The sequence below is a fragment of the Aquarana catesbeiana genome, linkage group LG06 (genome assembly GCF_042186555.1).
Source record: "Aquarana catesbeiana isolate 2022-GZ linkage group LG06, ASM4218655v1, whole genome shotgun sequence".
Classification (NCBI taxonomy): Eukaryota; Metazoa; Chordata; class Amphibia; order Anura; family Ranidae; genus Aquarana; species Aquarana catesbeiana.
This window is the reverse complement of record NC_133329.1, coordinates 89,695,158-89,839,336: the sequence shown is the minus strand read 5'-3', so window position 1 is coordinate 89,839,336 and position 144,179 is coordinate 89,695,158. Positions and strand designations below refer to the sequence as shown.

The following is a 144,179-nucleotide window of genomic DNA, read 5'->3' as shown; positions in this document are numbered from 1 at the left end:
CCCACTGACAATAGGTCTGCCAGGGGGATTAACTGGGTCCTTGTGGACTTTGGGGAGGTAGTATATTGCTGGGATACGCGGAACTTGTGGGACTAAAAAACATTTTTCCTTTTTGTTTAAAATCCCAAGTGCAAATCCTTCGTCAATTAATTCGACCAAAGCTTTTTTAAAAGATATGGTGGGATCAGTGGGAATGGGACTGTAAGTGTCGGAATCGTTGAGAATTCTATACATCTCCTTGAGGTAGTCAGCCTTATCTAGAACCACAATCCCACCCCCTTTATCCGCTGGACGGATTATGAGGTTCTTTTTCTCACAGAGAGATCTAAGGCCATTTTTGATGTCAGATTGAACATAAAAACGTTTCTTGTGTTTGGTTAGTTTGTCTAGATCCCCCAGGACAAGATTTTTGAAGACTTGAATAGAGGGTGCTAGAGAACCTGGAGGGTTAAATAAAGATGGATTGGATAATCCTGAATGGATAACCTGCAAATCCAAAGGGACAGTATCAATAGGCTGTGAACCTCTACAGGTATTGAGGGGAACCAAGGGGATTCGTGTAGATGAGATCACCTGGCTAGTTGAATGGTGACTGTGATGTACGACCCCCTGTGGTCAGTGTGCAGAGGGAAAGCTGCTTCTACAAAACCCAGGAGATCACAGCTATTATTGTATATATCACTGTATTTAGTGCCAACTACTATAGTGATATACAGCATTTGATTTACAGTATCTGATCCTGGATACCAGCTATGGATACTTTATTTGAGCCAAGCTGGCCCAATGTACATAAGCAAAAAATATAATTCCTGGTATTCAGCTTGTAGATGGGGTGCAGTGTGATTCAGTCCAAGTGCGATGAAAGAACTTGTATTGAAATAACGCAGACAGTTCACAATAAACCCAATGGGAAGGCAGCCCAACTGGGAACACTCTCGGATCCAACAGCATGTTAGAGAGCAGGATTCAGCTGAACTGACAGCACCTGTTAAGAGGGGCAAACTGCAGCCTGGCCGTCACGTGCCTAAGCACAAAGATGTCCAAAGAAGTTGCAAACGCTATGCTTTCCCTCCTCGTCAGGTACCTTTCCCTGCCGCTAGTATCTGTCCCTATTCTACCCATTCACAATATGCACACCAAGCCTGGGAGCCAGGGCTTTAAATCAGGGCTGCCTGATCCAAGATGGCAGTTAGAGTCACATGGGGTAGCAGCATTCAACTAGACAGCTTCCCCAATTAACGAGGGAGCCATGGAGGAACCATGCTCCTCTTGACTTCCTCTCCAACTGTACTGCTGCTGCAGATGAGTGCCACTGATGGTGGAGAAAGTAGACTGTACCTGCCTACAGGGTTTAAAACAATATTCTGTGATCCTGCTGTGAAGGTTCTTGTTCATGTATTTCATGTAATAGGGAAACAACACTCTGTCCCTGTGTCCCAGCTGTGCTTCCACATTGTCAGCCCATCACACAGCCTTCCAATGGAGTCTACAGGTAGCCATTTTAACACACGTTACAGTCATTTCAGAGATGGTCTACTGATGTCACCATCAGAAAACCCATGCTGAATAATGCCATGCAGCCATCCCTGGAGTGAGAAAGGAAGTGGGTCCAAAGAGGCTGTAGGCCATCGGCAGAAGTCAGATGTAACAAAGGATTAAAAAAGTGAAAAAATAGAATTAACGTTAAAAACGTTGTTTGTGATACACACTGCTTTAGCAAACTAAATGTCAATCAGTTTGGGTTGACATCTACTTTAACTGCTTCCCGACCGCCGGCCGTCAATTGACAGCCAGGTGGTGCAGCTCTCGTTGCGGGCGGACGTCATATGACGTCCTCGCTTTCCTAGGCCGCCGGCGATCGCGCGCGCCCGCCGTGTCACTAGGCACCCGGTGCGCGTGCCCGGCGGCCGCGATGTCCGCCGGGCACCCGTGATTACCGGTAACACAGCAGGACCATGGATCTGTGTGTGTAAACACACAGATCCACGGTCCTGTCAGAGGAGAGGAGACCGATGATGTGTTCCCAGTACAGCGGAACACCGATCGGTCTCCTCCCCTAGTGAGTCCCCGCCCCCTACAGTTAGAATCACTCCCTAGCAACACAGTTAACCCCTCGATCACCACCTAGTGTTAACCCCTTCACTGCCTGTCACATTTATACAGTAATCAATGCATTTTTATAGCACGGATCGCTGTATAAATGTGAATGGTCCCAAATATGTGTCAAAAGTGTCCGATGTGTCCGCCGCAATATCGCAGTCACGATAAAAATCGCAGATCGCCGCCATTACCAGTAAAAAAATTTAAAAAAAATAAAAATGTTATAAAACTATCCCCTATTTTGTAGACGCTATAACTTTTGCGCAAACCAATCTATATATGCTTATTGCGATTTTTTTTTACCAAAAATATGTACAAGAATACATATCGGCCTAAACTGAGAAAAAATTTGTTTTAAAGAAAAAAAAATTGGATATTTATTATCGCAAAAGGTCAAAATTATTGTGTTTTTTTTTAAACTTGTCACTCTTCTTTTGTTTATAGCGCAAAAAATAAAAAACGCAGAGATGATCAAATACCACTAAAAGAAAGCTCTATTTGTGGGGAAAAAACAATAACAATATCATTTGGGTACAGTGTTGTATGACCGCGCAATTGTCATTCAAAGTGCGACAGTGCTGAAAGCTGAAAAATGGCTTGGGCAGGAAGGGGGCGAAAATGCCCAGTATTGAGGTGGTTAAGCAATAAACCTTTGTACCATTACAAACCCAAGATGTCATCTAACACACCAATTGTACAGAGAAGCCCGGAGCAAAAAAAAAAAATAGCGCAGGGCTTGTATGACAGTGTAAACAGGGGACAGAGTGGAAGGAATAAGAGAGGCCACCTGATTGGGGCAGCTGGAGGAGGAGGGGTCATAGGCAGTGAAAAGGGAGATGGCCGCCCCCCCAGCGTTCAGTGGCAGCGTGGGTAGCAAGCTTCCCATCCACTCTCCCTCCCTGTTATTGCTGTTATTATTGTTTCTCTTTTATGGCTTTTTTTCTCCACAGAGCTGTTAGGTCCTAAGGATGTCGTGGCAGTTGGCGGATGTTGGTCTTTGCAGGTGAAGGAAGAAACCTCGTATAAGGAAGAGTTCGGGACCCATCGGTGGTATGGGTCCCGCTGGTGGTATTCCAGCTAAAGGTGGTTTAGCTGGAATTTGGTTAACGGGTGCACTGCGGTCTCTGAGCTAGTATGTAAGCTGGAGGCCTATTTAGGAAAAAAGGCACCGCAGTGCATTATTAAAATCATATGGTAGTTGGGGTTTCCTGCAAAGACCAACGCGAGTATTGACTGGTGGGTATTTTGGTTTAACAGATGTGGTTTTTTTTGTTTTTTTTTTTTAGAATAGAAAAAAATATAAATTTTATCACAATAGGTTAAAAGCCCATAATACGGTATATTGAATCACATAAAATAAGGGAGCATATTACAGTGTTCTGTTGACAAGAAGGATGATGGTAAGTTACAACAGCAGGTCAATTCATCCCTACTATTTTCGCCAAGGCATTGGCTTCATCAGAAGAATAGAATATGACAGAAAACAATAGTTGCTCTGGAATAGATGGCTTCCCCTCGGCCATACCCCCGGATGGCGGCAGATTCTGGGTAGATCGCCTCGTATTGCAGACGATGTCTCCCCAGATCTTCTGGTCTGTGACAGAGGTCGGCAGCGGCTGGTGGAGTCATTCAGCTTCAAACTGGAATAGATGGCTTCCCCTCAGCAGTAGCCTCGGATGGCGGCAGATTCTGGGTAGATCTCCTCGCATTGCAGACGATGTCTCCTCAGATTTTCTGGTCTGTGACGGAGGTCGGCAGCAGCTGGTGGAGTCATTCAGCTTCAAACTGGCAGCAGAAATATACGGAGTCATTACAGACACTCAGACATGTCATGTGACCTCCGCGCGCTGCCGCCTTCTTCCGTGACGTCATAACACACCAACAGATGTTTTTTATGCAGTTATGTTAATTTAAGTTGAGTTTGTTAATAAAGAGGCTGCTACGGTCAATATTTACACCAACTTGGTGTGGTCTCCATTAATGGGGTTAATGGTAAAGAGGGATTGGAGTACGGGTTGGTCAGGCAGGTATGGGGAAGTATGGATTATCTGTAATACAATGGTCATGTTCCTTCTTTCTCAGCATTATGCTTCTCATCAAAAACAAAGACTAAAATGCAATATTACTTTAGAAGCACTATAGACCTCCTTGAGTGTTTTGTCTCCTTGGAATGTGTACATCGTGACATAACCACAATGTACAAGATGGGCTGCCACTCGTGCTGTTATTGTACAAATTATTTATTTTTATTCCTTTCCTTTGCATTCACTGCAAAGTAATTGGCCTTGGGCCAGACTGTTTTTAGAATGTATTCTTTCCGAGGTCTGAACCTTCACACAGCCATCCGGCATTGTGTAATCGGAGTTGTTAACATTGTTAGAAGGGTCGAGACACGTGGCAGCCATACATGCTGGAAGAAATGAACCATTACTTAGACTAAAAATGTGACATGTCTTAGAGATGAACTGCAAGCAGATAATGCACTACCAAACACAATAATCAGGGGAAAAAAACTCTGCTGCTGCCTAGAAGAGGATTACCATGCTCCCTTGCCATCCTCTATGTCAGGGGTCTCTAGACTTTTTAAACAAGGGGCCAGTTTACTGTCCTTCAGACTTTTGGGGGCCAGACTAAGTGGGAAAAAACAATGCCTCGTCTTTGTTGTCATTGGGAGGAATTGTGCCCCATCATTGGTTTCATTGGGAGGAACTGTCAGTTTATTGGTGTCAGTGGGGGGGGGGGGGGGGCATTACACCCCACAGTTGGTAACAGTGGATGAAATAGTGCCCAAAGGGCCGGATAAAAACAGCCAGAGGCCCACATCTGGCCCCTGGGCCACAGTTTGGGGACCACTGCTCTATGTAAGCACCAAGGGGACCAGGGCTAAGCAAGCTCCTTTGCCTCCACTGTGACACTGGTTGGGCCTTATGATTGGCCACTCATGCACTGAGCACTGCATTGTGGGAAGCAAAGGTATTATCCATACTGTCACATACCCAGATTTTTTTTTTTTTTGATGGGCCTAGGCAGTGGATCCCAACACAGGCAGACAAGGTGAAGGTAAGAGTAGGCAATGTTCTATTTCAAGCACAGCTTTATACATTACCATACCTCCTATAGATCTTGGTCGGCCAGCCAGTATGACAACCTGCTGAATAACCACCCTCTGCAGAAAATTAAAGAAGAATTCCAGGTATAGATATTTATACATAGGTACATTGGTCTAGCTTGGACCAATATAACTATGCATATATCATTCTTGTGGGAGCCCTCTAAAACAATGGTCTCTAAACTATGGCCCTGGGGCTGAATGTGGCCCTTTGCTTGCTTTTATCCGGTCTTTGAGGAATTATTTCTGCCACTGACACCAACAATGGTGCATAATTACTGACACCAACAATGGGGCACTATTCCTCCCACCGACACCAACTATTTCTCCCCCTAGTAACCAAAGTTCGGGCATTATTTACTCCTACAGGGCACAGTCCACCCCCAAAAGTCTGAAGGACAGTAAACTGGTCCTTTGTTTAGAAAGTTTGGAGACTCCTGCTTTAGAAGCTGGAAATCACTGTAGTAGATAACACCACTCCAGTGATCTCCACTAGCTTCCAGATCCTGTGCGGCTACCCTTCTGCATTATGAACACAGGAGGTCAGCCACTTGGCATGGGTTCCATACAGAGATTGCTTAGCATTCTCTGAATGAATGCAAAGCGTTCACTGATTGGATGAGGTGGAGATGCGGGGCAGTAAGGTCACACTCTCCACCTCATCCAATCAGAAAATGCTTTGAATTCACTGAGAAAATGCAAAGCATTCTCTGAATGGCACCTGTGCAGAGTGATCACACTCTTTTATTCACAATGCAACTGGGCAGCTGCTTAGTACAGGAACTAGAAGCAAGTGGAGATTACTTTAGTAGTGGTGTCTACAACAGTTATTTTTAGATTCTCCAGGGATCCTACAGGTAAAAATATCCATTACTGGAATTCTTCTTAAAGTAATCAAAAAAGTTTAACTCATGGAAGTTTTACTTTTCAAACTGCAGTGCATGGGATGTTCACTGGTTATTTGAAGTGTAAAGAGACAATTATTTTCTCTGCTTTATGCCTGCTATGAAGGCTAGCAGCTCACTGAGAAAACGTGGACTACAATGGAGGCATCTAGCTAACCCCAACAGACAGGGAGGCTGGGTTATACCATTAACAAATAAAAAAATAACAAGCTGTAGTAACACTGAAATGACACTAGATGTCAGCATCAGGACTTAATTTATTCATAATGAAAATGTATGCAACATTAATGGATATATGATAAGTGCTCTAGAACAGGCAGTTTATGGTATCTGATTGGCAGTCTTGAGGCTTGTGTCGATGGGGAAATGCATCGTGCTTTTAAAATTAGTTTGAGAGCCTTCTGAGATCATTCAGGATTCACAGGCGGGTGGATTTAACCTGTAGTCAACCTGTTTCAGGGCTTCTTCTATATTCCTACTTTCATGTTTGGTAGGAGAAGCCGTTCCGATGCAAACAAAAGCTCATCAAAAACTTTCAGTTTAAATTGACTAAGTACATACCAGGTGCTCCAAAAAGAAAGCTGTTCAAGGTCTTTATACATTTTAGTTCTGTTTCTTTAAAAACAAACACAGCCTGAGTAGAAAAGCCTGTCCCCTGCCAACATGCTGCAAAGAAAGACCCTTGCCTTCTGTGTGAAAATAGTGGTCTCCCTGCAAATATCCTACTTCCCCCCCTGCTGACTCAGTTCTTTCCTTTAACCACTTGCCTACTGGGCAAATTAACCCCTTCCTGCCCAGGCCAGCTTTCAGCGCTGTCACATTTTGAATGACTATTGCACGGTCATGCAGCGCTGTACCCAAGCAATATTTTTATCATTTTTTTCACACAAATAGTGCTTTCTTTTGGTGTTATTTAACCACTTCCAGACCAGCCGCCGTATTTATACTGTGGCAGGTTGGCTCCCCTGTGTGTGCCGTAGCTGTACGTCGGCTCTTTAAGACGCTTCCCGCGGCACGCATGCCTGAAGCGTGTCCCTGGAGCCGCTGCAAGTGCCTGGCGCGCGTGATGACTGCCGGGCACCCGCGATTACTCGTTACAGAACGAGAATGGGGATGTGTGAGTGTGCAAACACACAAATCCCGGTTCTCTCAGGGGAGAGGAGACAGATCGTGTGTTCATGCTAAGTAGGAACACCGATTTCTCTCTTCCCCTAGACAGTCCCCTCCCCCGTACAGTTAGAACACACCTAGGGAACACAGTTAACCCCTTGATGGCCCCCTGGTGTTAACCCCTTCCCTGCCAGTGTTATTTGTACAGTAATCAGTGCATTTTTATAGCACTGATCGCTGTATAAATGTCACTGGTCCCAAAAATGTGTCAATATTGCAGTCCTGATAAAAATCGCTGATCGTCGCCATTACTAGTTTAAAAAAAAAAAATAATAATAATAAAAATGCCATAAATCTATCTCCTATTTTGTAGACACTATAACATTTGCACAAACCAATCAATATACGCTTAATATGATTTTTTTCACCAAAAATATGTAGAAGAATACATATCGGCCTAAACTGAGGGAAAGTTTTTTTCAAAATTGTCGCTGTTCTTTTGTTTATAGCGCAAAAAATAAAAAACGCAGAGGTGATCAAATACTACCAAAAGAAAGCTCTATTTGTTGGGGAAAAAAGAAAAATTGTCAGTTAAAGCAACGCAGTGCCGTATCGCAAAAAATGGCCTGGTCATTGAGCAGCCAAATCTTTCGGGGCTGAAGTGGTTAATCACCACTGGCTGCTTTAAAGCCCCGCTAGGGGGTTCTTTGTACACTTTTTTAATCACCACTGTTTTTTTTTTTTTTTTTTTTGCTAAATAAACTAAAAAAGACAAAATATTTTAATCAGTTTTTATTTTATTTTTATAATAATAACTTTTTCATAGTTTGTTATAAAATTTACAAAACAGGTACGTTTTCTCCTTCACTGATGTCCGCTGATAAGGCTGCACTGATGGGTACTGATGAGGCGGCACTGGTGGGTGCTGGTGAGGTGGCACTGATGAGTCTCTGATGGGCACTGATAGGTGGAACTGATGGGCGCTGATAGGTGGCACTGATAGGCAGAATTAATAGGCGGCACTGATGGGCACTGATAGGTTTCACTGATGGGTACTGATGAGGCGGCACTGATGGGCGCTGATGAGGAGGCACTGATGAGTCTCTGATGGGCACTGATAGGTGGAACTGATGGGCACTGATAGGTGGCACTGATAGGCAGAACTAATAGGCGGCACTGATGGGCACTTATAGGTTTCACTGATGGGTACTGATGAGGCGGCACTGATGGGCGCTGATGAGGAGGCACTGATGAGTCTCTGATGGGCACTGATAGGTGGAACTGATGGGCGCTGATAGGTGGCACTGATAGGCAGAACTAATAGGCGGCACTGATGGGCACTTATAGGTTGCACTGATGGGAACTGATAGACGGCACTGATAGGCACTGATTGGCAGCACTGGTGGGCACAGATTTGCAGCATTGGTGGGCAAAGATTGACAGCACTGTTGGGACTGCACTGATAATCAGGACACTTATAATCAGTGCCCTGATTATCAGTGTAGATGTCCCTATTAGAGAAGATGGTTACCGGCTCTCTTCTCCTCTCCTCAGCATGTCAGCATGACAAAAGGAGTGCCGATAACCAGCATCTGTTGACATCCATGATCAGCTGTGATTGGACACAGCTGATCGCACAGTAAAGAGCCGCTGATTGGCTCTTTACCTCAATCTGTGATCAGCAGTGTCCGGAGGACACTACGATCACAGAGCGCACCGCCCGGCGGTGTCCCAGAACTAGACATTGTAAAATATTCCAAAGTGTTACTGCTCACTCCCATCATCACAGTAACAAGTTCACAAACCCCTGCACATGTTAGGTCCACTATTTCCTCTGTTGCAGTATCTCTGAGTTCAGAACTACTGCAAAAGGAGAGAGAAAGAGAGAGCGTATGCAAGGGGGTCTGAATTGGTTGGGAGTGTCTTACTAACATCCTAACAATAAGGCAGGAAGGGATGATGTCATCCCTGGGAGTTGTTTTAGGCAGGCTTCGGGAGGTTCCTATACCTATAGTAAGGGCATTATATTACATAAGTCAATGCTGCACAGTTTGTTTTGATCTACCTAGGCAGTTTTTTGTAAAGGTGAAGTAACCTTTTAGGCTTTTAAAAGTGCTGCTCCCCTCCGTATTTTCTAGAAAAAAGTTTGCATTTGTTCATGTTCCCCCTAGCATTTCCCAGCTCCCCATGACCTTTGTTTGATAACCCCTTCCCTACCCCTATCCTTAAAAATGGGCAAAGTTAATTTGCAGGATTCATCCCCCATAGACTTCAGTGGGGATCAGAGAATGTTTGTCATTTCTAAACGTTTTTTTAACTGTTCAGCGAACATCTCTTGACCCCAACCCACGTACACGCAGCATAAGACCAGGCCTTTTTCTGATATTTGTTGTTTACAAGTTAAAATCAGTATTTTAGAAAATTACTTATAACCCCCACACTTTGTTTTAGCAGAGACCCTATAGAATAAAATGCCGGTCGTTGTAAAAATTTGAACACTGTGGGCACGAATTACATATGCATTCGCTTCTGCGCACGAGCCCGGAGGGATAGGGCGCTTAAAAAATGTTTTTCTTATTTATTTGACTTTTCATTTTTTTTATTTTTACACTGTCCTTTTTAATTTGACTTTTCATTTTTTTTTTATTTTTATACTGCCCTTTTTTCATTTTTTTTTTGTTATCACTTTTATAACTAAGACAAGGAGTGTAAACATCCCTTGTATTAGAAATAAGCATGACAGGTCCTCTTTATTGAGAGATCTGGGGTCAAAAAGACCCCAGATCTCTCATTTACCTTTGAAAAAAAAAAAAGTAATTTTTAATTTTAACCACTTCAGCTTCTGGAAGGTTTTACCCCCTTCCCGACCAGGCCATTTTTTGCAATACAGCACTGCGTGGCTTCAACTGATGATTGAACGGTCATACAACACTGTACCAAAATAAAATTGATGTCTTTTTTTTTTTTTTTCCCCCACAAATAGAGTTTTCTTTTAATGGTATTTGATCACCTCTGTGTTTTTTATTTTTTGCACTATAAACAAACAAAAGACAGACAATGTTTAAAAAAAAAACAAAACAATATTTTTTACTTTCTGCTATAAAACACACCCAATAAAAAAAATGTAAAAAATCTAAGTTTTTTCATCAAGTTAGGCCAATATGTATTCTGCTACACATTTTGTTGGTAAAAAATCCAAATAAGCGTGTATTGGTTTGAGCAAAAGTTATAGCGCCTACAACCTAGGGGATAGATTTATGGACTTATGGATTTTTTTTTATTGTTTTTACTACACCCTGGTTCAAATTATTATGCAAATTCTATTTCAGTGTCACAAAGATTAAATATTTTGTTTTTCAGTTTAACGCATGGATGGCATTGTGTCTCAGGGCTCTTTTGATCACTGAAAACAATCTCGGACACCTGTGATAATTAGATTGCCAGGTGAGCCCAATTAAAGGAAAAACTAGGGTGTTCCACATTATTAACCACTTAAGGACCGCCTCACGCCGATGTACATCGGCAAGGCGGCACGGGCAGGCAAAATCACGTACATGTACGTGATTTGCCTCCCGCGGGTGGGGGGTCCGATCGGACCCCCCCCCCCCGGTGCCCGAGGCGGTCCCGTTTTGTTCCCCGGCGATCGGAGTGGAGGGGGAGGCCATCCGTTCGTGGCCCCCCCCCTCGCGATCGCCGCCGGCCAATGGGAACATTCCTTTGCTGCTGTATGCTAAACAGCAGCAAAGGAAATGATGTCATCTCCCCTCGGCTCGGTAGTTTCCGTTCCAGCGCCGAGGGGAGAAGACATCAATGTGAGTGCACAACACTACACACACAGTAGAACATGCCAGGCATACAAAACACCCCAAACCCCCCCCCCCGATCGCCCCCCGATCCCTCCCCAATCACCCCCCCCCCCCCCCGTCACAAACTGACACCAAGCAGGTTTTTTTTTTTTTTTTTTTTTCTGATTACTGCATGGTGTCAGTTTGTGACAGTTACAGTGTTAGCACAGTTACTGTTACCCCCCTGTAGGTCTAGGGTACCCCCCTAACCCCCCCTAATAAAGTTTTAACCCCTTGATCACCCCCTGTCACCAGTGTCGCTAAGCGATCATTTTTAGTTAGTGAGGTAAATATTTAGGTTCGCCGTCAGCGTTTTATAGCGTCAGGGACCCCCATATACTATCTAATAAATGTTTTAACCCCTTGATTGCCCCCTAGTTAACCCTTTCACCACTGATCACCGTATAACCGTTACGGTTGACGCTGGTTAGTTTGTTTATTTTTTATAGTGTCAGGGCACCCGCCGTTTATTACCGAATAAAGGTTTAGCCCCCTAATCGCCCGGCGGTGATATGCGTCACCCCAGGCAGCGTCAGATTAGCGCCAGTACCGCTAACACCCACGCACGCAGCATGCGCCTCCCTTAGTGGTATAGGATCTGATCGGATCAATATCTGATCCGATCAGATCTATACTAGCGTCCCCAGCAGTTTAGGGTTCCCAAAAACGCAGTGTTAGCGGGATCAGCCCAGATACCCGCTAGCACCTGCGTTTTGCCCCTCCGCCCAGCCCACCCAAGTGCAGTATCGATCGATCACTGTCACAAAACACTAAACGCATAACTGCAGCGTTCGCAGAGTCAGGCCTGATCCCTGCGATCGCTAACAGTTTTTTTGGTAGCATTTTGGTGAACTGGCAAGCACCAGCCCCAGGCAGCGTCAGGTTAGCGCCAGTAGCGCTAACACCCACGCACGCAGCATACACCTCCCTTAGTGGTATAGTATCTGAAGGGATCAATATCTGATCCGATCAGATCTATACTGGTGTCCCCAGCAGTTTAGGGTTCCCAAAAACGCAGTGTTAGCGGGATCAGCCCAGATACCTGCTAGCACCTGCGTTTTGCCCCTCCGCCCAGCCCACCCAAGTGCAGTATCGATCGATCACTGTCCCTTACAAAACTCTAAACGCATAACTGCAGCGTTCGCAGAGTCAGGCCTGATCCCTGCGATCGCTAACAGTTTTTTTGGTAGTATTTTGGTGAACTGTCAAGCACCGGCCCCAGGCAGCGTCAGGTTAGCGCCAGTACCCCTAACACCCACGCACGCAGCATACACCTCCCTTAGTGGTATAGTATCTGAACGGATCAATATCTGATCCGATCAGATCTATACTAGCGTCCCCAGCAGTTTAGGGTTCCCAAAAACGCAGTGTTAGCGGGATCAGCCCAGATACCTGCTAGCACCTGCATTTTGCCCCTCCGCCCGGCCCAGCCCAGCCCACCCAAGTGCAGTATCGATCAATCACTGTCACTTACAAAACACTTAACGCATAACTGCAGCGTTCGCAGAGTCAGGCCTGATCCCTGCGATCGCTAACAGTTTTTTTGGTAGCTTTTTATTGACCTGGCAAGCACCAGCGGCCTAGTACACCCCGGTCGTAGTCAAACCAGCACTGCAGTAACACTTGGTGACGTGGCGAGTCCCATAAGTGCAGTTCAAGCTGGTGAGGTGGCAAGCACAAGTAGTGTCCCGCTGCCACCAAAAAGACAAACACAGGCCCGTCGTGCCCATAGTGCCCTTCCTGCTGCATTCGCCAATTCTAATTGGGAACCCACTACTTCTGCAGCGCCCGTACTTCCCCCATTCACATCCCCAACCAAATGCAGTCGGCTGCATGAGAGGCATTTTCTTTATGTCCTCCCGAGTACCCCTACCCAACGAACCCCCCCAAAAAAGATGTTGTGTCTGCAGCAAGCGTGGATATAGGCGTGACACCCGCTATTATTGTCCCTCCTGTCCTGACAATCCTGGTCTTTGCATTGGTGAATGTTTTGAACGCTACCATTCACTAGTTGAGTATTAGCGTAGGGTACAGCATTGCACAGACTAGGCACACTTTCACAGGGTCTCCCAAGATGCCATCGCATTTTGAGAGACCCGAACCTGGAATCGGTTACAGTTACAAAAGTTAGTTACAAAAAAAGTGTCAAAAAAAAAAAAATATATAAAATAAAAAAAAAATAGTTGTCGTTTTATTGTTCTCTCTCTCTATTCTCTCTCTCTATTGTTCTGCTCTTTTTTTACTGTATTCTATTCTGCAATGTTTTATTGTTGTTATGTTTTATCATGTTTGCTTTTCAGGTATGCAATTTTTTATACTTTACCGTTTACTGTGCTTTATTGTTAACCATTTTTTTGTCTTCAGGTACGGCATTCACGACTTTGAGTGGTTATACCAGAATGATGCCTGCAGGTTTAGGTATCATCTTGGTATCATTCTTTTCAGCCAGCGGTCGGCTTTCATGTAAAAGCAATCCTAGCAGCTAATTAGCCTCTAGACTGCTTTTACAAGCCGTGGGAGGGAATGCCCCCCCCCCACCGTCTTCCGTGTTTTTCTCTGGCTCTCCTGTCTCAACAGGGAACCTGAGAATGCAGCCGGTGATTCAGCCAGCTGACCATAGAGCTGATCAGAGACCAGAGTGGCTCCAAACATCTCTATGGCCTAAGAAACCGGAAGCTACAAGCATTTTATGACTTAGATTTCGCCAGATGTAAATAGGGCCATTGGGAAATTGGGGAAGCATTTTATCACACCGATCTTGGTGTGGTCAGATGCTTTGAGGGCAGAGGAGAGATCTAGGGTCTAATAGACCCCAATTTTTTCAAAAAAGAGTACCTGTCACTACCTATTGCTATCATAGGGGATATTTACATTCCCCGAGATAACAATCAAAATGATTTAAAAAAAAAAATATGAAAGGAACAGTTTAAAAATAAGATAAAAAAAGCAAAAAAATAATAAAGAAAAAAAAAAAAAAAGCACCCCTGTCGCCCCCTGCTCTCGCGCTAAGGCGAACGCAAGCGGCGGTCTGTCGTCAAACGTAAACAGCAATTGCACCATGCATGTGAGGTATCACCGCGAAGGTCAGATCGAGGGCAGTAATTTTTGCAGTAGACCTCCTCTGTAAATCTAAAGTGGTAACCTGTAAAGGCTTTTAAAGGCTTTTAAAAATGTATTTATTTTGTTGCCACTGCACGTTTGTGCGCAATTTTAAAGCATGTCATGTTTGGTATCCATGTACTCGGCCTAAGATCATCTTTTTTATTTCATCAAACATTTGGGCAATATAGTGTGTTTTAGTGCATTAAAATTTAAAAAAGTGTGTTTTTTCCCCAAAAAATGCGTTTGAAAAATCGCTGCGCAAATACTGTGTGAAAAAAATAAATGAAACACCCACCATTTTAATCTGTAGGGCATTTGCTTTAAAAAAATATATAATGTTTGGGGGTTCAAAGTAATTTTTTTGCAAAAAAAAATAACTTTTTCATGTAAACAATGAGTGTCAGAAAGGGCTTTGTCTTCAAGTGGTTAGAAGAGTGGGTGATGTGTGACATAAGCTTCTAAATGTTGTGCATAAAATGCCAGGACAGTTCAAAACCCCCCCAAATGACCCCATTTTGGAAAGTAGACACCCCAAGCTATTTGCTGAGAGGCATGTCGAGTCCATGGAATATTTTATATTGCGACACAAGTTGCGGGAAAGAGACAAATTTTTTTTTTTTTTTTGCACAAAGTTGTCACTAAATGATATATTGCTCAAACATGCCATGGGAATATGTGAAATTACACCCCAAAATACATTCTACTGCTTCTCCTGAGTACGGGGATACCACATGTGTGAGACTTTTTGGGAGCCTAGCCGCGTACGGGACCCCGAAAACCAAGCACCGCCTTCAGGCTAAGGGCGTGAATTTTTGATTTCACGCTTCACTGCCTATCACAGTTTCGGAGGCCATGGAATGCCCAGGTGGCACAAAACCCCCCCAAATGACCCCATTTTGGAAAGTAGACACCCCAAGCTATTTGCTGAGAGGTATAGTGAGTATTTTGCAGACCTCACTTTTTGTCACAAAGTTTTGAAAATTGAAAAAAGAAAAAAAAAATGTTTTTTCTTGTCTTTCTTCATTTTCAAAAACAAATGAGAGCTGCAAAATACTCACCATGCCTCTCAGCAAATAGCTTGGGGTGTCTACTTTCCAAAATGGGGTCATTTGGGGGGGGTTTGTGCCACCTGGGCATTCCATGGCCTCCGAAACTGTGATAGGCAGTGAAGAGTGAAATAAAAAATTTACACCCTTAGAAATCCTGAAGGCGGTGATTGGATTTTGGGGCCCCGTACGCGGCTAGGCTCCCAAAAAGTCCCACACATGTGGTATCCCCATACTCAGGAGAAGCAGCTGAATGTATTTTGGGGTGCAATTCCACATATGCCCATGGCCTGTGTGAGCAATATATCATTTAGTGACAACTTTTTGTAAATATTTTTTTTTTTTTTGTCATTATTCAATCACTTGGGACAAAAAAAATAAATATTCAATGGGTTCAACATGCCTCTCAGCAATTTCCTTGGGGTGTCTACTTTCCAAAATGGGGTCATTTGGGGGGGTTTTGTACTGCCCTGCCATTTTAGCACCTCAGGAAATGACATAGGCAGTCATAAACTAAAAGCTGTGTAAATTACAGAAAATGTACCCTAGTTTGTAGACGCTATAACTTTTGCGCAAACCAATAAATATACGCTTATTGACATTTTTTTTACCAAAGACATGTGGCCGAATACATTTTGGCCTAAATGTATGACTAAAATTTAGTTTATTGGATTTTTTTTATAACAAAAAGTAGAAAATATCATTTTTTTTCAAAATTTTCGGTCTTTTTCCGTTTATAGCGCAAAAAATAAAAACCGCAGAGGTGATCAAATACCATCAAAAGAAAGCTCTATTTGTGGGAAGAAAAGGACGCAAATTTCGTTTGGGTACAGCATTGCATGACCGCTCAATTAGCAGTTAAAGCGACGCAGTGCCAAATTGGAAAAAGACCTCTGGTCCTTAGGCAGCATAATGGTCCGGGGCTCAAGTGGTTAAGCAGAGCACCATTTTCAAGCAAAATGGGGAAGAAAAAAGAGTGAAATACCGTATTTATCGGCGTATAACACGCGCCAGTGTATAACACGCACCCCAAGTTTAGGAGAGAATTTTAAGGAAAAAAACTTTTAGGAGGGAAGATTAAGGAAAAAAAAACTTACATTAAAATGCCCTTCAATGCAGCCTTATCGTGTCCATCTGCAGCCTTGTCAGTGTCATTGCAGCCTTTTCAGTGTCAGTGCAGCCTTGCCCCAGTGTCCATTGCAGCCTTGTCAGTGCAGCTTTGCCCCAGTGCAGCCTTGTCAGTGCAGCCTTGTCAGTGCAGCTTTTCCCCAGTGCAGCCTTGTCAGTGCAGCCTTGTCAGTGCAGCTTTGCCCCAGTGGTCAGTGCAGCCTTGCCCCCAGTGTCCATGCTTGGACAGATCGCCACCGACATACACATAGCATGTACGGTAGTTTTAAATATGGCGCCGCGGAGTTCAGAGGGACTCGGCGGAGCTGAACGAACGCCGCTGAGATACACATAGTCGAGTGTACTCGGCTCTTTCCGGCGCCGCTCACAGTCCCGCCCAGTCCCGCCCTATGATGGACATAACACAGGTCCAATGGCGGGACTGGGCGTGACTGTGAGTGGCGCCGGAAAGAGCCGAGAACACTCGACTATGTGTATCTCGGCTCCTCCCAGTCACTGTGATTTCGGCGGCGCTCGTTCAGCTCCGCCGAGTCCCTCCGAACTCCGCGGCGCCTTATTTAAAACTACACGCTATGTGAATGTCGGCGGCGATCGCCGCCGATAGATCACAATTAGCGGGGATCGGCGTATAACACGCACCCATGATTTTCCCCTGATTTTAAGGGGAAAAAAGTGCATGTTATACGCCGATAAATACGGTAGTTCAATGCCTTGGACAAGGTATGAAAACATTAGATATTTCACAAAAACGTAAGCGTGATCATCGCACTATTAAGAGATTTGTGGCTGATTCAGAGCACAGACGGGTTCCGTGCAGATAAAGGCACATTGAGGAAGATTTCTGCCAGATCCATGCATCGGATCAAGAGAGCAGCTGCTAAAACTCCATTACATAGCAGCAAACAGATATTTGAAGCTGCTGGTGCCTCTGGAGTCCCACGGACATCAAGGTGTAGAGCCCTCCAGAGTCTTGCAACTGTGCATAAACCTTCCATTTGGCCACCACTAACCAATGCTCACAAGCAGAAACGGCTGCATTGGGGAGAAAAATACATGCTGACTAATTTTCAAACAGTCCTGTTCACTGATGAGTGCCGTGCAACCCTGGATGGTCCATATGGATGGAGTAGTGGATGGTTGGTGGACGGCCACCCTTTTCAACAAGGCTTTGACGTCAGCAATGCGATGGTGGAGTCATGTTTTGGGCCAGAATCATGGGAAGAGAGCTGGTCGGCCCCTTTAGGGTCCCAGAAGGTGTAAAGATGACCTCTGCAAAGTATGTGAAGTTCCTGACTGACCACTTTCTAGTTCTACAGAAGGAAGAACTATGCTTTCCGTAATAAAATCATCTTCATGCATGACAATGCACCTTCCCATGCTGCAAAGAATACCTCTGCATCAATGGCTGCTATGGGGATAAAAGGAGAGAAAGTCATGGTGTGGCCTCCATCCTCCCCTGACCTCAATCCTATTGAGAACCTTTGGAGCATCCTCAAGCAAAAGATCTATGAGGGTGGGAGGCAGTTTACATCCAAACAGCAGCTCTGGGAGGCTATTCTGACATCTTGCAAACAAATTCAAGCAGAAACTGTCCAAAAACTCACAAGTTCAATGGATGCAAGACTTGCGAAGCTGCTATCAAATAAGGGGTCCTATGTTAAAATGTAACGTCACCTGATAAAATGTTTAAAAAGTTAAAATGTTGTTCAAAGATTGATTTAAATAGCTTTTGATTTCAGTAAATATGCTGCAAACACAACAAATGACAATTTTCAGTTCTTTACAACCTATAAAGTGTATTGAAACTTACTGTGCGTAATAATTTGGAACAGTGCATTGTAAGTTTTTCATTTAGAAAAAAACTGTTATCATTAGGAGGTTTGTTCAATAAAATTTGAATTGTACTCTTAATAGATGATAACATGAGAATTATGCTGCCTGTTGTTTACATCAATGATTTAGGTAAATGAGAAAAATATCATTGGCATAATAATTTGGAATAGGGTGTAATGATGACGGCAATTAGCAATTTTTAGTGAGACTGCGATATTGCGGCGGACAAATCTGACACTAAAGCAGGCCATACATGGGTCGAATTTCGAAAGAATTTTCTAAAGAAAATTCTTATGTAAGAATTTACTTCTCACCATTAGTGGGCTGCAGCAACAGCCAATTTTCATGCAGCAATCAAATTTGAGTAATCAGACATGTTGGAAATTTTTTGAAAAACGAACGACTTTCTAATCAATGAGTGCGAGAAATGTTATCGAAAAAGAAATGCACATGAGCAAGAAAACAAAATTCCCGGAAAGAAAAGAAGATTCCCAGCCACAAAAATTATTTTCTGTAGCAACATGAGGTGAAATTGAAGGCTTGGTTGGTCGAATTTCGAAATAAATGGTGGCACCATCAAAATCCTAAAACGCACAAATTTTCTGATTTTCAAAAGAAAATTCTTTCGAAATTCGATCATGTATGGCCTGCATAAGTGATACTTTTTGGGGACCAGTGACACCAATACAGTGATCAGTGCTAAAAAAAAAAAGCACTGTCACTGTACTAATGACATTGGCAGGGAAGGGGTTTAAATCCGGGGCGAACAAAGGGTTAACTGTGTTCCCTGGGAGTGCTTTCTTACTGTGTGGGGGATGATTACACTGTAGGAAGACAGAGATTTGTGCTCCTACTTAGGTAGGAAAAAAAAGATATCTGTCTTTCCTACTAGCAGAACGACGATCTGCCTTGCTTACATAGGCAGACTATGTAAGCAAGGCCATTCTGCCTCTCTCTGAACGGTCGCCAAGTTGCCAGCCGACATCGGGTCCGTTGGACCCGTTGATTGGCTCCCGCTGTGTCCAATCACAGCAGGAGCGGGGCTACAGCGGTGCGCGCCCCAGAGCTGAAGAAAGAAATCACGTAAGGTGATTTTGTGCTTTATTTATTTATTTTTATTTATTTATTTCAGGTACTTATATAGCGCCGTCAATTTATGCAGCACTTTACATATACATTGTACATTCACATCAGTCCCTACCCTCAAGGAGCTTACAATCTAAGGTCCCTAACTCACATTCATACACACTAGGGACAATTTAGACAGGAGCCAATTAACCTACCAGCATGTCTTTGGAGTGTGGGAGGAAACCGGAGTACTCGGAGGAAACCCACGCAGACACAGGGAGAACATGCAAACTCCAGGCAGGGATTCGAACCAGCGACCCTTCTTACTGCTAGGCGAGAGTGCTACTCACTACACCACTGTGTATCTGCGCTTAAGGTCTGCCTGCTGCAGTTTTCGGAACCCTCCCCCCCTCCGGTGTCACATTTGGCACCTTTCAGAGGGGAGGGGGGTGCAGATACCTGTCTAAGACAGGTATTTGCATCCACTTCCAGCATAGACTCCCACGGGAGTCTATGCCTCTTCCTGTCCCTCCGCGCTGTCTGCTGGGAACACACAGCTCCCAGGAGAGAGCGGGGACCAGTTACGATGCGCAGCGCGACTCGCGCATGCGCAGTAGGGAACCGGGAAGTGAAGCCGCAATGCTTCACTTCCTGATTCCCTCACCTAGGATGGCAGCGGCAGCTGCCGAGAATCGAGCGGTTTATCGGCGTCGGCTGCCGACATCGCTGGACTCCAGGACAGGTAAGTGGCCATGTATTAAAAGTCAGCAGCTGCAGTATTTGTAGCTGCTGGCTTTTAATATTTTTTTTTTTAGGTTGATGTAGGTGGACCCCCGCTTTAAGCGGTTAAGGAAAAAAAAAGTTGATGGCCGAGAACCAGAAGTGATGTCAGAGGTCGCTCCAGTCCTCGAACGGCATAACGGCAAGTGAGGGCAATCTTCCCCTTACTTGACTTCCTGTCCAGCCACCACTCGGACCACATCACTTCCAGGTTTACCGACGGCTCCGGTAAACCCAGAAGATGCCGGGAAGTGGCGGGAGGAGGGGAACTTCTCCCGCCGCCAATCAAAGTGAACCTGCGGCAAATCCGCCACTGGGACCGCTTTGATATGGAAAGTAGGCTGCCTACTGTAAATAAAGATACCGGGGTTACGGCAGCCAGCTGCTGGCATAATCCTGGTATTTAAAGTCAAAGTGAAGACGGTTAAGGATGTTGGTGACAACCTTCCCCCCTTCCTTCTACATCTCTTTTAAAGGTATCACACGAACAGGAAGTGAGGGAGAAAATTTTATATGGGGTCACTCTTCTCCATGCTATTCAAAACTAGAAAAAAAAAATTCTTTTTTTGCACTCAATTAGTTAACTCATTTTCCAGGAGTTTGTTTGTTTCACATCAGTTGAACCATAAGCTGGAGTACAGCTAAAAGCTAAATTTACATTTAGGGGCCACTAAAGGTATATGTCAGGAATAAGCAAAGCTAATGCATAGCGAGAAAACCACTTGGCTATAGGCTGCATTAGAAACAGCTGGAACTGATCTTCCGCATCTCTCCTGCTGTAAATCCATTAAGGGGATCAAATTAATTGTCAGGAACTCTCCAGCTAGGAAAAATACATTAAGCTAAAAGGTACCGAAGTTGTTCTCACAAGGAGGACAGATGCTCTATTTTCTCCAATGGGTATAAAAGCATCTTGCTAAAAAACAAGTTGTTATTAAATGCTCATATCTGCTCTACAGAAATTCAGCTTTTTTGAATCTTAGAGAAACTCAAGTCAAGTAGAAGAAGTAGAAAGAATTTAGCTGAACTAAAAACACATTTTTTTTATTCCATATACACTGTAAATATCTATATTTTATAGCAGGGTGACCCCATACTAAGAAGCGAGCACACTAATGGCACAGGTGAGTGCTGGCTTTATATGAGAGCCAGAGATAAAGCTCAGAGCCTCACCTCCTGAGGAAGTCAGTGTGTGAAGGGGACCATGAGAGGTGCCGGTGTGCACCATGGTGTCCAGGTCGGGACAGAGCAAGGCCCAAGTCTGAGAGAGAGTCCATGAGGGATCGAACAACTAGGAAGGTGTAAGGAAGATGCAGAGCTAAGGTGCAGCATCTGTGCATAAACACTGGGATGTGTTTCATGATCAGGGGGACCAAAAAGTTATGATGTTCAGGAGGGACTCTGAAGAGGTACTTGGAGTGGTAAGGCTGCTGCCAAAAGAGAACCAGGAGACTGAATGTTATGTTTTTGCAGTGATGGTGAGAATGACATTACCTGTGTGAAGTTTTGATTTTGATTAAATAAAAGTGGGCAGGAAAGCTCTGAAAACTTTATCTGGCATGGCGTAAACTCACTGTTTTGGCACTACCATTGAGCTAAGAAAACCCAACATGTCACAATATATATATATAAAATATATATATCACTATATATATATATATATATATATATATATATATATATATATATATATATATATATATATATCTCTTAGATTGTAAGCTCTAAGGACCAGGGCCCTCTGATTCCTACTGTATCAAAGTGTATTGTATTTGTACTGTCTACCCTCAAGTTGTAAAGCGCTACGTGAACTGTTGGCGCTATATAAATACTGTATAATAATAATAATAATATATATATATATATATATATATATATATATATATATATATATACATATATATATATATATATATATATATATATATTGTATATACTGTGTGTGTGTGTATGTATGTGTGTGTGTATATATATATATATATATATATATATATATATATATATATACAGGGTATATATATTTTTTTTTCATCTGACCTTTTTTAAAGATATAAAAACAGTGATATACAGTATCTCACAACAGTGAGTACGCCCCTCACATTTTTGTAAATATTTTATTCTTTTCTTTTCATGTGACAACACTGAAGAAATGACACTTTGCTACAATGTAAAGTAGTGAGTGTACAGCTTGTATAACAGTGTAAACTTTCTGTTCACTCAAAATAATGCAACACACAGCCATTAATGTCTAAACCGCTGGCAACAAAAGTGAGTACACCCCTAAGTGAAAATGTCTAAATTGGGCCCAAAGTGTCAATATTTTGTGTGGCCACCATTATTGTCCAGCACTGCCTTAACCCTCTTGGCCATGGAGTTCACCAGAGCTTCACAGGTTGCCACTGGAGTCCTCTTCCACTCTTCCATGATGACATTGTGGAGCTGGTGGATGTTAGAGACCTTGCGCTCCTCCACCTTCCGTTTGAGGATGCCCCACAGATGCTCAATATTGTTTAGGTCTGGAGACATGCTTGGCCAGTCCACCACCTTTACGCTCAGCTTCTTTAGCAAGGCAGTAGTCGTCTTTGGGGTCACCCCTTCAACTTCTGCAGCAATGCTAGCAGCACTCATATGTCTATTTCCCAAAGACAACCCCTAGGCCACATGTGTCAAACACAAGGCCCACGGGCCGAATTCGCCCCTCCAGGCAATTTCATGTGGCCCTCGCACCTCTCTTGCAACTGAAGCAACCCCCTTGTTTCTGCCCCCACCTTGACCCAGTAGTCAGCAGCAGAAGGGAGGATAGAGCTCCTCCTCCAGGTCGTGCGCTTTTTCGTGCAGGTGCGGAAAGGCTTGTCTCTGCACCCCCCTCCCCATCTCAGCAGTTGGCAGCAGAGAGGAGGACAGAACTCCTCCTACAGATCCTCCACCTCTCTGTGCAGCCACAGCAACCCGTCGTCTCCATCTTCCCTGATATGAGTATTCAGCAGACTTCAGTCCTCCTCTGGTCCTCCTCCAGACCCTGCATGTTCTGCTTCGCAGCTCCACCCCTAGCTTCTTCCCAACAGCAGCACAAGATAAGGAACAGCAATTTTCAAGTCTTGCCACAGATTCTCAATTGGATTTAGGTCTGGACTTTGACTGGGCCATTCTAACACATAAATATACTTTGATCTAAACCATTCTGGCTGTATGTTTAGGATCGTTGTCCTGCTGGAAGGTGAACCTCTGCCCCAGTTTCAAGTCTTTTGCAGACTTCAACAGGTTTTCTTGTAAGATTGCCCTGTATTTGGCTCCATCAATCTTCCCATTAACTCTGACCAGCTTCCCTGTCCCTGCTTAAGAAAAGCATCCCTACAACATAATGCTGCCACCACCATGTTTCAGGGTGGGGATGGTGTGTTCAGGGTGATGTGCAGTGTTAGTTTTCCACCACACAAAGCATTTTGCTTTTAGGCCAGAAGTTAAATTTTGATCTCATCTGAACAGAACACCTTCTTCCACATGTTTGCTGTGTGCCCCACATGGCTTCTCGCAAACCGAAAACTGGACTTTTTATGGCTTTCTTTCAACAATGGCTTTCTTCTTGCCACTCTTCCATAAAGGCCAGATTTGTGGAGTGCACAACTAAAACTAATTCTCCCACCTGAGCTGTGGATCTCTGCATCTCCTCCAGAGTTACCATGGGCCTCTCGGCTGCTTTTCTGATTAATGATCTCCTTTCCCGGCCTGTCAGTTTAGGTGGACGGCCATGTGTTGGTAGGTTTGCAGTTGTGCCATACTTTTTCTATTTTCGGATGGATTGAACAGTGCTCCGTGAGATGTTCAATGCTTGGGATATTTTTTTTATAACCTAACCCTGCTTTAAACTTCTCCACAACTTTATCCCTGACCTGTCTGGTGTGTTCCTTGGCCTTCATGATGCTGTCTGTTCACTAAGGTTCTCTAACAAACCTCTGAGGGCTTCACAGAACAGCTGTATTTATACTGAGATTACATTACACACAGGTGGACTCTATTTACTAATTAGGTGACTTCTGAAGACAACTGGTTCCACTAGATTTTAGTTATGGGGTATCAGAGTAAAAGGGGCTGAATACAAATGTACGCCACACTTTTCAGATATTTATTTGTAAAAAAAAATTGAAAACCATTTATCATTTTCCTTCTACTTCACAATTATGTGGCACTTTGTGTTGGTCTATCACATAAAATCCCAATAAAATACATTTACGTTTTTGGTTGTAACGTGGAAAATTTCAAGGGTTGTGAATACTTTTTCAAGGCACTGTAAGGTGTGCTCTGGACATCTAGTCTTACAGATACAACTGGACCTTTGAGGGCAATCATAATGCTGATGCGGCCCACGATGAAATTAAGTTGGACACCGCTGCTCTAGGCCATCTTTATGTAGAGCAACAATTCTTTTTTTCAGATCCTCGGAGTTCTTTGCCATGAGGTGCCATGTTAAACTTCCAGTGACCAGTATGAGTGAGTGAGAGCGATAACACCAAATTCAACACACCTGTTTCCCATTAACACCTGAGACCTTGTAACACTAACGAGTCACATGACACCGGGGAGGGAAAATGGCTAATTGGGCCCAAATTGGACATTTTCACTTAGGGGTGTACTCACTTTTGTTATCAGCGGTTTAGACATTTATTGGCTCTATGTTGAGTTATTTTGAGGGGACAGCACATTTACACTGTTACACAAGCTGTACACTCACTACTTTACATTGTAGCAAAGTGTCATTTCTTCAGTGTTGTCACATGAAAAGATAGAATAAAATATTTACAAAAATGTGAGGGATGTACTCACTTTTGTGAGATACTGTATATATCCAGTTAAGAACCGGAAAAATTTACCCCCTTAATGACCAGGCGATTTTTGCACTACAGCACTGCGTCTCTTTAACTGACAATTGCGTGGTCGTGTGACGTTGCACCCACACAAAATTGACGTTCTTTTTTTCCCACAAATAGAGCTTTCTTTTTGTGGTATTTGATCATCTCTGCGGTTTTTATTTTTTGCACTATAAACAAAAAAAGACCGACAATTTAAAAAAGCAAAACAATATTTTTTACTTTTTGCTAAAATAAATATCCCAAAAAATATATATTAAAATTTTTTTTTTCACTTTAGGCCAATATGTATTCTTCTACATATTTTTGGTAAAAAAAAAAAAATCACAATCACATTTTTTTTACTAGCAATGACAGCGATCTGCGATTTTTAATGGGACTGCAACATTGCGGTGGACAGATCAGACACTTTTTACATTTTTTTGGGACCATCAACATTTATACAGCAATCAGTGCTATAAAAATGCACTGATTACTGTAAAAATGTCACTGGCAGGCAAGGGGTTAACACCAGGGGAGATGAAAGGGTTAAATGTGTTCCCTGGGAGGTGTTTCTAACAGTATGGGGGCTGAGCTGACAGGAGAGAGAGTGGTGTTCCTAATCACTAGAAACAGACGATCACTGTTTACACTGGCAGATCCCCATTCTGTCTCTGTGTGGAGTGATCGCGGGTGGCCGGCGAACAACACACCCGCCAGCCATGGGCTGCAGGGCCATGCACACCTGTTATATCTATTACACGAAGCAACATACAATGACAGTTTTTATTCTTTTGTGCTATAAACAAAAAAAGACAGACAATTTTGAAAAAAAAACAATATATTTTTTACTTTTTGCTATAATAAATATCCCAAAAAATATATTAAAAAAAAATTTCTTCCTCAGTTTAGGCCAATATGTATTCTTCTACATATTCTTTGGTAAAAAAAAAATCACAATTATATTTTTTTTACTAGTAATGGCAGCGATCTGCAATTTTTAGCAGGACTGCGACATTGCGGCGAACAGATCGGACACTTTTGATACTTTTTTGGGACCAGTGACATTTATACAGTGATCAGTGCTATAAAAAAAAAACAGATTACTGTATAAATGTCACTGGCAGGGTAGGGGTTGGCACCAGGGGTGATCAAAGACTTAAATGTGTTCCCTGGGAGGTGTTTCTAACAGTATGGGGGCTGAGCTGACAGAAGGAGAGAGAGCGGTGTTCCTAATCACTAAAAACAGACTATCACTCTCAGCTCCCCTGTCAGAACGGGGATCCGCCATGTTTACACTGGCAGATCCCCGTTCTGCCTCTGTGTGGAGCGATCACAGGTAGCCGGTGAACCATGCACGCGCCGGCCACGGGCTCCGGGGCCGCGCGTGCCTGCTGTATCTATTACACAAAGCAACATACAATGACATTGATTCATGTAATAGAGCCAACCTGCCGCAGTACAACTGCAGCGGCTGGTATTTAAGTAAATATATAACTTTTGGAAGGCAACATGGTTTAATATCATAGTTCCGGAGTTTCTCTCTGGTTGATACAACCAAGTTGGAATGCAACAAGTTGCACATCAATGCTTTGTAGCACATCAGAATATTCAGAGACCAGGCCTCTATCAAAGCTGAACAAAACCTTGGCTCCTGATCGACTGGTGTGATAACATGGAAATCCTTGATTAGCCCTCTGCAAGCAAGCTTCAAAAGAACCATAGCTGACAAGAGTATTGATGAATGTCCTGCTACAAAGATCAAAGGATCAGCAGGCACTGTATTGACCCAGGATACATAGACATGATACATGGACAATGCTGCCCCTAGAGGCCAATACAGCAGGCCGGACAGTAATATAATATATTGAGAAGGACTGCCCCAGAACTACTTTCATTCGTCAGAAACCTAAATGGGCAGGCAATGGGGTTGGGTCTGGACGGTGTATGGATAAAGTTTAAAAAGTGCACACAGGAGGGAAGTCGTCCCTTCTCACTCTTGGCTCGTGCCTGATGGCTCTCTGAGCCTCATGACGCTCTCCGTTACCATCTTGAACCCAGCTGATGAGACCGTGTCTGGCAATAAGTATCTTTGATATTCTTGTGTTATATGCAGCCCAGCTGATGAGACCGTGTCTTGCAATAAGTATCTTTGATATTCTTGTGTTATATGCTGTATAGTATTTACATGTTAGCATTTTTCTATTTTCTTGGGAAATAAATAAGACATTGTTTTATTAAGCAGTGAGTTTGTTTTCATAGCTAACCTTATATCATTGTGCTTATCAACAGAGTTTTGATAGACTAGCTAACTATAGGAGTAGACAAGTTAATACATATATGGAAGAAATAGAAGGAATCCGTAATCACCCTCGGATAATAATATAATTTCAGTATTTATTTCAATACTGATATATATATTTTTTTTTTATTAAAAAGATGACCTCCAAAGAGAAATAAAAACATCACTTAAAAAAAAAAACACCTACAGTATATCTAAATAATTTTTAAAAAATGTAATTAATTTTAGTTTACTTTATTAAAAATCGCAGCTAGCATAAGAACCTCATTTTGTTTTGGTATCAGACTCCTGTAATCCCCTGTAGGGTAGTACTCAAGGGGAGAGAGGGGCAGCACTAGGAGCCAATAAGGTGTGTTGCATGCACATGTGCTGACAAGGAACACGCTAACATGAGGAAAGAGCAGAGAGGTGACCTAATTCTTCTTCTGTGGCTCCTTCACTGTGCAGTTACAGGCTGTATTGTTTAGCTGCAGTAATAGCCAACAATCTGGTTGTGCTTTTTGTCAGGGCTGTTTAAATTTCAAGACTGGATTGATAGAAATACAATATAATTGGCATGTAAGAATGTGTATTTAGCTGTTTGCTTGGAGATCAGACTTAATTATTCTTGTAATTATTTAAAATATATATATTTGAAATTACTGTTGTTTTAACTTCTTGAAATTGTGGGTTATATCATGTTTCTAAGCCTTGCTGCACAACAAAACTAAGACTGATGGTGAAAGGTTCTATGGTCAGAACCAATGGGGTACAATTTTACAGTCATTCTGCGCCTGATCCACCTCTTAGGCATTGCTGATGCTTACATCTCTCCGTGAATGAGTGTTTCGCTAGGTCAGCTTTTCTTCTCTTTAACTTCTCTTCAACTTTCTGGTCTCAGGGAACCTCTGCTAAAAATTATTATATCTACAACTCATGATACATTAGTGTGGTGATCAGTGGGAAGAATGCTCCTTACACTTGTGGTCATTGGGAAGAAATACCCCTTTACAGATAGCTTAAAAGATCAATAGTGTCACTAGGAACTTATCTGAGAGGCAGAAATTGCAACCTCTGGAGGAACTCTAGGGTTCCATGGAACCCTGGTTGAGAAACCCTGCACTAGGAAGTGGTGACACTGCAGGTCCAGAATGAACAATAAATGAAGGCAAAGGCCATTCTGCTTTAGCACCACCTACTCCTAACTAGAGACCATTAGTGAACAGAGGTAAGGGTGGAGTAGCCTGGATGTTTGGTGAATAAGAAGGCCAACAAAAATATTGGCCAGAAAGTTCATCCATCCTTCTCCGGGGACACTGAAACCCTAATGCCGTGTACACACGAGCAGAATGTCCAAAAGAAAAAGTCACACAGGAGCTTTTCATTGTATATTCCGATCGTGTGTATGCCCCATCGGACTTTTCACATCGAAAATTCTGACGGACCTAGAAAGACAGCATGTTCTAAATTTTTCCGACGGAACCAATTCCTATCGGGAAAACCGCTCGTCTGTATGCTGTTCCGACGTACCAAAAATGACGCAAGCTCTGAAGCAAGTACGAGACGGAAGCTATTGGCTACTGGCTATTAAACTTTCGTTTTCTAGTCCCGTCCTACGTGTTGTACGTCACCGTGTTCTGGACGGTCGGAATTTGGTGTGACCGTGAGTATGCAAGACAGCTTGAGCGGAATTCCGTCTGAACTCTGTTGGAAAAACCTTCAGAGTTTATTCCGACGGGAAAACCGGTCGTGTGTACAGAGCATAAGACAGAAATTTGTGTATGTGATATATATAAAGAAAAGTGTATCTAAAGCCAAAACTTTTAGTTTTAGTTTTCAAATATAGTAGACAAGGGTCAAAAAAGAAATCCAAAATTTGTCTAAGCCCCTCTTTGAATAACATAAAGGTCTTCATGAGCTCCCTAGTAGTAAACAGCACTTGCCTACTTTTACTTACATTATTTGGTAGACTGGAATTCATCAAAGATAAAACAGTTTTAAGAATAAATGGACCAATCTACATAAATTAAAATAAAAACAACACTCAGACTATTCCCTAAACGTAAGATCAAGAGATAATGGACCCAAACACAAGAGGGAATCACTGCATTTTATGGTCATGCGGCAGTACCAAATTTTAACAGCAGGGGCAAAGGACCACTGCAACTGCAGATTTCTGTCCAGAGAAAACTTGGGAGTTGCAGAACGTTGGAGCTCCATTACTAGATACGATGGTCCAAAACAAACGTTAAATGTACAGAGTTGCTTAAAACCCCTTTAAGAAAATTGCAGTTGCTCTCAACAGTTTGTCCTTAGCTGTAAAGTTTATCTTTAGGCAAAGAAGTAAAATGTTTTGGACAGAGTAGAGACGTGTTAACACTCCTATCAGGTTTGTTTTTTGCTGTGCTCAGTCAAGCGATTTCTTATTACTTTATGTCCAGGAGACAAAACAGGAGATAAGTGCAAAAAGTATACCCAGTGGAAGATTTCCCTTCAATGGCGGTTCCATAAATTTTGGATTTCCATCACATCTTTTTATCCAATTGACAATGGTCACCAGGGCATACAGATAGGGTGAATTTGCCCAGCAGTGATATAGACAACAATAACTTGATAAAAAAAAAGTTTTTGTTAGAGATGTGTCTTAAAGGAACCATAGTTTTAGGGTGTTAAAGGATCCCTTCATCAAAATTAAAAGGGACCTGCTAGGTAAATGATTGGTTATTTTATATGATAATATTTATGATACATTTAACAACCTTGTAGGCAGGTGCTTTCTACTTTCTCCACTTTAGTTGGCGCTCGTCTATAGGGGCATTGCGATTGGAGGGGAAGTCAAGAGTAACAAGGTTCCTCTGTGGTTTCCTGGGTTACTGAGGAAGCTATCCAATCGGATGCCTCCGCGATGTGACTCTGGCAGCCATCTTGGGTCAGGCAGAGTCTTTTTAACCCCTTCCCGACCAGCCGCCACAGTTGTACTGCGCCAGGTTGGCTCTCCTTGGCGAGCCAACGTAACTGTATTTAGGTTTGCCTTTTGACCACCAGGGGGCGCGATGCCGGAGCCAGTGCACGTGCCTGGTACCCGCGATTGCTCCACACATAGTCAGAATGGAGATCTGTCAATGTAAACAGACAGATCTCCGTGCTGTTAGGGGTGAGGAGAGGGATCTGTTGTTCTTACTAAGTATGAACAACGACTGGTCTTCTCCCCCAGTCAGTCCCCTCCCCCCACAGTTAGAATCACTCCCTAGGGAACACAGTTAACCCCTTGATCGCCCCCTAGTGTTAACCCCTTCCCTGCCAGTGACATTTACACAGTAATCAGTGCATTTTTATAGCACTGGTCTATGTATAAATGCCAGTGGTCCCAAAAATGTGTCAAGAGTGTCCAATATGTCCGCCATAATGTCGCAGTCCCGATAAAAATCGCTGATCACCGCCATTACTAGTAAAAAAAAAACATGTCATAAATCTTTCCCCTATTTTGTAGATGCTATAACTTTTGTGTAAACCAATCAATACACGTTTATTGCGATTTCTATTACCAAAAATATGTAGAAGAATACATATCGGCCTAAACTGAGGAAAAAAATAGCTTTTTTTAAAAAAAATTGGGATATTTATTATAGCAAAAAGTACAAAATATTGTGTTTTTTTTCAAAATTGTCACTTTTTTTTTGTTTATAGCACAAAAAATAAAAAACACAGATATTATCAAATACCACCAAAAGAAAGCTCTATTTGTGGGAAAAAAAGGATGTCAATTTTGTTTGGGTACAACGTTGCACGACCGTGCAATTGTCAGTTTTCTTTTTGTTAGTTTTTTTATTGTTATTTATTTTCTTTATTTTATCATTCATGGTACACAAAAAAAGGATAACACCATAAGCAATCGATACATTCCTTATTTAAGTCACATATAGCTTCCTTCCCTCTTATAACTCCGCCCCCCCCCAAAAAAAAATCCCCTAACAAGTACATAAGTAAATAATTAAGTTATTCCCCTCCTCCTCATCCCCCTCCCTCCTCCTCCCCACTCCCCCTACCCCTCCATTATTAGTATGTACCTTTCTGAATTCTTGAATTCAATCCAGTTTCGCCAGACCTTATAATAAATCCCCAATGTGTCTTCTGTCATGTGTATTAATTCCTCCATGGACCTCACCCATTCTACCCTTGCTACCCACCCCTTCATCTTCGGGATCTCCTGGATTCTCCAAAGGCAGGGAATCAAACCTTTAGCTGCATTCAAGAGATCTGGGGCAAGGGTATTTTTGTAATGGGGCACCGTATTTTTAGTATCATGAAACAAACATGCCCAGGGGTCTTTTTGATTAGTTCGCCTATTATATAGAAGATTTCCTCTTTAATTTCTTCCTAGTAAGTTTGTATTTTAATACAATCCCACAAAAGATGCGCAAAGGTCCCCGGAATGTCACAGCCCCTCCAACAGGTTGGGGGGCTCTCTCCCCCATATCTATGCGCCCTTTGGGAGGTTGCATACCACCTTGCAAGCAGTTTGTAACACATTTCCATTGTTTGAGCGTCTCTCACAGAAAAAGAGGCTACCCTTAATATCTTATTCCTGTGTTCCTCATCCCTGAGGGGGCCTATTTCTTCTTCCCATTTCCCCAGGTAAGGTGGATATTCATATTCTGCTTCCCTTATCAGGATTTTATATATTTTAGATATGCTTCGATTTAAACTTAAGGGCGAGCTAAGTAATTTCTCAATTGGCCTCAATTGTCCCTTTCCCCGTAGTGTTTGTGGTAGTGATTGTGTAAAATGTTGTAATTGGATGTATCTCCATTTATCTAGTGGTTTATTACCCCATTCACATGTAATTTCTGCGTAAGTGTATAATTTATTTCCCTTCATCACATCTTGTAATAATATTGCCTCCCTTTTTCCCCATCTAGTGAAATATATGTGTTCTTCTTTCCCTGGTTTGAAATAATTTGTATCTAATAGCAACATTAATGGTGAAACATAATCCCAGTGATATCTTCTACCTAATCCATCCCATATTTTCAAAGTGTGTCTGGTTAGTGGGTTTGTGCTGAAGCCTAATGCCGTGTACACACGAGCGGAATGTCCGACAGAAAGTCTGATGGGAGCTTTTCATCGTATATTTCGATCGTGCGTATGCCCCATCGGACCTTTTAAGAGAACATGTTCTAAATTTTTCCGACGGAACCAATTCCTATCGGGAAAATCGCTCGTCTGTATGCTGTTCCGACGTACCAAAAACGACGCATGCTCTGAAGCAAGTACGAGACGGAAGCTATTGGCTACTGGCTATTGAACTTTCGTTTTCTAGTCCCGTTGTACGTGTTGTTCTGGACGGTCGGAATTTGGTGTGACCGTGTGTATGCAAGACAGCTTGAGCGGAATTCCATCGGAAAAACCTTCAGAGTTTATTCCAACGGGAAAACTGGTCGTGTGTACAGGGCATTAGTCTCGAAATTGTGGTGGTATGATGGTATCCATACCATCTTCCCAATGTCTGTTTTACTCTTTGCCATTTCTACATTTACCCAGCTTTTCTCCTCTTTATTATAAATCCAGTCTGCGATTCGAGAGACAGAGATCACTTGATAATATTTTTTAAAATTTGGTGCTGCTAGTCCCCAGTCTCTTTTTCTTTAACTAATGTAGTATACACAATCCTGGGGCGCTTGCGTGCCCATATATATTCTAATAATATTGATTTTAGTTTCCTAAAATAATCCTGGGGAAGTACTATCGGGATCATCTGAAAAATATATATCAGCATCGGTAATATAAACATCTTTACTGCTTTTATTCTCCCCGTCCATGAGAGAGTCTTATATCTCAAAGAATTTAGCTGATCCTTGATCTTGTTCAGCATAGGAATACAGTTAGCTTTAAACATAGCACCCAGGGATGCCGTCAATTTTACACCAAGCTATCCCAACTCCTCCTTACATCATACAAAAGGGAACTTATGCCGCGTACACACGATCGGACTTTACGGCATACTTGGTCCGGCATACCGGATTTCATCGGACAATTTGATCGTGTGTGGGGTCCAGCAGACTTTGTTTTCTCAAAAGTTTGACGGACTTAGATTTGAAACATGTTTCAAATCTATCCAACGGTCTTGAGTCCGGTCGAAAAGTCCAGTCGTCTGTATGCTAGTTCGACGGACAAAAACCCAAACCCAAACCCAAACGCTAGGGCAGCTATTGACTACTGGCTATGAACTTCCTTGTTTTAGTCCGGTCGTACGTCATCACGTACGAATCCGTTGGACTTTGGTTGATCGTGTGTAGGCAAGTCCGTTCATTCAGAAAGTCCGTCGTAAAGTCCGTTGAAAAGTCCGCCGGGCAAAGTATGCCGTAAAGTCCGGTCGTGTGTATGCGGCATTAGGTTGAATTGCCAGGTGCTCTTCCCTTGATATAGTTATATTCAGAATCTCAGATTTAGCCATATTTATTTTAAAGTTTGTTAATTTCCCATACCGACTCAGCTTCTTTAAGACTATCGGGATTCTTGTCCTGGGGTTAGAAATATAAAAAAGCAAATCATCCACATATTCGGCTACTCTATACTCTTTTTCTCCTACTTTGATTCCTTTAATATCCGGGTTTTTACGAATTGCGGCCAATAGTGGTTCTAATGCTATTATGGACAACACTGGAGAAAGGGGGCAACCCTGTCTTGTCCCGTTAAATAATTCAAGGGGAGAAGACAGGGTTCCATTTATTCTAATTTTAGCCGTTGGGTGATGGTAAAAGGACGAGATCCATCTTATCATCCTCTCACCAAACCCCAAATATCTCAATGTTTCAAACATGAAGCCCCAATCCACTCTGTCAAAAGCCTTTTCGGAATCAATTGGCAAAAGGACAGACGGAGTCTCTCTCCCCGTTGCTTCATGTATCAGGAAGATGGGTTTCAAAGAGTTATCCCTCCCCTCCCTCCCTGTCACGAACCCTACCGGATCGTTATGGATCCACCTTGGTAACAAAGGTTTCAGTCTTTCTGCTATTATTTTGGCAAAGATCTTAATATTCATATTTATTAACGATATTGCCCTATAACTCCCTGGGGATGCTGGATCCTTCCCCTCTTTTAAAATAAGAATAATATGTGCCAGTAATGACTCCTCCTGAAGCATCTCTCCTTCTGCCAGTGCGTTCAAATAATCGCACAGCTTAGGGACTAAGAATTTTGAAAATCTTTTATAATACACAATGGAGTATCCATTGGGGCCCGCGCTCTTTCCCAGGGTCATATTCTTTATTGCTCTATCCACCTCTTCTTGCGAAATTGGGGCTTCTACATATTCAGACTCCTCCTTAGATGTCTTGGGAAGGTCTAGGCCCTGTAGATACTCCTGAGCTTCAAGTTTCCATGTCTCTCTATCTTCCCCTCTCTGACTCACATTGTATAAAGCACTATAATAAGAATCAAATGTATCTACTATTTCAGGGGAAGAATACACCATCTCTCCCTTATCGTCCCTGATTTTAAGGATCGTGGACCTATTCTTTTTTTCCTTTACTTTTCTAGCCATCCATGCGTCGAGTTTCAATGGGGTGCTCAGACAAGTCCGGCTCATTACTTATTCACTGGCCCATATATACTTTTTATAAATTTAAGATTCATTGAGTACTATGCAATTATCAATGTGTATGTCTACCTATCTTATAGCAGCTCTTTTACATATGATGTACTAATGCCTGCTAATATGAAACACCTTGTATTATATTTATCAACATTTACTATCTTTTATGTGCTGCCAAGCTAATGTATATGTATCCATTATGTTTATGACATTGTGCATGTATACATATGAAAATACTTTTTTTACTATTGTTACAAATAAATAAAAAATTATTACTATATACTCTACCTCCACAAGTCAATTGCCTCATTTAAAGTCCCACCTTCCCCTTTTTTGTGTACTTCTAGCCATCCATTTTCCCGATTTATTACCCCATTGGTTTCTTTCCTTATTTACTAAGTGAAAAGCGTGATTTCTCTCCTGCTCTAACAATTCCTCTAACTCTTCTCTTTTTACTATAAGTTCTTGCCTCTCTGAGATACCTTTGGGTCTCGTTACTTGCTGTATCTCTTTATATAAAAGGGCCATCTTTTTCCCCCTTTCTTTCTTTTTCCCCACCCCTATCCCGATCAGAATTCCCCTTACAAAGTTGGCCTTCGGGACTTCTGCTGTGTCTGCTGCCTCCTTTTAACTATGTCAGGGTCCTGAATAAGGGAGTCATTCAGTTTTCAGTTTTTCCCCATCGGAGGTCCCCTAATATTTCTAGTTTGATTATAATTGGGGCGTGATCAGAGAGGGTGATTGCTTTAATATCTGCTCCTTTAAGACATGAGAACAGTTGGTATTTATTAAGACATAGTCAATCCTTGAGAATGTCTGATGGACAGGGGAATAAAAAGTATAGTGTTGTTTCCCTGGATGCCTAATCCTCCATGCGTCCGTCAGCTGAAAGTCCAATAGAACTTTTTTTAATGCTCTTTGCCTTTGAGCCGTGGACCAGGAGGAGCTCCCAGAAGTATCTAATATTGGATCTATGCTCCAGTTTAAGTCACATGCAATTATTAATTTCCCCTCTTTGAAAGCATCAAGTTTTTTCAATGTTCCCTTTAAAAATTTATCAGGGTCCTTATTTAGGGAGTAGATGTTTGCAATTGTACACACCATATTAAACAGTTTCCCTCCTATGAAAAGGAACCTTCCCTCCGGATCAGCCAAGCGCCCCTCCACCGTAAATACCATCGACTTATCAAAACCAATGGCCACTCCCCTTGAGTGCTGTGATGTTGTGTCACCATAGAACCATACAGGAAACCAGTGTGACGATAGTCTACACCCTGAAACATGTGTGATATATGGAAGTACTGATTTTAAAAAGCGCTTGTTTTATCTACTAAATGTAAGTTTTCTAACTTCATTAAACATTTTTTGCAATTTTAAACGAAATTATGCTATGTGGCCCTTTCTGTTCTCCTCCTTTATAATTACCCTCACCATACCCATGGATGTTTGACCATCGTCTCCCATGAAACTACCCTGCAAGGACTTTCTCCATCTTGTGGATAGTCGGGCATTCCCGGTCCAGTGATTTGGAGAGTTAATGTGTCCATCTATAATTGTTGTCCACACAACACAGTGCATTTGACGCATGTTCTTTTGGGTTCAAACATCTTGGTAAGCTTTCTGTTTATCGGTGGTGGTTTCCCTCACTATAGCCACACATTCCCGTCACTGTTTGGATATCAATATGAAGTTTTGAACTTTTTTAGAACATTGTTTATTTTGTTTTTTGACCTTCACGGACATTCAACCACCTATATGCACGGACTATTATTTTTGTTTATATTTCATTACTGAGAGTATTTGGGTATATTGCCCATTTTTGATTTGCATCACGCTTAGTTTATTATTTTTTTTTATTCTCACATAGCACTACACTATTTGTTTTCTTATTGTTTTGCTATATCTAATTGTTGTGTTACCTGCTAGTACTAAGGGCAGCGCGGAATTATTTTTTACACCATTTTGTTATCTGTAGGTAAAAATGACCAAAAGGACAATACAACCGCTTTAAGGCGCTGGCCCTGGCTCTCAGACTTGGAGCACATTTCACTTGTGAGTAGTGTAGGGACATGTCACCCGTCTGGTAGGGACAGAAATTAGCAGTAGGTTCCAGACGCGTAGGGAAAGGATAGGGACATGCCATCCTTCCTGGAGACCTTCCTATTTGGGCACGGACTGGCCAGGCCACATTCCGCCCCTCCAGACAGACATTGTTGGCACATCTGCGACCTGCTCTTCTACATACTGCTGTTACATTCTGTGATTGTTCCTGATTGGGCACCCTACCGCCGTGCTTCCTGTGAGTTATTGAACTTTGACATTAATATTATTCTGTTCTCCGCAACTGGACTCTGAGTGTTTACTGCTGCCACACCACATTGCACCTCCCCACAACCACCTTATAACCCACTGCATCATACACAAATATATTATTTTAAGTTGTGCAGCATAGTAATGGAGATCTGCTAAATTTTTAGATCCTTAATGAGAATATTTATTTATATACAAAATATCCTATATCAAATGGAATCACTTTAGCCTTCTATTTAGGAGATAATACAATTGCAGCAATAAACATTAGCAAAACAGTCTTTTTGTTTTGTGCCGTTTTCAAGTCCAAAAATGTCAGAGGTACACCACGGAGTGTTCACTCATCCGCTGGTCTGATCAGATAACCATTAAAGATAATATAGACATCAGTATCATCATTGTACAATGCGTTCTCTCGCTCCCGTTTGAACATCCTCACCCAAACTTCGTCCTTCTCCTTCAGCTCAAGCATAAGGCTTTGACTTTGCATAATACTCCGGTCACTTGGCTGTGCATATAAAATGGCCATCTCCTGGTCATTCTTCATGATGTGTATATAGGTCTCTTTCAGATTCCAGGTGTGGACATTTAAGTTGAAGTAGTAGATCCCAGAAATGTAGCAGACGAAGGTCCCTGAGAACATGTTGAAGTGTTTGTAAAGATTTACAAACTCTGTGTCGAAGATGACGGCTTGGAAGTAATCAGTGCTGTGCACTGATTTACGACGGGCAACGGAGAAAGCAGAATACTGGACCTTGCAGGAGTTTCCTGGTGGACCTACTTGACCCTTCTGACCCTTCAACCCCAGAATCCCTTGTGGTCCTCGTTCACCTTCTTTTCCTGAGACTCCTGGAGGCCCTTTGTCTCCTATATCACCCTTGTCACCTGTCAAAGTGATGGTACAGTACATCACAGTGAGGAACAATTCATTTGGGCAAACATATACAACGTAGGTTGTTTGACATTTTTTTAATTTACATAAAGCCCAACTCCAGACACAATAATTTCACCTTCTTTGTAAGTGTTGGTATGTCGTTACCCTGAGGTAATGGCATACCAAAAACATTAATGATGATGAAATCATTGTTCCAGGGTTAGGTAAAGGCACAAAAACAATTCACATAGACAAAATGGAAAAAAAAAACACAAACACACGTCTAAAAGAGTTAGTCGTTGGTGCTCCAAAACCAGTATTTTTTGGGGTGTAGCCCTTCTCTCTGGATTCCCTGGCGTATAAAGTTAAGGGATCCTATAACCTAACCCATTATGTATTAAATTGTTAAAAACTTATTTTAAAGTCTTTATGCTTTCTTCTTTAAATTCCCACTCACCCTAGTCTTAGCTCTTAAAGCGATTGTATACCCGCACATCTAAAAAAAGAAAAAGAAAAAAACACCCTGCAAGGCAAAGGCATAATGAGCTAGTATGCAACGCATACTAGTTCATTATGAACTACTTACCTTAGATTGAAGCCCACGTATTGTAGCCCGGTCCACGCTGAGGGAGCTGACATCTTGCCCTCTGCATTTCTCCCGAGTTCGTGGCTCAGGTGGTGTGAGTGGCCGGAGGCGCAATGATGTCACTCTTCTCAGCAAGGTCCTTCAACGTCTGCCGGACCTTCAGCCGGGCATTCAGAGCGCATGCTCCGCTGACGTCAGCGGCTGCATGCAAAGGTTTACAGGTTTAGGAGATATTAATTTTACCTACAGGTAAGCCTTATTATAGGGTTACCTGTAGGTAAAAATGACAAATTAGGGTATACAACCACTTTAAAGTGAGGCTTGTCCCATTTGTGTACTTTAAAGTGAGTCTTGTCCCATTTGTGTAGGTGGGTTCCACTCATTTTACTGATTAACACTTTTCAAATAGACAGAAAGTGTGTAGAATTTCCCTCACGCTTTAACACTAAATGTATCCCTTCCCCTTCACTTAAAGAGGAAGTAAACTTCTATCTTTGAATTTTACCTATAGGTAAGCCTATAATAAGGCTTACCTATTGGTAGTGTAAATATCTCCTAAACATGCACCGTTTAGAAGATATTTACTGTACATGCAACCAATGACATGACTAGCGCATGCACTCTGTGCCGTGACTGGCGGCTCCCAGTGGCCAATTACAGAGCTGGAGTCTGCAAAACCAAAGGCAAGATGGTTGAAGATGGGAGCTGTATCCAGAGATGACATTGCATCGCTGGAAGGCTTAATTTTCAGGTAATGTGCTAGTATGGGATGCATACTAGAACATTATGCCTTTGCCTTGCAGGTTAGAAAAAAAAAACGTACAGCAGTTTACAACCGCTTTAACCTAAAAATTAAGCAACTAAACCCTTTTCCAGGGCAAAGAAGTTTACTTTTTTTTCCTGACGCAAAAGAGATGAGTATGCAAAGGAGGGGGTGAGTTTATTTAAAGCAGGGTTTTTTTGAAGATTACTGGAAGGATTAGTGTTATACAGGAGCGGAATTTCTGACAGAAAGAGTTCGATGGGAGCTTTTCATCGTATATTCCGACCGTGTGTATGCCCCATCGGACTTTTTCTGTCGAAAATTCAGACAGACTTAGATAGAGAACATGTTCTATATTTTTCCGACGGAACAAATTACTATCGGAAAAACCGCTGGTCTGTATGCTGTTCCGATGCACCAAAAATGACGCATGCTCTGAAGCAAGTACGAGACGGAAGCTATTGGCTACTGGCTATTGAACGTCCATTTTCAAGACCCGTCATACGTGCTGTACGTCACCGCGTTCTGGACGGTCGTAATTTGGTGTGACCGTGTGTATGCAAGACAGCTTGAGCGCAATTCCATCGGAACTCTGTCCCATAGGCATGCGCAAGGGGTGTGCCAGGTGTGCCTGGGCACACCCTAATCCTGGAGTTGGTAACCCATCAATTGTGGGCAGGTGACAGGTAAGCCGCGATCCTTTCTTGCCGACCCCCAGAATCTGGACAGGATAGGCGGCTGGAGTGAAAATTAAGGGACCAATCTGTATCTTCTTCTGCAACAGCTGAACGTTGGCTTCTCCTCCTCTTCCTCTCACCGATATTCAGCTGCCATGGGGGGGGGATACAGGGAATTGGTATCAATGTATGCCACCCCTCTTGTCCCAGTTCCTTCTCTTTCTGCTGCCTAGGTCCCACTGTTTGCTCCCCTCCTCCCCCCATTGTTTTAGGATGACAAGTGGGGAAGAGGCTGGTTAATATGTCACAAAGACATATGTGTTGGAGCTTTGAGGTGCACACTCTAATACAATAGGCTGCGCACACCTATGCTCCGTCCTAAAAACCTTCAGAGTTTATTCCGTCAGGAAAACTGGTCGTGTGCACAGGGCATTAGACTTACAGGAGGAGTTAATGTTAGGGTTACAGGGAAGTTTAGTGTTATGGTAAAAGGGTTACTGTCTCAGTTACAGAGAAGTTACAGAGAGGTTAGTGTTATAAGGAGGGTTAGGGTTACAGAGAAGGTTAGTGTTAGGGTTACATGAAGGTTGGTTTTAGGGTTACAGGGAAGGTTAGTATTACTCTAAAAGGAAGAGTTAGTTCACAGGTTTAAGGAAGGATTAGTGTTACAGGGAATGTTAGGGTCAGGGTTACAGGAGGGGCTTTTGTTAGGTTTACAGGAAAGGTTATTATTATGATATAAAGAAGGCCTGGTGTTTGGTCATAAGTTGGTTAGTGTTTCAGGGAGAGTTAGTGTTAGGGTTACTGTGAGAATTAGTGTGAGGGTTACAGAAATGGTAAGTCTAATTCCCCGTTCACACGGTTGGACATTAATCGGACATTCCGACAACAAAATCCATGGATTTTTTCCGACGGATGTTGGCTCAAACTTGTCTTGCATACACACGGTCACACAAAGTTGTCGTAAAATCTGATCGTTCTGAATGTGGTGACGTAATACACGTACGTCAGGACTATAAACGGGGCAGTAGTCAATAGGTTTCGTCTCTTAATTTATTCTGAGCATGCGTGGCACTTTGTGCGTCGGATTTGTATACACACGATCGGAATTTCTGACAACGGATTTTGTTGTCGGAAAATGTTATAGCAAGCTCTCAAACTTTGTGTGTCAGAAAATGTGTGATGGAGCCCACACACGGTCGGAATTTCCGACAACAAGGTCCTATCACACATTTTCCGTCGGAAAATCCGACCGTGTGTACAGGGCATAAGGGTTGAAGGAAGGATTAATGTGAGCAGTTATTGTTAGAGGTGTTAGGATTAGTAAAATGATTAGCATTAGTGTTACAGGGAATTGTGTTAGGGTTCCAGAAAGTGTGCTTCTTAATCCTTCGAATTCTCCTTTTACCTGTTGATTTCCCTAAGCCATGGCATGTTCGTTGGCTACGCTTGCTCTTCCCTGGCCTCCAAATGACTATGTTTGTTGCTTGTGACTATATACTGTGCTTGGTTCTACTTATTCCACCTGACACCTCCAGAGGTGATGAAAAGATGTTCAAAATCCATGCAAGCCCAGTTTACTAGAATTGCATTTCAATGCACCAGGGTCAGGGACTGCAGACCCATAATGTCAAATTTTGTCTGCTGTAATTGCACTTTTGTTAAACACTACTAAAAAAGCCAAGTTCATGTTGGGCTCAGAGGATATGGTAACTAAACAATATGTTGAAACACTTTGTGGAAGAAGACCCTATCTTAAAGACTAACCCTTTAGGATGCTCATCTCAATACGTGGCTGGACCCTCGGCATAGGGTACATCACATACTCTTTCATCCTGGTTTTCTTAGGAGCATCCGCTGGCTCTTCTGAGCCTCCACAACAGCGAATACAAGACGGGTTCCCGATTTCTTGCCATAGGAAAGTTCTCGGTGCAGCTGCATCAGCTGACATGACAGAGATAAAGACGAAGAGTGTTGGGAAATGCATTACAGTTCCTCTCTGCTTTCCTATAAAAAAAGAAAAAATAAACATAGAAAAATTAAAACTAATAATGTAATAACAAGGGAGTAGCAGCAGATTGCTGTTCAGGACTGTACCAGATGAGGGGATTGATAGGGCAACATAACCTTTCCATGTGCATGGGAAGTTAGCAAAGGACGACATTGTGCCCAGGAATAATGTGATGTACCAGCTCCCTATGGAAATTCTCCATGTTCCTTGTTTTAAATAAACGATCAAATAACTTGGCCGTATAATACAAGAATCTCTCATATTTCTCTGGAGATCTATGACCTTATTAGCAGATGTACTGTATTTCACTTCAATAAGCCAGCTGTTGACAATCATATTACCTATATTATTCTCTGGAAGCCCATCCTATTGACACTGTGCTGAATTATGCTCCTGAAATCTGCTACACTACACAATGGCTGGAAACATTGTGTGGAACCACAGCAAATTTGTAGCTTTTATCTCGGTTTTTGTCATTTTAGGGATCTACAGTAGTTATCAATGTTTTTAGCCAAGATCTACAAAATTGTGACCCGAAACTCACACATTTTCACATAATTTTTTTTTTTTTACAAAAGTGTGTACATCTTAGGTGAAAGTTGTGTGAATTGTAGGTTGATCAAGAGAGGATGGGTTTATAACCTCTGTCTAACAGGTTTTTCAGATGACTTACCCTTACTTCCTGTTCCTGTAATTCAACCGGTGCTACTGGGGACAGGAAAGGGGATGACCACAATCAAGAACAAAATCATCTTTTTCATTATTGTAGTGTAAGAACCGCTAGCAGGTTTCTATTACTGTGTCGCCTATAAAGGATTTTTCCCACTAGGGATGAACCGAACACCCCCCGGTTCGGTTTGCACCAGAACCTGCGAATGGACCGAAAATTTGCACGAACGTTAGAACCCCATTGACGTCTATGGGACTCGAACGTTCAAAATCAAAAGTGCTCATTTTAAAGGCTAATTTTCATGGTATTGTCCTATAAATGGTTGGGGGACCCGGGTCCTGCCCCAGGGGACATGTATCAATGCAAAAAAAGTTATAAAAACAGCTGTTTTTTAACGGCATTTAAAACTGCTTGCGGCTTTAATGTAATGTCGGGTCCTGGCAATATGGATGAAAATCAGTGAGACAAACGGCATGGGTACCCCCCAGTCCATTACCAGGCCCTTTGGGTCTTGTATGGATATTAAGGGAAACCCCACACCCAAATTAAAAAAAGGAATGGTGTGGGGCCACCAGGCCCTACATACTCTGAACAGCAGTATACAGGCGGTGCAAACAAGACAGGGACTGTAGGTTTGTTGTTAAGTAGAATCTGTTTGTAATTTTGAACGGGTACATTTTTAACTTGTTTAGCATTTGTTTTGCTGTCTGTGCTCCTCTTCAGAAGATTGAACCTCACTTTTTGTCCCAATGCCAAATGTTTTTTGAAAATTTGGGTTTTTTTGTGAAACAAGGATTGGTGATAAAGCATCAGTGGAAAGGAGAAATGTTTTTCCCATATTAACTCTTACAGGAGAGAATTTCCCTTCCTAGGGGTAGATTTCATCTCACTTCCTGTTGTCTCCTTCCGTTTGCAAGTAGGAGTCGTTTGTAAGTTGGATGTTTGAAAGTAGGGGCCTGCCCTATATACTCAGCAGAAATTTGGGCCTTAGGTGTTGTTGTGGCCACAACACTGTAAGCCCTCACAGGGCCCTGCTGTGAAATATTAGATCAAGAATTGTAATTACATGCCCCTGTTGAACAGGGGCAGAAAAATTGGGCCTTTGGTGGTGGTGGTGCTGGAGCCACAACACTGTAAGTCCTCACTCGCTCTTGGTGGGCGCAGAAACGGCCCCTGCTGTGAAATATTAGATCGAGAATTGTAATTACATGCCCCTGTTGAACAGGGGCTGAAAAATTGGGCCTTAGGCACTGGTGTTGGTGCCACAACACTGCAACCCCTCACAGATACTCTAGTTGGAACTCAGGAACGAGGCCTGCTGCAAAGTATTGCATCAAAAATTGTAATTACACGCCCCTGTTAAACAGAGACTGAAAAATTGGGCCTTAGGCACTGGTGCTGGTGCCACAACACTGCAACCCCTCACAGAAACTCTAGTTGGAACGCAGGAACGAGCCCTGCTGCAAAGTATTGCATCAAAAATTGTAATTAAATTGTGTTAAACAGGGGCTGAAAAATTGGGCCTTAGGCACTGGTGGCGGCGCCCAGAACCAAAAATGTTCTTACAAGCTATCAGCGTGATCATTGAGGAGGAAGAGGATAATTACTCAGGATAGTCACTCAGCATCAGCATAGGCAGTCTTTGAAGGGATCTGAGATTTCAAAAAAAATTATTCAGTTACATCAGCATCAGGTGCTTGGTAGCTGGTGGTGATCCAAGACTGATTCATCTTTATGAAGGTCAGTCGATCGACCGAGTCGGTTGACAGACGCACTCTGTGATCGGTTACAAAGCCTCCAGCAGCACTGAATGTGCGTTCCGAAAGATCACTGGATGCAGGACAGGCCAGTAGCTCAATTGCATACTGTGCAAGCTCTGGCCAGTGATCCATCCTCGAGACCCAGTAACCCAGAGGATTTTCGGTGGGAAAGGTGTCCAAGTCAGATCTTGCCCCTAGGTATTCCTGCACCATGTAAAACAGACGCTGGCGATGGTTGCTGGAACCGATCATACCTTGGGGCTGCGGACTAAAAAATTGTCTGAACGCATCGGTCAGGCGGCCACCTTCTCCAGCGCTCCTTCTTTGACTGACCGAAGCCTCAGCAACACGTTGTCCAGAAACAGGAATTTGTAACCTCCCAGTCTCTGGGAACGCGTTGCACAGACCTTTCTGCAAGGCCTCCTGAAGATGTTTCATCCTCTGCTCCCTCTGCGATGGCAAGATAAGGTCTGCAACCTTACCCTTGTAACGTGGATCAAGGAGGGTTGCCAGCCAGTATTGGTCCTTCTCCTTGATACCACGAATACGAGGATCCTTACGCAGGCTTTGCAGGATCAGGGAGGCCATGCAGCATAGGTTTGCTGAGGCATTCGGTCCGGAGTCCTCTGGGTCACTAAGGACGACATGGTCCGCAGCCACCTCCTCCCAGCCACGTACAAGTCCATGTGTTTCTTGGGACTGATCCCTTAAAGACTGCTGCTGATGCTGAGTGCCAGGCTCCACCTCCATACTGACACAATCCTCCTCCTCCTCTTCCTCGTCCTCTTCCTGTGTGATCGGCGGGCACGCAGGAACACTGTCTGGATAAAGGGGGCCTTGAGAGCTAAGGAAGTCCTCCTCTTCCTGCCTCTGTTCTGCCTCAAGTGCCCTGTCCATTATTCCACGCAGCGTGTGCTCCAACAGGTGGTCAAGGGGGACAGTGTCACTGATGCATGCACTGTCACTGCTCACCATCCTCGTGGCCTTCTCAAATGGTGACAGGACAGTGCATGCATCCCTGATCATGGCCCACTGGCGTGGGGGAAAAAAACAAGCTCCCCTGACCCTGTCCTGGTGCAATAGTCGCACAGGTACTCATTGATGGCCCTCTGCTGCATGTGCAGCCACTGCAGCATGGCCAACGTTGAGTTCCACCTGGTGGGCATGTCACAGATTAGGCGGTTCTTGGGCAGGTTAAACTCCTTTTGGAGGTCCGCCAGCCGAGCACTGGCATTATGTGACCGGCGGAAATGCACACAGACTTTCCTGGCCTGTCTCAGGACATCCTGTAAGCCCGGGTACCTGCCCAAGAATGCTGCACCATCAAGTTAAGGACGTGAGCCAAACGGGGCACATGGGTCATTTGTCCCTGTCGGAGGGCAGAGAGGAGGTTGGTGCCATTGTCTCAAACCACCATTCCTGGCTTAAGTTGGTGTGGTGTCAACCACCTCTGAACCTGCCCCTGCAGAGCTGACAGAACCTCTGCCCCAGTGTGGCTCCTGTCCCCCAAGCATACCAGCTCAAGCACCGCATGGCATCTCTTGGCCTGCGTACTTGCGTAGCCCCTTGAATGCCTATGGAGCACCGCTGGTTCCGAGGACAAATCACAGGAAGAGGCCAGGGAGGAAGAAGAAGAGGAGGGGGAGGAGGAGAGAGGTGTGTCACAATCATTAGTAGTGGCATTTTGGAGGCATGGCAGAACAACCTCCAACACTACTGCACCTTGTCCTGCATCCTTCCCAGCTGCCAGCAGAGTCACCCAATGCGCGGTGAAACTTAGGTTAAGTCCCTGTCCATGCCTGCTGGACCATGAGTCAGCTGTAATATGCACCTTACCGCTGACCGCCCAGTCCAGCGAGGCCAAGACATTGCCTTCCACATGGCGGTAGAGAGCCGGAATCACCTTCTGTGAGAAAAAGTGGCGTTTGGGTACCTGCCACTGAGGAACCGCACATTCCACAAACTCACGGAAGGGGGCAGAGTCTATCAACTGAAAAGGCAGCAGTTGAAGTGCTAGCAATTTTGCCAAGCTAGCATTCAACCGCTGGGCATGTGGATGGCTGGGAGCGAACTTCTTTCAGCGGTGCAGCAGCTGGGGCAGGGAAATTTGCCTGGTAAAAATCTGACGTCGGTGTACCGAAAGCAGATTGCCCACAAGTACTTGGCTATGACACACCTAATTCTACACCTTTATTCCTCTCAGTGCAGGTCTCAGAGAGGACTGAAGGTATAGCGGAGTTGGAGATCTCAGCTGATGAGGAGCAAGGAGAGGTCCTCTTTGTTCTTTGGTGTGGGTCTTTTAGATACGCTTCCAATGCAACTTACTGCGATAGCCAGCTATAAGTGAGGGTGGTGGCAATGTTTTTGTAATCACGTTGGGGTGTGTATTGGTCCAGCAACGCACCAGCACCTTTGCAGCCATTGTGCTATTTGTTGGGTGTCTGGTGTGCCCTGTCCCTTCAGTCCACCTGCCCTCACTTAACCATCAGTATGCATGTGCCTCCACTGTGTCCATTTTTAGTGTTAGGACCACAGATTACAGGGTGCCGTGACATGGCTCTGTGGCTTAAGCATGTGTTTGTAAATGCGTGCGGACTGAACCCCTGTTTTTAACGCGTACAGTTAGACAGGTTAATTGGTTGTCTGCGAGCTGGTGGTAAGTAGGCTTGGAGTTTTTTCCTGGGCATTCCCCAGGTTTTGTTGTTATCTTTTAGATACGCTTGCCAACGAACTGCATGGCAGGTCAACATATGTCTGGTCAAGCATGTGGTGCCCAAGCGGGAGATGTTTTGGCCACGCGAGATACGTTTGAGACATATGTTGCAAATAGCAGCGGTGCGATCTGATGCACTCGTCTCAAAAAAGGCCCACACCAAAGAACTTTTTGAATAACGCGCAGAGACTGCAGCGCCCTGCACATGCGGAGCTTTGGGGTGTGATGCAGTCAGTGTGCTGCCCTTAGGCTGGCCCCTGGAGGGCATCCTGCCTCGTTGGTGATGTGCCTCCTCCTCCTCCTCTCTCCTCAAGCACTCACGTTGAGTCAGTGACCTCATCATCCCCTCCCTCCTCATCACTGGAGCAAACCTGGCAGTATGCTGCAGCAGGGGGAGCATGACTGCCAGACAGATTGCTGTCCTTCTTGGGCACACCCTCTGTCCATGCTCACGTTACTGCCTTCATCTAGCTCAGTATCATCATCAGAGCCTTCCAAACGCTGGGCATCCTCCTGGAGCATGTACCCAACACTGTGGTCAAACAGTTCAAAGGAACTCCTCAGGAGGACATGGTGGGGCTAGGGAAGGAGTCACTGATGACATTGAGCCGAGGGAAGAGGCCGCTGCTTTGCCAGACAAAGTACCCTGAGCATGGGTGAGAGAGAATGAGGAGGATGAGGACGGCTTGGTCATCCACTCGACCAAGTCTTCCGCATGTGTTGGCTCAACATGGCCAGCTGCCGAAAAAAAGGCCAAGCGTGTCCCACGGCCACGTGCTGAGGAGAATGCACCGTCTCCACGACCAGCACTGTTGTCTCTAGACACAACTGCCTGCCTGTAGTATGAGAACACCACCAACCTTCTACAGGTAGCTTTAGCTAAACACTGTGCAGAGCTCGCCAAAAAATAACTTGTAGCTTATTTAGCTGCCTGCGGTAGTGATAGGATCAGGAAAACACCACCAACCTTCTACAGGTAGCTTTAGCTGAACACTGTGCAGAGCTCGCACTACACTAACTTGTAGCTTATTTAGCTGTCTGCGGTTGTGATAGGATCAGGAAAACACCACCAACCTTCTACAGGTAGCTTTAGGTGAACAGTGTGCAGAGCTCGCACTACACTAACTTGTAGCTTATTTAGCTGCCTGCGGTAGTGATAGGATCAGGAAAACACCACCAACCTTCTACAGGTAGCTTTAGCTGAACACTGTGCAGAACTCGCCAAAAAATAACTTGTAGCTTATTTAGCTGCCTGCGGTAGTGATAGGATCAGGAAAACACTACCAACCTTCTACAGGTAGCTTTAGCTGAACACTGTGAGGAGGACGCACTACACTAACTTGTAGCTTTAGCTGAACACTGTGCAGAGGTCGCACTACACTAACTTGTAGTTTTCGCTGAACACTGTGAGGAGGACGCACTACACTAACTTGTAGCTTTAGCTGAACACTGTGCAGAGGTCGCACTACACTAACTTGTAGTTTTAGCTAAACACTGTGAGGAGGACGCACTACACTAACGTGTAGCTTTAGCTGAACACTGTGCAGAGGTCGCACTACACTAACTTGTAGTTTTAGCTGAACACTGTGAGGAGGACGCACCACACTAACTTGTAGCTTTAGCTAAACACTGTGCAGAGGTCGCACTACACTAACTTGTAGTTTTCGCTGAACACTGTGAGGAGGACACACTACACCAACTTGTAGCTTTAGCTGAACACTGTGAGGATGATGCACTACCCTAACTTGTAGCTTTAGCTGAACACTGTGCAGAGGTCACATTAAACTAACTTGTAGCTTGAGCTGAACACTGTGAGGAGGACGAACTACACTAAATTGTAGCTTTAGCTGAACACTGTGCAGAGGTCGCACTACACTAACTTGTAGCTTTAGAGGAGGACGCACTACACTAACTTGTAGCTTTAGCTGAACACTGTGCAGAGGTCGCACTACACTAACTTGTAGTTTTCGCTGAACACTGTGAGGAGGACACACATATATATATATGTACTGATACTGCAGCTAGCAAAATCAACTGCCTGCCTGTAGTATGAGAACACCACCAACCTTCTACAGGTAGCTTTAGCTAAACACTGTGCAGAGCTCGCCAAAAAATAACTTGTAGCTTATTTAGCTGCCTGTGGTAGTGATAGGATCAGGAAAACACCACCAACATTCTACAGGTAGCTTTAGCTGAACACTGTGCAGAGCTCGCACTACACTAACTTGTAGCTTATTTAGCTGCCTGCGGTAGTGATAGGATCAGGAAAACACCACCAACCTTCTATAGGTAGCTTTAGCTGAACACTGTGCAGAGCTCGCTAAAAAATAACTTGTAGCTTATTTAGCTGCCTGCGGTAGTGATAGGATCAGGAAAACACTACCAACCTTCTACAGGTAGCTTTAGCTGAACACTGCGCAGAGCTCGCAAAAAAATAACTTGTAGGTTTAGCTGAACACTGTGAGGAGGACGCACTACACTAACTTGTAGCTTTAGCTGAACACTGTACAGAGGTCGCACTACACTAACTTGTAGTTTTCGCTGAACACTGTGAGGAGGACGCACTACACTAACTTGTTGCTTTAGCTGAACACTGTGCAGAGGTCGCACTACACTAACTTGTAGTTTTAGCTAAACACTGTGAGGAGGACGCACTACACTAATGTGTAGCTTTAGCTGAACACTGTGCAGAGGTCGCACTACACTAACTTGTAGTTTTAGCTGAACACTGTGAGGAGGACGCACTACACTAACTTGTAGCTTTAGCTGAACACTGTACAGAGGTCACACTACACTAACTTGTAGCTTTAGCTGAACACTGTGAGGATGATGCACTACCCTAACTTGTAGCTTTAGCTGAACACTGTGCAGAGGTCACATTAAACTAACTTGTAGCTTTAGCTGAACACTGTGAGGTGGACACACTACACCAACTTGTAGCTTTAGCTGAACAATGTGAGGAGGACGCACTACCCTAACTTGTAGCTTTAGAGAAGGACGCACTACACTAACTTGTAGGTTTAGCTGAACACTGTGCAGAGGTCGCACTACACTAACTTGTAGTTTTCGCTGAACACTGTGAGGAGGACACACATATATATATGTACTGATACTGCAGCTAGCAAAATCAACTGCCTGCCTGTAGTATGAGAACACCACCCTTCTACAGGTAGCTTTAGCTAAACACTGTGCAGAGCTTGCCAAAAAATAACTTGTAGCTTATTTAGCTGCCTGTGGTAGTGATAGGATCAGGAAAACACCACCAACCTTCTACAGGTAGCTTTAGCTGAACACTGTGCAGAGCTCGCACTACACTAACTTGTAGCTTATTTAGCTGCCTGCGGTAGTGATAGGATCAGGAAAACACCACCAACCTTCTACAGGTAGCTTTAGGTGAACACTGTGCAGAGCTCGCACTACACTAACTTGTAGCTTATTTAGCTGCCTGCGGTAGTGATAGGATCAGGAAAACACCACCAACCTTCTATAGGTAGCTTTAGCTGAACACTGTGCAGAGCTCACCAAAAAATAACTTGTAGCTTATTTAGCTGCCTGCGGTAGTGATAGGATCAGGAAAACACCACCAACCTTCTACAGGTAGCTTTAGCTGAACACTGTGCAGAGCTCGCAAAAAATAACTTGTAGGTTTAGCTGAACACTGTGAGGAGGACGCACTACACTAACTTGTAGCTTTAGCTGAACACTGTGCAGAGGTCGCACTACACTAACTTGTAGTTTTAGCTAAACACTGTGAGGAGGACGCACTACACTAACGTGTAGCTTTAGCTGAACACTCTGCAGAGGTCGCACTACACTAACTTGTAGTTTTCGCTGAACACTGTGAGGAGGACACACATATATATATATGTACTGATACTGCAGCTAGCAAAATCAACTGCCTGCCTGTAGTATGAGAACACCACCAACCTTCTACAGGTAGCTTTAGCTAAACACTGTGCAGAGCTCGCCAAAAAATAACTTGTAGCTTATTTAGCTGCCTGTGGTAGTGATAGGATCAGGAAAACACCACCAACATTCTACAGGTAGCTTTAGCTGAACACTGTGCAGAGCTCGCACTACACTAACTTGTAGCTTATTTAGCTGCCTGCGGTAGTGATAGGATCAGGAAAACACCACCAACCTTCTATAGGTAGCTTTAGCTGAACACTGTGCAGAGCTCGCTAAAAAATAACTTGTAGCTTATTTAGCTGCCTGCGGTAGTGATAGGATCAGGAAAACACTACCAACCTTCTACAGGTAGCTTTAGCTGAACACTGCGCAGAGCTCGCAAAAAATAACTTGTAGGTTTAGCTGAACACTGTGAGGAGGACGCACTACACTAACTTGTAGCTTTAGCTGAACACTGTACAGAGGTCGCACTACACTAACTTGTAGTTTTCGCTGAACACTGTGAGGAGGACGCACTACACTAACTTGTTGCTTTAGCTGAACACTGTGCAGAGGTCGCACTACACTAACTTGTAGTTTTAGCTAAACACTGTGAGGAGGACGCACTACACTAACGTGTAGCTTTAGCTGAACACTGTGCAGAGGTCGCACTACACTAACTTGTAGTTTTAGCTGAACACTGTGAGGAGGACGCACTACACTAACTTGTAGCTTTAGCTGAACACTGTGCAGAGGTCACACTACACTAACTTGTAGCTTTAGCTGAACACTGTGAGGATGATGCACTACCCTAACTTGTAGCTTTAGCTGAACACTGTGCAGAGGTCACATTAAACTAACTTGTAGCTTTAGCTGAACACTGTGAGGAGGACACACTACACCAACTTGTAGCTTTAGCTGAACAATGTGAGGAGGACGCACTACCCTAACTTGTAGCTTTAGAGAAGGACGCACTACACTAACTTGTAGGTTTAGCAGAACACTGTGCAGAGGTCGCACTACACTAACTTGTAGTTTTCGCTGAACACTGTGAGGAGGACACACATATATATATGTACTGATACTGCAGCTAGCAAAATCAACTGCCTGCCTGTAGTATGAGAACATCACCAACCTTCTACAGGTAGCTTTAGCTAAACACTGTGCAGAGCTTGCCAAAAAATAACTTGTAGCTTATTTAGCTGCCTGTGGTAGTGATAGGATCAGGAAAACACCACCTACCTTCTACAGGTAGCTTTAGCTGAACACTGTGCAGAGCTCGCACTACACTAACTTGTAGCTTATTTAGCTGCCTGCGGTAGTGATAGGATCAGGAAAACACCACCAACCTTCTACAGGTAGCTTTAGGTGAACACTGTGCAGAGCTCGCACTACACTAACTTGTAGCTTATTTAGCTGCCTGCGGTAGTGATAGGATCAGGAAAACAGCACCAACCTTCTATAGGTAGCTTTAGCTGAACACTGTGCAGAGCTCACCAAAAAATAACTTGTAGCTTATTTAGCTGCCTGCGGTAGTGATAGGATCAGGAAAACACCACCAACCTTCTACAGGTAGCTTTAGCTGAACACTGTGCAGAGCTCGCAAAAAATAACTTGTAGGTTTAGCTGAACACTGTGAGGAGGACGCACTACACTAACTTGTAGCTTTAGCTGAACACTGTGCAGAGGTCGCACTACACTAACTTGTAGTTTTAGCTAAACACTGTGAGGAGGACACACTACACTAACGTGTAGCTTTAGCTGAACACTCTGCAGAGGTCGCACTACACTAACTTGTAGTTTTCGCTGAACACTGTGAGGAGGACACACTACACCAACTTGTAGCTTTAGCTGAACACTGTGAGGAGGATGCACTACCCTAACTTGTAGCTTTAGCTGAACACTGTGCAGAGGTCACACTAAACTAACTTGTAGCTTTAGCTGAACACTGTGAGGAGGATGCACTACACTAACTTGTAGCTTTAGCTGAACACTGCAGAGGTCTCACTACACTAACTTGTAGTTTTAGCTGAACACTGTGAGGAGGACGCCCTACACTATCTTGTAGCTTTAGCTGAACACTGTGCAGAGGTCGCACTACACTAACTTGTAGTTTTTGCTGAACACTGTGAGGAGGACACACATATATATATGTACTAATACTGCAGCTAGCAAAATCAACTGCCTGCCTGTAGTATGAGAACACCACCAACCTTCTACAGGTAGCTTTAGCTAAACACTGTGCAGAGCTTGCCAAAAAATAACTTGAAGCTTATTTAGCTGCCTGCGGTAGTGATAGGATCAGGAAAACACCACCAACTTCTACAGGTAGCTTTAGCTGAACACTGTGCAGAGCTTGCACTACACTAACTTGTAGCTTATTTAGCTGCCTGTGGTAGTGATAGGATCAGGAAAACATCACCAACCTTCTACAGGTAGCTTTAGGTGTACACTGTGCAGAGCTCGCACTGCACTAACTTGTAGCTTATTTAGCTGCCTGCGGTAGTGATAGGATCAGGAAAACACCACCAACCTTCTACAGGTAGCTTTAGCTGAACACTGTGCAGAGCTCGCCAAAAAATAACTTGTAGCTTGTTTAGCTGCCTGCGGTAGTGATAGGATCAGAAAAACACCACCAACCTTCTACAGGTAGCTTTATCTGAACACTGTGCAGAGCTCGCAAAAAATAACTTGTGGTTTTCGCTGAACACTGTGAGGAGGACACACTACACCAACTTGTAGCTTTAGCTGAACACTGTGAGGAGGATGCACTACCCTAACTTGTAGCTTTAGCTGAACACTGTGCAGAGGTCACACTAAACTAACTTGTAGCTTTAGCTGAACACTGTGAGGAGGACGCACTACACTAACTTGTAGCTTTAGCTGAACACTGTGCAGAGGTCGCACTACACTAACTTGTAATTTTCGCTGAACACTGTGAGGAGGACACACTACACCAACTTGTAGCTTTAGCTGAACACTGTGAGGAGGACGCACTACCCTAACTTGTAGCTTTAGAGGAGGATGCACTACACTAACTTGTAGCTTTAGCTGAACACTGTGCAGAGGTCGCACTACACTAACTTGTAGTTTTCACTGAACACTGTGAGGAGGACACACTATACCAACTTGTAGCTTTAGCTGAACACTGTGAGGAGAATGCACTACCCTAACTTGTAGCTTTAGCTTAACAATGTGCAGAGGTCACACTAAACTAACTTGTAGCTTTAGCTGAACACTGTGAGCAGGACGCACTACACTAACTTGTAGCTTTAGCTGAACACTGTGTAGAGGTCTCACTACACTAACTTGTAGTTTTAGCTGAACACTGTGCAGAGGTCGCACTACACTAACTTGTAGTTTTCGCTGAACACTGTGAGGAGAACACACTACACCAACTTGTAGCTTTAGCTGAACACTGTGAGGAGGACGCACTACCCTAACTTGTAGCTTTAGCTGAACACTGTGCACTACACTAACTTGTAATTTTAGCTGAACACTGTGCAGAGGTCACACTAAACTAACTTGTAGCTTTAACTGAACACTGAGGAGGACTACACTAACTGTAAATAGTCTAGCTGCCTGACTGTGGTACTAATAGGATCAAAAGAACACCAGCAATTTTCTTCAGGTAGCTGTAAATATGTAACAAGACAAGCCTGCCTGTCAGTAGGAGGATAACAGGAACGGATATAGCTAAACTGAATACAGTGTATATATATATATATATATATATATATATATGCAACACCTGGGATGCATATATATACACAATACACTGTAAGTGCAGCTAACTCACTGACTGTGCTGCCTAATCTAGCTAACTCAAATAAAATGACACTGTCTCTCTCTCTCTCTCTAAGCACGCCGGTACACACTACACAGGGCCACCGTGCAGGCAGCCTTATATAGTGTGGGGCATGTTCTAAACCCCCTGAGCCATAATTGGCCAAAGCCACCCTGGCTTTGGCCAATTACAGCTCTCTCTACCGACGGTGCTGTGATTGGCCAAGCATGCGGGTCATAGTGCATGCTTGGCCAATCATCAGCCAGCAATGCACTGCGATGCCGCAGTGAATTATGGGCCGTGAAGCGCCACACGAATTTGGCGCGAACGGCCCATATCGTTCACAATTCAACGAACGATCGAACATCCCTATTTCCCACACTTCCCACCTCAGAAACCAGTAACAAAGGCTAACAGGGAATGTAACTTACTAATATTGAGACCCTAAACCTCAACTTTAACCCTAATCTTCAACCCAACAACATAAAGTAAACCCTAAGCTGTATGTAAAGCCAAAACCTTTTTTTTTTTTGATGGAGTAAAACCGCATCTGGATTGTACTCAAGAGGGAGTTTGACCCTCTCCATTTTGTTCTGGTGTCCACTGTCTCCAGAGCAGAATGTAATGGGATAGTAAAAAGTATTAAACAGGAGCTAAGGGTAAATTTTTCCATAGGTTAACATGTTCTGATGACAGCTGCCTAGTTGGAGGTATCTTTTGGCTTTGGCAAGATCTTTGACTACCTGCCGAGTCTCTGGGATATGAAATGAAGGGCAATCTCCCTGACAGCACATGTGACAGTGACCTAACCATTTTCAATTCTATCCTAAACTACTTAACCGTTGGCTTTTTTTTGCACTTTAGGATTTACACTAATCCTAAACTTCAGACCAACTCCAAACCATAATGGTCACAACCTTAACTCTTCCTCCAATTCTTACTCCTCAACCTAAACTCTAAACCCTATTCCTAAACCTACTGTATCCCTCATTTCTTAAACTGACAGTCACTTAGCCAAAATCACAATTGGTTTGTCAAATCTATCTCATTTTATTTCCTGCGTGCCAACAAACACGCCTTGGGAGGGGGGGGGTGTCATCTATCAGACAGGTTAAAGAGACCCTGTCACCAGCTTAAAAAATTGCAGTTAAAAGCACAGGGAAAAAAACAAGCATTTTATATGTTGATTTGTTGATTTGCTGCATAAAATGATTTGCTGTTTTTTTCTTTCCATACATGATTTTTGTTCACTTACAATGTGCCTTTGAACTTGTTACCGCAGGAGAGTCACGTCCCTACCATAAGCCCCTCTGTCATTCCAGATCCTAGCCCTCTCCTGTCCTGGGAGTGTCTAATTACTCTCTGGGCTGACCCAGCTCCTTTGCCCCTCCCTCCATCTCCCATTTATTTATTTTAGGCACTTTACATGTATATTCTATATTCACATCAGTCCCTGCTTTCAAGGAGCTTACACTCTAATGCCGCGTACACACGACCGGACTTGACCCCATACTTGGTTCGGCAGACCGGAGTCCGTCAAATAATTCGATCATGTGTGGGCTCCAGCGGACTTTTTTTCCCCAAAAGTTCGATGGACCTAGAAATGAAACATGTTTCAAATCTTTTCGACGGACTCCGGTCGAAAAGTCCGCTCGTCTGTATGCTAGTCTGACGGACAAAAACCGACGCTAGGGCAACTATTGGCTACTGGCTATCAACTTCCTTGTTTTAGTCCGGTCGTATGTCATCACGTACGAATCCGTCGGACTTTGGCTGATCGTGTGTAGACAAGTCCGTTCATTCGTAAAGTCCGTCGTAAAGTCCGTCAAAAAGTCCGTAGGACAAAGTCTGCCGTAAAGTCCGCTCGTGTGTACGCGGCATAAGGATCCTAATGCCGCGTACACACGACCGGACTTTCCAGCAAACTGGGTCCGACGGTCTTCCAGACGGACTTTCGGCGGAATTTCCGATGGACTTTCAAAACAAATGGACTTGACCACAAATGAACGGACTAAGTCCGTTCGTAAGTCCGTTCGTTTTGAACGTGATGACGTAAACGGGCTAAAACAAGGAAGTTCAATAGCCAGTAGCCAATAGCTTCCCTTGCGTCGTATTTGGTCCATCGGACCAGCACACAGACGAAAGTATTTCCTGATTTAAGTCCGTCGGAATTGAGTCCGTCGGATAGATTTGAAACCTGTTCTATTTCTAGGTCCGTTGGATTTTTCCCCCGAAAAACAAACGGATTAGCCCACATACGATCGGATTGTCCGACGGACTATCTGCCGGAAAGTCCAGTTGTGTGTACGCGGCATAACTCTCTTTCATGCATATACTAGTGCCAATTTAGACAGGAGCCAATTAACCTACCAGCATACCTTTGGAGTGTGGGAGGACACCCACGCAGGCACAAGTGCTATCCACTTAGCCATTGTGCCCCCATTATTTTTTTATGTACGTAGCTGCCAGGAAGGAAGTAAAGGGAAATACTATAGTATGTTACTGTGTCTGCTGACATTACCTGAAAGTTGGCAGTACCCAACAGCAGTCTCAGGGCTTTCGGATGTCTACACAAGGGGGGTTTTTACTGGTAAATAACATGGGTAAAATACAATAGTATACAAATAATTTCTACCTTTGTTAAAATTAGTGGTCTATCGACAGGGTTTCTCTAAAGTGGACCTGAACTTAAAAAGTGAAGATTTGCTATATTATAGTAGACATGTGCGTAGTCAATAAATTAGTTTCGGTTCGTTCCATTCCATTTCGTATTAGCCGTTAATTCGTATTTCATAATTCGTGTCCGAAATTCAATTTGGATTCGTACGAAATACGAATTTTCGTTAGGTTCGTTAACTTTTCGTAACAATTACGAATGTTCGTTATGATGAATTTATCATTATGAGGGGCTCCCACCATCCCTGTGCTGTGCTGACTTCCTGGGTTTTTTAACTTCATCATAACGAATAATCATAATTAATGAACATTCTTATTTTCTTATTTTGTCCGATTCTGAATCTCCCATCGACTACCAGTACCAGTCTCCCACTCCCATATTAAAAAAGGTCATTTTCCCAACCCTCACTCAGCAGCAGAAGAAAACCTCTGATTGGTCAACAAAACACCAGTCACGTTTCCGTTGTACCGGGAATTGGATCCGAAATTCGTAAACGAAATTTCGAATTTCGTACAAAATTCGGAAGCATAGCAATTCGTATTTCGGATCCTCCCGAATGTACGAATTTACGGAAATTCGTACGAATTTTTGATTCGTACGAAACTAATCGCACATGTCTATATTATAGGGAACATCTCAAAATATTCATTGTGCCTAAGCAGGACCTCAAAAAATCTACCCTTTGTCCTGAATTTTTACTGTAAAAATAACATTGCACTTTCTGTGCCTAGGCACTACATTGTCTACAGCCTTGTAGCTGTATGTCTGCAGTGTGAAATCATTTAAAGCAGTGGTCTGAAAACTATGGCCCACAGGCCGGATGTGGCCCTTTGCTTGCCTTCTTTTGGTCCCTGGAGCACCATGGCATCCACTGACACCAATGATGGGGCACCATTCCTCCAACAGACACCAATGGCGGGGCACCAGTCCTCCCACAGATACTAATGATGGGGCACCAGTCCTCCCACAGATACCAATGATGGAGCACCATTCCTTCCACAGACACCAATGATAGGGTACCATTCCTCCCATAGACACCAACAATGGTGCACCATTCCTACCTTAAATACCAACAATGAGGCACCAATTCTTCCACTGATACCAACAATAGGGAACTTTTTCCACTAAAAGCAATGATGGGGCACTGTGGGCTCTCACTGACACCACAGCATTTTCTAATCCCACAGGCCAAAGTCTGGCCTCTCTAAGGCCTCAAGAACAGTAAACTGGCCCCTTTTTCATATAGTTTGGAAACCCCTGATCTAAAGCATTGCCGCCTCTAACTGATAGTCTCAGGAGCTTTGGAGTGAGATTTGGTGATATCTTGCTGCTCACTGTTCTCCAAGCTGGAAAGGAAGTTGTACTTGAGCGCCTGCAGTGCAAGCATCTCTTTACTTCTACATTATACATTTTTCAGATCTGTGATTCTTCCACTTCTCCTACTGCTTTATGATCACTACTCTGTAAGGGAGCAGTTTTGTTTGCCTGTGACATGAGGAATCAAAGCCCTGCCTCTACGAAGATCAGCTGCAAAGAGAACAAAGTCCTTTGTTGTCTGCTTGTCTTTTTTGAGCACAGCTTCTATAGTTCAAATCCTCTTTAAAGAACTTGTCCTAGCAGCTATCATTTGCCCCAAGATGAAGGAACTTTGAAGCAACAGTCTTTATTGCTCTCCCCTACTCCCGTACACTGCAACATCGGCAGAAGCACCAAATCACAACTATGCTCTGTGCTCAGAACATGACCGATTCAGAACAACAGACTCTTGATAATAACAGAGCATATTTCTGCTGCTACATTTCCTCTGACCTCTGACGGGACAAAGCCCTTCTCTAATTGCAGTTGTTTCGCCAAGATACATTTTTCAAAGTCCCGCTGTTACAGTTAAAAAATGCCCTTTCATTTCAGAACACAGCAAATAACATTTTTCTTCCTTTAAAATTGGTATTTGCCTGAAGCATCCGTCAATCCAGCTAATAAGAGCAGCCTGAGTACATTCAAACAGCATCCAAACCCTGTAGCTGGAGGACATGGTCCACTTAGATCCCATGTGCTATCAGCGAAGTCTTTGAAAAACAGTATTATCCATTCTTGGAGTGTTATGCTCGGAGGCAGCAGACACATCACAGATTGGGAGGACTGATTCTTAGGTTTCTCCAGCAGGTGGGCACCTCCTGTTCAAAAGTTAACTTCACAAGAGAAGTTCTTGTTGAGGTGTTCCAAGAAAGAGTTTGGAAAAAAGACTTTGGTTCCTTCTCCACATGGTGCACACATGCTGGATGTACGTAAGGGAAATAGAAGAAAAGGAAACAGACTGCTTTTCATCGCCATTGCTTTGTTATGCCATTTGAAGAGGCGATGGGCTTTAAAGTATATTTGTATTTCTGCTCTAAGCCCTTGTTCACAGGTGTGTGATTTTTCATATGTCATACTTATTAGAACATCGCACAACAAGAGGAATCCCAACATTTCCTATGGTGCCTGTTCACATCTATGTGATTTTTAGAAGTTTAATTCATCTCTGAGCCAGCATTTCAGTCCAGACCGTATATAGTGACCTAAACATCCTTCTGGAGAGAAAAGCAGATCAAGGCATTTGGGGGGGGGGGGGGGGTACTGAAAGGGTAGGCAGCCGTTTGAGAGGTGGAGATCTACTGTACCTGAACAACATGAATTAGATCAAAGATCACCGGGGTTCAGCACCCTTTTCTTTAAAGAATAAATTACCTAGCAAGGCCTAACTAAATAGTGAGGAAGAAGTAGTGGACAGTGTTAGTCAGTAGAGTAGTCAACAGTGTCAGTAGGGCTGTAGATGGTGTCAGTAGGCCATGGATGGTGTCAGTAGGTCAGTGGTCTTTGTCAGAAGGGCAGTGGATTTTGTCAGTAGGGCAGAGGACTATGTCTGTAGGGCAATGGATGGTGTCAGTAGGGCATGGATGGTGTCAGTAGGGCAGTGGATGGTGTCAGTAGAGCAATGGACAGTGTCAGCAGGTCAGTGGACTTTGTGAGTAGAGCAGAGGACAGTATCAGTATAGCAGTGGATGGTGTCAGTAGGGCAATGGATGGTGTCAGTAGGTCAGTAGACTTTGTTAGTAGGGCAGAGGACAGTATCAGTAGGGCAGTGGAAAGTGTCATTAGTTTTTACACTTTTCTATTTTTTACAGTTTTTTGTAGCAGACCTGTTGGGGGGCACCTGATATCTCTACTTTGAGACACAGAAAGGTGATTGAGGACACAGTCCTCAGTCTGCATCTCTGCAGCCTCAGCTGCACTCACAGAATAAACAGGATGGGCTCTGCACAGTCTCCCTGTTCATTCACAAACTGAAGCATTGTAAGCACAGTTTACTATGCTTCTGTTATGAATGGACACATTGAGAGATCAGTACCAATGTCATTTACCAGTTCTTTCCCCCACTCTCCATCCTGAAGATTACCCGCAACAGCAAGCAAGAGAGGAGTGGAAGGGAAGTCGGAAGCTCTGCAAGGGGGGAACCAGGGGAGCACACAGGGAGGCCCGGGCAGCAGAAGGAAGGGGAACCTGGACAAGAGCGGGGGCAGCATTTACTAGAACCGATCCCCTGTATTTTTCTCCTGTGGAAGCTGAATGCTGGCAGGGGGGAGAGGAGGAGAAGCCAACTTTTAGCTGCTGAAGGAGGAAAATATAGGGATCAGTTTGAGTAAATTCTCCTAAACAGGCTCCAGGGGTCGGCATGGAAGAAATGTGATCTACCCGTCACCTGCCAATGATCGACAGGTATATCGTGAATAAATGAAAATAAAAATCGAAGTGTGTATGGCCACCACTAGGAAATCAGTTGCTCTTAAAGAGGAGCTCCAGCCCCCTCCAAAAAATTTCAAGACAGCACCTATAAATACTGTAGCTGCTGACTTTTAATATTAGGACACTTACCTGTCCAGGGGTCCTGCGATTTCGGCACCCCAGCCAATTTTTCAATTGGCTCTTGTGTGCTGCCGCTGTCATTCCTTGTAAGAGGAAACTGGTAGTGAAGTCTTGTGGATTCACAGCCGGTTCCCTACTGCACATGGGTGAAGGGCGCTGCGCTTTGTGAATGGCCTACGGCGGGGAAAGAAGGAGGGGGGCTGAACTTCCGGGGGAACTTGCCGCGGTGAGGTTCCCCGGTAGTGGTGACGGGGACCTGTCAAAAACAGGTACCTGTTCCCCCCTCTCCCCAGAATGGTGCCAAATGTGGCTGTGGAGGGGGGGAGGCAGCAAACAAGTGGAGCTTCCCCTTGGGGTGGAGCTCTGTTTTAAATCAGCCCTCGCCTAAGTCTTATGTATTTGAGAAGCAAGCCAGGCAGACCAATAAGAATAATGTATTCTGTTCAGGATGCGCTACTAATGTGTTTAATAAGAGAATGAAGGGTTTGCAGTGTGTCTGCGATGATCTGGGTATGGATATAATACATTTTTGACGCCTTTATAATACATGTGTGATGGGTTTGATCAACACTTGTTAGAAGGAAAAAAAAAACAGTTTATTTGAATCTTACAAGGTCATTGTGTTGTACACATCTCAAACTCATGTCAGACACATTGTTAATGCATTTCCATTTACAAAAATAAAAGCAGATGGAGCGTGATCAAGGGCTTGTGTGCATGGAATTTGGAAATGCCTTTGAGATGTCTTTGCCTTGTGCTTACATATGTTTGCCATCCATCCACATTGCCTTATATTGGGGGGTGGGGGAGCACAAATCTAGCACTGGATTTAGTTCTCTAATGCCGCGTACACACGATCGGACATTCCGACAACAAAATCCTGGATTTATTTCCGACGGATGTTGGCTCAAACTTGTCTTGCAAACACACGGTCGCACAAATGTTGTCGGAAACGCGGTGATGTACAACACGTACGACGAGCCGAGAAAAATGAAGCTCAATAGCCAGTGCGGCTCTTCTGCTTGATTCCGAGCATGCGTGGAATTTTGTGCGTTGGAATTGTGTACATACGATTGGAATTTCCGACAACGGATTTTGTTGTTGGAAAATTTGAGAACCAACTCTCAAATTTTTGTTGTCGGAAATTCTGACAACAAATGTCCAATGGAGCCTACACACGGTCGGAATTTCTGATAACAAGCTCACATCGAACATTTGTTGTCGGAAATTCCGACCGTGTGTGCGCAAAATTACACTTTCAGGTATGTATTACCTCTCACAGAGATCCCAGTAATCCCCCTGACTAGTCCATCATCTGCTTTTCTCTGCAGAAGGACAAAGCCAACTTTGCTCAGGCATCATTCATGGTCATCATCTTATTTCTGGACTGGGATGCTGGCTCAGAGATAACACAATCATGTAATTCTGGTGCCTGTTCACTTCTTGGTTGTGTTTTGTGTGTTGTGTCTTTGTTGATGACATACATCAGCCCCTGCTAAACTATATCACTGTGTGACTTAAAGTGGACCTTTACCCCCACCCTCAAAAGCACAACTATCCATGCTAAATGCAACATCATCAAAGTCATATGTACATTAAGGGCTATTTAAAGCGGTTGTATACCCGCTTGCTTTTTTTTTTTCCTACACCTGCAAGGGAAAAGGCATAATGAGCTAGTATGCACCGCATACTAGCTCATTATGAGATACTTACCTTAGAACGAGGCGCCGGCATCTCACCTGGTCCACGCCGAGGGAGCTGACATTTCCCCTCGGCGTGTCTTCTGGGTATCGCAGCTCCGGCGCTGTGAGTGGCCGGAGCCGTGATGTCGTCACTCCCGCGCATGCGCGCGGGAGACTTCTGTCCGGCAAGCCCAGGAGTTTGCCGGGCTGTCAGCTGAGAATCCCCTGTGCGCATGCGCCGCTGCAGTCAGCGGCTCATTGCGAGGGGAATATCTCCCAAACCGTACAGGTTTAGGAGATATTTGTTTTACCTACAGGTAAGCCTTATTATAGGCTTACCTGTAGGTAAAAGTTAAAAAAAAAGGTATACAACCGCTTTAACACTTTCACCTACTGCTGCACCTCTGAACAGCGATCTGTGATGGATGAAATTTCAGAGGGCGCTTGACAGGCATTGAGGAGGTGATATGGCACCTCCTTACTGCCAGCTTTAAACCTAAAAATATTAACCCACTGCACCGTAACATGAATAAGAGGGTGGTGTTCTACCTGACCAGCCAGTGTGACACAGAGATATGGAGCGGCCTCAGCCTGTCTCCACTATTGAACTGGTCGATGCCGCCAAATTTTCGGCCCGTGTGTATCAGCAGACTGATGACATCATCTCAACCCAGGCAAAGCCAATGGAATTTTGCAATGGTAAAAGTTGAAGCTTTTTTTTTTGTAACCACTTGCCGACTACACTATAGCTGAAAGACAGCTACAGTGTGGTCATCCAGTTGGTCATACATGGTGACTGATGTAAATATGAAAAACGTTGGATTTTTGATCCTGTGTGTGGCCACTCCTCCTTTGGATGTCACTTAGTTCTACACCAGAGGGGTGCCAATAAAGGAATGGAATCTGTCAGAGCTTTGCTATATGTACGCTGTACTGATGATTAGCATGATGTCATGGTGAGGATAGGTCATTTACAGAACCGCTTTACAAGGAAAGAGCATAAAAGCTGTATGGGCCCTTTAACAGCTCATCATTTCAAAATAGAAATGAATGTTTTAGTTAAATGAAAATTGTGGTTATCAGAGTTCCTCTTAAATACCCCGGTAATCCTCTCCAGGAAGACTGACCACACTTATTGCTTCATCCCTTCATTAAGAGGTGACAATGGGCAGTAGAATTTTCCTGATATTTCCCAGAACTTCCTGTGTCTCTGACCTTGAGAACAACTAGACAAATCATACTAGATTACAGCTGGGAGTGCAGTGGAATGGAATGCGGCTCGTTAGGAATGTTGATATCCTCCATTGTAACAAAATATTGAGAAAAATCAAAATGCTAGAAAAAGTATAATACAAATACTAATAATTTAGAATGGGAAAACTGTGCATGGTTACAGATTTTTTTTAACATTTTTTTTTTAACTTTCATCTTCAGTCTTGGGGGGGGGGGGTGATTTATTAGGCTGGGGTAGATGTGGGGGGCGGGGTTGTTGTTTATTAGTTTGGAAAAAGTGGGGAGAGGGGTATTAGGTCATCAGTTTAGAATGGGATAAAGAAATCGTGAGTCATCAATCTGAGGTGGGTAAGGAGGAGATGTGGGTCATTAGCCTGCGATGGAAGGAGGGGATGTGGGTCATTAGCCTGCGATGGAAGGAGGGGATGTGGGTCATTAGCCTGCGATGGAAGGAGGGGATGTGGGTCATTAGCCTGCGATGGAAGGAGGGGATGTTGGTCATTAGCCTGCGATGGAAGGAGGATATGTGGGACATTAGCCTGCGATGTAAGGAGGATTTGTGGGTCATTAGCCTGCGATGGAAGGAGGATTTGTGGGACATTAGCCTGCGATGGAAGGAGGGGATGTTGGTCATTAGCCTGCGATGGAAGGAGGATTTGTGGGTCATTAGCCTGCGATGGAAGGAGGATTTGTGGGTCACTAGCCTGCGATGGAAGGAGGATTTGTGGGTCATTAGCCTGCGATGGAAGGAGGGGATGTGGGTCATTAGCCTGTGTAGCCAGGGTTGGCTATTTTCTGTGTTACTAATGTGGGGTTGGCTCCCTCTAGTGTTTGCTGGACTCTATGTGTCAATTTCCTTTTTCCTGTGATAGGATTCAGAGCAAAGCATCATGGGATGTGTAGTTCAGAATGCTGAAGTGAGTATGCCAGCGGGACTGATCTGAACTACAATTAACAGAATGCTGAGTTGACAGAACAGATTGTTGGGAAAGGATATACAAGGGGCTGGCACGGCCTGGATTAGCCTCTCGGGATGCCGTTTGACTCTGCCAGCAGGAGGTCTGTGTGACAGTGAGTTGCTGATGATTTGCGGCCTACACAGCAGGGAGCCCGACAGCTATACCCAGAAGGACCTCTGCAGACAGCATCGCTTCCTCCTTGCAGCGGACCAGAGGGTGTTCCAGGTCATCCAAGGACACCTGCAATTCAAATCCCAGTGGGCTCCAGCGTGGTGCAGCGGGCGCCATTTCCCAGAGCCAGGATACAGAGAGAGAGAGTTCCTGCTAGAGTCCTCTCATCATCTGCATCGTTTGCCTACTGTATCTGAGTTCCAGAGTGGTGAGCGGGCCTAGTCCTTCTTATTGTTAACCACTTCAGCCCCGGAAGGATACCCCCTTCCTGACCAGAGCACTTTTTGCGATACGGCACTGCGTCGCTTTAACTGACATTTGCACAGTCGTGCAACGTTGCACCCAAACAAGTCCTTTTTTCCCACAAATAGAGCTTTCTTTTGGTGGTATTTGATCACCTCTGCGGTTTTTATTTTTTGCGCTATAAACAAAGAAAGAGCGACAATTTTGAAAAAAAGCAATATTTTTTATTTTTTGCTATAATAAATATCCCCAAAAAATATATATAAAAAAATGTCTTTCTCAGTTTAGGCCGATATGTATTCTTCTACATATTTTTGGTAAAAAAAAATATCACAATAAGCGTATATTGATTGGTTTGCGCAAAGTTATAGCGTCTTCAGAATAGGGGATAGATTTATGGCATGTTTATTATTAATTTTCTTTATTAGTAATGGCAGCGATCTGCGATTTTTATCGTGACTACGACATTATGGCAGATACAATGGACAATTTTTAACACTATTTTGGGACCATTGTCATGTATACAGCGATCAGTGCTATAAAAATGCACTGATTACTGTGTAAATGACGCTAGCAGGGAAGGGGTTAAACACTAGGGGGCGATCAAGGGGTTAAGTATGTCCTAGGGAGTAATTCTAACTGTGGGGGGGGGGATTGTCTCACTAGAACATGACAGAGATCACTGCTCCCAATGACAGGGAGCAGTGGATCTCTGTCATCTTGCTAGGCAGAACAGGGAAATGCCTAGTTTACATAGGCATCTCCCCATTCTGCCGCTCCATGACACAAGTCCGGCGGCGCGGGCGCCCGCAATGCCGTGATTTAAAGGGGACGTACCTATATGCCCATTTGCCCAGCCATGCCATTGTGCCGACGTATATCGCCGTACACTGGTCTGCAAGGGGTTGAAGACACTGCTTTCAGACATCATTCACACAGTTCAGCTGGTGGTACTTGTAGACCCACTGAAGTTAGATTTTATGTTATACTGAATAATGAAAGCAGACATCTATGCCCAGTTAACATCATTGATTCTAGTAGCTATACTGGATAACACCATTAGGATCATACCAAAGGAAGTTACAATACAACAAGGATAACCTAAAGTTCTGCCAAAATTGCTACACCCTGTTATCAAGGATTACTTTAATTACAACACAAAGAGGCTAGCTGAAGACATCTGGAGTTCAAGGAATACCCTTTTTTACCCTTTTATTATCCTTTTTCCTTATCTGCTTTAATTGCATTGGACTTCATCTAAAGGGAGGCAGCCAATTTGAATATAATAGTCTGTATATTGTTTCTTTATATTGTGCAAGATTTAATGGCCTGTGAGTTGAGGAGGCAGAAGGGAGAAACCTGACACAGAAGATATAGTGTCAGTTGTCTACCCTCCTGTTAACTTGTTCACATAGGTTTCTGGGATTGGGTTAATATTTGTGTTCATTTACAGTTAAAGGAACCTTGCACCATTATATTGCCTTTTTGATAAGTATAGATAAAATATCTGTGTGTAAGAGTGTTTTCTTACTATATAACAAAGTTGAGATATACCCATTTTGTGTTCTCATTAATACAGTAAACATGCTTGGACTGTTTCTTTAATACTGTATGAGTCTCTTTTTACTAATACAGTTGGTAAGGTGACTGAACCCAGGGTGTCAGAGATAATGGAGGATTTGCAGAGTCAAGGTAATCAGTGGGGTACAGAGTCTATTAGCAGCCCTCACGGGGGTACCGCTACACCTGCAATGGAAGGAGGGAATGTGAGTCATAAGCTAGGGATGAGAGAAAAGACTTAGGTGATCAATCAGGGGTGGATGAGGGTCATTAGACTGAGGAGGGAGGGGGTAAAGGTGGGTCATTAGTCTTGGGGGGTAGGAGGGATGGTGATAATTAGTCTGGCTGTGGCAAGGAATGTAGGTCATCAGTCTGGAGTAGAATGTAGATATGCAGGTCATCAGACTAGAGTAGACGGGTGGGATGCAGGTCATCAATTTCAGTCTGTGGTAGATGGGTGGAATGTGGACCAACAGCCGGGTGTAGAAGGGGTGGGATGTGAGTCAACAATTTAGAGCAGATGGGGTAATCAGTTTGGTATAGATGGGTGGAATGTGGCTCATTAGTCTAGAGTAGATGGAGGGATGTGGGTCATCAATGTGAGGTAGGTGGGTGGGTTGTGGGTCAGTAACTTACGGTGTGAAGTGAGGGACATGGTTCATCAGTCTGGGTGGGGAATAAAGATCTTTGGGCTGAGGTGGAAGAAGATAGACATGGGTTATTAACCTAGGGTGGAAGGTGGGTGTGGGGCATTAGTCTGCAGTGAGAGAGAGAATTTTGGGAATGAGTCTGTTTGGAGTAGGAAACAAGGTTAGTCAGCTGGGATAGATGGGTAGGATGTGGGTCATCAGTCTGGGGTGGATAAGTGAGAAATGGATCATCGGTCTGGGGTAGTTGGTTTGGGTGAGGGTCATCAGTCTGGGTTAGCTGGGTGAGATGTGGGTCATAGGTCTGGGGTAGAGGGATTGGATGTGGGTAATCAGTCTAAAGGTAGAAGGGTGGGATGTGGGTCATTAGCTTGGAGTAGATGGGTGAAATATGAGTCATTAATCTGAATTAGATGGGTGTGATGTGGTTCATTAGCCTGGAGTAGATGAGTAGGATATGGGTTATTAACCTGGATTAGATGGATGGGATGTGGGCCATTAACCTGGATTAGATGGGGGGAATGTGGCTCATATGTGTAGAGTAGCTGGGAGGATGTGGGTCATCAGTGTGACGGAGATGAATGGGATGTGCGTCATTAACCCATGGTGGGAGGAGGAGACAAGGGTCATAAGTTAGAGACGGGCGGGATATGGGTCATCAGTCTGGGGTGAGAGGGGGATAAGGGTATTTGGGATGAGGTGGAGAAAGATAGACATGGGTCATTAGTCTAGGGTGGGAAGGTGGTGTGGGACATTAGTCTCCAGTCTGAGGGAAAATGTGGGTAATTAGTCTGGTTGGAGTAGGAAACAGGGATAGGCATCTGGGATAGATGGGTAGGATGTGGGTCATCAGTCTGGGGTGAAAAGTGGCATATGAATCTTCAGTCTGGGGTAGATGGGTTGGATGTGAGTCATCAGTCTGGGGTAGATGAGTTGGATGCGGGTAATCAGTCTGATGGTAGTTGGGTGGGATGTGGGTCTCTAGCCTGGAGTAGATGGGTGGGATATGGGTCATTAATCTGGATTAGATGGGCTACATGGAGTCAGTGGTAAGAGAAAGTCCTCTTGCACGCAAATCACCAATGACAACTTGCCCTTCTCACCCCATGAATCGAGACAGATCATGCTTGCACATACAGTATGCATGTACAGCATTTTAAGGCAAGATCTGTAAAACGTCCTGATAACCTACTCTAACCGCAGCCCCCCCCCCAGGGGCAATTTTTGATCATGCGTCATCCATGGCGACCATTTACTTCCAACTCGCAGATGTCCTTGGCTGTGTTCACACATGTCTGACTCCGATCAGTCCCCTGCTGTAGCCTCTTACTATGTGACTTGAGACAAAGTTACAATATTACAATCTGATCACTGGGGGAGAGGAGACTGAGGAAATGTTTCTTCCTGCTTGCAGCAGGCTGATGTCATAGTCTCAGTGTAGGCTGAGATCATGAAGAATATTTGCTACTAAATGCTACTTGAGTAGCTTACACATATGAAGCAACGTGCTCCATCTGCTGTATACTTTACTCTTGTACTTTGTATCATAGGTTACCATTTGTCACATCTGTTAAGCAATTATTTGCTTTCAATCTTAACAGTGTGATTGAGCTACTAAAACTCACCCCTGTCATTCTAGGTTTACAGTCTGCTGCTGAACGCAATGAGCAATGCAGCCAAAGGTTTCTTGTTTATGAAATGTTTCATTCCTTTTATATTATTGTTGGCATTTACTGCACTAAACATGCCCCGGAGATACATCCATATTTGCCAAGATTGCACATCTATTATCTGTAACTATGCCAAATTCGAGACACTGAATGCCCTCTGCTGGGACACTTTCCAACAGAGCGCTAAATAAAACAAAGCCGCGTTTCACCTTACTGATATACACTTCAAGGCTTATAAAAACAGAGTGCAGTAACCAGCAGCAGGATTTATCTTTCTGCTCACCAGACTACAGTAAACAACATGTAGCACTAACTCATGGTTTAGCTGCTGGTTTAAGCGGGTCTGTTACCTTCACTTTGCTTCCCTTGGTTTCACCGGCACCGGGTCTAGGGTTCCGTTGAGTTTACTGCTGGACGACACACGCACCAACACTGGAGTACGTTTTCAATGCTTTATTAAACAGTCAAACTTTAGGAAGTAGCAAGAAAGAGGCAGAAAAGGAAACCTTCAGGAGAAACTCAAATATCTTCTTCTAATATCTTAGCGACAAATGGCCCGGTAGAATTCAGATAATTATGTGGAATGCGTTCCCCTCATGGGACGCACTCTTTGCTCGTCTGGATAGGCCTCTCTCACCGGTCTAGCAGCCAGTACGCAGCACGAATCTAAAGTCTCTGCCACAGACTTACTTGGGGGGGTAAATCTGCACGATCCTCTGCCACAGGATGTATCAGATCTTCTGCAGTGAACAGTCAGTCACAGCGTCTGAACCTTTAAGCTGAACTGGCGACACTATGCTGTATAGTTACTTCTTTTGGATACATCCTTCAACCGAGTCACCAGGCCCCTCTATAGACCAGCACGCTGCGTGATCTCTCCAAGACGGGTCCTCCCCTGGGATCTCCTCGGCTGTCCAGCTTCGTCACACAAGACCGACATCTCAGGACCATTCCTTGGCCGCGGTGGTAGACCCCAGACAAGCCTCCGGACCCACCCCTGCGCCGCAGCATCGTGGACTTCCCGATCGGAGGACCACGAGGTAGCTCCTTAACGCATACCTGTCGGCCAGGAGGGCCAGCAGGTGGCTGTAAAAAAGAACCCTAAAACATGGCGTCTGTCCCATAAATACCCTCTTCCCAGAATGCAACTCGGAGGACCACCTCCACCGAGCTTGTCTCCGGGACAGAGGAGCATCTATACACTTCGACACGTTGCCCTTCCAACACTGACTAATGGTAACAGCGACACCCACCGGTCAGCACGGAAGCACACACAACGTCAGCCAAGCTGGAACAGAGGTGAACTTTTAACCTTCCTAACACCCAATTTACTAAATTTACCTAATCTGCGGTAGATTGTAAATCTACCAGCGCTACAAACAGATACTTAAAGGGGTGAAGTTATAACAAATCTGCATAGCAATTCACCCAGTGAAAGTGCATATACATTCGTTTTGTGCAAATGAGGCAAGAAAACAAATGTTTTTTTAATTATTTCCGGTACTGGGTGAATGTTTTGTTATTGATTTAAAGCGGAAAATAGCGCTCTTGGCCACTAGATGGTGCCTAGTGGCCAAATGTAGTATTTTCCATTTTAAATCATTGAAAACATTTGTCAAGCACATGAAATAGCCTAGTAACATTCATTTTTTTTGTCACCTTTGCACAATATGAATGTACAAGCACTTTTGCAAGGCAAACTGCTATGCAGATTGTTTATAAATACACCCTGAAGTGTATGTCTGACCATCTTTTTAAATTAAAAAAATTAAAATTAAGTTAGGCAGGGGATTCTGGAAGCTCCACAAGCATTTTCTTATCCTCTGTTTCTCCGTTGCATATTTTTCCTCACTTACTTTCTGGTTAAAAAAAAAGTGGTGCACCCAGTTTAGGAAATTAGGGCAAAGCCTTCTAAGGGAACATTGGATATCGGTAAAAACTTGACAGGGGGTCTAACCCTTCCATACTCTACTCAAAACTAGAAAAAAAAAACAACTATAGATGAACTTTACTCAGTGTGGTGGTTGCTTTTTATATTTTTGTCTTTTTCGGGTTATTTTTCCGTTTTCACCTGGTGACCTGTCCAGTAACACACTTCCTTACCTAAGGTGAAAATGCTTACTTGCTGCACTGTATCTAAGGATTAGCATATTTTTTTTACCATAGGTGTGTGTAGCCTATTGAATTAGAATGTGCACCCCAGAGCACAAACACACATGTGTGTATATCAGCAGAGCAGTGGATGGTGTCATTAGTGCAGTGGACGGTGTCAGTAGTTTTTTATTTTTGTTATTTTTTTACTATTTTTTTACTATTTTTAAATTTTTTTTTACAATATTATTTTTATGACTTTTTTACAATTTTTTTAGGAGCCCCATTATGAGGCTTTGGTGAACTATCAAGGGTATAAACAGACCACTGATGTCTCACTTTTGAGGCAGAGAGAGAAACTAAGGACAGAGATTCCCCAGTTCCTTTCTCTGCAGCCGACAGTAAACATAGTTTACTATGTTTCGGTTAAGAATGAAGACAGGAGGGATTGGTACAGATTGCTTGCTGTGTTCCTTCAGAAAAGGAAGGGGGCAGTTAATTAAATATTTATCAACCCCTTCCCCACTCCTAAGAGGAGAGGAGAGGAGGCAAGCTGGCAGCACTGCAGGGGGAAGACAGGAAGCATGGGGAATCAGCACCATATGGAGTGATTAGGGTGTGCCCAGGCACACCTGGCACACCCTGTACGCATGCCTATTGTTCTTTACTCTATGGGTTAGTTAGGATGAGGTTTAGGGTTAGATATATACAGTTCATATAGATAATACAGATTTACTTTTTGCATAATTTGTTGGGATCAGAATGTCATGCAAAGAAAGAAGGTACAGAGGAACATCTATACTAATGCTCCAAAAATAGCCATTTCTCATTTTAAACAGCTTTGTTTAAGGCCAAGGATGAAAGATGCCATTATACAAGGGCCATAGCATCTTTTTTTTACAGGTACCTATATGGCACCATCAATTTACATATTTATTCATTCACATCTGTCCCTGCCCTCAAAAAGCTTACAATCTAAGGTCCCTAACTCACATTCATACTGTATATCCACATACTAGGTCCAATATACCTACCAGGATGTCTTTGGAGCATAGAAGAAAACCAACAAAGACACAGGGAGAACATTCAGAATCCAGGCAGGGGGTGCCATGGTTGGGATTTGAAGTGATGACCCTATTGGTGCTAGGTGGAAGCGCTAACCACTTTCCCACTAATGCCACATACACACAAGCGGAATGTCCAACAGAAAAAGTCTGACGGAAGCTTATCATTGTATATTCCGATCGTGTGTATGCCTCATCGGACTTTTTGTTCGAAAATTCTGACGGACTTAGACAGAGAACATTATCAAAATAAATGTTGTATGTGCCCGCCCTATCCACAACAATGCTCCACGCTTAGAACGATATGCCCAACAGTATATATAGCATATAAATAAATCAATAACTAAATAAACAAATAAATAAATGAATAGCAGCTGCTTAAATAATAGGTAATATGTATGTAGGCAATAATGAGTCAATTAAATCAATAACGTTCCTTCAGTATTGCAGCAGCGCTGTGTGCCCCAAATAAATAGGGTCCCTTTTTCCAATTAAGTTCATAAAGTGCAAAGAGGGGAAACAGATGATAGGAATCCCACTAGTCAATATTGTTGTATTCTGTGAGGGTAGTTAATCCATTCCCCAAGCGATATACCACGTGCTGGGACCCCCAATGAAAAACTCACTCACCAGAGACGTTGCTGGAGCTGGCAGCAGAGGAGCTACCGAGAGTTAGACTGATATCTGGTGGTTGTTTGGAAAGTGGTGTAGACCAACTAATACTAATCAAGGCTCATATTGGTTGAATTTCTGGTGAGTTTTTCATTGGGGGTCCCAGCACGTGGTGTATCGCTTGGTGAATGGATTAACTGCCTTCACAGAATACGACAATATTGACCAGTGGTACCACGTATTAGTGCCACGTGTCATCAGTGCCACGTGTCAGTGCCACATATTAGTCCATCTGTCATCAGTGTCACGTGTCATCAGTGCCATCTGACATCAGTGCCACCTGTCAGTTACATAAATTATGTAATTTTGTTTTGTTGTTTGTTCAGAATCGTGATCTCTATTTTTATTCTCAGTTTATCCTGAATTGTGTAGCTCTAATACATAGCTTGTGTATGTATCATTTTGTTCTATTTAACCACTTCACATCCGCGCTATGACCTGAATTCCCGGGAGGCCGTCATATGACGGCCTCCCCTGTGCACGTGCCCTGCGCGTGCCCTGCAGGGTGCGCACCGAGCGCGCTGTGATCACCGAGTCACTGAGGCTCGGGTGATCACCGATCTAAGTAAGGGGCCGGTCCCGGCCCCTTACCATGTGATCAGCTGTCAGCCAATGACAGCTGATCACATAATGTAAACAAAAGATCGTTTTTTTTCTACTCACGCTGACAGCGTGAGTAGAAAAAAAAGCCGATCACCGGCTGGGATGTGAGGGACATCAGTCCCAAAGTGGAAGAGGCACATCTGCCTCATCAGTGCCACCTAATAGTGCCAGCTAACAGTGCCCACAGTGCCACCTAACAGTGCCCACAGTGCCACCTAACAGTGCCCACAAGTGCCACCTATCAATGCCCACAAGTGCCACCTATCAATGCCCACAAGTGCCACCTATCAATGCCCACCTGTAGTGTCAATCAGTGCCACCTAGCAGTGCTGTCCATCACTGCCACCCATCAGTGCCCATCACTGCCACCCATCAGTGCCCATCACTGCCGCCTATCAGTGCCCATCACTGCCGCCTCATCAGCATACATCAATGAAGGAGAAAAATGACCTGTTTTAAATTTTTTATAACAAAATATAAAAGTTTTTTTTTTTTTTTTTTAATTCAGCTTTTTACATTTTTTTAACAAAAAGTAAAAACTGCAGAGGTGATCAAATACCATCAAAAGAAAGCTCTATTTGTGGTGAAAAAAGGTAGGGCCCAAAAGTGACTCAAGCCCAGGGGCCCCCACCACCCTAAGTTCTGCCCTGCACACCATCTATAATATTCATCAGCTCAATTTAATGATGTTACATACTGTATATACTCGAGTATAGGCCGAGTTTTTCAGCACATTTTTTTGTACTGAAAGTGCCCCCCTCGGCTTATACTTGAGTCAAGCACTTTTCTGGTGCAAAGAATGACATTTCCCGAACCAACTTTGGGGCCCCGTAGCTCGGGGCCACTTGGTGCTAGGAACCCCAAGTTTGGTGTGCAAACCCAGTGGCACTACAACATATCCAAAGCTGGGGTTCCTAGCACCAAGTGTCCCCGAGATATGGGGCCCCAAATTCGGTTCAGAAAATGTCATTCTCTGCTGCAGAAAAGTGCTTGACATTTTCCGAACTGAATTTAGAGCCCCGTATGTCGGGGCCACTTAGTGCTAGGAACCCCAGCTTTGGATATGTTGTAGTGCTCGTTCCACTGGGTTTGCACACCAAATTTGGGGTTCCTAGCACTAAGTGGCCCCGGGATACGGGGCCCCAAAATCAGTCAACTGTGTCCATCTGCAGCAATGTCATTTCGGGACCCTTTGGGTCCAGAGAACCCAAATTTTGGCTGCAGCTAGGGGGCATCTAGGAACCCTTAACTACCGAGTTTGAAGTTGGGGGACCTATGGCTGCAAATGGGCACAGTGAGGCTGCAAATGGGCATTGTTGACCCTCTTTTCCACGTACTGTAGCTGTGTATTTCTCACCCTAGGCTTATACTTGAGTCAATAAGTTTTCCCAGTTTTTTGTGGTAAAATTAGGTGCCTCGGCTTATATTCGGGTCGACTTATACTCGAGTATATACGGTATATAGTTACATAGTAAATTAGAGACCTATGTTCATTAAGCTCAACAAAAAAATCCTAAATCCTCAGTTGGTCCAGATGAAGGAAAAAAATCCTTATGAAATGTAGTTCTATTTGCAACACCAGGTTAAAAATGTCTTCCTGATCTCTAAAGGCAATCAGATTAATCATTCTACAACAACCTTTTTTAACCAGGATTCCTCCAGAGGTTGCTAGGGGTTCCTTCAGCAGTCACCAACTTCTGCCTCTCAGCAGGGCTGGACTGGGATAAAAATTTGGCCCTGGACTTCATCCAGACCGGCCCACTTTATTTGTGCAAACAAGCACAAAAACAGTATATAAACTTTACGCAATTGTGCAAAAAAAACATAAGTAGCATAACATAAGGAGTCCTCACTAACCTCTTTTACTATTTCACTTATTCTCCTCTGTATTTTTCTCATCTTTCTCACATCACTGTGTGAAGTTGAGGGCCAACCAAGAAAGCCATTACTTTGACAGGCTGTCACTGAAACCAGCCCACTGAGCCATCGGCCCACCGGGAAACTCCCTGTAGTCCCGATGGCCAGTACAGGCCTGCCTCTCAGATAAGTAACCAATGACACCAATAATTTTTCCAGCTAACTGTAAGGCAGGGATTCTTCCCAATGACCACCAATGTAAGTAGCATTCTTCTTCCCAGTGACCATCACATGTACTTTGATCCGTAGATATAGTAATTATTAGCAGGGATTCCCTGAGATCAGAAAGTTATCTCAAGGGTTTCACCATCCATCAACACCAAGTCATTGTCACTGCATACCGTATATTGATAGCCATTTATAGTATGCATTTATAGCTCATTTTTGAAGCAGTATACTGACTTCACAAAGCTCTACTAAGCTAAACCAGCTCCTACAGAAGACTATTCCACATTTGCAGAATTGTGCAGAATGTTTGGAGGCTTTTACAATTTAGGTTATTAAAAATGCAAGCTTTTTTTGGCAAATAATAATGCCATCCCTGACATCTGAAGATTAGGACGATGTTTGGGAATTCCATTTATTAGTATCTCCGGCTGTCAATAGCAAGCTTTTTCAACTGTACAGGTGCATCTCATAAAATTAGAATATCATCAAAAATTTCATTTTTTTCAGTAATTCAATTCAAAAAGTGAAACTCATATATTTTATATAGATGCATTACACACGGAGTGATATATGTGAAGCATTTCCTTTTTTTTTAACTTTCATGATTATGGCTTACAGCTAGTGAAAACCCAAAATTCAGTATCTCAAAAAATAAGAATATTACATAAAACCAATAAAAAAAGGATTTTTAATACAGAAATGTTGAATAAATAAACAGTTGCGCTAATTGTTACAATCCATATTCAAAATCAAAAATATATAAACAGCGCTATCATCATTATTTTATTCCTTCCTTAACTGCTTCAGATTCGCGCTATAGCCGAATGACGACTACAGCGTGGACCTACTTTGCCGGGAGTACGTCAATAGACATCCTCCCGTGCCCGAGCGGGGCGCGCATGGCGCACTCTGTGATCAGCAAGTCTATGAGACTCGGCTGCTCACAGAGCGGAGTAAGGGGTCGGTCCCGAACTTACCACGTGATCAGCTGTCAGCCAATGACAGCTGATCATGTGATGTAAACAGAGCCGGTAATCGGCTATTTTTTCTACCCACGCAAAAAAAAAAAGAGCGATCAACGGCAGTTTTTAGAGGGACATCAGTCCCGATCAAGGAGAGCTCCCACCAGCTCATCTCTGCCACCTGCCAGTGCCACCTACCAGTGCCCACCAGCGCCACCCATCAGTGCCCACAGTGCCACCCATCAGTGCCACCCATCAGTGTCCCCAATCAGCGCCTCATAAACAGTGCTGCCCATCAGTGTCACCTACCAGTGCCCATCAGTGCCACCTATCAATGCCACCTATCAGAGCCATCTATCAGTGGTACCTATCAGTGCCACCCATTAGGGCCATCTTATCAGTGGCCATCAGTGCTGCCTTATATGTGCCCATCAGTACTGCCTTATCTGTCCCCATCAGTGTGGCCTTATCTGTGCCTATCAGTGCTGCCTTATCTGTGCCTATCCGTGCCCATCAGTGCAGCCTATCAGTGCCCACCAGTGCCGCCTCATCAGCGCATATCAATGAAGGAGAAAAATTACCTGTTTGTAAAATTTTATAACAAACTATGAAACATGACTTTTCTTTCAAAATTTTCCATCTTTTTTTGTTTGTTTAGCAAAAAATAAAAAAGCCAGCCGTGATTAAATACCATCAAAAGAAAGCTCTATTTGTGTGAAAAAAATGATAAACATTTCATTTAGGTACAGTGTTACATGACCGCGCAGTTGTCATTCAAAGTGCATCAGTGCTGAAAGCTGAAAATTGGTCTGGGCAGGAGGGAGGTTTAACTGCCCAGTAAGCAAGAGGTTAAAGTGTGCAGTGAACTAATTAATCCACTTGTGAAATATCAAAACATGAAAAACATAAATTTCAGTAACACATTCCTTAAACCTCTATTTCAATGTGTGATTTTATCTATGTAGTTTTGCATCAAAGTCCAATAGATCTTCTGTGCAGAATGATACAGAGGTAATCTTCTTTTAATCTTCTTATGCGTAAAATAAAACTTGCTCCCCAATGTTCCCTCCTAGGAGACTAAATCGCTTTTTCTGACCAAACTTAGTTGCGAGGTCACATCAATTGAGGTGAGCACAAAACCCGAGGGGAAAACATTGGGGAGCAAGTTTTATTTTATGCATGAGAAAATTAAAACAAGATTACCACAGTATCACTCTGCACAGAAGATCTATTGGACTTTGATCCCAAACTACATAGATAAAATCACACATTGAAGTATAGGTTTAAGGAAGAAATGAATTCATGTTGATGGCACTGTTTATATATTTTTGATTTCGAAAATAGATTGCAACAATTAGCGCAACTGTTTATTTATTTATTCAACACTTTGTCACTTTTATATTGGGACTGTGCTACCAATCATTTTTATTATAATTTTTATTTTATTTTTTTTATTATTTATTTTTTTTTAATTGGGGGATTCAATAAAATATCTGTTCTACTGAGTCTATATTGATTCCTATTTGAGATAAGCGGATGGAATGTTATTGATTTCAAATGAAAAATGTGATTATGTAAGCCAAAGCAAAGTGACAACAACGAAATTTGCTTCCAAAGTAACATATGGAGACACATTTGGCATTGGGTTGATTACCTGTGGTTTAAATTGAGCCTGGCTGTGTTCCAATTAAAGCCTCCTACACACGCTTAGATTTTCGGACGACCAAACATCCGTTTTTTTGTGACATGCTAGTCTCATGTTGAAAGTGAAGACTAGAGGTCACTCACAATGTGAAAATTTTCGTACGACAGAATACGTCAGAAGTGACGTAATGTGTTGAATAGTTTTGTATGTATTCTTTCGTTTCTGAACATGCATAGTCTTGCTCTTACGATTTTTTTTGTACGAAAACCGTACTAATGAAAGGAAAATTGGATGTTAAGTTCACATCCGACAAAAAATTGTTTAGTCTGCACATCCAGCTTTTGTCTGGCGAAGAAGCAAAATCGGCTGTCGAAAGCACCGTACTAACGATCCGAAAATCGTCAGACACATCGTCGTATGAATTTTTCCATTCGATTTTCGTATCGTGTGTACAGGCCTTCAGGTCAGCGGCTCGCAAATAGTGAACTAACTAGGGTTGGCACCTCATCCCTTTAAAACCAAACACATGAATTACACAGGTTCTGTGGCTGATTAAGGTGGTAATTAAACTCACTTGGTGCCTTGTCTGCATTAAATTAGCCTCAGAACCTGTATAATTCATATGTGTTCGGGTTCAAAGGGATGAGGTGGCAACCCTAGAACTAACACAGCTGTGAATGGAGGGAGCAAGTTTTTTATTTTATGAATCAGAAGATGCTAAGAAGATTTTCATAGTATCATTTTGCACAAAAGATATATTGGACTTTGATCCAAAACTACATAGATAAAATCACACATTGAAATAGAGGTTTAAGGAATGTGTTACTGAAATTTATGTTTTTCATGTTTTGATTTTTCACAAGTGGATTCATTAGTTCACTGCACACTTTAAGCAATAAATGAAATAATGTTGATAGCACTGTTTATATATTTTTGATTTTGAATATGGATTGCAACAATTAGTGCAACTGTTTATTTATTTATTCAACACTTTGTCACATTTATATTGGTAGTGTGCTACCAGTTGCTGGCTGAGATATTAGATTATTCCAACAAACACTAGTTGCTCACAAGACTACAGTATGGTATGTACTCAATACTTGGTTGGGGCTCCTTTTGTATGATTTACAGCATCAATGTGGCGTGGAATGGAGGCTGATGCCTGTGGCACTGCTGAGATGTTATGGAAGCCCAGGTTCCTTTGATAGCGGCTTTCAGCTCATCTGCATTGTTGGGTCTGGTGTCTCTCATCTTTCTCTTGACAATACCCCACAGATTCTCTATGGGGTTAAGGTCAAGTGAGTTTGCTGGCCAATCAAGCACAGTGATACCATGATCATTAAACCAGGTATTGTACCAGGTAAACCTACTTTTGGCCGTGTGGGCAGGTGCCAAGTCCTGCTGGAAAATGAAATCAGCATCTCCATAAAGCTGGTCATTAGAGAAAGTGCTCTAGAATTCCCTGGTAGAGGGCTGCACTGACTTTGGACTTGATAAAACACAGTGGACCAACACCAGCAGATGACATGGCTCCCCAAATCATCACTGACTGTGGAAACTTCACACTGGACCTCATGCAACTTGGATTCTGAGCCTCTCCACTCTTCCTCCACACTCTGGGACCTTGATTTCCAAATGAAATGCATCATTTTCCACAGTATTTGATGATTTAGGGAGCCATGTCATCTGCTAGTGTTAGTCCACTTTGTTTTAAGTCCAAATTCAGCGCATCCGCTCTCTAATGCATTCTATATTAAATATATAAGTTTCACTTTTTGAATTTAATTACTGAAATAAATTAACTTTTTTGATGATATTCAAAGTTTTTGAGATGCACCTGTATATTGTCCACCAAGCATGTCTAACACCAACCTGTCTACAAAAAAATAGGTTATCCCATACAAACTGTCTGCGCTGCCATCAACCCAAAGTGAAATTTACCCATCTGATAGTGTCATGCCATGCACTCAGCAACTTTTGGTCCTCGGTGATAGACTTGCTGTCATCCCTGATTACAATGCCCAGCTTTCCAGAGACTTGCCAGTTTGATATTCTAGATGAGGCTCCACTACATACAGTAGCTTCTCCTGCTCTACATCAATGGAGCAAAAACAATGGTGAACAGTGGCGCTAGACTGATGTAAATAGGTAAAAAATTAACAACTGAAAGAAACAATTGAAAACTCATATAAATGTTAGTAGTCCGTGAAATTAGTCCATGATAAATATTCGATCAGCACTTGAAGGCAGCACCCTTAGAGTGAAGCAGTGGACTCTGTGGGTAAATACAGGAACAGAGGGGTGCCAGACTAAGTGCAGCATTAAAATTGTGGGTTTAATAGTTAAAAGTAAATTGGCAACTCAAGAGATGGATGAATCATATAGGCATGTATAATAGTAATCACCAGTCTTGGAGTCTCTCCAAAATGTCCTGATAGCCATGGCAACCTCGAGCACAGATAGTGTTTGTAATGGAACCAGGAAACAGCCAATCACCGCCATGACCAGCATGAACCGTAAGATGGCGCCGGGGGCCGGACGTGACGTCACAAGAACGAGATACTTGGGGTGCTGACGTGAAAGAAGCGGTAATGCATTTTGAAGCAACTGCTTCTTTTTCAGACCATAATTTGCTAACACATCTATCAATCTTATAAAGGAAAGAAGGGCTAAGGAGAAGATACAATAGACTGGTAGACCTATCAATAAAGAAACAAACTAGTAGAATGAATTGTGAAGACAAACAGGAAGACTAACATGAGTATACTCACTGTTGTGGCAATGAAATAAATGAATTGTGATAATGAGCATATTATGCACATTCTAAGTAACAATTGGATATGTGGAAAGTGAAAATTAAGTTAAATGAAATAAATTAAAAATAGGAGAAGAAATGGTGATTTATATATTTCTAAAGGATATATATATATCTCTAACAAATAAAAAGTGTGTGCTTGGATTGTATATATGCGCATATCTGACACAGCGTACATATACACACACATATAAAAAAAGGGGGGGGGGGGGACAGGGCGGAGTCGATAGACATATATACAAAAAAAAAAAAATTCATCTTAAAGGGGAACTAATCATAATAATAATTACAGCCCGGTGCCATCTTGCAGTTCACTCCGGTCACGGCGGTGATCGGCTGTTTCCTGGTTCCATCACAAATACTATCTGTGCTCTAGGCTGCCAAGGCTATCAGGACATTTTGGAGAGACTCTGGAACTGGCAATTACTATTATACATGCCTATATGATTGATCCGTCCTGTGAGTTGCCAATTTGCTTTTAACTATTAAACCTACGATTTTAATGCTGTACTTAGTCTGGCACCCCTCTGTTCCTGCTTCTACATTAATGGATCCTTTTGATTGACTAAATAACCCCATATACAAAAAAAAAAATATGATATACAGTATATGAATAGGAACTGTCTGGTCAAGTTTAACAAAGTGTAGAACTTTTGGTGGAACTTAGGCTTGACTTATAAGGATAATGCTACCTCTTGGCACATGTAAAAGAGACACCAGAAGACAGACGACAACCAACTAAACACTACTCTACAATACATCAATGGACCTTTCTGATTGACCTAACAATTTCATATGAAAAAATTATATACAGTATATTCAGGGCTTTTTTTCTCAGGAAATAGGTGCAGGAACTCCCTCCTTTTCTAATCACTCCTTGTCTCTACCCCCTACACACCTCTGAGCACCGACCTTGGGTTCCTTCCCCTACCCACCTCCCAGTACCCTCCCTTCCAGGGAATACAGAAACAAGTAATTTGTATAGAATTTGATACTGATAACAAGAAAAGCAATAAAATAGATCCCCTGCAGCCAACAACAATAGACAACCCCCATTCAATAACATACCCCCAGCAACAATAGGCGCCCACTAGCAATAATAGATTTCCAACCGCCAGCAACAATAGACCCCTCCCTCAACAGTAGATCCTTTCCAGCAACAAGTAACCCCCCCTCCCACAGCAATAGATCCTCCACCAGCATCAATAAACCTCCCCAGCAACACTAGACCCCCACAACAATAGAACCCCCCAGCGACCATAGATCACCCAGCAGCCAGCATCAGTAGTCCCTCTAGCATACTATAGTACCCCTCTCCATTACATACATTCTGTGCTGAAGGTGCCACAACTGCGTTCCCCCACGTTCCCGCAGAAAAAAAGCCCTGAGTATATTAATAGGAACTGTCTAGACAATTTTAATGAAGTGTGGGACTTTTGGTGGAACTGACTTGACCTAAGATGAAAATGCTACCCATCTCCATAAGTAAAAGACTACAGGAGGCAAACAACAACCAAAGATCACTTTTCCTGTTTCATTGTCACACAGATAATGTCTATGTACGTCAGGAAATTTCTCCTGTACATGTGTATTTTCTTCTGTAATATTACTTTGTCTTCAATAAACAGAGTTGCAAGCTTTCCAGACCTTCATTATGCCCCTTCCTGAATTGTATCATGCCCAAGGAAGGAACATAAGGATGTTCCTGAAAGTGTGTATCTTTAATAACTTAAGTTAGCCAATAAGAAATGCCACTGAAACACCAACCTTTCTTCATCAATCTATGGCCAATGTAGTAGTAAACAGCCCATCCCATACGTAGTGTGTCTTTTGTGGTGAGCAATAAGGGTAAAGGGCAGATGGGCCATACAGAAGAACTACAATTTGGTAGCATCATGTTAAACAGACTAAATGGTGCCAATGTCTTCCTAATTGTTTTCACACCTCATTGTTAATGAGAAAAACTGAAGGAAGAGCCGGCACTGCTGGATATAACACCTGTGATCTTTATTATATCATGACAAGTATAAAAAGGACAAGCAGACGCGTTTTGGCACAAGCCTTGTTCACAGCTCTGTCCGAGTTGTGCCGAAAAGCATCTGCTTGTCCTTTTTATACTTGTCATGATACAATAAAGATCACAGATGTTATATCCAGCAGTGTCGGCTCTTCCTTCAGTTTTTCTCAAGTTTTCCCATTTAGATGTAAGAAGGACATCCTGAGCCCTAGAGCACCTGGATTCTGGGTGTGCCGAGGTTACCTGTTATCCGGATATCGTAGTTCAGAGCGGTGTTATTTTTGTGTTGCTACCTCATTGTTTATGAGGTCCGCTCTTTTTCTTACCTAAATGCAGAGACGGTCTGCAAATAAGTCATTATCACCCAAAAAATTCCTCTCTTCCTCTATCTATGTCTGCATTTGCATTGTTTCCAGAAACAATCCTAAGGTACCAATATTTATTTATTTACAGGTACTTATATAGTACCATTAATTTGAACAGTGCTTTACATATACTGTGCATCTGCATCAGTCCCTGCCCTCAAGGAGCTTACAATCTAACGTCCCTAACTCACATTCATTCACACACATACTAGGGCCAATTTACCTACCAGTATGTCTTTTGGAGTTTGGGAGGAAACCAGAGTACCCAAAGGAAAGCCAGGGAGAACAAGCAAACTCCAGGCAGGTAGTGTCATGGTTGGGATTCAAACCAGTGACCCTAGTGTTGCTAGGCAGAAGTCCTAACCACTTAGCCTCGGCGCTGCTTGTGTTACTAGGTCATGTTTTTCAAATTTCAAGGTAGAAGCACAAAATAGTCAACAAAAACTACTTTAAAATGACTTGCCTATAAGTGACATTCGGTTGCTGGTAGAGATTTAACACCTGTTTCACCAAAGCATCAGCTAATCTCAGTGGATTTAAAATAACTATTGTCAACAAGGTTTTGTCGAAAATAAAGGTCCTTGTTTCTGTTGTGAGATGACAACTGTATCCCATTTGTGCTTCTGTTCTGTCAAGTGATATGTGCTTCTGGTGGATATTACAAGCAGCTGTACCAACACCTATTGCACAGACATGATCCACCATTGCCACTATCAGGAAGTCGGTCCAAGCTTTGCCGTCACTCATTGCACAGGCATGGTCCACCGTTGCCACTATCAGAAAGCCGGTCCAAGCTGTGCCGTCACTCATTGCACAGACATGGTCCACCGTTGCCACTATCAGAAAGCCGGTCCAAGCTGTGCCGTCTCTCATTTGCATGGTTGTGGTCCACTGTTGTCACTATCAGGAAGCCAGCCCAAACTGTGTCATCTTTTAGTGCATGGTCATGGTCCATCTTTGTCGTATCTGGAAGCTAGTCCAGAGCAATGATGATTAGTATTATCTGTCAGAGTGGGAGCACTTATAACGTTCATTCACAATCCTCATTGTACTTGTTTAGAGAAAGTCTTGTTGGTGGTCCAACTGAAGCTTTATTGCTGAGGAGCTTTCAGTTGGACAACCAAATGGATGGTTTTCACTAAGGAAGGTTGTGGATCCACACAATAAGGCCCCTTTCACACGGACGGATAGAATGGTGCTTTTAGCTGCGGATTTTCTCATTTTCTACCGTAGCTAAAAGCACACAATGCTTTCCTATGGCCCCATTCACACACTGCGTTTAGCTGCGAATTAGATACATGCGGTTCTGTGCGGATAGAAACAATAGAATTGACTGCGTCCAGGAGCAATTTAGCGCAGCTATCCACACATAACCGCAGGTAATCGCAGTGCACTGTGTCAGCTGCGGATAACAGCGCGGAGCTGCTCATCGGGAAAGGGAAAATTATTTTTCCTTTCCCAATGAGCGACAAGCACGGGGATCCAACCCGGATCCCCGCCAATGCCCGGCACTGTTTGGTATGAATCTTGAGCGGGAACTCCACGCCAAATATTGAATAAAAAAAATGGCGTGGGTTCCCCCAGGGGCATACCAGGCCCTTCGGTCTGGTATGGATTTTAAGAGGAACCCCTACGCCGAAATAATGGCGTGGGGTCCCCCCAAAATTCATACCAGACCCTTATCCGAGCACGCAGCCCGGTCGGTCAGGAAAGGGGGTGGGGACGGGCGAGCACCCCCCCCTCCTGAGCCGTACCAGGCCGCATGCCCTCAACATGGAGGGGTGGGTGCTTTGGGGGAGGGGGGCACCCTGTGGCCCCCCACCCCAAAGCACCTTGTCCCCATGTTGATGAGGACAAGGGCCTCTTCCTGACAACCCTGGCCGTTGGTTGTTGGGGTCTGCGGGCGGAGGGCTTATCGGAATCCGGGAGCCCCCTTTAATAAGGGGGCCCCCAGATCCCAGCCCCCTACCCTATGTGATTGAGTATGGGGTACATGGTACCCCTACCAATTCACCTAGTGAAAAAGTGTCAATAAAAAACACACTACACAGGTTTTTAAAGTCATTTATTAGACAGCTACAGGAGTCTTCTTCCGGCTTCGGGGGTCCTCTTCCGGCTTCGGGGGTCTCTCCGGTTTTTCTCCTCGCTCTATGGGTCTTCTGCCGGGCTCCTCCGCTATCTTCTGCTCTTTTGCCGTTCTTTTGCTAGCGGAGGAGCCCGGTCTGCTGCCTTCTGTCTTCTTCCCTCTTTTCTTCTTCTGATGTTGACACAACGCTCTCTCCGGCTGGAATGCACTCTGGGCGGTGACCCCGCCCCCTTATGCCGTCACAGTCCCTGGGCATGCTGGGACTGTGACGTTTTAGGGGGCGTGGTACGTGATGACCACGCAGAGCCTGGCAGAAGACCCGGGGAGCGGGGAGAAGAACCGGAGAGACCCCCGAAGCTGGAAGAAGACCCCCGAAGCCAGAAGAAGACCCCCGAAGTCGGAAGAGGACCCTCGAAGCCGGAAGAAGACCCCGGAGCTGTCTAATAAATTACTTTAAAAACCTGTGTAGTGTTTTTTTTATTGACACTTTTTCCATGTACCCCATACTCATTCACATAGGGTGGGGGGCCGGGATCTGGATTCCGATAAGCCCTCCGCCCGCAGACCCCGACAACCAACGGCCAGGGTTGTCAGGAAGAGGCCCTTGTCCTCATCAACATGGGGACAAGGTGCTTTGGGGTGGGGGGGCCACAGGGTGCCCCCCTCCCCCAAAGCACCCACCCCCCCATGTTGAGGGCATGCGGCCTGGTACGGCTCAGGAGGGGGGGGTGCTCGCCCGTCCCCACCCCCTTTCCTGACCGACCGGGCTGCGTGTTCGGATAAGGGTCTGGTATGAATTTTGGGGGGGGACCCCACGCCGTTTTTTCAGCGTAGGGGTTCCTCTTAAAATCCATACCAGACTGAAGGGCCTGGTATGCCCCTGGGGGGGAACCAATGCCATTTTTTTATTTAATATTTGGCGTGGAGTTCCCCCTCAAAATTCATACCAAACAGTGCGAGTCGGTAGCCTGTCGGGTTGCCATGGAAATGGCAAGCCGCAGCTAAACGCAACCGCAGCTAATCGCACTGTGCAAATGCAGCTGATCGTAGTGCCTGGAGTCTTGAATTCCACAGGAAAAAAAACATGCTTTTAACTGCGGCAGAATAGCCGTCCGTGTGAAAGGCGTCTAAGCAATTCCATTCTGGCAGGTGAAACTAAGGCCTCATGTACACTACAGCTGCTAAACTGAAGTTTAGGAGCAGTTGGGCGTTTTTTTCCAGCAGCCCCTGAACTCTCCTCTACGTTATCTTATGTGTACATGTACACTCAGTCGTTTACAGTAGTTTAGAGGCAGTTGAGATTACAGGCATTTTTTGAAAGCAGAGAAATCGTGTTTAGGACTGTAGTTTACCGGCATTTCAAACACCAAATGCTTGTAATCTCATTTAACCGCTGTAAACCGTGTTTATGAGCATTTGCATTTAAAAGCGTTTTTAAAGGGGAAAAAATTGGGATAATTTTGGAACATATAAAAATGTTGAAAAAAACACAAATTTCACCACTTGCTGTTGTCTGCATCAATAGATGAGTCCAGTAATGACGAACTCTGGTCCTGTCACACAATTTTCTACAATTTCGGAGCCTCAGCAACAGCAACATCAGGAGCACTTCCTCACACATGCTCATGATGGGATCCATAGTGAAATCACACAAAATAAGACCACTGTCTACAAGCACACTGCTCTCTCTCTTCTCTCACAGAACGGCTAAAATACTGTAGTTAATAATTTACTTGTTTTTCATGCATTGTGGGCATTTGGGAGGGTCTCCTGAGTTTATCTTTAAAAAACTCTTCTAACATCAAATGCTCAAAGCTGCTGCTAAACTCGCAAAAACGCCGTATGTAAAAGCTGTAAATTGGATGTTTTTCACCGTCGGCTTCCAGCTGTCAAATTTCCAGCGTTCAGAAAAGGTTTCCAACTGCCCCGTGTACATGAGCCCTAATCATTGTGGATACATTGTTTTCATGGTATCAATTTTCCAGTGAGCATCAATTTTTATTGGAGAACTTTAGTGGTCTCTCGAGCTTAGTTTATACGGGCGGCAAATGATGGGAGGTAAACTGTTTTGGGGGGGGGCAAACAAGCCTGGTCCCCTCACTCGCACTAGTACCCCCCCCCCCCCCCCCCGGACGGGTTGGATGGGAAAGCAGCGATCGATGGCCTTATCTTAGGAGGACGATGACGAGGTGGTGGTGTTGGTGCAGGATCTGGGGCAGGACTCCAGGAAGCTGGAAGAGGCTGTTGCTGCCCTTCCGCCTGCTGCTCGTCATGGCCCGCAGCTTGCTGAGGGAAGAGCCAGGGCTGTTGCTTCTTCTCCCAGCCAAGCAGAAAGCGGATCCTGAGACCCGATTGGCCGAGAGTCTTAGGACTCCCAGTCTGATTGGCAGGGAGGAGAAGCAGGAAGACATTAGCAAATATTCATTGGCTAATGTCACACAACTGGGTGGGCTCAGGGCGCAGTGTTCTGTGCCCCCCCCCCCCAAAAAAAAAAGGGCCCACCCTTTTTGAAGCCAATTAGAGCCTCAGGCTCTAATCAAGTGCTTAAAAAAAAACACAAAAAAATTACCCACATTAAAATCCATGCTTCCGGTTCCCTGCATTGAGATTAGGGGCCGGGCGCATGGATTAGGAGGGGCGGCGCCCTTGCACACCTGATGAAGCGGCTGCCACTGCAGTGGTTATCGTCCACACATCGCTTTCCCCAGGGGAGGTTAATGAGGTCTCATTTGTTTTGGATTGTCAGTTAGTTTGTGATAATTAGGGGGGCCTGTTTTTGAGACAACAGCAATCTTTTTTTTTTTACTCTAAGCTCCACATCCTCCTTTTTCTATATTGTCCGTTATGAAAAGCGCAAAGGTTACAGCACCTGCCTGAGTGTTCAAAGACTTAGCAAAACAATGGCTTAATGAAACCGCATGGAGACTCACAAAAGCTGATGAGTGATAAGAAATAAGCTCCAAGGGATGAAAGGCTGAGAATAATATGGGGTCCAAGGCTATGACTCACACAGGAAAGGTACAGCTGGTTTTTATCCCCGAAGCAGAAAAAGCCCAGGCAATGGTTAAGACAGGAGACCTCGGGATACCTAGATGTGATTGAATACCTCTCTGTATGTCTCTGTTTGATGTCTTTACAACCGCTGCGAACATGCTGACACTTTCCAAATACGCTGATGCAAACGTAATACAAACACAGCATGACAATCAGCGCTGCGTAAAACATTAAATTGTCTTTTCATTTTAGAATCTATTTGAAAAAGGCACACAGGTTTAAAGCTTCAAATTGATAGAACACAGTCAGGCAAATACATAAAAAACACGCTTTTATTCACTTTAACCTCCCTGGCGGTATGATTATTTCGGATTTTAGGTGCTGAAAGCGGTACAATTATTTTGCATGGAAATTTGGCGTTTTATATTGTAGGCCTGTAATTCTTAACAATAACACACTTAAATCTGTCCAAACAAGAGTCTAGTAGATATCCCGGGTATGATAAAGTTTGAAACACAAAAAAATAAATTATAATATAATAAATAAAAATAAATAATTAAAAAATATATATAATAATAATAAAAAAAATTTCCCCACGATTCACTATCGCTCAATTCTGCAAGTGTTCTAATTTACTATCGCTGTTTTCTAGCTGGTCTAAAGCCACTTTTGACGTAAAGGAACACTTTTTGGTTGCCATGGACAATCTCCAGTTTCCAGGCAGAAAGAACAGTATATATAATATAAAGGGAATGGGCATAGGACAAAGCACTGGGGACAAAAGGGATGTGAAATTATTTCATACAGTACTGTAATCTGTAAGATTACAGTACTGTATGTGTTATGATTTTTACAATTTTTTGAATTTGCCGCCAGGCTCTGCCCCCGTGCGTCGCGACTGGCAAGGAGAGGCTTCAGAGGAGACAGAGCCCACGGACACTGCGGGGGACATCGCAGGATCCTGGGGACAAGGTAAGTAACGCCACACCAGGATCCTGCAATGCGATCCCGAGTGTGGCTCGGGGTTACCACTAATGGGACTGAATTTTAACCCCGAGCCACACTCGGGAAAACTGCCAGGGAGGCTACGTTATCATAGCTCCCAACTTTCATGGGAAAGAGACGTCTATCAGCAAAAAAAAAGTTTTAAAACAAAGGAAGCAATCCTGCCATGCCCAATTTTATAAAATCTTTGGTGGCGCGCAAAAGTTATTTTTTCCCTAACTACCTTTCTTTTAGACTGGCTTTTCAAAGTAATAAATGCAAGCCTATGGAAGTTGGATAACATGTTTTGTGCATTATAACACTTTTGGTAGTTAAAGCGTTAGTAAACTGCAACATTGAAGAAAAAAAAAAAAATCCCTTACAAAGCAACGGCATAATGAGCTAGTATCATCGCATACTAGCACATTATGAAATACCTTAGAACAAAGCCCTCCAGCGGCACGCTGTCACTGCTGACAGGGCTTCCATCTTCCCAAGTTCTTCCTTCCAAGTTCACGGGCTCTGGCTGTATGAGTGCCCGGTGCCACAATGACATCACTCCTGAGCATGTGCACGGGAGCCCTTGGCTGTGGCACGGAGCTCTGAAGGTCTGGCATGGTATGCTGGACCTTCAGAGCGCATGAGCCGGTGATGTCACCAGCTGCATGCAGTGTGAATATCTCCTGAACAGCGCAAGTTTAGGAGATGTTCACTGTATCTAGAGGTAAAGCTTATTATAGGCTAACCTGTAGGTACAACTTAAAAAAAGACTTTACTAATACCAATTTAATTCGCATATTTTTTATAGAGGTCTATGTATCATACCAAAAAGAGGGACAACTGAGGAGTAAAGAGAGACAGATGGTTCAGAAGACGAATGGTCCCTTCATATGAGATCAGTTTGAAGGTTTTTTCTGCGTGCTGAATAGGAAGTTTAAAATTTTACCATATAGACTGATTAGACAAAATTTGCTGAAAATTAAAAATAACATGAATTTGTTTTATAACAAAGCCATGTGAATATAATGTCAGTGATGACAATGATGACCATGATGACCATGATGACAATGATGACCATGATGACAATGCCCTCACATGGTCAGGGCTCCCATTTTCCTCCATATCTAATGTCAAGATGCTTGCTAATTAGGAGATGTTCTGACACAAAAACAGGTCCAAGATAGTTTAAATAAACTTCACATAAGCTAGGTAAAGTCCATTACACTTAAAACTGTACCACTAGGGGAAATTTACCCTCACTCTCTGTCCTATAGACACAACAGCAAGAGGAAATTACCAAAAAAGTAGGTAAACCCCCTCTTGGTTGTCACAGGAACATCAGTTGATATTTCCCTCACTTTCAATAAAAAGAAAATATAAACATATCAAGAAATAAAGATATAATAGATAAATATAGAAGACATCTAAAAAATATGACTCTCTCTAATGTGGACACAGACAGTAATCTCAACAGGAGATCTAACCTCCCATCACTCTATACAAGTCAAAAAATATTTAGATACAATTTAATTTCTGTTTTCCCACTAACACCAATGCATTTTACCAAAATGGTGAATTTTATCACAATGTCTTCATTGTTCATAACATTTTAGAGAAAGGGAAAACTCACCCCAGGTGCTAAAATTGTTTACCATTCCAGTCAAGTGAATGCTGAAGTTGGGCTTGCAGTGCAAATGATGGCTCTATAGGTTGATGGGAGGATTGGGAGAGAGGAGGAGAGAGGAGGAAGAAGCAACGTCCAGATGAAATCCTCTAGGAGGTAGACAAAACCGCCTCTGCCTGTCATTATAAAGTTATTTATTCAGAAGAACGAGTTGCCAGCTCTCCATTCTACTCTTTCAGTATTGGGAGAGACACTCATGGCACCACCGGTGTGGTCATGTTCGTTAGTAATTGGTCCAATGAGCAAGAGGAGAGGCTATGCTACCATGGAGTACAGGAGGTCAAAACCATATACATTACTTTACAAACTGCTGACATGTAGAAACATTTATTTGAATATGTTTATATAACTGGGTGGCTACAATTTCTCTTTAAAGCCCAACTCCGGGCAAAAAAAAGTTTTTTTCCATTCAGTCGGGCTGTGCCCTCACTGCATGGGTTAACTGCTCATTTTGTCTAGGGGTGAGGAGAAAGCTTATACTCACCCGGTCCCTTTTTCCACTGAAAAACGGTGGTCCCCCACAGTCCAGCGATGGACACAACTCAAAACCATGCTGGGAGGTCCTCTTTTCTCCTCTCCTCTAGACAAAAACAAGCAGTAAACCCATGCAGTGGGGGCACAGTTCCACTGTTATGACTAAGCACAACCTGAATGAAACACGTTACCATGTGTATGTCATCTCGTGTCTTGGGCTTGTGGTGTACATTTTATTTGGATTTTATACAATAAAGCTTGCATTTATCTGAAGACTGGAGTGTGGTCAATTGTCTTTGTTGCATGCAAAGTTCCACTGTATGGGAAAGCTTTTCTTTGCCCGAAAATGGGCTTTAACCACTTGCCTACCAGGCACTTACACCCCCTTCCTGCCCAGGCCCTTCTTCAGCAGTTTTGGTTAGACTGACGCTTTAAAGGAAAACACCATCATCAGCATTATAACATTAAAAGTTGCTGATATTCTCATTCCCATACACAAATTTTTGTTATCTTCCAGTTAATGATACATTCATAAGCTGATGATCAGTTGCTGCCGGCTATGTCAGACAGTTACAGACAAAATGTTCCCATTGTCTAGATACCTGCTGAATGTTCTGGCGTTTTGACAAAAAAATCGAAAGAGGTCGATAGATGTCACTAGAGATGAGTGGACAGATCCGAGAGGATTAAGACTGTCAAGACTTTTATTGCAAGAGACAGCTCCTGCCTCATATGACAGTCACGTAGATAGAGCAGCTCCATTTTCCATTCCCCATAATAATTTAAAGTGGACCTGTCACTAGGGTATACAAACTAGGGCATGCTGTAAAAGACTACTACAACCTGTCTGTTGGGAGGTAACTCCAGTCTTTACTCTCCAGCAGAAGTATGGACAGTGCTTTTTTTGCTCCTTTATTCATTTTATATCTTAATTTTTTCACCTAAAGTGTATCTCTAGGAAACTCCCATTTTATCTAGTATTGCATAGAGCCAGGGAGGGTCATACCCTTTGTTTTTGTTGTGTCCCATTTAGAAGATTCAACCCTTTGTGACCTCTGTCACCAGGAAAGAAAGTGAGGGGAAACCCAAAATGTTTGAGTTGTCAACAGAACAAGATGTCAGTGGAAATGTTCTAATGGGGACACCCTTACTGGGGACAATTGCCAAAGAAGGGAATTGCCCTCACTTTGTGTGGGGACCTGTTTGGTCTCTGGGAGAGAAAGTGAAGGGAATGTCTTTCTATTGGTACAGCAATAGCACAAAAAATTCTGGCGGGTGTTTTAAGCCTTCCCTACTCTATCCAAAAATAAAAAAAGTTTTGCCTATGCCTACTTTTTACCTTTATTACAATAACCAAGATCCCGTCAAACTCTCAAATGACAGTAAATAGGCAGTGGCAGATTTTCTTTATGGAGGCATCAAGGGTCTATTAGACCCCTAATGCTTTCCCCTGCGCTGAACATAAACAAAGTGGAGAGGTAGAGTGCCCAGTCTTCTCTTTTCCCAACTGCTCTGGCTGGGATTTGATAGGGAGGAATAGTGTCCCATCATTGGTGTCAGTGGGAGGAATAGTGTCCCATCATTGGTGTCAGTGGGAGGAATAGTGTCCCATCATTGGTGTCAGTGGGAGGAATAGTGTCCCATCATTGGTGTCAGTGGGAGGAACAGTGCCCCATCATTGGTGTCAGTGGAAGAAAAAGTGCCCCATCAATGTCAGTGGGAGGAATAGTGCCTCATCGTTAGTGTTTATTGGGGGAATAATATTTCATATGATTGGGATGATTGGGCGGAACAGTGCCCAAGGACCACATATAGATGGGCATCTGAGTTATGGAGATCACTGTTCTTATACATATTTTGAAGGCTGAAAAAACAAAAAAACAAATTACATCCATCAATTTGTACAAGTATTACAGATTTTAAGGGATTATCTGGTATATTATTGAAAAATAACAGAATACCTCGAACAGGCAAAAAGTTCTTAAATAACATGCGAATGTTATTAAAGTCTATTGGACATGAACATGAAAAATCAAAAGTCCTAATTTTAAAGGCTTATATGCAAGTTATTGCCATAAAAAGTGTTTGAGGACCCGGGTCCTGCCCTGGGGGCCATGTATCAATGCAAAAAAAAGTTTTTAAAACTATTGTTTTTTTCAGGAGCAGTGATTTTAATGATGTTTAAAGTGAAGCAATAAAAATGAAATATTCCTTTAAAAACCTGCCTGGGGCGTCCCCTTATTCTGCCTGTAAAGTGGAGCATCTCTGCAATGTGTAGAACATGCCGCAGCAATAATGACATTTCTAAAGAAAAAAATGTCATTTAAACTTGCTCATGGCTGTAATGTATTGCCGGCTGCCACTTTGTATAGATGAAAAAAAAAACGGCATAGGGTCCCCCCCAGTCCATACCAGACCCCGCCCCCTCTGACGTCACATGACGCCAGAAGGGGGTGGGGTCACTCGGTTACGTCGCCGGATGGCCCCCGCCCTTTCCTATATAACAGCTGTTGCCGGGAGGCCTCCTATGGAGGCAGAGCTTTTTTATTCTTTTCTATTTTTCGGGCAGCATGAATAAAGATGGATATGTAATAAAGGAATTGCCAAAAACTGTCTCTTGTGGTTTTTTTACTTTGACACTTTTTTTGGTAAATGGGTAGGGGTACAATGTGCCCGATACCCATTCACATGGAGGGGATCTGAGGGACCCCTTGTTAAAGGGGGCTTCCAGATTCCGATAAGCCCCCCGCCTGCAGACCCCAACAACCACCAGCCAGGGTTGTTGAGAAGAGGCCCTTGTCCCCATCAACATGGGGACAAGGTGCTTTGGAGTGGACCCCAAAGCACCCTCCCCATGTTGAGGGCAAGCGGCCTGGTATTATTTAGGAGGGGGAGGCCTCTTGCTCCTCCCCTCCCTTTCCTGGCCTGCCAGGCTGCATGCTCAGATAAGGGTCTGGTATGGATTGGGGGGGGGCCACGCCATTGTTTGAGAAAAAATCTATGCCAGACCCAAAGGTCATAGGGGTCTCCTGAACCACTTTAATAAATCTACAATCCACCGATTGGATTGTAGATCTCAGTAGGATCATCTTAGCCTCACTCGTCTCCATACCTAAGAAGTGAGAGGACCCGATTGCCTTCGCCGCTACCGACGGCTCCGGTAAGCGACGGAGGGCGTGGGAGAGTGGTGGGAGGGGGGGTGGCACCTCTCCCGCCACCGATAACGGTGATCTCACGGCGAACCCGCTGCAGAGACCACCATTATCGTGTACAGAACCGCCGGCCCTAAAGATGGATACCTCAGTTGTGGCAGCAGCTGCTGCCATTACCGAGATATCCATCTTCAAAGTAATGACGTATATATACAGTGGCCGGTCGGTAAGTGGTTAAAAGCATACATATTCCCTAAGGAACTCCCTGAATATGTTTGATGTTATCTGGTCTAGATGGCTTCAATCTATGACTTAGGTATCATGTCAACCAATGTGTACTGTGTACTTTGTAATGCTGGATATTGTTATGCTTTTTTTTTTGTGTCATATATACTCTGAGTGAGTGGGGGGGGGGGGGGGTGGCGGGGCTTGTTTGAAGGTTTATTTTATTTTCTTCTGGGGGGTTTTGGTTTGGTGTGATTTCTATTTTTGTGGTTTTGTCTGTATTGTGTCAGTGTCGTTTTCATATAAAAAAATAAAAAGGATTTGATTCAAAAATATATACACTGCACTGCACTATATATTTTGCACTGTATTATATATTCTACACTGACTGCACTATATACTCTGCAATGTATTATATATACTACACTGATGGCACTATAAACTTTTTAGTGTATTATATATACTACACTGAATGCACTATATACTCTGAACTGTATTATATATACTACACTGACTGCACTATATATTCTCCACTGTATTATATATTCTACACTGACTGCACTATATACTCTGCAATGTATTATATATACTACACTGATGGCACTATATACTCTCCAGTGTATTATATATACTACACTGAATGCACTATATACTCTGAACTGTATTATATATACTGCACTGACTGCACTATATATTCTCCACTGTATTATATATTCTACACTGACTGCACTATATACTCTCCACTGTATTATATATACTACACTGAATGCACTATATACTCTGAACTGTATTATATATACTACACTGACTGCACTGTATACTCTCCACTGTATTATATATAATACACTGACTGCACTATATACTCTTAACTGTATTATATATACTACACTGACTGACTGCACCCTACACTAACAACCTGTCTAATCTCCATTTATTCACTGTATATGGCCGCCATGTAAGCAGCAGCCTTATATAGTGTGGGGCGTGGTCTTAACCCCTGAGCCATGATTGACCAATCATGGCTCTCACAGCACATCGTGCTGTGACTGGCCAAAGCATACATGTCAGGTACATGCTTAGGCCAATCAGCAGCTGTCAATGCACTGCGATCTCGCAGTGCATTATGGGGCACTCCGTGGTGGATAAATGTCCCGCGACCGAACAAAAGAACATCCGATGTTCAAGTCGAACATCAGGACCATCCCTAATCCTGAGGGTACACAACACATTTTCTAAACTGCTCAACTGCAAAATGATGAAAAAAAGTAGAGCTTTAGAAGCAACTTGGGCCTTATTCAATTTAAAGAGGAACTGCAGTCTGCTCAAATAATTTGTAATAAAAACATCTCCATTCTGAAGCTTCCCTCCAACCACTTTGCATATTATTTTATATATACTGTGATTCTGTACTTGCCAAATATGCTTCAAAAATCTCCCTCCACTGAGTCTGGCTGCATCCATTGTAATAGTTCCCAGGACTACTCCAAGATGGCCCAGGGCTTTTACCATAGGGACTACTCTCTGCATCTTGTTCTATCCTGCCCTCCCCTACAGGACTAGTAAATGTTTTTTTTAATACAAGCAGTGTAAGAACATGAATTTGACTTGGTGTCAGCCCATTTCAGCACAAGTACAGCAGAGCTCAGAAAGGGAGAGAGAAGCAGCACAAGGAGCCAATCAGTTGAACTGTAGTGCTTATGTGCTAAAAAGAAACAAGCTGATAGGAAGAGAGAGCAGAGTGACATATAATCACTTTTCACTGTCCAGTCAAAGGTTGAGGGAGGGACAAGACTTGTAAGTCCGCTGCAGGTCCGATGAAGCCCACACATGGTCGAATTGTTCGCCGGATTTGGTCCGTCGGCGTCCGTCTGACTTTTGTAGACGAAAAGTCCGACCGTGTGTACGCGGCATAAGAACTGGATAGACAGAAATACAAATGCTTTGGCAGGTAACAATTCGGATATTTGTATTTCATCAGTGTATTTTGCCTGGAGTTCAACTTTAAAGCAGTTTCAGTGGGATACAAAATATATGTATATCCATTGTTATTGAGGTTGGAAAATACTGATATTCATTAAGTTTAACCTATCACAACTGCAGCAATTTTGGTCTAGAGCAGTGATCTCCAAACTGCAGCTGTCGGGCCCTTTGCTTGCTTTTATCTACCCCTTGGGGCACTGTTCTTCACACGGATATGAGGCACCATTCTTCCCACTGACACACTTGATGAGGCACCAATCCTTTCACTTACACCAATGATGGGGCACTATTCCTCCCACTGATACCAATGATGGGGCACTATTCCTTCTACTAATACCAATGATGGGGCACTCTTCCTCCTACTAATACCAATGATGGGGCACTCTTCCTCCTACTAATACCAATGATGGGGCACTCTTTCTCCTACTAATACCAATGATGGGGCACTCTTCCTCCTACTAATACCAATGATGGGACACTATTCCTCCCACTGATATCAATAATGGGGCACTATTCCTCCCACTGACACCAAAGATGGGGCACTATTCCTCCCACTAATATCAATGATGGGGCACTATTCCTCCCACTGATACCAATGATGGGGCACTCTTCCTCCTACTAATACCAATGATGGGGCACTATTCCCCCCACTGACACCAATGATGAGGCACTATTCCTCCCACTTACACCAATGATGGGACACTATTCCTCCCACTGATATCAATAATGGGGCACTATTCCTCCCACTGACACCAAAGATGGGGCACTATTCCTCCCACTAATATCAATGATGGGGCACTATTCCTCCCACTGATATCAATCATGGGGCACTATTCCTCCCCCTGACACCAAAGATAGGGCACTATTCCTCCCACTGATATCAATGATGGGGCACTATTCGTCCCCAGGGGCAGTCAAATAAATTCCCTGGATAAGAATATTTCTTTCTAAGCCTTTAGAAATTAAAATTTTGGACTCTTTTAATTGCAAGAATGTCACCCAGTCAATTTTTTTTTTTTTTTTTTTTTTGTAAAGGAACAGGTAGAACATTTTTCTTTTTTCTATGCGAATACTTGTACAGTCCTTGGGATAAAAAGTTAATTTTCCAAATCCTTATACTGGCCTTGGATACCTTGAATATATTTAAAGATGTTAATGAAATCACGTCTAAATCATCTTTTCTCCAAACCAAAATTACCTAGCTTTTCTAATCTTTTATTATTATTAAGAATTTCCATACTTTTAATAATTTAGTTGCTGCCTCTGAACTCAATAAAAAGGGAACTAATAAAACACAATTGAATATAGCTATATATTTATTAGAATAACATTAATGTGATTGTAAGGGTTAATTTTTTTTTTTTTAGTTTAAAAAAACAAACATATCATACTTACCTCCACTGTGCAGCTCGTTTGGCACAGAGAGGCCCCAAACATCCTCTTCTGGGGTCCCCCGGTGGCTCTCGCGGCTCCTCTCCACACCAGATAACCCCGTCAGAGAAGCACTTCCCCGCGGGGGTTACCTTGCGGGCGCATTCCCGAGTCCAGCATTTGCATCCATAGACACGAATGTCAATCTAGCCAATCAGGACACGAGACACCGGCTAAAGCAGCATGAGAAAAAGAGGGTTCAGGTAAGTAAAACGGGGGCACTGGGGGGCTGCTGCACTGCAAGAGGTTTTTCACCTCAATGTATAGAATGCATTGAGGTGAAAAACTACAAAGGTTTACAACCCCTTGTGCATTATTACTTGTTTATCTCAGACTATGAATCAGCTTCCTATAATCCCCTACATAGAAAACACTCAGACTGGAAAGAGGGAGGACCTACACTGGTAGCCAATCAGGTGTGTTCCTTGCACATGTGCTGATCACAAACATGCAGATGGAAGAAGCGAGAAGAAGGATGAGCACACCAGTGTGCTCATAGGTGTGCGCAGCCTATTGCATTAGGATGTGCACCCCAAATCTCAAACACACATGAACGCCACCTGCTGTCACAGAAAGGAGGCTCTGATGGTGGGAAACAGTTGATTGGGAGCATATTACGTTACGCCCTAAATACGGGTGTAACGTTTTCCTACTGTTCAACCTAGCCTTTAATATAATGGGGACATTTACACTGGCCACTGGCGCCCTCAACTACCAACCTGGTGCTGTCCCTGGATAATGCGAATGCACATGGGGTGATTAGGGTGTGCCCAGGCACACCTGGCACACCCTGTGTGCACGCCTATGAGTGTGCTGCTGTTCCTTTAGGTCTCTTTCAGACAGGCAGCAGTAAAAACAGGCGGATGACCTGCAGTTTTACCAACCCCTCCCCCCCTACACACACACACCCATGCCTCCCACCTGCACAGTAAAATAATAGCTGTTGGATGGGGCTGTTCACATGCCATGGCCACAGGCATTTGTAGCTGGGGGTGCAGAGTTTGACAAGTGGCACCGCTTGTCAAACTTGCCCATTGAGTTCAATGGGGCCAAACCACCGCGCCACCACTGCCTGCAATGCACAGGACCGCAGAGCAGTAGCACAGTATTATTTAATCAAATAAATCAGATCTAAATCAGACAGTGAGGAGACAATACAACACCTCCTCACCACCTGCAAATGTCATACGAAATGTAGAAAATAAAATACGAGGCCTTCTGAAAATGGCGGTGGTGCTGAGCAAACAAACCTCTGTGGTTAGTGTGGAGTGGGGCAGCCGCTTGCATAGAGCCTGAACAGGACCAGGATAAGTGCAACGTTCAATGTAGAAGCTCCAAATACCATAGTAATGTCCAGAGTCCTCAGTGGTCCATCAGGTATGCATGCTTATGTTGTGCCAAGTTGGACCAAAGTAAGTAGGCAATAATATTATCAGAACCTGGATTACCTACTGGTGGTACTGTGCTTCCCGGAGTGGAAGGTTGTAGTTTTGGTGTCCACCAGCGAGTGTCTCCAAGCCAGCAGATCCCAGTAATCAGTTTCCACCTGATGTTGGCTGCTGGGAGGGTATTTAGGTCCTCGCCTACTAGTGACTCTTGCTCCAGTGTTTAGTCGCTACCAGATTCTGTTTGCCATTGATCCTGATCTTGCTCCTGCAGTGTACCCTGCTGCCTTGTACCTTCTCCCCCTTGTTCCTGGTCCCAATTTTGGTTTCCCCTTCCCATCTGCTCCCTGTACCTCCAGTTTTCCCCTGCTTTTCTATGTTCACCATTTTGAATGTATTGCATATAGTTAGTTGCTAGTTAGGCTTTCCCTTTGTATGGTTGTCAGATATTTTGTCACTGGGTTTTTAGTTCACTTATATCTTTTGTGTGTAGACAAGCAGATTTGACCATCTTGCTGCTGATTCCTCACAAATGATCATACCAGGATTTCAGCTTTAATGTTTATGATCTAGGCACGGGGGCACTTTAAAGCAGCCAAAACACGAGTTGGACATAGTTGCTCTAGTTTTCAGGGAAGCATCGTAATAGAGTTCCAGCGGAGGTAGTGAGTCAGCCAACAGTAAGTGGATTCGAACATGGTTAGGAAAAACATAGCTCTACAGTATACTCAGACAAAAAAAAAGGGGGGGAAAAAATTATAGAAACATTTAAATTCTAAATGCAGTGCCTTGAAAAAGTATTCATACGCCTTGAAATTTTCTACATTTTGTCATGTTACAACCAAAAACGTAAATGTATGTTGTTGGGATATTATGTGACAGACCAACACAAAGTGGCACATAATTATGAAGTGGAAGGAAAAAGATAAATGGTTTTCAACATAAAGTGTGACGTGTATTTGTATTTAGCCCCCTTTACTCTGATACCCCTAACTAAAATCTAGTGGAACCAATTGCCTTCAGGAGTCACCTAATTAGTAAATAGAGTCCACCTGTGTGTAATTCAATCTCAGTATAAATCTGGCTGTTCAGTGAAGCCCTCAGAGGTTTGTTAGAGAACCTTAGTGAACAAACAGCATCATGAAGACCAAGAAACACACCAGACAGGTCAGAGATAACGTTGTGGAGAAGTTTAAAGCAGGGTTAGGTTATAAAAAAAAATCCCAAGCTTTGAACATCTCATGGAGCACTGTTGAAGCCATTATTTGAAAATGGAAAGAGTATGGCACAACTGCAAACCTACCAAGACATGGCCGTCCACCTAAACTGACAGGCCGGGCAAAGAGAACAGTATTCAGAAAAGCAGCCAAGAGGCTCATGGTAACTCTGGAGGAGCTGCAGAGATCCACAGCTCAGGTGGGAGAATCTGTCCACAGGACAACTATTAGTTGTGCACTCCACAAATCTACCCTTTATGGAAGAGTGGCAAGAAGAAATCCATTGTTGAAAGAAAGCCATAAGAAGTCCCATTTGCAGTTTGCGAGAAGCCATGTGGGGGACATGGCAAACATGTGGAAGAAGATGCTCTGGTCAGATGAGATCAAAATTGAACTTTTTGGCCTAAAAGCAACATGCTATGTGTGGCAGAAAACTAACACTGCACATCACCCTGAACACACCATCCCCACCGTGAAACATGGTGGTGGCAGCATTATGTTGTGGGGATTCCCTTCTTTCAGCAGGGAGAGGGAAGCTGGTTAGATCTGATGGAAAGATGGATGGAGCCAAATGCAGGGCAATCTTAGAAGAAAGCCTGTTAGGGTCTGCAAAAGACATGAGACTGGGGCGGAAGTTCACCTTCCAGCAGGACAACGACCCTAAACATACAGCCAGAGCTACAATGGAATGTTTTAGATGAGGGGTCTTCAAACTTTCTGAACAAAGGGCCGGTTTACTGTCCTTCAGACTTTAGGGGGCCACACCGTAGCCAGCGGGAAAAGAAAATTTTGCTGGCATCAGTGGGAGTAAACAGTACCCCATCTTTGTTATTAGGGGGCGGAATAGTGCCCAATTGTTGGGGCCAGTGGGGGAAATGGCACCACATTTTTGTTGTTAGAGGGCAGAATAGAGTCTCATATCAGTGGGATGAAGTGTGCCCCAAGGGCCGGATAAAGGCAGGCAAAGGGCTACATCTGGCCCCCGGGCTGCAGACTGGAGACCCCTGGTTTAGATCAAAGCATATTCATGTGTTAGAATGGCCCAGTCAAAGTCCAGACCTAAATCCAATTGAGAATCTGTGGCAAGACTTGAAAATTGCTGTTCACAGACGTTCGCCGTCCAATCTGACAGAGCTTGAGCTATTTTGGAAAGTAGAATGGGCAAAAATGTCACTCTCTAGATGTGCAAAGCTGGTAGAGACATCCCCAAATAGACTTGCAGCTGTAATTGAAGTGAAAGGTGATTCTACAAAAAATTGACACAGGGGGGCTGAATACAAATGCACGCCACACTTTTCACAGATTTGTAAAAAATGTTGAAAACCATTTATCATTTACCTTCCACTTCACAATTATGTGCCACTTTGTGTTGGTCTATCACATAAAATCCCAATAAAATACATTTACGTTTTTGGTTGTAACATGACAAAATGTAGAAAATTTTAAGGGGTATGAATACTTTTTTCAGGGCACTGAAAATTCAAAAAAATGGGACAGACTTGATAGACCACTTGGTCTTCTTTTCTTTTGTCACTCTTCTGTGTTGCTATGTAACTGGTCATTCAAGAAAGGTCTGATATGCCAGATTCTGCGAGCTATGGAGACTATGCCGGAGGGTCAATGGCTGCAGATACAGGATTAGCATTCCACAGCTGAAAATCTGTAGTTGGCACGTTATAACAGTGGTGTCTCACCCAACTTTATACTCTGAGATGAAAGAAGAGGAATCTATACATACAGTTCTCCGGGGCTTGTGCAACTCAAGCCAGAAATGGCAAACATAAGCTAGAATTTTAGAGTGATTTATAAAAAGAATCTATTTTAAAGTTTCCATTTAAAGTGTCTCTGCTGTCAAAAGTTTTCATTTTAGTTTTGGATAGATTAATCACTTGCTGACCTCCATATGTATAAAAATGTCCCGTCATTCAGTGGTGATACCAAGATCATGGTTGCAGCTGGCTGTCATTTTTTACAGCCGCTGATCAGCTGATTAGTAAAAGTGATCCAGGTGGCTCTACAGCCACCCAATCACTTTTATAGTACTGTGAAGGGCTGTCTCCCTCTCCCATTGCCACCTATGGTGGTTCCCAGGCTCTCCCATCTCTTCTGGGAGCCCTGAACGATGGTAAATGGCCAGGATAAGTGAACACAGAGGAGATGAAGAAACATCCATTCTCCCATCTCCTCTGTGACAAATGAAACTGGAAGCGACAATGATTTCATCCCTTCCGGTTTCAGAGCTGTAATTCTCTTGCTGATAAAGTCAGAGAAGCAGCTAATCAAGCACAGTATGTGTTTGTATATATACATCTATAATAAAATTGTTTGGTCTCCAGACTGCAGCCCGGGGGCCAGATGTAGCCCTTTTCCTGCCTTTATCCGGCCCTTGGGGCACACTTCATCCCACTGATATGAGACTCTATTCTGCCCTCTAACAACAAAAATGTGGTGCCATTTCCCCCATCTGAATCTGAAATAACCAAAGCAAAATGACTGCAGGCTGGTTGAACACCCAATCCCACATTAGGCCTTTACCATATTTACACCCTACGCATAAAACAAAAGTGCTTGTTTACAACAATAACCTTTAAGCCTATATTAATTACTAGGCATGTTAATGAACAGTCCAAAAAATGTATTAACCAGTCGTGGTTGTGAAGAAAAACTTCAGTGCAGTGTGGAGGCACCCCAGACAAAAATCTTATAAGCAAACTTAAAATTGTGACTTGAGTGCGTTCAGCGTTCTTGGTGACTTGGTGCTCCCCCTCAAGGGTCCCCACTCACCAGATCCATCCACCCCAGAGGGGTAACTCGCATAAGGAATGTGGCCTCTGCGATCCTCCTGCCGCCACGGTAGGTAGGTTTCCCAGGAAGGTCCTCAGCATATGCAGGTTGGAGAAGTTTCACCGGTCACCGTCGCTGAGGACGTCTATGACGAAACGCGTACGACGGCGCCACGCACGCTACGTCATTTCCGCTTACTAGGCCGGTGGAGCGCAGGTGGAGAGCACACGCTCTCTCCACTTCCACCTTGGGATACGAGCTACCCGGCCAGGACCTGTTTTTACAGTATGTGAGCGGTTGTGCAAGGCACAGTTTTTACTGCAAACCTAGGCTTATGGTGTGCCTATTCTAATTCACTTATTTTTTGTTTTTTATTTGTATGATGCTTATTTCTACAGCCAGCTGATCTGGACTGTAGTTTTTTATTTTAAAGTTTTAAATAAAGTTTTTTTGGATTAAATCCAACTACTACACTATGGGAGTCCACCTTTCCTCTTTTTTCCTGCATGAGTGATTAAAACTTCTTCAACCTGCATATGCTGAGGACCTTCCTGGGAAACCTACCTACCGTGGCGGCAGGAGGATCGCAGAGGCCACATTCCTTATGCGAGTTACCCCTCTGGGGTGGATGGATCTGGTGAGTGGGGACCCTTGAGGGGGAGCACCAAGTCACCAAGAACGCTGAACGCACTCAAGTCACAATTTTAAGTTTGCTTATAAGATTTTTGTCTGGGGTGCCTCCACACTGCACTGAAGTTTTTCTTCACAACCACGGACTGGTTAATACATTTTTTGGACTGTTCATTAATATGCCTAGTAATTAATATAGGCTTAAAGGTTATTGTTGTAAACAAGCACTTTTGTTTTATGCGTAGGGTGTAAATATGGTAAAGGCCTAATGTGGGATTGGGTGTTCAACCAGCCTGCAGTCATTTTGCTTTGGTTATTTCAGATTCATATTCTGTTAAATCACAGGCACATTATCACATATGCCTGGAATGTGCACACATATGTTGAGTTTATTCAATTAACTACTTGTCACGGTCACACTAATAGGGCTTAAATAGGGTAGACTTCTTATCACACTATCACCTATAACTCTACGATCTTAGCACCTTTATTATTATTATTATTTTTTATTTGCACACTCACGGACGTGAAGGTAGACTTTGTACTTCAAGGTTGAGTATTTATTTACCCACACTTAACCTATCCGGGTGGAATCACTCGATGTGGAGTTTATATATATTTTTTTATATATTTTTAATTATTAGTGGTACAGCACACCACTTACCTGCCCAATAAAATTTGAGGGAGCGCCATTACCCCATTCTCATATATATACAGCTATTTCAGAAACACCTGTGGAGTTTCTTTAGGGGGGCTGCACACCTTTACACTTGTCCTAAGCGCAGTCATTTTATTGTATTTAATTTTATTATAGACATCGCCTCTGACAGTGAATTGCTCGGGTCCCCCAAAAAGAGTAACATGTCGTCTGCGTAAAACATTGTTTTTTCATTCAGAGTTCCATATTATAACCCTTGAATCTGGGCACTGTCCCTTATAAGGGCTGCGCACATGTCTATTCTAAATAGACCTCTGATGTTTCGCCTTTGAGACAGGGAAAGGAGATTAAGGACAAAGCCCTTAATCCTAATCTCTACAGCTTTAGCTGCATATAATAAATGAACAGGAATAGCTCTTACAGAGCCTCCTGTTTATTCACAAACTGAAGCATAGTAAACACAGTTTACATTACATCAGTTATGAATGAACAGACAGTGATCCATACCGATCACTGACTCTATCCATTAAAGCAAGGAAGGGGCCGGTAAATGACACATTTGCCAGCCCCTTCCCCACTCTCCATCCTAACAGATCTCCTGCAGCGCTGCTGGGTTCCCCCCTTACCCTCTCCCTCCGGCTGCGGGGGGGGACGAGGGGGGCCAAAAGAGAATACAGGAGCCCGGGGCAGCAGGAGGTGGATAGGAGGGGCGGCATTTAAAGGAACCAATCCCTTCCTTTTACTGCTGCCGCTGAAAGGCTGTAAAGTGGGAGGGATCGGTTCCTCTATAGACCACCACCCCTCCTATCCAGGTTTACAGGAAGCCAAGTCACAACTGTGACCCTTGCGGCCCCTGTACATACACCCCTGCCCTAGACTATTCATTGAACCAGAAGGGTGATTGTTGCTGTGTGCCTGGCTGGTGTCACACTAATCTGGGAAAGGAACCTTGGAAAATCAGCAGGCCCTTTTCGGGGATGAGTGCTACATAGAAATACCTGTAATTACCCGCTTCAGCCCCGGACCATTTGGCTGGCCAAAGACCAGAGCACTTTTTGCGATTCGGCACTGCGTCGCTTTAACTGACAATTGCGCGGTCGTGCGACGTGGCTCCCAAACAAAATTGACGTCCTTTTTTCCCACAAATAGAGCTTTCTTTTGGTGGTATTTGATCACCTCTGCGGTTTTTATTTTTTGCGCTATAAACAAAAAAATAGCGTCAATTTTGAAAAAAACACATTATTTTTTACTTTTTGCTATAAAAAATATCCCCAAAAAATATATAAAAAGACATTTTTTTTCCTCAGTTTAGGCCGATATGTATTCTTCTACATATTTTTGGTAAAAAAAAAAAATCGCAATAAGCGTATATTGATTGGTTTGCGCAAAAGTTATAGCGTCTACAAAATAGGGGATAGTTTAATGGCATTTTTGTAAATCATTTTTTTTTTTACTAGTAATGATGGCGATCAGCGATTTGTATCGTGACTGCAACATTATGGCGGACACGTCGGACAATTTTGACACATTTTTGGGACCATTGGCGTTAATACAGCGATCAGTGCGATTAAAAATGCACTGATTACTGTAAAAAGGTCACTAGCAGTGAAGGGGTTATAACTTGGGGCAGTGAAGGGGTTAATGTGTGTCCTAGGAAGTGTTCTAACTGTAAGGGGATGGGGACTGTGCAGGGAAACTAACAGATCGCTGTTCATACTCTGTATGAACAGACGATCTGTCAGTTGTCTGCTCAGAGAACCGGAAACTGTGTGTTTACACACACAGTTCTGGGTTCTCCATGTGCCCCAAGTGATCGCGGGAGCCTGGCAGTGATCGAGACCGCTGGGCACTCGCACCAGCTCGAGGAGTGAGCAGGGGGTGGCACGCGCGCAGCCCGCACGCGCCCCCTAGTGGCCGTCTATGTTACCGACATAACATAACGGCGATTTGCGCAGCTGAGCCATGTTGCTGCAGTACAACCGCAGTGGCTGGTCGGCAAGCGGTTAATAATATGCAAAGTAATCATTATCCTCAGGGCTTGTTCACATGAGCAGCCAGGGGCTGGTAAAATCAGGTAGTTGAGACATAATTTCACCATCCGTCTGCACAAGGGTATGCATCTGCTAATTGCATACCTCCCAACTGTCCCTGATTTTAAGGGACTGTCCCTGATTTCCCCCTCATTTGTCCCTCGTTTTGGTCTGATCTATATAGATGTATATAAAATGCACTTTTTATTGTTCAGAAGTGTTTCCCAGTGCTAAACCTTTCATCCTGATTTCTACATTGCTGCATTTGTACATTTTCAAAGCCAATATAAAGGAATAGTAGTGGTAAAAAAAATACCCTTGTGGATTTAATTAACTTTTTTTGGGGGTTAATTCTCCTTTAAGGGGGCGTGGCAGGGGGTGTGTCCTATGTCTACATACGTTTGCTAGTAGGTGTCCCTCATTCCCATCTCAAAATGTTGGAAGGTATGTAATTGCAGTACACATGCCACTACAAAAATGATGCAGCATGTCAATTTAGGACATGGCACCACTGCCAAGCATGACCCACTCAAGTGAATGGGGCTGCACAGCAGCCACCGCGACGTGGTGGTGTGGCATTTCTTAGATTGTAAGCTCTAAGGAGCAGGGCCCTCTGATTCCTACTGTATCAAAGTGTATTGTATTTGTACTGTCTACCCTCAAGTTGTAAAGCGCTACGTAAACTGTTGGCGCTATATAAATTCTGTATAATAATAATAATAATAATAATAAAGCAGACTGTCAAATGCCCTCTGAAAAGGGAACCGGCACTTAAGGTCTAGATTTATGTTAAAAAAAAAACAGACCTTAGATGTCAACTAATACTTTGAAGGTTCAGTCTGCAGGAAGAAGCATGCTCAGAATGACATAATTCTGCTTAGCAATAAAAATCTGAACACGTAATCAAGCACAGCTGGCCGTGATTTACTGCAAACAGTAACATCAAAAAAAAAAAAGAGAGCGAGAGAGAGAGAGAGAGAGAGAGAGAGAGAGAGAGAGAGAGAGAGAGAGAAGCAAAAACTGTGCAAAAGCACAAATGCCGGTTATAAGGGAACTCGTGTTTATTAAACAAAAAGGTACTCACCGCTCTGAAAACGTCAACTGTTCGCATTCCCAGAACACCGGTCTTCTCTTGTTTCCTGAAGGTCCTTTTCCTACAAAAGATATTGTCATATTAAGAGACTCCACCCTTGCTGGTGGTTAGGAGAAAAAAAAAAAAAAAGTTTGAGAGCCGACTGTCCAATTCCCCAGCCAGCCAGGCAGGATAGTCAGCCTTTTCCGAGACATTGAGGACTCACCTCTGTAGGCTGTTTTTCTTCCTCCTGGCTCGTCTCCGGGGCCCACCACCACCACCGCCGCTGCTGCTCCGTGTCTACTCTCCTGAGGCTTCTAATCAGAGGCTGCCGAGTCTTCCTGGAGGCTTGGAGTGTTACATTTGGCTCCTGCTTGTGACTTTTCAGGCTGGCCGGGTATCCTATTCTTTGCTCTGCGGTGATCCCAGGCCTGCCAGGCAAACACTGGGACAAACATTCACTTCAATGTATGGCGGAAAGGAAAAAAACACGAGTCTATTGCATGCGCAATCGTGTTCATCGCCCGCAGCAATTTACAATCACCTCTTTTTTCTGTGGGCCATATAATTATTTACCGTATTTTTTACAGGTACTTAAATAGCACTGTCAATTTATGCAGCACTCTACATATATACATAGCTCCCAACTGTCCCTGATTTTAAATGGACTGTCCCTGATTTGGAGCAATGTCCCTCTGTCCCTCATTTGTCCCTCATTTTGGTATGATCTCTATAGTTGTATATAAAATGAACTTTTTATCTTTCAAAAAGTGTTTCCCGGTGCGAAACATTTCATCCAAATTCTAAATTGCTGCATTTGTACATTTTAAAAGCCAATATAAAAGAATAGTAAAAAAAAGCACTTTTGAATTTAATTAACCTTTTTTTGGTTAATTCTCCTTTAAGGGGGTGTGGCAGGGGGCGTGTCCTATGCCTACATACATTTGCTAGTAGGTGTCCCTCATTCCCATCTCAAAATGTTGGGAGGTATGTATATATTGTACATTCACATCAGTCTCTGACCTCAAGGAGCTTACAATCTAAGGTCCCTAACTCAAATTCATACAATTTAGACAGGAGCCAATTAACCTACCAGCTTGTCTTTGGAATGTGGGAGGAAACCGGAGTACCCGGAGGAAACCCACGCAGGCACAGGGAGAACATGCAAACTCCTTGGAGGTAGTACCGTGGTTGGGATTTAGGCCCCTTTCACACTTGTGCGACTTGTCCTGCGACTTGGGACTGCAAAGTCACATGACAAGTCGTACCCCATGATTTCCAATGAGTACCGTTCATATCTGTGCGACTTCAAAGTCGTCCCTGCACTACTTTGGTCAGACTTTGATGCGACTTAAAGTGACACCAAAGGTTCTTTTTTTTTGTAAATAACAAACATGTCATACTTACCTCCACTGTGCAGCTCGTTTTGCACAGAGTGGCCCCGAACCTCGTCTTCTGGGGTCCCTCGGCGGCTCTCTTGGCTCCTCCCCACATCAGATAACCCCCTAGGGGGGGTTACCTTGCGGGCGCGCTCCTGAGTCCAACATTCGGCATCCATAGCTGCCGTATGACTCGGCCCCACCCCTGTGTCACTGGATTTGATTGACAGCAGCAGGAGCCAATGGCTGCGCTGCTATCAATCTATCCAATCAAGAGCCGAGAACCCCGGGCAGGGAGAAAGCGTGTCGAGTTTGAGGGCTCAGGTAAGTAAAATGGGGGGGCTGGGAGACCGGTCACTGACAGGTGTTTTTCCACCTTAATGCATAGGATGCTTTTGGACACATAGGAGGAGGGAGGAGAGGAGGAGACGTACGGCGGAAGCCGCCGCGATGCAGAGGAGAGGAGACGCGATAGAAGCCTCTGCCCGCCGCCTGTAAGAGCAATGCCTGCCCGGCAACCAGAAAAAAAAAAACACCAGCTGCCACTGTATGAAAGTGAGATAGGGACCTTAGATTGTAAGCTCCTTGAAGGCAGGGACTGATGTGAATGTCTGCCCGTTCTCCTCTGGCCTCTGACATCAACAAGGTATTTTCCTCCACACAACTGCCGCTCACTGGATATTTTCTCTTTTTCAGACCATTCTCTGCAAACCTGAGAGATGGTTGTGGGTGAAAATCCCAATAGATGAACAGTTTATGAAAGACCAGCCCGTCTGACACCAACAACCATTTTTTTTTGCTAGAAAATTAATTAGTACCACCAAAAATGATATATATGTCGGTCATTGCAATACTTTCTGTCACACCGTATTTGCGCAGCGGTCTTACAAGCGCACTTTTTTTGGGAAAAAATACACTTTTTTTAATTAAAAATAAGACAACAGTAATCTTGTGGCGAATCCGCCGCAGAGACCACTTTTACCTGAAAACGGACCACCCACCAAAGAAGAGGATACCAGGGTTATGGTAGCGAGCTGCTGACATAACAACTATATTCCTCTTCAAAGTACTACTGACGTATAATGACAGGGGGCGGCCCGTAAGTGGTTAAAATTTTACATTGATCAGCTGATCGCTGATCAATTATTCTGGAGTTCCTGCTGTCAGAATACCATGGCACAGCAAAGAGGATTCCTCCATCCACCTCGCATGTCCATACCTCCCAACATTTTGAGATGGGAATGAGGGACACCTACTAACAAACGTATATAGGCATAGGACACGCCCCCTGCCACACCCCCTTAAAGGAGAATTAACCAAAAAAAATGTTAATTAAATCTAGAAGGGCTTGTTTTTTTACCACTACAATTCATTTATATTGGCTTTTAAAGTGTACAAATGCAGCAATTTAGAAATCAGATGAGAGGCTTAGCACTTTGAAACACTTTTTGAAAGATAAAAAGTGCATCAGACCAAAATGAGGGAAAAATGAGGGGGAAAGAGGGACAGAGGGACATTGCTCCAAATCAGGGACAGTTGGGAACTATGCATGTGGATGTTGATGGAGGAATTATATCAATTGCTGATTAAAAAAAAAAAAAAATATATATATATATATATATATATATATACACAGATATATATATATATACACAGATATATATATATATATACACATATATATATATATATATATATATATATATATATATATATATATAGCATAGCGCTATATGATTTGCGAAGCACATGTTAACTGGTTCCCGACCAGCCGCCGCGGTTGTACTGCGGCAGGTTGGCTCTCCTGCCCAAATCGCCGTCATTTCACGTTGGGCACATACACGGCAATCTGTGGACCCGTTCGCTAGCGGGGGGGAGCCAATCAGGCGAACTCGATATCCGCCAGCCACCCGCGATCGCTCCACAGAGAGGCAGAACGGGGATCTGCCAGTGTAAACAAAGCAGATCCCCGTTCTGATAGGGGAGTAGAGTGAGGTTGTCTGTTCCTGGTGATCAGGAACAGCGATCTCTCTGTACTCCCAGTACGTCCCCTGCCCCCACAGTTAGAAAACACCTCCCTAGGGAACAGTTAACCCCTTGATCGCCCCCTAGTGTTAACCCCTTCCCTGCCAGTGAAATTTATACAGTAATCAGTGCATTTTTATAGCACTAATCGCTGTATAAATGTCACTGGTCCCAAAAAAGCGCCAAAAGTGTCCCATGTGTCCGCCGCAATGGCACAGTCCTGCCAAAAATCGCAGATCACCACCATTACTAGTAAAAATAAATAAAATAATAATAATAATGCCATAAATCTATCCCCTATTTTGTAGACGTGATAACTTTTGCGCAAACCAATCAAGATACACTTATTGGGATCTTTTTTACCGAAGAGATGTAGAAGAATACATATTGGCCTAAACTGATGAATACATTGTTTTTTTTCCATTTTTTTTTTTTGGATATTGATAATAGCAAAAAGTAAAAAATATTGTGGTGTTTTTTTTCAAAATTGTCGCTCTTTTGTTTTGTTTATAGCGCAAAAAAAAACCCTGCAGAGGTGATCAAATACCACCAAAAGAAAGCTCTATTTGTGGGGAAAACCGCGCAATTGTCAGTTAAAGCAACGCAGTGCCATATTGCAAAAAATGGCCTGGTCAGGAAGGGGGTTAATCTTTCCGGGGCTGAAGTGGTTAATAGAATATAGTAATAGGAATAATAATATTAATAATGATTATAGGGGGGAAAAAAGAAAGATTTTATTTAAATAAAGCTTTTAGTTAAATAAAGAAACACAATGCAACACATGCAAAAAAATGTACTGCACTGTAGTGCACATTAAGCATGCGTTATGGTGTGAATAAGCCCTAAGGGAAGAGAGTAGGGATGAGATAGGGATGAGCTAGAGAAGAGAGTAGGGGTGAGATAGGGATGAGATAGGGAAGAGAGTAGGGATGAGATAGGGAAGAGATAGGGAAGAGAGTAGGGATGAGATAGGTATGAGCTAGGGAAGAGAGTAGGGATGAGAGTAGGGATGAGATAGGGAAGAGAGTAGGGATGAGATAGGGATGAGATAGGGAAGAGAGTAGGGATGAGATAGGGATGAGATAGGGATGAGATAGGAATGAGAGTAGGGATGAGATAGGGATGAGAGTAGGGAATGAGATAGGGAAGAGAGTAGGGATGAGATAGGGAAGAGAGCAGGGATGAGATAGGGAAGAGAGTAGGGATGAGATAGGGATGAGATAGGGAAGAGAGTAGGGATGAGAGTAGGGATGAGATAGGGAAGAGAGTAGGGATGAGAGTAGGGAAGAGATAGGAAAGAGAGTAGGGATGAGATAGGGATGAGATAGGAATGAGAGTAGGGATGAGATAGGGATGAGAGTAGGGATGAGATAGGGAAGAGAGCAGGGATGAGATAGGGATGAGATAGGGAAGAGAGTAGGGATGAGATAGGGAAGGATTCACCACCTATTGTCCCCCTAGTACTTATCCTTGCTGATCAGTGGTATCCCTTTAGAATCCTCATGCCTCCCCAGTCCATAGGAATTTGATTGTCCTGTTCTCTGGCGTTGGTGTAGTGTGTTTCCTGCGTCAGTATATGATGTCACACTTACCTGAGCGGAGAAATGCGTTCCCAGCCTCGTCCTACATACAGCCGCTCTGCACTTCCCACAACAGATGAAGGCAGAGGAGGCGTCTTCTTAAGGTTACTTGGGACACCCCGGATGGCCCCTTGTTGTTCCCTGTGATATAAATAGCACAGCGCTATCACATTCCCAGCCTGATGTCATTTTCTTAGGAAAAGGAAGTTTCAGCGAAAGAACTCCTTGTGTTAAATCTGAACTCTGGCATTTATATGATCACCATTTTAACCACTTAAGGACCGAGCCTCTTTCTGAGATTTGTTTTTTACAAGTTAAAAACATTTTTTTTTGCTAGAAAATTATAACCCCCAAACATTGTACATTTTTTTCTAACACCCTAGAGAATAAAATGGCGGTCATTGCAATACTTTCTTTCACATCGTATTTGCGCAGCGGTCTTACAAGTGCACTTTTTTTGGAAAAAATACACTTTTTTGAATTAAGAACTAAGACATCAGTAGAGTTAGCCAAAATTTGTTTTATATTGTGAAATATAATGTTACGCCGAGTAAATTGATACCCAACATGTCACGCTTCAAAATTGCGTCCACTCGTGGAATGGCGACAAACTTTTACCCTTAAAAGTCTCCATAGGCGACATTTAAAAGATTCTACAGGTTGCATGTTTTGAGTTACAGAGGAGGTCTAGGACTAGAATTATTGCGCTCGCTCTACCGATTGCGGTGATATCTCACATGTGTGGCTTGAACACCGTTTTCATATGCGGGCGCTACTCGTGTATGCGTTCGCTTCTGCACCCGAGCTCGTTGGGACGGGGCGAGTTTAACATTTTTTTAAAAAAATTTCTTATTTTACCTTTTATTTTTTATTTTTACACTGTTCTTTTTTTTAAAAAAATCGTGTCACTTTTATTCCTATGGTAAACATCCCTTGTAAGAAAAAAAAAAAAAAGAATGACAGGACCTCTTAAATATGAGATCTGGGGTCAAAAAGACCTCAAATCTCATATTTACACTAAAATGCAATAAAAAAAAAAATTGTAATTTAAACATACAAGTTTACCTTACAGATTTTTCTGTAAAGGTGAACTTACTTTAAGTCACTAGGGGGCATTTTTGAAATTAAGTCAATAGGACACGATTTTGCATTGAAGTCAATGGGATGCGATTTTGCATTAAAGTCAATGGGAGGTGTTTTTGCATTAAAGTCAATGGGATGCGATTTTGCATTAAAGTCAATGGGAGGTGTTTTTGCATGGAAGTCACTAGGAGGCATTTTTACATTGAAGTCAATGGGATACGAATTTGCACTGAAGTCATTGGGACGCAATTTTGCATTGAAGTCACTAGAGGGCGTTTTTGCATTGAAGTCAATGGGATGCGATTTTGTATTAAAGTCAATGGGATGTGTTTTTGCATTGAAGTTACTAGGGGGCATTTTTGCATTGAAGTCAATGGGAGGTGTTTTTGCATTGAAGTCACTAGGAGGCATTTTTACATTGAAGTCAATGGGATGCGAATTTGCATTGAAGTCACTAGGGGGCATATTTGCATTGAAGTCAATGGGATGTTATTTTGTATTAAAGTCAATGGGATGTGTTTTTTCACTCAAGTCACTAGGTGGCGTTTTTACATTGAAGTCAATGGGACGCAATTTTGCATTGAGGTCACTAGGGGGCGTTTTTGCATTGAAGTCAATGGGAGGTGTTTTTGCATTAAAATCAATGGGAGGTGTTTTTGCATTGATGTCACTAGGAGGCATTTTTACATTGATGTCAATGGGATGCGAATTTGCATTGAAGTCATCGGAATGCAATTTTGCATTGAAGTCACTAGGGGGCATTTTTGCATTGAAGTCAATGGGATGCGATTTTGTATTAAAGATCAATGGGATGTGTTTTTTCATTGAAGTCACTAGGAGGTGTTTTTGCATTGAAGTCACTAGGAGGTGTTTTTGCATTAAAGTTAATGGGAGGTGTTTTTGCATTGAAGTCACTAGGAGCCATTTTTACATTGAAGTCAATGGGATGCGAATTTGCGTGGAAGTCATCGGGACGCAACTTTGCATTGAAGTCACTAGAGGGCGTTTTGCATTGAAGTCAATGGGATGCGATTTTGTATTAAAGTCAATGGGATGTGTTTTTGCATTGAAGTCACTAGGGGGCATTTTTGCATTGAAGTCACTAGGAGGTGTTTTTGCATTAAGGTCAATGGGAGGTGTTTTTGCATTGAAGTCACTAGGAGAAATTTTTACATTGAAGTCAATGGGATGCGAATTTGTATTAAAGTCATAGGGATGTGTTTTTTCATTGAAGTCACTAGGGGGCATTATTGCATTGAAGTCAATGGGATGCAATGTACGCATTGAAGGCAATAGGACACAGCATGCCATTATCAGCACCTTTTTTTTTTTTTTTTATCAGCAAAATGCAGATAACCCGATAATATTCGGCAGCCGATATATCGGTACATTCCTACATGAAAGCTGCTGATTTGAAAATTGAAAACAACTTATGAATTGACATTAATGGGTTAAAGCTTTTATGAGATTTTAAAGACTGGATGTAACATCTACATTATATATCTTCTACATATTTTTCTCCCAGTAAAGCACACTGTTCTATTCATCAGTAACAATAGTCTTCACCGCAAGACAGACAAGAACACACAGCGATGCATAAACAGACGAGGAAGAGCGAGCGCTGCACAAAGACCGCACTGATAAAAGTCAAAGCCACAATGCAATTCACATCTGTAGAAGAAGACAAGACATAGAGAGGAATTCTGCTATGAAATAACCAAACTCAAAGAGAAAATAAAGAAAACATTGCCATATATACATCAAACAGGTAAATCTCCGACTCCCAGCTCCCGAGCTCGGCTCTTGTCTGCTGCAAGTTCTAACGTGACAACCAGAGAGAGGAGAACAATAAGCGGAAAGTTTTTTCTTGGAATCGCACTCGGTATGGACCGCAGAGGAGATTGAAGACATCCAAAGAGTTGACGTCAAACATATATTATATTGTAGTGAATAAGTTGGCACAAGTGGTGGCTGGTGCTCTAAATTTTTTGGAGGGGCACAAACATTTTTTGAAAAAAAAATCATCAATTGCAGCCACTGTGCCAACAAACGCTGCCACTGTGCCCATCAATTGCAGCCACTGTGCAATCAAATGCTGCCACTGTGCCCATCAATTGCAGCCACTGTGCCCATCAATTGCAGCCACTGTGCAATCAAATGCTGCCACTGTGCCCATCATATGCTGCCAGTGTGCCCTTGAATGCCCCCAGTGTGACCCCTGCCCGCTCGCCCGCTCTGCCCGGCACTTACCCTGGTGGGGCAGCAGGTGACGGCGATGAGCAGGGTCCATCGTGCGTCTCCTGCCGTCCTCATCTCCTGTCCTCTCCTCCTAATAGGTGTCCAATAGCGGTGCCTGTTGTTTCAGCCAATCAGGTGACAGGTAACAGACCCAAGCACCTGATTGGAGGAGAGGCGGTTCAGTGTTAGGAAAGCGAATATTCATTTGCTTTTCTAACACCGAGCGCCAAGCATGGCACTCGCTGTTTACCTTTTTTGATGCCTATTAGAGCCTATTGCTCTAATCAGGGGCTTAAAAAAAATACCCCGCCGCTGTAATTCAGGCGCCCGGTGCCTGAATAGGCGGTGGCAGTGGCGGCCATAGTTAGATTCATGCATTGCATGAATCTATCTATTGGTGATAGAGGGGGTGGCAGGAGTGAGGGGGCGGTGCCTGTGCTCCCTTATGGACGCACTGCCACTGGTTGGCAATGTATATTTATACGTTAACCACTTCAATACCGGCACTTTCACTCCTTCCTGCCCAGACCAATTTTCAACTTTCAGCGATGTCGCACTTTGAATGACAATTGCGCGGTCATGCAACACTGTACCCATATGACATTTTTATCATTTTTTTGAGACAGATAGAGCTTTCTTTTGGTGATATTTATTCACCGCTGGGGTTTTGATTTTTTGCTAAATAAATGAAAAAAAAAGACCAAAAATGTGGAAAAAAAAAAAGTTTCTTAGTTTTTGTTGTACAAATTTGTAAATAAGTAATCTAGTAATTTTTCTTCTTCACGGATGTGCACTGATGTGGCTGCACTGTTGTAAACTGACATGGCTGCACTGATATGGCTGCACTGATGAGACCGCACTGATGGGCACTGAGGATGCACTGATGGGCACTGATGAGGCAGCACTGATGGGCACTAAGGACTGTTGAGGTCTCACTGATAGGCACCGATAAGCTGCACTAATGGGCACTGATGAGGGGGCATTGACAAGGCTGCACTGATGAGTTGGCACTGATGGGCACTGATAGTTGGCAGTGGTGGGCGCTAATAGGCGTCACTGATGGGCACTGATAGGGGGCCCTTATAAGCTGCACTTATGGGCACTGAAAAGGTGCACTGATAATTGGGGCACTGATGATCAGTGCCCCGATTATCAGTGTAAACAGTGTACTCACTTTGCCCTGATAGATCGGCACGCTGTCTCTGTGAGGAAAGGAGAGCTGATAACCGGCAAGTCTGTTTACATGTGACCAGCTGTGATTGGACACAGCTGATCACATGGTAAAGGGCCACTGTGATTGGCCCTGTACCCTGATCTGTGATCCACTGTGTCCAAGGGACCACAGACACATCCTGATGCAGAACGTTCTCGGGAGGGCATCCTAGGACGTCCTTCCAGAACTGGAAAGCCGCGTTTGTAGCCATATATCTGCTGTAGCACGGTATTAAAGTAGTTAAAGCTGAACAAAAAAACCTTGTTAGGTCTAGGGGTAGAGAAATAAACTCTAATACGAGGGCTGTACTAAAAGTAATGCAAAAGTGGGCATAACATTTTTTATTAACTTACATAGCTTGTTCAAATTTCACATGTTGGTAGAGTAACTCTCCTCTTTAGGAACTCTTCTTCTTTTTTTCTGGCAGGTAAACAATGGTTTCCAACAGTGGCGGCCCGTCCATAGGGGGCGCCACCCCCCCCCCTCCTGTAGTCACAAAAAAAAGGCCCTTTAAGAAAAAAATTTTTTTTTAAATTTCCTTTAACTAAGTGCACTGTGTTCGAGCGCCGGACACAGTGCACTATAGGAAGTGCCACGTCAATGTAATCACGAGATTGCAGATGTGGCGCTTCATTTGCAGTATTTTTAGCTGCTTTGCGGTGCAAACCAAAGAGCCAAGCAGCTTCCGCCTTATTGTTTAAGTGTACTAGTGTAGACGAGGTTACTTCCGGGTTTCGTGGATGAGGATAGAAATCGGAACTGACTTTGGCAGCTCCATTCTTCGCATGGCCCAAGCGGATCTGGAAGGGTAAGTAATGACAGAGCTGAGTCGCACAGAAAGCACTTCATGCAGGCAGCATACCTGCGCTGACTGGAAGGGGGACATGTAATAATCGTATTTCCATGGTGGCAGTCTGGCAGACTAGATCAGATGTGAGAAGATGTGAGAAAGTTTTGTACCCTGCCTGCATGCTTCTCTAGAGTCTCTGCATGTTACGTGGTTACTGAACATCAGAAGCTAATGTACTAGGGCTGAACAGTACACTCCGCTTGTCTGGTTAGCTGGAGGTTTGGTTTGGGTAATAATCCTGCAGATATCATTAGAGCAGGTTTAATCTTGTTGAGCCAGCCATCCATCCATACTCAGCCATCCATACTCAGCCATCCATCCATCCATACTCAGCCTGGCCAGCCATCCATCCATCCATACTCAGCCTGGCCAGCCATCCATACTCAGCCAACCATCCATACTCAGCCAGCCATCCATCCATCCATCCATCCATGCTCAGCCAGCCATCCATACTCAGCCAGCCATCCATCCATCCATGTTCAGCCAGTTATCCATGCCCAGCCATCCATCCATCCATACTCAGCCAACCATCCATACTCAGCCATTCATCCATCCATCCATCCATCCATCCATGCTCAGCCAGCCATCCATACTCAGCCAGCCATCCATCCATCCATGTTCAGCCAGCCATCCATGCCCAGCCAGCCATCCATCCATACTCAGCCAACCATCCATACTGAGCCAGCCATCCATGCTCAGCCATCCATACTCAGCCAACCATCCATACTCAGCCAGCCATCCATCCATGCTCAGCCAGCCATCCATACTCAGCCTGCCATCCATCCATCCATGCCCAGCCATCCACCCATCCATACTCAGCCAACCATCCATACTCAGCCAGCCATACATCCATGCTCAGCCAGCCATCCATGCTCAGCCATCCATACTCAGCAATACTCATCCTTCCATCCATACTCAGCCAGCCATCCATATTCAGCAATACTCATCCATCCATCCTCAGCAATACTCATCCATCCATTCATACTCAGCCAGACATCCATACTCAGCAATACTCATCCATCCATCCATGCTTAGCCAGCCATCCATACTCAGCAAAACTCATCCATCCATCCATACTCAGCCAGCCATCCATACTCAGCAATACTCATCCATCCATCCATACTCAGCCAGCCATCCATACTCAGCAATACTCATCCATGCTCAGCCATCCATCCCTAATCAGCAATACTCATCCATGTTCATCCATCCATCCATACTCATCCATCCATTCATGCTCAGCCATCCTATCCACCCCCATCCATACTCAGCCATACTCAGCCATATCCAATAATACCCAGCCGTACTCAACTGTACCCAGCCATCCCAATTGTACCCAGCCATCCCATCCGTACCCAGCCATACCCAGCCGTACTCAGCCGTACCCAGCCATCCCATCCGTACCCAGCTGTACTCAGCCATACCCAGCCATCCCATCCATACCCAGCCGTAATACAGGGGACAGAGTGAGTGGATTCTATAAGGGATGTGGTTTATGAGAAGTGGGAGGGGTCAAAAAGGAAGGGTGGGGTCTGGCGCCCCCCCACCCAAAAACTTCCCCAGCCACCACTGGTTTCCAAGTAGAACCAATGTGCCGTTATTGAGTTCTTGAGGGGTGCAGGCTATTCAATATCCACAGAGGTCTATATACTTACCTATGCTTAAGGCCGCCCCAGTCTGGTCACGTGATCTCCCCTGTGTCAGCTGCAAGGGAGAGGAAAGAGCACTCAACAAAGACTGGCATGCCTGGGGGGTGATGTCACCCATAGGCTCCTTTAGCCCTGCTATTGTTGGCACTGCCTCCTCTTCTCTGCAGCCTGCTGACACATGGGAGCTGACCAGACCAGAGTGGCTTGAAAATAGGTAAGTATATACATCTTCATTAAGCATAGTCAGCATAGGTGTTAGGAGAGGGAAAGGAGAATTTTTAAGATTAGTTGGGTTTATCCTGGAATTCTACTTTAAAGGTCCCCAACGCTGGCAGGACTGAGTAGTTAGTATTCTAGTGGCCAGTGGCTTAAGCCGTCCAGAGACGCTTCGAATCTCGGCCAGTTCAGCAATAACCAGCCAACATTCGAACCATGCATGGGCAGGCTGAATATACCCAAGTTGATCGATTAATCAAATTGGGTACAACCAGCCTGCAGGATTTACTGTTAGCAAAAGAGCCGCTAGCAAAAATTACTGTGTTCTCCCAGCAGGGACGGCTTCCCCCACATCGGGAGAGCACAATGGCTCAGCAGGAAGGATTCCCATGAATTTGAAGAAACTCGCTCCGCCTTAGGCAAGGCCTTTTGGGTATCAGAGAGACCATTCTCCATTTGGTCATTTTTATTTTGTACTAGCAAACAATAGGTGCTGGAACTCAACCAGGACCCCCCGAAACCCCTCCCCTACACACACCCTCCAAATCACATCAAATAGTGGGTGTGGTCAGTCAAATTTCACGAACAGTAGGAGGGTCTTAAAGGGGCAATAAATACCAGGATTGCATTACATACAGAGTACAGAGGGGGGTTTACACACAGTGTGCAGAGCTGTCACTTGTAAACACAGAAACCAGACTTCTGTGTTTACAAGTGATTGTGGTGAGCAGGCACCAAAGGGTCTGAGCCAGAGGTGGTGGAACCGAGTTCCACCAAGTTCCACCTGAAAAAAAGCCCTGGACTAGCATTTGCCCTGTCAGGAAAATTGCTTGTGTTCAGTCATTATAGTTCTAATGCAGATCCTTACTCTCTTTGTCAGCACACAGAATTCAGGAAAGTGTCAAGAATCTTGTAATATAGCAAAGATTAATGTAAGCTCCATCTCAGCTCAGCTGAATAGTATGAGTCGCAATGATAATAAACAAAGACTGGTGGCATGGTGAACAATGTAAGAGGGGGTGTTTGGAGGCACAATAATTATATGTGGTATCATGGTAAGCATGCCTGGGATTCTTCTATAACAGAGATCTCGTACTGTGTAGCCAAAGCATAGTTTTGTGGTGAACCATATGAAGGCGAAACCTCTTATGTCCAAGTCCTCTTAGATTAACAGAATTGAGACTGAACAGAATGAACTTAATGAACTTGAATTCCAGATTTTGTTTGGGTTGTAATTGGCTAAATACACAATTTTAACATGTGCAAGACTCTCCTCTTAGTCCTCTTTGTCACCAAAAAAAGTGTCCTACTTGGAAGATTTAGAGACACTTTAACCCGTGCATTCCAACAGGGCTGCTGTTAGAAATCACGGGGCCCCATACAGCCTAACTGACAGGGTACCCTTCCGCCGGCCGAAAATGACTGAGGACATAGATTTATCAGTCCCTTTCTCTGTAGCTTCAGCTGCACAGATGAATGAATTGGAATCACTCTGAGGCTTCCTGCTCATTCACAAACTATAGCATAGTAAACACAGTTTACTATGTTTCAGTGATGAATGGACACAGGAGGGATTGGTACCGATTGCTCACTGTGTTCATTCAGGACTGGAAGAGGCCAGTAAATTACATATCAATCCTGAAACATCCCCCTGGAGAGGAGAGGAGGGAAGCCAGCCACGCTGCGGGGGAAATGGTCACACAGAGGGGCCTGGACAGCAGATGAAAGGGGTGCATGTGCTAGAACCAATCCCCCTGCAGTGCAGCCGCAGGGAAAAATTAGAGGAGAAGTTGGCAGCACTGGAAGGGGAGGCAGAAAAGACTTGGTGTCTGCGAAAAAGACAGTACAGCCGGACCTCCTGCTTAGCAGGTGCCCGGGCCCCCCTCTTAATCTGATGGGGCCCAGGCCCAGTACAGGAGCGCTGACTCTACTGCCTTACTAGTGGCCCTGCATTCCAGAGGGGGACACACTGTAAGGGTCATTTTTGTGTTCCTTGAAGATTTAAATCTCACGCAGCAGAAATAAAATTATGAGGCTATAAGGACAGGAGTGCCTAGGCACCCTCACACACCAGAAAGTACAATTCTATTTTTTGGGAGAAATTCCAGACAAAGAGTACATTTTTTAGAGTCCTGCTTAGGCACAATAACCATTTTTTTTTGTTTGTTTCAAACGGTTTTTTTTGAACAATGTACAGTATCTCACAAAAGTGAGTACACCCATCACATTTTTGTAAATATTTTATTCTATCTTTTCATGTGACAACACTGAAGAAATGACACTTTGCTACAATGTAAAGTAGTGAGTGTACAGCTTGTATAACAGTGTAAATTTGTTGTCCCCTCAAAATAACTCAACACACAGCCATTAATGTCTAAACCGCTGGCAACAAAAGTGAGTACACCCCTTAGTGAAAATGTCCAAATTAGGCCCAATTAGCCATTTTCCCTCCCCGGTGTCATGTCACTAGTTAGTGTTACAAAGTCTTAGGTGTGAATGGGGAGCAGGTGTGTTAAATTTGGTGTTATCGCGCTCACTTTCTAATACTGGTCACTGGAAGTTTAACATGGCACCTCATGGCAAAGAACTCTCTGGGGATCTGAAAAAAAGAATTGTTGCTCTACATAAAGATGGCCTAGGCCAGTGATGGTGAACCTTGGTACCCCAGATGTTTTGGAACTACATTTCCCATGATGCTCATGCACTCTGCAGTGTAGTTGAGCATCATGGGAAATGTAGTTTCAAAACATCTGGGGTGCCAAGGTTCGCCATCACTGGCCTAGGCTATAAGATTACCAAGACCCTGAAACTGAGCTGCAGCACGGTGGCCAAGACCATACAGCGGTTTAACAGGACAGGTTCCACTCAGAACAGGCCTCGCCATGGTCGACCAAAGAAGTTGAGTGCACATGTTCAGCATCATATCCAGAGGTTGTATTTGGGAAATAGACATATGAGTGCTGCCAGCATTGCTACTGAGGTTGAAGGGGTGGGGGGGGGTCAGCCTGTCAGTGCTCAGACCATAAGCCTCACACTGCATCAAATTGGTCTACATGGCTGTCATCCCAGAAGGAAGCCTCTTCTAAAGATGATGCACAAGAAAGCCCGCAAACAGTTTGATGAAGACAAGCAGACTAAGGACATGGATTACTGTCCTGTGGTCTGATGAGACCAAGATAAACTAATTTAGTTCAGATGGTTCCAAGTGTGTGTGGCGGAAACCAGTACAAAGACAAGTGTGTCTTGCCTACAGTCAAGCATGGTGGTGGGAGTGTCATGGTCTGGGGCTGCATGAGTGCTGCCGGCACTGGGGAGCTACAGTTCATTGAGGGAACCATAAATGCCAACATGTACTGTGACATACTGAAGCAGAGCATGATCCCCTCCCTTCAGAGACTGGGCTGCAGGGCAGTATTCTAACATGATAAGGACCCCAAACACACCTCCAAGATGACCACTGCCTTGCTAAAGAAGCTGAGAGTAAAGATGGACTGGCCAAGCATGTCTCCAGACCTAAACCCTATTGAGCATCTGTGGGGCATCCTCAAATGGAAGGTGGAAGAGCACAAAGTCTCTAATATCCACCAGCTCCGTGATGTCGTCATGGAGGAGTGGAAGAGGACTCCAGTGGCAACCTGTGAAGCTCTGGTGAACTGCATGCCCAAGAAAGTTAAGACAGGGCTGGAAAATAATGGTGGCCACACAAAATATTGACAATTTGGGCCCAATTTGGACATTTTCACTTAGGGGTGTACTCACTTTTGTTGCCATCGGTTTAGACATTAATGGTTGTGTGTTGAGTTATTTTTAGGGGACAGTAAATTTACACTGTTATACAAGCTGTACACTCACTACTTTACATTGTAGCTAAGTGTCATTTCTTCAGTGTTGTCACATGAAAAGATAGAATAAAATATTTACAAAAAATGTGAGGGGTGTACTCACTTTTGTGAGATACTGTACATATTAAACATGATTTTGCATGTTATAAGGCAATACAACAATTATGCTTTAAAGATTTGGATATCTTATAAACACAGACTGGTATCTTGGCTTACAGTCAACACATTTCAAAAGGGGGAAAAACCGTCTAGCAAAAAGATAGAGACAACAAATCCTATAGTTTCATGAACATCTACATATCTACTTTGAGTTGGGTCGTTACCAGGTTGCATTCATCTATGGTCTTAAGGCTGATTCTGTGCAGGTTTCTGTGGCCTGCAGCCATCTGTCCCAAATTGTATTGTACTTGTCTGGGCATCCTGTTAACATATATGAATTTTTTGTTAGGGTAGTGTGTTATTCATATCTGCTTTCCAGTCATTAAAGCTAGAGGATAATGGTCTCATCCATTGTCTGGCAATAGTTTTCCTGGCCGAGAACAAAGTTTCCTGCAGGAATGTCTTTGTGAATGTATCCATATCAGAATCAGGGACTATCCCAACAAGCATTGTTTGGGATCTAGGGTCAGGGGGGAGCCCATGGTATCATGCAGGAAATCCACAATCTGCTTCCAGAGCCCTTGGAGTAGTGGGCATGCCCAAATCAAGTGGAAAAACATGCCTGCCTCACGATTACACATCATGCATGTGGTAGGGTGTCCCTGCCAAAATCGAGCAATTCTTAAAGGAGTGAGATATGCTCAGTGTAGAATGTATAACTGGGATAGTCTGTCAGAAAGTTTAGGGGAGACGGCCTTGCAGGAATCGAGTGCTTCACTCCATTCTTCGTCCTCTAATGCTCCCACCTCCCTTTCCCAGCTCGGTTTAATATCATATGCTAGTTTCGTAGATGAAGGGGTAATAAGCATGCTATAAAAGTCGGAGATTCATTTTTGTGGGTCTGTGCCTTTAACCACTGCCGTAATGGCATTAGGGGTGGGCTGCAGGAGGGACTGAGGGAACTGAGAGTGTATGGCATGTCATATCTGTAGGAATCTAAAAAACATGAAATCGGAAAGCATAAATGTATTTTGGAGGTCATCAAAAGTTTTAGGTTCGCCATTTGACAGTATGTGGTATAAGTAGTATATACCGTTTGTGCTCCAGATCTCCATATCTGGGATCTGCTGGAATTCCGAGAGTAACTTATGCCAAAGGGGGGTAAAGTCATTATGTTTGGGGATCCCTAATTTTCCAGCGGTGATATCCCATATTCGCTTATAATGATATAGGAGAGACCTGCGGTCTCCTTCACAATAACCATTTCTAAATTTTCCCTTTTTGAGTTTGGGTCGTATTTTAGGGTCCATTTTCACCTTGCTGTCCTGGTGCATTGTGTCATTCATTCCCGGTGACAGTGTTGGTCAGGAAGATTGAAAAGTCTAATTCACTGCCCCCCCCCCCCTCACCCTTTTTTTTTTTTTTTCTTCTCCTTTCCTTCACTGTACTTTCTTTCTCCTTTATACTCTCTAGTTTCACCTTTTCACTTTAATGGTATTAAAGAAAGCTTTGTTATCCCTACTTTCATGGTGGCAATGATTAATCGAACCTAGAGTGTTGATGCTACTCTTAACAGTTTAAGTTTTGTAGATTTCATGATTATTGGGCGTTACAATATGGCCGTCCATACATTTATTTTAATTATAACTGATGTTGTACATCTGGTTTGGACAGGTTTGCTTAAAAAAAAAAGAAAAAGAGAAGTCTAATTCAACCTAACAATAAAATCTGAAAAAAAAAAAAAAAGTATTGCCTTTAGCTATATCTTAACTTACAAAGTGTGATTTTATCTCGAAATTAGTTTCAATATTTTATCACCAGTGAATATTCAGCACATATCACTGTATATGGGCAGTATTATGGCTAATTACCTCTCTAGGGAGATTCCCCCTTCTCCGGCCTGTCCACTAATTTTTTCCTAGGACTGAAAGTGATGGCAAAGATAAAAGTTTACAGTTGATACCAGAACAGGAATAAAGGGGAAATCTTTCCACTAGGACACCTGTTGATTCGGGGTGTTTGGCTATACATTAATACTGTATGTTGTCTCTCTCTAATATATGAGGTCCACTTAAAGTGTACCTAAAGACAAAACTTTTTTTTTTTTAGCTTTGGACAGAGTGCAGAGGGATTAGAACGCTTGTCAGATTTTATTTATGTAGCCAGGTCCTTGCTAACTTGCCTGTGTCATCGTGGGACATTCTGTAACGCTGCAGTAAGCTTGTTTCCCTCTAGTGTTCAGCCTGGGCATTGTGTCATCATTTACTGAATGCAGAGAGAGAGAGAGAGACCACAGCTGAAAGCAGGGGATTGTGGGGTATGTGATCAGGAGAGCCAGGATTTGCATGGGAGGCAGTGATGCTGCAGCCGGCTGGGAGAGAGAGGGATGCTGGGTGAGGACATAAATAGCCCAGCTTGGGAGGAGATATTTCTCTTAGGACCATGGCCTACAGCTGAGAGCAGGGACCTGGCATCTCCAGGGGGTGCGAGCAGGCGCCACGGCCTAGGAAGCATGGAGAGTCTCCAGTTAGTAAGCAAGCAGATCCACCATTGCCAGCTTCCTGTGGGCATAGTGACTGTTGGGGGTCAATACCAGGGGCGGCCTGTCCATTAGGGGGGACAGGGCGCCGCCCCGCCATCCTCGCCATACCCTATATGCAATGGATAGATTCATGCATAGCATGAATCTATCCACTGCCGCCGCGGCCACCCCCATTCATGTTTCCGGCCCCTTTCGGGTTACCGTGCATATGAATTAGAGTGGCCAGGGTTTTTTTTTTTGAAGCACTGATTAAAGCTATAGGCTTCAAAATAGGGTGGACTCAGGACACAGAGCATTGCGTCTAGAGCCCACCCACGTGTGTTGCAACAGCGAATTAAAATATGCTGTTGCAACACTGATCCTCCTCCTAGCCAATCAGGAAGCAGGAATGAAACCTGTTTCCCGATTGGCCAAAACGTCTGGCGATCCTATAGGACGCTTAGCGCTGGGAGGAGGTACAAAAAGGAAAGGGCGGTGTATTTGACCAAAAAGTTTGGGCCTACATCCCAACAAAGTCTGGAAAGTGGAGAAGGAACTACCCCTTACGGGACTTTAATGGTCCAATTAATATTACACAAAAGATATATAAAAAGAAATATACAAAGTTTATTTGAATAAGAATAAATAATAAAAATCAATAAGTGGATATAGACATATTAAATGCATATACATGGCAAAAAATAGAAACAAAGCTCTAGAGGGGTCCAGGAGCCACCATGATCCAACCACCACGGCAGAACATATGGACCACACCCGACGCGTTTCAGAAACCTTTTTCTTCAGGGGTGTGTAGAGCAGTTTTACCTCTATATTTAGAAACAAACAAAGAATAGTAATAAATGACATGCACAGGCAAACATATGTATAAACATGTATACAAGATATATATTCATTAGTTGTTCAATAAGGAATGTCAAAATGAGGGTGCAGTTATTTGCAGTAATTCTGAGATGTAGTGACCCTTTAATACCAGGAACATTTTATTTCATATTATGTGCACTCTTTGTGCAGTGTACAACATTTTTCCACCCAGTCCTCAGTTTATATTCCTACTATTTGACTTCAGCATCTCATTCGCCTCTGGTTTTCAGTCCCTTTGTTATAGTTGGCTCTCTGACAAACCAGCCACTCCAGCAAACTGCCAGTAATTCCACCATAAAGGATTTCCGCTGAAAGAATCACATTAGGACAAGGGAGTGTGACGACACCAGGGATGGTTTTATATAAGTAGCCGTACAAGTGTGTTATGGAAAAGTGAGCGCTGTCACACAGATGTTGTGCGGCAACAACCTTCAATTGCTCAACTGCCTGACAACACAGAGAACTAAAGTAACTTTAAAGCCTAAACTTTTTCTTTGAGGGATGGTTCATAGAGGGCTATTTTGAACAGTTATACAATCAAATTAACATCATGTGACTCTTGTTGTAAGCTATTGTGTAGGAAGGCTGAGCACTTGGCTCTGAAGTGATTTTCTAGGAAAAGCTTGTAATGTACCAGTCCTTTAGTCAGAGTACAAATAGTACAAACAGTGGTGAAAAATCACACAGCGAGTAACTGGATACATCATCTATCTATATTAAATAATTCAATTAATTTCCTAGGCCTCTTGCACATTGATGCCTAAAAATGACATGTTTTTAGGCATTGGGGTGTTTTTTGTTTTTTTTTATTGATCTAAATGCAGCCCATGCGTATGCGTTGTGACAGTGCGAGGCCCTGCCACTGTGAAAATGTAGGAGAATATTACACAGGATTCACATTAATGGTTAATGAGAAGTTCCAGACTATCGATATTGAGTGGAGATAGCTATGTTTGTGGTTTTCCCTGGATTCTGTAGTCCCAGATCGGGGCCCTGAGCTTGAAGGTTCCAAAGTGTCTTGGGTGAGATGTAGAGTTGCCACCTCATCCCTTTAAAAATGAACACATATTAATTACACAGGTTCTGTGGCTGATTAAGGTGGTGATTAAACTCACTTTGTACCTTATCTGCATTAAATTAGCCTCAGAACCTGTGTAATTCATGTGTGTTCGGGTTTAACCGCTTGCCGACTGGCTCATGCCAATATACGTCGGCAGAATGGCACTCCTGCACAAACTGTCGTACCTGTACGTGAGTCCGCAAAAGCAGGATAGCAGGCGGGCGAGCGCCACCGTGAGCTGCAGCGCGCCGTGGGAGCGTGCCCATGGATCCCGCGGATTTGATGTCTGCCGGCGGCTCACGATCTCCGCGAGGAGAGGGAGAATGAGTAAATGCAAATGTAAACAAGGCATTTCCCTGTTCTGCCTAGTGACATGACAGAGATCTTCAGTTCCCTGTCATTGGGAGCAGTGATCTCTGTCATGTCAGTGGTAGCCCATCCCCCCTACAGTTAGAACACGCTGAGGAAAAACACTTAAGTCCTTGATCGCCCCCTAGTGTTTAACCCCTTCCCTGACAGTGACATTTATACAGTAATCAGTGGCTATTTTTCAGAGGATATTTTTTATAGCAAAAAGTAAAAAAATACTGCTTTTTTTTTTCAAAATTGTCTGTATTTTTTTTGTTTATAGTGCAAAAAATAAAAATCGCAGAGGTGATGAAATACCACCAAAAGAAATCTCAACTTGTGGGGAAAAAAGGACGTCAATTTTGTTCGGACACAGTGTCGCGTGACCGCGCAATTGTCAGTTAAAGCGACGCAGTGCCGTATCGCAAAAAATGCTCTGGTCATTAAGGGGGTAAAATCTTCCGGGGCTGAAGTGGTTAAAGGGATGAGGTGGCAACTCTAGTGTCTGGATTTTACTGGGTGCCTGCAGAGTACACAGGTGTTCAGGGTCGATTTATACTCAAGCCTGATGATAGCTCAGAGTTCCCAGTTTGGAGCCACCTTTTCTTCAAGCCAAACCCAAACACTTTAGTGGCACAGGGCCATTTTTTTCCCTATAGTATACACTATAGGATTATAAAAGACCTGGAACACCTTTGGGTGCCCCAATAAGAGTAGTGACTATACGTGCTGTGGCAAACAGTGGGTGTGGCCAAACTGCGCTTGCTGACATAATTGCCCCGCCCCCCAGTAGTGCCGAACCTGCCCTCAGAGAGCCACCCGCAGCTTCCAGATGGCAACTGAGTGTTTGGCTATCTCGGTTACTTGGGGAACCACAGCCCGGTCTGAATAAGGCTGACTGAAACCCAGATAAATGATTTAAAACCCGGACTGCATGGGTGGATCCTGGACAGGTGGCAACCCTAGGTCAGAGGAGCCCCAGCCAGGAAACGGGAGGTCTCACCCAGGGGTCAGAGGAGCCCCAGCCAGGAGCCAAGAAACTGGAGGTCTCACCCACGAGTCAGAGGAGCCCCAGCCAGAGGTCAAGAGACAGAAGGTTTTACCCAGAAGTCAGAGGAACCCCAGCCAGAGGTCAAGAGACAAGAGGTCTCACCCAGGAGTCAGAGGAGCCCTAGCAGGCAGCCAGGAGATAGGAGGTCTCATTCCAGGAGTCAGGTGGGCTCCTATCTGAGTGTCAGGAGAACCTCTATCCTGAGCCCAGGATTGGGCTGTCCAGCAGGGTACCGCAACTAAAGGATGGACAACATAGTCAGAGGGACTAGTAAGAAGAGCAGCGGTGCTGTTAACAAGGGAGCCAGGTGGCTCAGCATTTTCAGTTAACTTTTCATGTTGATGGTGGAAACCTCTTCATGGTCAACCAATGTATATGTGAACTTTCCATTCTGTTTAATAAAAGTGGACTTCCATGCCCTAAAATACAGTTTGGACTGGTGCAGCTCATTGGAAAAGCACCTACTGTACCACATGAGTATAATCTCCCTAATACCACAACTTGAAAATCTGCGCATATACGTCACAGCCCAAGGAAAGCTAGAAGTATTTTTACATGCGTGTACGCATATGCACAAAAACACGCGAGTACGCAAATTTATTATACAGCCCATCCTTGTGTTTTATGCAGGAATTTTCTGCCAGGATTCAGGAATATGATGTTTATACATCAGTCTTATGTGCAAGTACCCTTATAGTTGGCGTTGTCCTTATGAAGTTTTTAATTTTCACAAACTGCCATGTGATGTTTAAATCCAACGTCTAGGGCCCATTCACACCAGAAACTGCTTTTTTAATGCATTCCCACATGTGCGTTTACATGCGTTTGGCATGCATTTGCATTCATCTGCAGTGCACTTTTTTGGCATGGGGAAGGACAGGTCATCAAAGGAGTCAAACTTGTTTTGCTACAGTGGCTTTACAAGAGTTTATATGCATTCATATGCAGCCTGTATTTGTACAATGTAATGAAATAATGTGAACTATGCTCATTAGCCTATGCAGTGGGAATGTGTTCAAAGACGCATCCAACTGCATCTGGTATGGATGGGCCTCTAAAGTGGTGGTAAAGGCTAACTCTGACTATTCTTAAGAACATTCCCTCCTCCGGGTCCTACCTATCCTGCAAACCCTGTATAAGGACTTATTCACACCAGGTGCGGTAAGACTGCATTTGGCTGCTATTTTAGTGCAGTCCCAAAGCAAGACAAAGCAAATTGCCTTCCTTCCTACCTAGCCAGTTCACACCACCGCAACGCGGCGGTCTGTGCTAAAATAAAGTATGGCATACAGTACTATTAATCAGCACACAACAGTGAATCGCAATCCACTGCCTCGCACCCCGCTGTGGCTGGGAGAACTTAATAAAATGTCACTGTGTGACATTTCAATAAAGTTTTTATTTTAAATAAAAAAATTGCTGCAATCAACATTGCTATCATCCTATCGCACAGCAGCGGCTGTGTTCTACTGCCAGCCTTGAATTTACCTTTTTTTTTTTAATCCACTTCAGTCCAATCAAATGATTTAGCAACTTCAGCTCTCCTGTGTAAGGAGCAGTGGCGGCTGGTGTTTTTTTTTTTGGGGGGGGTGGGGGACAAACATACAATCCCCCCCGAGCGGCCGGCAGCACCTCCCCTCCTCCCTCTTCCCCCCACTGTCTGCCGGTCAGTCCGGCACTTACCCCATCTAGGCGGGTAGCAGGTGACGGGCAGCGGCTCTGTGTCCTCTCCTCTATCACGGCGGCTTCCAGCGTGCGGCTCCTCCCCTCCTCCTAGGCGTCAGATAGGATTGCCTGTGTTTTCAGCCAATCGAGTAACGGGTCTCAAAACCCGCTTCCTGATTGGCCAGGAGGAGGATCAGTGTTACAATAGCGAATTTTTATCCTCCCCCCTCCTTTCCCTCTCTTTTGGCCATGGCTGGAAAATATGACTGCTTCTGCAACATTGAAGTTCAAGTTTGTACCACCAGCTACCGGGAGACTGCATCCGCTTTTTTTGATCCGATCTCCAGCAAGAGACTAGATGTTCATCATCTGACTGCTGAACTGTGGATGCCGTTCCGCACACGTTTCCCCATTACAGGCGTGTTTGCCTTGGTTCCGAGTTGGGATCCTAAGCCTCCCCTAGGTTGGGGTGGGGGCTGGCGGGGTGGGGGGGGTGGGGGGGTTGGTTGGGAATGTTTTGTTGTAACCTGTTTTCTTACTGTTTTTGCACAAGCGATGTACTCATGTCTGATACTAGGTATGTGAGATGCCACGTCTTGACCTTTTTAATGGTCTAGACCCTACATCTATCCTTGAACGATGGTCTGCAGATTGAAAATGTAACACCAGGCATATATGGCTGATTGTACCATAATTTCATGAAACACCAGGGGTTTGAACTCGTCTGTTAAAAGGTCACTGGTATTTAAGTTTCTTAAAACATACCATCCCAAATTTGTATACTGCAGAAGACTCACCTGACGGGGGGCAAACTTTTGAGTCTTAGGCGACCATCTGTGGGACATCAGTACCACTCCACATATACCAACTACTCCAGAGGAGAGAGTATCCTTGCACATAAATCCCTACCGTTTAGATTGCTGGAGCTGGAACTTGACCCGGATGGTCGGTATGTTGTGCTACATGCCATGGTGGACAGGTTGGAGTTGGTGGGGGGGGGACTATACCCCCCCCCCCCGGCCTCCACAAGAATACTTGAATACAAGAATATCAGGTTATCTCTAAAACTGCCGCCTTTGGCACAGATAATGTGGTGGTGCTGGGGGACTTTAACCTGGTCCCGGATCCTGCGATAGACAGACTCTCACCCAGAGCAGGCTTATCTTCGGAGCTGCTCTCTTGGGCCGAGGCCTCTAATTTGACTGATGTGTGGAGGTGGCGTCACCCTTCCCGGTGGGCCTACACATGTCATTCAGCCTCACACAAAACCCTTTCATGTATAGACCTTGCCTATGCGGGGGGGGGGTGTCTGTCCTCTCCAGGGTTCAAGACATCTCTATTCTCCCCTGTGGCATATCTGATCACGCTCCGCTCGCCTTGAAGCTATGCGTGTCCAATGCACTGGGGGAGAGTCTGTGGAGACTGTCCAGGTTTTGGCTGTCCAACTCAAGGATTTCTGAACCATATAGATCCGAGTGGATACACTACTGGACTTTGACCAATCTGTGACTCTGACCACATCCTGGGACGCATTTAAGGCCTTCACTAGGGGTAGCCTGCAAACACATATCAGTAGGATCCGGAGGGATCTGAGGGAGGAAACCCAGAGGGTCGGGGAAAGGGTGACAGCGCTTGAGGTGGAATATTCCATGTCAGGGACCCCTGAGGTATACTCAGACTTCCAGGCAGCATTGAGAGATATTCTCCTATTATGTACATCGGCCACTAAAACTAAGTTCCTACACCAGTCCCAAAGAATCTTTGAGCACAGAGAAAAAATGGGTAGTACAGTATGCTGGCACGGCTGGTGAGGGAAAGCTCCTCCCCGGTGACTATCTTAGCCATATGCGACTCGGATGGGACGGCTTTGACCGACCCCTCCAATATTATTGGCAGATTTGCATCATTTTATCAAGAGCTCTATAGCTCGCGGATGGGATGCTCGGATGAGGAGCTGACAACATACCTCAACGGGGTGGAGCTCCCTTGCCTGACATCCACATATAGGGAAGCATTGGACGGCCCAATCTTGTTAGAGGAACTTCAGCGGGCAGTAGCCTCTTTACAAAATAGCAAAATGCCAGACCCAGATGGTATCCCTGCCAAATTCTATTAAACATATGCTGAAGAAATACTCCCATCATTTAAACTAATGCTCCAAAAAGCCATAGAGGGGAACTCGCCGCCCCCGACAATGGCTGAGGCAGTTATTGTGGTCATTTTTAAATCCAGTAAGCCCCCCGAACAGTGTTCCTCGTATCGACCAATTTCCCTCGTCAATGTGGATGCCAAGTTATTGACCAAGGTACTGGCCGGAGGACTAAACACTGTGATCATGGCACTGGTGCACGCGGACCAGTCTGGATTTATGCCAGGTAGGGTTACTGATATAAACATTCGACGCCACCTTACACATCTTTCCAAGGCAAGCGGGGACAGCCAGGAAGTGGTAGCCTCTCTGGATGCCAAAAAGGCTTTTGACTCGGTTGAGTGTCGCTACCTCTGGGCCGTCCTGCGTAAGTTTGGCTTCGGCCCCCGTTTTATTAGATGGGTTCAGATATTGTATCACAACCCCACCCCACGGTACAAACAACTCACTGTTCTTGCCCTTCCCCCTGTCCAGGGGCACTAGACAGGGCTGGCCACTTTCCCCCGGACTGTTTGCACTGGCCATGGAACCCATGGCTGCCCGCATCAGATATTCTTATATGCCGATGACACTCTTCTCTTCCTCAAAGATATCTCCTCCCTCCCACCAGCACTTCAAATAATAGACAAATTCAGCTTGTTCTTGGGAATCAAGGTTAACTGGGGGAAATCACTCCTTTTTTTGTTAAAAACATCTGGTTATCACCCACCAACAGGTACTCCTCTAAACTGGAGACCTGAATTTAAATATCTAGGAGTAAGGGTTGGAACTCCGTTGTCCTCATATTTTGAGCTGAATCTCCAACCACTACTCAAAAACTTTTCACGGAAATGTATAGCCTGGGAAACCCTCCCCCTCTCACCGGTGGGCAGAGTAAACTTAATTAAGATGGTATACCTGCCTAAATTTCTGTACCTTTTTCGGAACTCACCTTTGATCCCCCCGCCTCATTTTTTGCCAAGCTAAAAAGTATAATATCTTCCTTTGTCTGGAACGGAAGGCCCCCACGACTGGCCATCACCACCCTTCAGCTTCCCATCACCCGGGGGGCCTGTCTTTACCGGACTTTCAGGTTTACTTCTGGGCGTCCTGGTGACGGTTAGATGGTGGTTCTCCCAACCACACGATAATCCAGCGGTGACCCTGGAAGCTGCCATCATGGGCTCCTACTCCTCCCTTAGCAACGTAGTGTTCAGAGGAACGGAGATTCTACCCTGGCATTACGGAACTGATGAACATGACAATTACAGTATAGAATAGGGTCAGGACCCGTTTTAGCTCCCCTGAGACATTTTCCCCTCACATCCCCCTCTGGGGCAACCCCAAATTACCACATATGAACACTGTTCCAGATCCCCAGATCTGGGGTAGGAAGGGAATAGTGAAGCTGAAACACATCATCGTGGGTGGTAAACTAAGAACCTTCTCTGATCTCAAGGGTGCCTACTCACTACCGGGATTGATGCTATTCCGATATTACCAGCTCCGACATGCTTATAGGAAACCCACCACTCCTTAAGCTATAATCAGACTCTGTGGAGGGACTACTTACCACCAAGATCATAGATAAACCCCTATCCCCCTATACTGCCATTTGTCCATAGCTCCTACAAAGAAGCTTGAGAAAACCCTGGACAAGTGGAAAATGGACATTCCTGACTTGTCAGAAGACGAATGGGAAACATGTGTATCCTCCTTTGTTACTAACACGATCTCGTCTAGAGACCGATTTCTGCAGGTCAAGTTCCTCCACAGAGCCTACTACACCCCAAAACGATTGACAATCATGAATCCCAACACCCCGGTGGCCTGCCCCAGGTGTGGTCTAGGGTCCTCCTCCTTCCTCCACATGGTATGGTCCTGCCCCCGCCTCGGGGACTATTGGTCGGAAATAGCTGACACTTGACCAGATCACCTCCTTAGATGTGGGAACTAACCCAAAAGCGATGTTGTTAAATATTTTCAACCCTAGAGTACGGGGCAAGTATACCAAATTGTTCCTGAGTTATGCTACATTTTATGCCTGGAAAGAGATATTCCTCCACTGGAAGGATGCCGCACCCCCAGGGTGTCTTCATGGCGCCTAGCATTGAACTCGGTGCTCCCATTATACAAGCTTACCTATGCCATTCTCAATTGCGCTAACAAATTCGACAAGATATGGTCGGGATGGATAGATGCATGGGGTACAGAGTGACCAGACGACATTCGAGGTATTGCTGATGTACCCGCTCCATGTTAATGAACCACTGATAAGATCTTTTGAATAATTACCTACTGTTTATGAGGTCCCTCCTCTGCCCCCCCCCCCCCCCCCCATCAACTCTCACCTATCCTGCCTCCTCGCCTTTCCCTCTAGGACCTCCTTGACTGATATTGCTGTGATCTACTGCCTCCAAACCTGTATTTCCCTGCAATGTTATGTAACAGCTATAAACACCTCTCTCCTGTCTATGTGAACAAACCAACTGTCTTACGACAACCTATGCAATAATATAACTGTAACTAAATGTGTCTATGCATCGCTTGTACTGTTTGTACTGTTTGTACTGGTAAATGTGTGGGGATCTTCCGGCATCACATTTATCCATAGTTTCACTAAGGACAAGTTAGGTACATGTTGAATGGAATAAGTGCCAGTTAACAGCAGTACTCGCACAAGAATACAGTCCGCATTCCTGTATAATTCAGTGTGATGCAATTTAATTCTGATTCATTTGAAGGAGATGAATTCACACTAGATCCCCCCAAAAGTAATGCATGTACTACTTTTAAAACCCACTGCAACTGGATCGCATGGTACTGTGGTACTATGCGATCTGGTGCAGGCAAATGCACTGTGTTTGCGATCTGCATTTTGGGTGTTGTTAGGAATCTACTGACATCTGCAGCAAATCACACACCCAGTGCGTTTGGAACGCAGTGCAGGAAACGTGCGCGGAAAGTGGGTTTCCCACACTGCAGTCCAGTGTGAGCCGGCACTTAGACCCCTTTCACACTGGGGCGCTTTGCACGCACTACAGCGCTAAAGAGCCGCTGCTGTGTCTCCAGTGTGAAAGCCCCGAGGGCTTTCACACTGGAGCGGTGCTCTTGCAGGACGTTAAAAAAACTCCTGCAAGCAGCATCTTTAGAGTGGTGTATACACCGCACCTTCTCCGCTCCTGCCCATTGAAATCAATGGGGCAGCGTGGCTATATCACCAGCAAAGCGCTGCTGCAGCAGCGATTTACGGGCGGTTTTAACCCTTTTTCGGCCGCTAGCGGGGGTAAAACCGCCCTGCCAGCGGCTGAATAGCGCCGCAAAAACGACGGTAAAGCGGCGCTAAGAATATCGCTGTTTTAACGCGGGCGCCCGCACCGCCCCAGTGTGAAAGGGGTCTTAATCTGAAGTTTAGTAGAGTTCCAATGCAATTAAATATATTTATACATTAAAAACATTCTACCGAGTGTTCACAGCTGAATGCAGCGCGATATGTTATTCTCATGTTTATATGACACTTTCCAAGTGATTGACACCCATCACACCTTAAGTGCCAATTATGATAATGAATATCAGTGGCTGCCATACAAGAAAACACATACTAAACCTGAGAAATCTTTTTACTCTTGTACTGCTGACAGGAGCAGTGAATCTGATACACAATGATCAGTTTAACCACTTCAGCTCTGGACGATTTACCCCCTTCATGACCAGGCCATTTTTTTTTTTCGATACGGCACTTTGTTATCTTAACTGACAATTGCGCGGTCATGCGACGATGTACCCAAATAAAATTGATGTCCTTATTTCCCCACAAATAGAACTTTCTTTTGGTGGTATTTGATCACTTCTGCGGTTTTTATGATTTGCACTATAAACAAAAAAACAGATAATTTTGAAAAATATATATTTTTTTTTACTTTCTGCTATAAAACATATCCAATGAAAAAATTTTAAAAATCTAATTTCTTCATCAATTTAGGCCAATATGTATTCTGCTACATATTTTTGGTAAAAAAAAATAAAATCTCAATAAGCGTATATTGATTGGTTTGCGCAAAAAGTATAGCAATTACAAACTATGGGATATTTTTATGGAATTTTTATTTATTTATTTATTTTACTAGTAATGGCGGCGATCAGTGACTTATAGCGGGACTGCGATATTGCGGTGGATAAATTGGACACTAACTGACACTTTTGACACTTTTTTGGGGACCAGTGACACTAATACAGTAATCAGTGCTAAAATATGCACTGTCACTGCACTAATGACACTGTCTGGGAAGTGGTTCACATCAGGGGCAATCAAAGGGTTAACTGTGCTTTTTTTACAGTGTGGAAGGTGCTTTTACTAGAGGAAGACATGGAACCTAGTCCCGGCTTTGCAGGAACACAGGATCCATGCCTTCTCTACTGACAGAACAGCAATCTGATCCAGCGCATGGCTGTCACCCTGATAGCAAGTGGTAAAAAGCTGAATTCCAAGCATATATAAAAGACACAATTTAATGCAACTCAATATACAAATAGGGTAAGTACCTGAATGTGACCTGACATCAGCCTCTTTCATTCCCTATACAGCAGGGCTGGAGTGTGAAAGAAAGAAGCAGCACAAGGGGCCAATCAGTTCATGTGCTGACAAAAAAAGCATTCTGATAGGAGGAGAGAGCAGAGCGCTGAGAGATGAGCTTGTTGCTGCGCTGTTTCTCCGTTCACTGTCCAGTGATATCCAAATGTAGATTAAAAAGAAATCCATTTGTTACACACAAGGTCTTAGTTACACCATCAACCATCTCTAACACATCCCAGCCAATGTGGTAGGGTCAACGCGTTTCAGGGTAACCCCCACTTCTTCAAGACCTTATAGTCCTCACTTGTATCCACATATGATACAGTACAATATTTGAAACTGAAAATAAGAAAAACATCAAATGAAAATCAATAACTGGAAAAGAACATTCCCTCTGTAACATAATACAGAGATCTAACCTCTGATTTCTGTGAGGTTAGACCTCTGTAATATATATTTTTAGGGAATGTTATTTTTCATTTTCATTTGATGTTTTGCTTTTTTTCAGTTTCAAATATAGTACTTTTATCATATGTGATTACAAGTGAGGTCTAAAAGGGTCTAAAGAAGCAGGGGTTCCCATGAAACGCGCTGACCCTACTATATTGACTATACTGACATTTCAACTGGAATGTGTTGCAGATAGGTGGTGTAATTATGACCTTGTGTGTAACCAATGGATTGTTTTTAATATACATTTGGATATATGATCAATGTTTTAATGTTTGTAACAATAAAAAATGATAATTTATAAATAAATAATATAAATAATATATAAATAATATTTTTAATTGATGTGTATTTACTATTGAAGGCATATATAAAGTCCCATGTGTTTGGCTCTTTCTGTGGATCATTGCACTTTGAAAATGTATTTCTCTTGGTGAAGTTCTCCCTTACCAATCATTAGATGTGATGGCTGTATTTGTTTCCTTTTTTTTTTTTTTTTTTTTTCCTCTTGTTTTCACCTGGTGATCTACCCATTAACACACCTCTTGTATTAGAGGCCCCCACTCTGGATGAAGGAGCACAGGGGTGCCTTTGGGCAGCAGCATTGTCAGCCTGAAGGGAGGGGGGGTGTGAGATATACTAGCAGATTTGAATACACTAACAAATTAAAGCCAAACTCCAGCTCACACTTTATATGCAGTTACAACAAACAGTTTTTCTTCTTTTGGGCTAAATTTTTTACTAAAATAAAAAGAAGCTGATCATTTTAAACACTCCTGTCAGTGTCAAATGGTTTGTCTCACCTGTGTAACTGATATATTTCCTAAGAAAGCTTATTCTTTTGAAAAGAGGCCAGATCAGCAGATGAAAAAAAAAGAAAGAAAGCCAAAAAAAGAAAAGAAAATGAGAGCAACCACCATATCTAAGAAATGGCAGATTGCAAAATAATAAATGTTTGCTTTTGGGTTTATTATCGCTTTAAATTGCAGCCCATCTTCCCCTATTTTCTCTGGCAGCAGGGACTTCACAACCTGCCAGACTTCTAATATAAACAAACAGCAGGTGCTACAACCTGTTAGAAACCTGCTGAAATTAGACTTCAGAGTCTCTGTAGTGATCTTGAGGATAAGTAACTCCGCAGCACCTTCCGCTACAGAGGTCTGAGAGGGTTTTGTTTTTGCTTCTTAAGAATATGTAAATACATTATATTTTTTTGTGAGTTGGACTTATTTCACCGCTAGCGATCATTTATGCAAATGAGTAATATGATGCCCTTATCCCATGTGGTAAAGCTTTGTAAATAAACCCCTTAATGTCCATAGTCTGGGCGCTGATTAAGAACTATTGATTGATAGAATGCATTCAGTCTATGGTCTACCTACAAATACCCTGCTTCACAATGTCCCAGCTAGAGCCGCGCGATTAATCGTTAAAAAATCGCGATCTCGTTTTAACCCCCCACACGATTTTAATCTGGCATTTCCACGATTCAGTGCTGAGCCGTTCTCTGCTCACAGCTGACAGCTGTCAAAAAAATTTAAAATATTAAAAAGGGAAAAGTTTATTGCAACAATGTTCCGCCCTGAGATAAAAAGAAACATTGTATCATTTGGTTCTTTTAGATCAAGAGGATGAACTTGGGTTCAGGTCAGGAAAATTAGGTCAGTTACAGAGGTGTTCTGGCTAACCCCCCCCCCCCATGAACAATTAAGAGTCAGCAGCACCAAATACTGTAGCTGCTGACTTTTAATATTAGGACACTTATGCCGCGTACACACGATCGGAAATTCCGACAACAAAATCCATGGATTTTTTCCGACGGATGTTGGCTCAAACTTGTCTTGCATACACACGGTCACACAAATCTTGTCGGAAATTCCTGAACGTCAAGAACACGGTGACGTATAACACGTACGACAAGCCAAGAAAAGTTAAGTTGAATAGTCAGTGCGGCTCTTCTGCTTGATTCTGAGCATGCGTGGAACTTTGTGCGTCGGAATTGTGTACACACGATCGGAATTTACGACAACAGATTTTGTGTGAAATCAATGGGGCAGCGTGGCTATATCACCAGCAAAGTGCCGCTGCAGCAGCGATTTACGGGCGGTTTTAACCCTTTTTCGGCCGCTAGCGGGGGTTAAAACCGCCCTGCCAGCGGATTTTGTGGAAAATGTCTGATGGAGCCTACACACGGTCGGAATGTCCTACAACAAGCTCCCATCAAACATTTTCCATCGGAAAATCCGACCATGTTTTCGGGGCATTACCTGTCCAGGGTTCCCACTATGTTGGCACCCCAGCCGATTTTCATATTGGCTATCGGGTGCTGCTGCGGCCATTCTTGTTAAGGGAAACTGGCAGTGGAGCCTTTCAGCTTCCTAGCTGATTCCCTACTGCTCATGCTCGAAGCACGCTGCACTTTATTATTGGTCCGGCGACGAAGGAAGGAGGAGGGGGACGAAACTTCCAAGGGACTGCTCCTTCCCTTAAGGTGGGAAGGGGGATCTTTCAAAAACAGGTACCTGTTCCCCCCTCCCCCCTGAAATTGTGGCACTGGAAAGGGGGAGGAGAAAGATAAGCAGAAGTCCCACTTTTGAGGGGGATTAAGGATTAAGCCTTTTTCTGACATTTGTTGCTTGCAAGTTCAGATCAGTATTTTTTGTTAGAAAATTACTTAGTACTCCGAAACATTATATATATATATATATATATATATATATATATATATATATATATATATATACTACCCTGTTTCCCCGAAAATAAGACCTAGCGTGATTGTCGGTGATGGCTGCAATATAAGCCCTACCCCCCAAATAAGCCCTACCCTGTTTGCCCCGAAAATAAGCCCTACCCTGAAAAGAAGACCTACAAGGACTTTAACTAGGGCTTATTTGGGGGGTAGGGCTTATATTGCAGCCATCACCGACAATCACGCTAGGTCTTATTTTCGGGGAAACAGGGTATATATATTTAGCAGAGACCCATGAAAATAAAATGGTGGTCGTTGAAATATTTTATGTCACAGTATTTGCGCAGCGGTCTTTCAAAGCAGTTTTTTGGAAAAAAATACACTTTGATGAATTAAAAAAAAAATTGAAACAGTAAAGTTAGCCCAATTTTTTGTATAATGTGAAAGATGATGTTACACTAAGAATCGTGATCTTTATTCTTAGCAAAAAAAAAATCATGATTTTCATTTTATCCAGAATCATGAAGCTCTAGTCCCAGCTAAAAAAAATGGCATCTCCCACTTTGTATGAACAGAGGGAACTCTTTGATCAACTACTACAGCTGTTCTTCTCATTCAAAACCAGAGCAGAAAAAGTAAGATTATTTGGAAACCTCAGCCCAAGCGCAAGCTTATCCACAGCAGGTGTTGCAGTTCAATACTACTTGACACGGAGAACATGGCCCTCAATCCTCGTTCTTGCTAGTAACCTCAGCAGGAGTCGGAATGAGATTCCTTTGTACAGCTTCATCCATTGTGCATGTTATTACAGCAATGCATGAATCATGTCACCATTCCCCAACACATGGCACTTACAGTGAAAAATAATTCATCTACACATTGAATATGTTATTCTCAGTAGACTGAGAGAAGATTGCCCTCTGTGAGAAAAACATTGGTTTAAATCTAACATATCAGACAGCTTGTGAAATTATGTATAAATGTCTGCTGGTGTCATCCGACTGACATTTTTTTTTATTGAGTCATACACAATAACGAATAACGTGACATGATATTTTAATGTAAACCTTACAGATACAGATAAAACACACAGATATATATGTTAGAAGGCTGGCCGGACGCTAGCCTGAATTTGTAGGAGGAGTCTCGGGGGTATATATCCCTCCTCCTCCTCTGTCAGATCCTTCGTCGGCTCATTCCCTGGTTCCCACCCACCCGTTTCCTCCATACTTTAATTGTTTCATTTACATCTTGCACATTTCATATATATTCATTCAGGGTATGCCCTCTTTTAGGCATGCTGACCAGCTAGGCCAAGGCACACCTCAGGTCTTGGTATTTAGGGTTATCGCATTTACAAGTGAAGACTTTGACTACAAATACAGTAAAACCTTGGATTGCAAGCATAATTTGTTCCAGAAACGTGCTTGTAATCCAAAGCGCTTGTATATCAAAGCAAATTTCCCCATAGGAAATAATGGAAACTCAGATGATTCATTCCACAACCATTTATTCATAGGTCCTTCAGTTTATAGTCCATATAAAAAGATTATAGCAATGTGATAGGTTGTGTAACCATAATATGTCCATCCACAAATGGAAGCCTCCACAAGGGGATTAGAAGCAAAATCCAGCAGGAACTACAGGGTATAAAAGAGAAGAGAGGTGCCTCTAAGCAATATGTCACTTAATATTGTACCTTCATTAAGGCCCCTTTCACACGTGCGGACCGTATGTCCGTATTTCATCCATCCGTTTTCCGATGAAATACGGACATACATGCATCCCTACGGGATAGCAGGTGTCAGCGGATGAACATCCGCTGACACCCGAAATCATCCGTCCCAGCTATTGTCTGATTCTGCAGACGGAGGAAAATCCTATTTTTCTATCCGTCTGCAGAGCGGATCGGATGAACACGGACAGATGGTCCATGTTCATCCGATCCCCATAGGGGAGAGTGGAGATCTGACAGGGCGGTCCCTGCACATTACACCACAGGAC

The 144,179-nt window shown here is 43.7% G+C and overlaps 1 protein-coding gene across 4 annotated transcripts; it reads right to left on the bottom strand.

Moving 5' to 3' along the window:
* Window positions 1–37,215: 37,215 nt before the first annotated feature.
* Window positions 37,216–113,819, bottom strand: C1QTNF8 (C1q and TNF related 8). 4 transcript variants are annotated; one of them, XM_073636416.1, is made up of 5 exons: window positions 113,631–113,815; window positions 108,861–109,079; window positions 108,647–108,716; window positions 41,723–41,962; window positions 37,216–37,940 (listed from the first exon to the last, which is right to left on the bottom strand). In XM_073636416.1, exons 4-5 carry the CDS (start codon window positions 41,940–41,942, stop codon window positions 37,393–37,395), a joined length of 768 nt encoding a protein of 255 aa, XP_073492517.1. In that variant the 5' UTR covers window positions 41,943–41,962; window positions 108,647–108,716; window positions 108,861–109,079; window positions 113,631–113,815; the 3' UTR covers window positions 37,216–37,392. The 4 variants fall into 4 exon arrangements, with proteins under 4 accessions (XP_073492517.1, XP_073492518.1, XP_073492519.1 ...); XM_073636417.1 differs by having other exon boundaries at window positions 108,861–109,065; XM_073636418.1 differs by lacking the exon at window positions 108,861–109,079.
* Between the last annotated feature and the right edge of the window lie 30,360 nt (window positions 113,820–144,179).

Coding starts and splice junctions, on each gene's coding strand:
- C1QTNF8 (XM_073636419.1), bottom strand. CDS start 41,942: ATGCATTTCCCAACACTCTTCGTCTTTATCTCTGTCATGTCAGCTGAT. Junction 37,941..41,722: donor TGAGATGAGCATCCTAAAGG/GTTAGTCTTTAA, acceptor TCACTTTGACAG/GTGACAAGGGTGATATAGGA.